This window comes from Marmota monax, unplaced genomic scaffold, assembly GCF_021218885.2.
Source record: "Marmota monax isolate L192 unplaced genomic scaffold, Marmota_monax_Labrador192_F-V1.1 WCK01_AAM20220418_F8-fsc00068, whole genome shotgun sequence".
Taxonomy (NCBI): Eukaryota; Metazoa; Chordata; class Mammalia; order Rodentia; family Sciuridae; genus Marmota; species Marmota monax.
The window spans coordinates 4,207,629-4,351,807 of record NW_026692352.1 but is presented as its reverse complement, the minus strand read 5'-3'; the positions used below and the strand labels follow the sequence as shown (position 1 = coordinate 4,351,807).

The 144,179-nt window shown below is 39.1% G+C and overlaps 3 protein-coding genes and 1 pseudogene across 5 annotated transcripts in view; 1 reads left to right on the top strand and 3 right to left on the bottom strand.

Moving 5' to 3' along the window:
- Positions 1 to 12,228, bottom strand: part of Mrpl48 (mitochondrial ribosomal protein L48) — a 53,799-nt gene extending 41,571 nt beyond the window's left edge. Inside the window, exons 1-2 of the mRNA XM_046441938.2 lie at positions 12,075 to 12,228; positions 901 to 953 (exon numbers count right to left, since the gene is read on the bottom strand). Of these exons, the coding sequence (XP_046297894.1) occupies positions 901 to 953; positions 12,075 to 12,095 (74 nt within the window). The 5' untranslated portion in view covers positions 12,096 to 12,228. The remainder of the gene's footprint in view (positions 1 to 900; positions 954 to 12,074) is intronic.
- A 31,176-nt stretch (positions 12,229 to 43,404) lies between these two features.
- Positions 43,405 to 107,038, top strand: Rab6a (RAB6A, member RAS oncogene family). 2 transcript variants are annotated; one of them, XM_046441936.2, is made up of 8 exons: positions 43,405 to 43,897; positions 81,559 to 81,617; positions 87,840 to 87,893; positions 89,759 to 89,864; positions 91,713 to 91,824; positions 97,283 to 97,376; positions 103,790 to 103,856; positions 104,998 to 107,038. In XM_046441936.2, exons 1-8 carry the CDS (start codon positions 43,828 to 43,830, stop codon positions 105,060 to 105,062), a joined length of 627 nt encoding a protein of 208 aa, XP_046297892.1. In that variant the 5' UTR covers positions 43,405 to 43,827; the 3' UTR covers positions 105,063 to 107,038. The 2 variants fall into 2 exon arrangements, with proteins under 2 accessions (XP_046297892.1, XP_046297891.1); XM_046441935.2 differs by lacking the exon at positions 89,759 to 89,864 and adding an exon at positions 89,587 to 89,692 and having other exon boundaries at positions 43,407 to 43,897.
- Positions 61,865 to 62,472, bottom strand: LOC124091021 (V-type proton ATPase subunit E 1-like; annotated as a pseudogene).
- A 7,258-nt stretch (positions 107,039 to 114,296) lies between the features above and the next one.
- Positions 114,297 to 128,970, bottom strand: Plekhb1 (pleckstrin homology domain containing B1). Of its 2 annotated transcripts, XM_046441933.2 has the most exons (8): positions 128,818 to 128,970; positions 127,519 to 127,594; positions 126,344 to 126,496; positions 125,719 to 125,821; positions 124,611 to 124,650; positions 120,356 to 120,460; positions 116,134 to 116,233; positions 114,297 to 115,586 (listed from the first exon to the last, which is right to left on the bottom strand). In XM_046441933.2, exons 2-8 carry the CDS (start codon positions 127,553 to 127,555, stop codon positions 115,450 to 115,452), a joined length of 675 nt encoding a protein of 224 aa, XP_046297889.1. In that variant the 5' UTR covers positions 127,556 to 127,594; positions 128,818 to 128,970; the 3' UTR covers positions 114,297 to 115,449. The 2 variants fall into 2 exon arrangements, with proteins under 2 accessions (XP_046297889.1, XP_046297890.1); XM_046441934.2 differs by lacking the exon at positions 120,356 to 120,460.
- Positions 128,971 to 144,179: the final 15,209 nt, after the last annotated feature.

Below are 144,179 nucleotides of genomic sequence, written 5' to 3'. Positions count from 1 at the left end.
GAGAGAGGTATTTTACATACAGTGTAACAGAAGACTTCTCTGATGAGATGATGTTCAGGCACAAATCTAAATAAAGTCAGAGGGTGAGTCATATGGATATCAAAAGAAAGAATCTGCAAAAATCTGGGGTGGGAAAGTGCTTAGATCATCCAGGAATAGGAAGGCACCAGTGTGGCAAAGCTGAATAACTAGCATAAAATGAGGGAGCAGATTACATAAGGCCTATGGGCAATGGTAAGGATTGTAGATTTTATTTTGAGTAAGAGGAAATACCACTAGAGAATTTTGAGCTGAAGAGTGGTAATGTAAGCTAACTTGGTTTTGAAAGAATCACTTTGATTTTAGTGTGAAGGAGAGAAGTTAAAAGTAAACACAGGGAGATCAGTTAGAAAGAAGAGTGATGGTAGCAAAAGTGAAGTGAAGATGAAGAGCTGCTCCCCAATGGTTTAGCAAAACAGAAAGCATTAGGCTAAAAACTGGAGGTCAGAAATGGCTTGATTTAGCTGGGCACTATGCCATATGCCTGTAAACCTAGGAATCTGAAGGCAGGAAAATTACAAGTCTGAAGCCAGCCTCAGCAATTCAGAAAAAAACAAAACAAAACATTTTTGTAAGGGCTGGGGATATGTAGAGAGCCCCTGGGTTCAACACCACACACACATACACACAAAAAAAGTCTTCAACAAGTTTTGTTGAAGAATTGGGTATAAAATAAGAGAAATAACAGTGACAAGGATTGCAATCAGATGACTGGAACTGTCTTTAACTGAGAATGGGGAAGAAGTAAGATGGTAGGGGATTAAAGATGCTTAGTAGTCATAGAAGCAGACATGAGGAAAGAAAAATGCTATGTGAACTATGAATGCTACTGTTAGCTATATTTGTTACTAATATCCTTACCTCAAGTGGGAAAAGCCTTGCTTAAAAATGGTATTGTTCCGCAGGCACAGCACCTACAGCAAAACAGCCATGTTAGGACAATCAACCTTGCACAGGACTTCAAGTACCTCTTTGCAAAGAGGCTGGAAACCCCCAGTACACAAACCAAAACATAGTATCCAAAGTTTCTTACCTAGCAAAGAAGGTAGCCTACAGTTAATGCCAAACATGCAAGCAACCAAAGTAATCATCTTTCCTAAATGCTAAAAAACAAAAGTCCTCTCCCCTTTGCTTTCCCATCCTGTTTCCCCTCTCCAATTTGATCCATGTTTTTCTAATATCAACCAACACCTATTATGCATCTACCATAATAAAGAGGGGCTTTTAAAAATCTTTAATTCTCGAACACTACAAGACAATTTTATAAATGAGGCAATTGAGGTCTAGAAAGATTATATTCCAAAAAAATTATGGTTGATAAAGAGGCTAAGAGGACTCTCATTCCAAAGGCTACGCCTCTATTACAGCACATTGTCTCTTTCAAAAATAATTATAATAATAACAATACTGAGAGGTGACAGTAGTAACAGCTTTCCTCCTTTATTTAAATCTCACTCTGGAGCCTGGAGAAATGGCTCAGTGGTAGAAAGCTTGCCTAGTATGCACAAAGGCCCTGACTTCCATCCCCATCATACACACACACACACACAAAAAAAAAAAAAACTCATCCTGCCCAGCTAGCACTCATTTGGAAGATCAGAAGTATCCTTTTTTGGTACTGGGGAATTGAACCTGGGACACTCTACCACTGAACTACATCTCCCCAGCCCTTCCCCACCGTTTTTTTGGTTTTTTGTTTTTTTTGTTTTTTTTTTTTGGTGCCAGTGATTCAATTCAAGGTTGCTTAACCACTAAGCCACATCCCCAGCCCTTTTTATTTTATATTTTGAGACAGAGTCTCATTAGATTGTTTATAGCCTCGCTAAATTGAAGTTGGCTTCAAACCTACAATCCTCCTGCTCTCAAATTACTGGGATTACAGGCATGAGCCATTATGCCCAGCCCCTAGCCCTTTTTGTTTTTCACTTTGAGACAGAGTCTCATTAAGTTACTGAGGGCCTAAATTGCTAAGACTGGCCTCAAACTTGTGATCCTCCTGTTTCAACCTCCTGAGCTATTGGGATTACAAGCATGTCCCACCACACCTGGATCAGTAGTATCTTTACAAAAGCAATATTTAACATATACGAGGGTCTTTTTATGAACTAGATAACAAATACTAAATGTCTATCCTTAAGGTCCCATAGAATAAAGAGAAAATTCTGCCCACTAGGAGAAATAATTCGTTCAACATGTATGTGTGAAAAGCTCATTATGCAAAAATGAAAAATCTGAGAAATTTTTCTAGTCAAGTGGAACCTAAGGAAACATGATGACTACATATAATATTCTAGATGGGATCCTGGACCAGAAAAAGATAATTTTCAACTTAGGAAATCTGAATAAAGCACGGACTTTAGTTAATAATAATATATCAATATTGGTTCATTAATCATTAAAAATGTATCCTACTAATGTAAAATATTAATAATAGAGGATGTGCGTTATATATGAACTTTACAATTGTTGCAGCTTTTCTGTAATTAAAAACTATTCTAAAATAAAGTCTGTTTTTAAAAGGCTTTTATGTGTCAACTATTGTGCTAAGTTTTTCTTTCTTTTTTTTTTTTTTAGTTGTAGATGGACACAATACCTTTATTTTATTTGTTTATTTTTATGTGGTGCTGAGGATCGAACCAGTGCCTCACATGTGCCAGGCAAGTGCTCTGCCACTGAGCTACAACCCCAACCCTACTGTGCTCAATTTTAAAAAGAATATAAAAACAAAATGTTAACAACATGAATGAACTTTGAAAACATATTAAAGGAGAAGTGGGGCATAGTGGCACATGTCTGTAATCCCAGAGGGTAGAGAGACTGAGACAGGAAAAGTGCATGTTTGAGGCCAGCCTCAGCAACTTAGTGAGGCCCTCAGGAATTTAGTGAGACTCTGCCTCAAAATAAAAAAATAAAAAGGGCTGGGGATGTAGCTCAGTAGTAAAGCATCCCTAGGTTCAATCTCCAGTACCAAAAAGAAGAAAAAAAACTAAACAAAAAGAGCCAGTCACTAAGGACCAAATAGTGTATAATTGCATTTCTATGAAACATCAGATGAGGCAAATTTATAAAGAAAAGTTGTATATAAACAATTGTCTATGGCTAGAGAGTATGGGAGATGGATGACAACTAAAGGGTAAAGGGTTTCTTTTTGGAGGAATGAAATGATACCCTTGTTTTAAAGAGTGAAGCAATACCACCTATTTTCCGTGTAGTCAAAATAGGTGACATGCCCAGTTATCCCACTCCTCAGTTTATAACCAAAGGACTTAAAATCATACTATAGTGACATGGCCACATCAATGTTTATAGCAGCTCAACTCACAATACCTAAACTATGGAACCAATCTAGATGCCCTTCAACAAATGAATGGATAAAGAAAATGTGGTATATATACACAATGGAATATTACTCAGCTTTAAAGAAGAATGAAATTATGGCATATGCAGGTAAATGGATGGAGTTGGAGAATATCATTCTAAGTGAAATAAGCCAATCCCAAAAAAACGAAGACCAAATGTTTTCTCTGATAAGGGAATGCTGGTCCATAATGGGCGGGGGGGGGGGGGTAGGAAAGAATGAAGGAACTTTGGTTGGGAGAGGGGAGTGAAGGGAGGGGAGTGGGTGTGGAGTGGGAAGGACGGTGGAATGAGATGGACATTATTACCCTATATATATATATGTGTGTATGTGTGTGTGACTCTGCACCATGTACAGCTGGAGGAATGAGAAGTTGTGCTCCATTTGTGTACAATCTGTCAAAATGCATTCTACTGTCATCTATAATTAATTAGAACAATTTTTTTAAATTAAGAGGAAAAAAATAGATGTCATGAACAATGAGCACACATGGCAGAATATCCAGGTGGAGATAGCAGAAGTTCTTAGTTTTTACAGTGTTATAGACATAGCTAAGGATCTGCTCAAAATCATGAACCTTCTTCCTAGACAAATGCCTATAGCATGGTTATATAAAAAGTTCCCATATTACTTCAAGAAATTCACTGAAACTCTTAACTTCACCCAAGGATCTCTATGCTACTACACTAAGAGACACCCACAGGCAAGGGTCACCTCTCAGGCAATGGTGCACACTCAATCAAAGTTTGTTTTGGTAAAGAGATAATTAGAAAGTAGTAAATGAATAATAATCATTGCTACTATTTACTAAGCACCAATATCTATTTTGTTCCTAACTCTATCTCTGAATCATAATAACCTTAAAAGAAATATTACTGTCTCCATTTTCTAGTGGAGGAAAGTAAGATTAAGTAATTTACTCAAGTAATTTCCTATCAAACCTATGTAGGATTATCAGTTTCTCTGACTCCAAAGTCCATAATTTCTCCTCTATTTTATACCATCTCTCAAACAAATGAAGGGGTGATACTTAAGAAATCATAAGGGCAAAAGATCAAACTTAAGAAAAGTCAGTGAACGTGAGGCCATTAGAATTGGGAAGGACATGAACAGATAGAATGAAAGGCAAAAAGCACAGATGATCCAAAAAAGCACAATTAAATGACAGATCAAAGACTTTTCAAGTGTGTGTGCAATATTTTTACCTCCTATTAAGAAGCATAACCCCTGGAAAGCCCTGAGAGAGCTCAGGTGGCTGCCCCATTACAGGCCACACTTCAAAGTGACAACAGATAACTCAAAAGTCCCTTTCAGGTCCAAGACCATGACAAACAGAATAGAAATCAGAGTGAACTGAATATATATTTTAAATGGGTCATTTTATACTGAAGAGGCACTGTATAGAAAGAGCCAGATGAGTCTGCTTTCTCCTCATTTTAACTGTTCAGATTTCTGAGTCTCTAGCTAAGGATATAATTATCTAAAAGCTAGACTTAAACAGTTGACAACTTTCTGGAAGACATTCAAATTGTGGTGTGAACTCTTCAGCTCTGGGAAATGTGCTTCCTTCCCTCTGCTATGCTTGGCATTATTTATTAGGACAAAAGTAATCTATTTTGAGACTGAATCCACAAATACTCCCTCCCCACAATCAGCAGATGAAGAGCAGCTCTGGCTCAGCAAGTGGAAGAAGAGGTTTTGTGATGCCAGTGAATGAATGAACGAGGACACAGCTGCCACAGTGGGTTACAAAAATAGTTGTACCATGAGCTCTGCAGCCAGGAACCAAGAAAGGACTGCACAGCTACCAAAAAACCAAAGTCACAGGACAAAATCTATAGCATGTGGGTATCTTCAAACACTAGAGCCTACAGGGTGTCATGAATACAGTGGTTCAGGGGTCCTCTGGGCAAGCAAATGAGAGATGTTTTATGAGTATTAACAGAATATATTTGTGTTTTAATATGATTTTAAATGCCATCTATTGACGACATCCTTTGTCTAAGCACTTAATACATACTATTTAAATTAATCTTTATGCCAACCTTCTGATTGAGGCAACTAACAACTGCTTCTATTAAGGAGAAAAAAATAAAGGTAAGTTGCCCAAAGTCATAGGGTTGGTAAGAGGTGCCAGGACTTTAAAACCAGATCTGCCTAAATCCAAAGTCCATGTCTTTCATTCTGCCACACTGCCTCCCAAAACAGTGACATCAACTCACACTAGTAAAATTCATGTTAATAATAATAGCCTCAATAATCCTACCATTTGTTGAGGACCTGATGCCAAACATCCTCTTATTTAATCCTCACAACCATTCGGGGAAGTAAATATTTCTACCCTTATTTATAGTGAGGAAATCAAAGCTCAGAAAGGCAAATTAATATGCCTACTACACACAGCTGATAAATGATTGTGTTCTAGATGACCCAGCAATTGACAGTCTTTCCTCTAGCAAGTTCTGGTATTTCATGAAGCTTTTATGTTCTTCCCTGGCCTGAACAACATCTTGATCTGCATTCCAATTTTTACAATGGCAGCATCTTAGCCATCCTTGAAAACAACAGTCCCTGTCAGGGTTCATCAGAAGCTTCAAGTTGACCTGGGCCCACTGGTGCACACCTGTAATCCCAGCTACTTGGGAGGCTGAGCCAGAAGGATCACAAATTTGAGGTCAGCATGGGCAACTTAGTGAGACCCTGCCTCAAAAAAGAAAAAGGGTTGTTGATGTAGCTCAGTGGTAGAGCAACCTCAATTCCCCAGTATGGTTAAAAATACACACACACTGGACTGGGGATGTGGCTCAAGCAGTAGGGCGCTCGCCTGGCATGCGTGCAGCCCAGGTTCCATCCTCAGCACCACATACAAAGAAAGATGTTGTGTCTGCCGAAAACTAAAAAATAAATATTGGAATTCTCTCCTCTCTCTCTCTCTCTCTCTCTCTCTCTCTCTCTCTCTCTCTCTCTCTCTCTCTCTCAAAAAAATACACACACACACACACACATACACACACAGAAAAAGCTTCAAGTTGAGCTGAGGTGCACACCTATAGTCCAAGCTACTTAGGAAGCTGAGGAAGGAGAATCACTTGAGACCAGGAGTTTGAGGCCAGCCTGAGTAACATCTCAAAACAAACAAAAAGATGGTACACACCTGTAATCCCAGGGTCTTGGGAGACTGAAGTAGGAGGATTGAAAGTTAGAGGCCAGCCTCATCAACTAAGCAAGGCCCTAAGCAATTTAGCAGGATCCTGTCCCAAAATAAAAAATAAGTAACTCCACATCATGTACAACCACAAGAATGAGAAGTTAGGGGCTGGGATTGTGGCTCAGTGGTAGAGTGCTCACCTAGCCTGTGTGAGGCACTGGGTTTGGTCCTCAGCACCACATAAAAATAAATAAAATAAAGGTATTGTGTACACCTACAACTAAAAAAATTTAAAAAACAAAGTCTGAGAAGTTATACTCCATGTGTGCATTATAGTCAAAAATGCACTCTGCTATCATATATACCTAAAAAGAACAAATTTTAAAAAATAAAATTAAATTATAAAATAAAAAGGGCCAGGCACAGTGGCATAAGCCTGTAATCCAAGCAGCTCAAGGGGCTGAGGCAAGAGGACTGCAAGATCAAAGCCAGCATCAGCAACTTAGCAAGATCCTAAGCAACTCAGCGTGACCCTGTGTCTAAATAAAATATTTTTTAAAAGGACTGGGGATGTTGCTCAGTGGTTAAGCACTCATGAATTTGATCTCTAGTACCAAAACAACCCAATCACACACAGAGAGAGAAAGAAATCCAGAAGCTTTAGGTTCTTTTCATAATCATCAGTTTCCACCACTACCTGTCTTACACAGAGGAACAAGGCTAGCCCCTCTGTCCATAATGATCCATCTGCTACTTAAACCTATCTGGACCAGAACTGAAACATCTGCAGATGTCACATGTAGAAAACCCAAACCAACTTCCCCAATAACTTCCATAGTTTGAACCTACTTCCCCACTCTGGTATGACACAGAATAAGTTCAAAGCTTATTTTTCACAGGAGCACCTCAAGTATTTAGAGGCAATCATCACTGTTTCCAGCTTCTCTCTTCCTAAGTTCTTTCAAAATGGCTTTTATTTCTTGTTTTTCCTTTGGCTATACTTTTCTTGAACATGTTTATGTCAATGATCTAAGTCTGATGTTTTATATATTTTATTGCTACATAATAATTATACATAGTAGCAGGATTCATTAGGCAATATTCATACATACATATAACAATTTGATCAGTCTCATTCTCTAGCACCTTCCGTTTCCCTTTCCTTGTCCCTCCCTCATCAGTTTGCTCCACTCTACTGATCTCCCGTCTATCATTATTTTAGTGTGTTATAATTATATTATTGTGTTATATATATGTATATGTGTGTGTGTGTGTGTGGAACTCATTATAGTATGTTCATACGTGGGCATAACATAATTTGGTGGATTTCGTACTCCAATACTTCCCCATGTCCTTTCCTCCTCCCTCCCTCTTGATTCCCTTCCACTACTCTATTGGTCTCCCTTCTATTTTTCTGAGATCCTTTGTTTTAGCTATTTATTTTTTTATGTGGTGCTGAGGATTGAACCCAGTGCCTCAAGCATTCGAGGCAAGTGCTCAACCACTGAGTTACAACCCCAGCCCTATGAGATCCTTTTTTAGAAATTCTTTTCCCTTTCCACCCTCCCCTCTTCCACATAAGAGAAAATATTTGACTCCTGAATTCCTGAGTCTGGCTTATCTCACTTATGATATTCTCCAGTTCCATCCATATACCATTAAATGACATTTCATTCTTCTTAATAGCTAAATAAAACTCCACTGTATATATATGCCACATTTTCTTTACCCATTCATCTGCTGATGAGCACCAAAGCTAATTCCATAACTTGACTACTATGAACCGCACTGCTATAAACACTGTTATACAAGTATCGCTACAATATGCTGATTTAGTGTTTTTAGATAAAACAAGGATAGCTAGGTCATATAACGGTTTCACGCTTAGTCTTTAAAGGAATCTGCATACTGCTTTCCAAAGTGGTTGTAATAATTTGCAATCCCACCAAAAAAAAAAAAAAAATGTGCCTTTCCCCCATATCCTCACCAGCAATTATTATTTGTATTCTTGATGACCACCATTCCAACTGACGTGAGTTGAAATCTTGTTGTAGTTTTTTGGGTGTAGTTTTGATTTGCATTTCCCTGATTGCTAAGGATGTTGAACATTTTTTTTCATATATTTATTAGCTATTTGTATTTCTTCTTTCAAAACATGGAACTTTATTTATTTATATGCAGTGCTGAGAATCAAACCCAGTGCTCACACATGCTAGGCAAGCACTCTACCACTAAGCTATCACTCCAACCCATTAGCTTTTTAATTTTATGACATCCCATTTGTTGATTCTTGGTTTTATTTCTTGAGCTTTAGGAGTCTTATTAAGGAAGTCTGTACCTGTGCCATTATGTTGAAGTGTTGACCCTATGTTTTTTTCTAGCATTTGCACAGTTTCTGTTCTAAATCCTAGGTCAAAGCTTGTCTCTGCATAGACCCTTCTGGCAGTTAAGAACACAAGTTTTATAATCACACTGATTTGAGTTTCCTTATCTCTTGTGTCTGCTAGGATTATCTCATAAAATTGTGAAGACGAAATAAGATCATGCAATTGATAGCAGTTTATTAACTACAGAATATCAATATTCTTGCTTACATTATCCTTCACACCTTACAAAGTACCTACTCCTACTAACTTTATCCTCTAAAATTTTGACAACAATTCTATGTGATGGGCATCATTATCTATATGCAATTCATAGAAAACTGAAGCACAGAGAGGTTAAATAACCTGCTCAAGGTCATATAGCTAGCAAAAGATAGAACCCAGGTCAGATGTGAATCTCATGAGATTTTTCCATAAATGTAAAGGATGAACTAATACTTTAAGATAGCCCGAAGTAAGGATGGTCACAATGTTAAGGGACAGATAGATAAGAATGGCTGGAACATAAGGATAAGAGAATAATTCTATAAAATGGGCCCACTGAGTCAGTCACTGTGGCATATGCCTGTAACCCCAGTGGCTCAGGAAGCTGAGACAGGAGGATCACAAGTTCAAAGGCAGCATCAGCAAAAGCAAGGCTCTAAGCAACTCAATGAGACCCTGTCTCTAAATAAAATATAAAATAGGGCTGGGGATGTGGCTCAGTGGTTGAGTGCCCCTGAGTTCAATTCCTGGTACCACCAATAAATAAATAAATAGGCCCACTGGTGCTGACCCCAAAAGCAATTTGCCTACAGCCCCACTTAGTCTAAGTGGACAGGATGTGTCACATTCCTCAGTAAACTGAGGCACGGACAAAGGTCAGAAAGTCAGCATAGGTTATAAAAGGATGGGGGTTGAAAGAGGATGACATCTGGTCGTCAAAGAGAGAACAATGGGTTACTAACAGTTAACCTCAGTGCTCCTGCCTTTGGTCAAGGACATGGGGGAGAAAAAAAAAAGACAATAATTAAAGAGAGGATTCTGTGATTTATTAGAAAGCAAGTCTCATCCTGTCCCATGGGCTTTTTGTTTTGAAGGCCCCACTTCTCTTCAGAAAAGTCTGTCTCTATCTCCCTTTCTCAAATAAAACTTGCTCTCTATGTTTGCCTTGGGTCTGGGGTGTTTATTCTTTAAAACTGGGGAACAAGAACCTGTACCCAAGATCAGTATCAACAACACCACACACAATCAGGTGTCAAAAGATAATACTAGCTAGGAGTTCAGAAAAAAATGGGCACTTGAGCCAGAATGGTCAGAAAGGTTTTATAGAAAAAAAGAAATGTGAGCTGGGTCTTGAAGAATGGAGATTCCAATAGGTGGTGCCAAGGAGGAGGATACTCAAAGAAAGAAGGAATCACAAGATTAAAACTCAGGAATTCATGGTTGGGTCTGTAGCTCAGTGGCTGAGTGCTTGCCTAGCATGTGAGGCACTGGGTTCCATTCTCAGAACCAAATAAAAATAAACAAATAAAGGCCTATGTCCATTTACAACTACAAAACCAATTTTTTTAAAATCAGGAATTCAGCATTTGAAATATAATGAAAACCAGGCAAAATAGTCCTCTCCTATTGTCCCAGATACTTGAAAGACTAAGGCATGAAGATCACTTGCAGCTGGAGACAAGCCTTAGCAACACAGTGAAAATCCTTCCCAAGAAAGAAAAATAATGCAAAGAGTAAAGTAAGTAACAAAGAAGTCTGGAAGGGATCAATTAGACTTGGAGGAGTCCTTGTATTTGTTTGATTATGGCCTTAAGGGCAGATTTCCTTAGGCTCTTTTGGAGGAAAGAATGGAAGGAAATAGTATTCCTTGAAAAATGATCAGGCAGGCATTCCACAGAATCAAGGCAAACACAACAGAAGAGTAGTCACCAATGTGACCATCTGTAACAATGGAATTTTCAAACTTTCTGATTATCTTACATTAAACTTACACCAGATCTGGCCAAATTCTCACAAATTGGCTGAGGTGAACAAGTGAGTCAGTTCATAAAGAATTGAGTAAGGGAGGGCCTCTAGAGAAACTCAAATCTAGAGACATTCAGGGGCAGCCCCTAGGTAACTACACATAGATCATGAACAGCAATGAGTATGCTGACTTGTGTATTATGGAGATACAGTCTCTACAACTTAATGCCTAAATTTTTAATGCAAATTTCAAAACAAACACATTAATCTAAGCAGCATGATACAACTGAAAGAGCCCACCCAATTGAAACTTAAATCTGTTAAAAGAATGAGCAAAGGGCTGGGGATGTGGCTCAAGCGGTAGCGCGCTCGCCTGGCATGCGTGCGGCCTGGGTTCGATCCTCAGCACCACATACAAAACAAAGATGTTGTGTCCGCCGAAAACTAAAAAATAAATATTAAAATTCTCAAAAAAAAAAAAAAAAAAAAGAATGGGCAAAGCCAAGCCAGTGGTGAATGTGTTATTCTAGTAACTCTACAGCTACTCAGGCGGCTGAGATAGGACTGCAAATTCGAAGACAGGCTCAGCTACTTCGTGAAACCCTTTCTCAAAAATAAAGCAAAACAGGGCTAGGGATGTAGCTCTGTGTTAAGAGTACCCTAGGTGGAATCCCCAACATGGAGGAAGGGGGGAATGGAATGCAATTTTAAGAATGGAGTCTCAAACGATTCTGCAATAGCCACTTAAAGTTTTGAAACAAAAAGTGCAGTTTATCATTACTCTTCCCTTAATCACCAGGTAGCTTCACATCCCAACCAATTCAGCAAGACAAAAAAAAATTCAGCAGAAGAATTCTGGAAGTTGATTAAATGCAAAATAAAATAAAATGACCTGCCCAAGGTCAGAATATTTTGGGTAACCATATATCGGTGTCGGCTTTCTCTTTGTGGGCTCTCCCCTTCCCAGGCACGGAGTGGCAAGTGTGGCAAGTGGAAGGGGCGTGGCGTAGGTCTGTACAGCCCAGGCAGCCCAAGGCCGAGGAAGCAGAACATCCCCTTTGACTGCGAGCCCGCACAGACTGCTGGGAAGGGCCTATTTCTCCTCAGGTCTCATACCCGGATGTCTGCAAGCCTCCATCCCCACCTCTGCTCTCTCTACTCCTTTCCCCAGCGCCCTGCCTGGAATCTGTGTTACCTTCCCCAGGGTTCCGTTCATCTTTTGCTGCTGTGACCTCTAAAAGTGTAGACCGAAGATCCGCACCAGCAGTCGCGACCCCTTTGCGTCTGAAAACGCTGACGGAACGGCCTTGAACAGGTCCGGTAACAATACCCCACCGAGAATCACTTCACTACCGCAGCACCTTGGTTCCGGCAGCTTCCGAGACTCAACGTCGGGAAATGCCCCAGACTCCACTCCTAGCTACAGCTTGTGTCACCTCCACTGCTGTTTTTCCAGGCAGAATCAGTTGTCATCTCTGTGTTAGCCGGGTGTTTTGCACACAGTTCTGGCATCTCCTCTGCTGAACTATATATTTATTATTTGTTACCATCTCTGCCCCATATGTGATCGAGTTCCTTAAGGACTCAGACCCCGTCTGATTAATTCATTCCACCGTCTAGCACAAGACGGGGAAATCTTGACTTCTGACCTCGATTTCAGAGCTGACTGACCCAATGTGAACCTGACATTCAGTTGCCTTATAATTGGCAACTTTTATCGAGTGGCCACCATGTGCAATACTTTATACTCAGTATATCACTTTATTCCTCACAACAATCCTATTAGGGAAATATCACTCCATCTTATAAAGATATCGATGAATCAAGAAGTTAAGGGAGCTGGGGCTGGGGTTGTGGCTCAGCGGTAGAGCGCTCGTCAAGCACGTGCTAGGCCCTGGGTTTGATCCTCAGCACCACATTAAAAAATAAATAAATAAATAAATAAAGGGAGAGGCGGGTGGTGGTGTTAAGGGACTTGTCTCGGGACAGTTGAGACAGAGCTGAGTTTCAAAATCGGTGTGGTTTTGTGAAGTGTTTTATCTCTGACACACCCCTTCTTACATGAGATAAAAATCACTTCACACGTTTACTTACTTAACCCTCAGTAAATCAACCATTTGCATATGCCAGCCCTTCGGTAGAATCCTGGGAACACAAAAATAAGTATTAAATGGCCCCTGACCTTGAGTAGCACATAGGAATTAGCGGGGAAGCCAAGTCATAAACAAGCAAATTAATGAGCAATTAGGAATTCAAGTTACAGCAATATACACATAAACTCTGTGTACAAAGGGAGTGCATGACAGGTAAAGTCAGCATTATGTGAAATAATAAATATGCAAATTTGAAATACATTGTTTAACAATGAACGATTGTTGCTTTTGCTTAGCTTTTATTATTGTTATTGGCGAGGAAATGTGTAAAAGCAGATGAATATGAATGAGGTTTCAATGATAGGTTAATTTGGTTTATTGCCAAAATCCCTATCCTAATATTTTATCAATGCTTCCTATGATGAAATTCTAAGGAGCCACTGAGAGAAATTTATATAAAATCTACTTCTCCCCAAAGGTAGCTCTTCTCCCCTCTGTGGCAGATCTGCTAGGAGACTATGATTGTTAATTGTATGTGTCAACCTGACTAATGGGGTGTGCCCAGGTAGTTGGTGAAACATCATTCTGGGTGTTACTGTGATGTTATTTTGAGGTGAGACTAATTTTGGAGGGGTACCAGTGATTGAACCTAGGGGTGCTTAACCATTGAGCCACGTCCCCAGACTTTTTTTATGTTTTATTTAGAGACAGGGTCTCGCTAAGGGCCTTGCTAAATTGCTGAGGCTGGCTTTGAACTTGAAGTCCTCCTGCCTCAGCCTCTCCATCTGCTGGAATTTCATGCTTGTGCCACTGCACCCAGCTGAGATTAACATTTAAATCAGTGGATTTAATAAAGCAGATGCCCTTGGGGCTGGGATTGTGGCTCAGCAGTAGAGCACTCCCTAGCACAGGCGAGACCTGGGTTCGATCCTCAGCACCACATAAAAAAATAAAGGCATTGTGTTGTGTCCATCTACACCTAAAAAATAAATTTAAAAAAAAAAAAACAGACTGCCCTACCTAATGTGAGTGGGCCTTATCCACTCAGAGATCTGAACAGAACCTCAGCAACTTAGTAAGGTCCTATGCAACTTAGAGAGACCCTGTCTCAAAATAAAAAATAACTTTTTAAAGGCCCTCTGTTCCCCTCTATGATGGCGCTTTCACATCCTCTGTGTTTTTGCTTTGCTAGCAAAAAAATAAAACTTCTTTTTCCTTTTTCTCAAAAATTAAATACAAAGGTCTGTGGATATGACTCAGTGGTAAAGCATCCTTGGGTCCAATCCCCAGTATCAATAAAATAAAATTTAATTTAATTTAATTTTTTAAAAAACCTATCAAATGCTGTGTGTGTGTTGGGGGGGTCAGATGAGATCTTTCCAGGTGTGTGGTTTCATTTAATCCCTCATTACCTCTGTGGGGCTAAGGATCCTTAAACCCATTGCATAGATGAGAAACAGAGACAGGAAGAAGGTACCTAGTTAATGAAAGGTCATAATATGGAACTGGAGATGTAGCTCAGTTGGTAGAGTCCTTGCCTCGCATGCACAAGATCCTGGGTTCAAATCCCCAATACCATCAAAAAAAAAAAAAAAAAGGTCATCATGATGTAAGTGGTGGGCTATCCCTTTTCAACTCCTGTGTTCCCCCTGCTCCATAGGATTGTGACTGTAGGCTTGCAAAAGGGACAGATGGACTTAGACAAAGAGTTGTTGTCCTTGTCCAGTTCAGATAAATACAATCTGAAAAAATACAAATCTATCTTCATGTTGTTCATATACTCTGAAGAGTAGGAAAAGTGAAGGGAAAGGGAAAAAGAAGGAATAAAGGAAAGGTTCTTTGTTTATATGTAAAAGGATTCCCAAGGCAACTAGAATATTTCAAAAGGTCAGAAAATCTAGAACCCTAAATGGAGGTAAAATCAGAATCTATGGATAAAAAGATATCTTATCAGTATCCATGAATCCATTGGAATGAACATTATTGTTGCCAAATTCTACTGCTGATGTCATGTGTTATGGAGGTATATGAACTTACTCAACTTCTCACATTTTTCCATATTAAATGTGACCAGAAATCCTTATATATCCATCATTCTTTAGCTACTGACTAATTTTGTGTCTAGCCTCTAAAAACTAAGAATTCCTTTTATTTATTTATTTATTTATTTATTTATTTATGTTAGTTTTCAGCAGACACAACATCTTTGTTTGTATGTGGTGCTGAGGATCGAACCTGGGCCGCACGCATGCCAGGTGAGCGCGCTACCGCTTGAGCCACATCCCCAGCCCCGGACACAATATCTTTATTACTTATTTTTATGCAGTGCTGAGATTCAAACCCAGTGTCTCACACATGCAAGGCAAGTGATCTACCACTGAGATACAACCCCAGTCCCTGAATATCAATCTTTAACTAGGTAGTAGATTAACCAGTTTCACTTTCTCCCAGGCATGGGACCTGCTGTTGCCCTTTCTTTGTTTCAGGGAACCGCCTGTGGCCATCAACCTAGAGTACAAAATGGATTGAGGTTCATCCAATCCCTCCTTAACCCCATAGGAAAGATGAAGAAAAGGGGATGGAATATTTGGTTGCCACTGCTGCCTCAAGTCAATCCTTCAGGTCTAAATTCTGGATGATTTTGCCCTTTGTGATGAGGAAATATTGGAAGAAAATCAGCTATGATAATAGGGCTAATGAAGAAAGAATCAAGTAGTAATTTATGATCACTTCACTTTAAAAATGATTGGACTTCCAGGCGTGATGGTGCACACTGGTAATCCTAACAAATTTGGAGCCTGAGGCAGGAGGATATCAAATTTGAGGCTAGCCTCAGCAACTTGGAGAGACCTTGTTTCCAAAAAAAAAAATGGTGTGGGAGGACTAGGTTGCTCAGTGGTAGAACGCTTGCCTAGTACATGTGAAGCACTGAGTTTGATTCTCAGCACCACATAGAAATAGATAAATAAAATAAAGACATTGTGCCCATCTACAACTAAAAATAAATAAATTAAAATGGTGTGGGATGTAGCTCAGTGTTAAAGTACCCTTGGGTTAAATGTTCAATCTCTAGTACCACAAAAAAAAAAAGAAAGAAAGAAGAAAAAGAAAAACGACAAATCCCTTTCTTTTTCTCCTCCATGCCATTTTTCATGCTGCCATCAGAGTGAAGTTTTGTTTTTGTTGTTTTGCTTTGGATACCAGGGATTGAATCCAGAGCACTTAACCACTGAGCCACATGCCTAGCCCTTTGTAAAATTTTTTTTTCAAATTTGAGACAGGGTTTTAGTAAGTTACTTACAGCCTCTCTAAGTTGCTGGGGCTGGCTTTGAACTTGAGATAACTCCTGCCTCAGCCACCTTAGGTGCTGAGATTACAGGCATGTTCCATCATGCCCAGCCATGGTACTGGAGTTTGAACCCAGGTCACATTATCACTATGCTATGTTACCAGTCCTTTAGATTTTTTGTTTTAAGACAGAGTCTTACTAAATTACTGAGGGTCTTGCTAAATCGCTGAGGTGAGCCTTTAATTTGTGAACCTACTGCCTCAACCTCCTGAGTTGCTGGGATTGCAGATGTCTGCCACTGTGCCAGGCCAGAGTGATAGTTCTAAACATAAATATGATCTTGATACTCATCTGCCTAAGGTTATTTAATGTCCCCACCCATGCCAATTAGCAGTGCTATTCAACAGAACTTTCTGCAGACATGTAAAAAAATATCTGTTCTGTCCATAGGCAGCTACCAACCACAGTGGCTATTGAGCACTTGAAATTAAACTAATCTGATTTGGAGACTGGATTCTAAGTTAATGTATTTAATTAATTTAAGTATAAATCTAATGTGTCTCCCTTTAGTGGCTTATAGGATCAAGTCCAAACTCCTGAATATGCATACCTAGTCCTTTATTTTCTAGGTTCTATTTCATTTCCCACCCTTTCAACAGCCAAATAAAATCCTGTAATTCTGTAATCATAATATAGTCCCTGTTATTGCACTCTCTGCTGAGATGATATTTCTTTACTCATTCATCTGGAAAATTCATATTCTGCTAGCAAGACACAGGTTAATAATACCTTTCTAAGCAACTTTTTCCAACCACTGTACAGGAATGGTGTGTTCTCTTTTCTATACTTCCACAATCTCTTTCTCCTGCCCCCAACACAGACTACTGTAACTATTTGCTTATTTATGTATCTTCTCCATTGGGTTATGAGCATTTTTAGAGAAATATTCTTTAATTTTCTTTGTATCCTCAGCATTTGACATAGGTCAAAGGACATAATGAGGCTCTAACAAATGAATGAAATAATGAATATGAATGAATATGTACATATTGAAAAGTTGCTAGATAAAACTATGGATTTTAGATTTTTCCCGGATCTTGCAACAACAACAAAACAAAAAGTATGGAGATACCTGGCATTTCTGGATTTATTTTCACAAGCTAGACTTCTTTTAAAAGCTTTAGGGGGAAAAAAAAAAAAAAACACCCTGCTCCAGTCCTCAGCATAGCCACATCAGAGAAAACTTTAGGGAACAAAAGGAAAAAAAGAGAGGCCCTTTATGTTTGATCAGGTTAAACTTTCTTTAAAGTAATCGTTCTATAGTCACCTATAATATAAAGTTTCCCAAGGGTGTCAAAAAGCTCTAATTTATGGCTTAAGTGAAAATATATAAATTAAGCTACCTCAAATTAAAAAGTATTTTATCTTCAGTAGGATTTTTCTGCTTCTTTTTTTTGTTTGTTTAATTTTGGTACAAAGGATATCATACTTAAAAGGAACAACAATATAAAAGGTCAGAGGCAAAAGAGGCTGGCCACCTAGGAAAAGACAGAAAGATGGTGCTCATTCCCAGCCTCTTCTTAACCTATTTTCTGTTTGTACAGGTCTGGGCTGAGTGAGTAGTGATTACCTAACCCTGGAGAGGCACCTAAAGGATGATGAAAGTGATTGAAAAAAGGAAGTTCAAGTGGGTAGTGAAGTCGTAGAAGCCATCAGAATGAGGAGAGAGGGTGCAGTGAACCACTTACCAGGCAACTATGTATGCAATTCAGACAAGAATTTTTCTAGAAGCCCAAAACCTGTGTTCTGGTTGATCCAGGTCATCTCAGCTCTAGCACAGTAATATTGGAAGAGTTCCTGCTGTATAGAGTTCCTCCAGCATAGAGATACCAAGATACCTGTAAACCTGAGATTCTATCCTCATCTACCCTCTCAATGTTACCTCATTTTATAATTGTTAACTAGAGACCCATATTCAGGCCAGTTCAACATTATTACAGAGCCCCTGAGCAGTCAGTCTCTCCTTCCCCAGGGCCACATGGAGAGGATCAAAAGGAATTAAGTTATTTCTATACATCAAATAAATAAGTGAATAAATCCACGGAAACTCCCTCCACTGGGCATGTGGTGCATGACTGTAGCAACAGCTACTTAGGAGGCTAAGTCAGGAGGATCCCTTGAGCCTGCAAGTTGAGGTCAGTCTAGGTAACATAGTGAGACCCTGCCTTTAAAAAAAAAAAAATGTTGTGGATATATGGAGCTCAGTGACAGAGTACCCCAGGTTCAATACCCAATCCCAATATGACCAAAAACAAATCAAAACAAAACAAAACCTTTGCAGTTGAAGCTGAACCATATTTGGATACCTAGGAAATCTACCTGGGAAGGTGGGGTTAGAATTCTAACTTCTTTATTTTCTTCTTTCCTTCCTTCCTCTCTCTGACTTGGAACATAGCTATGAGGCAACACTCTAAACTTAAGGAATTCGGCTTTGAGAAGGTTCCTATACTTTCGTAATCCTACTTCAAAGAAAGCTTCCCTCCTTTCTTCTGAGATATTTTCTAGTCCAAAATGTTATAATTCTTGAGTTTCTCAAGACTGTACTACTCTAGAATCCCAGTATCATAAAGACTAAAATCTTCTAATGCCTGTGGAACAACTTTCAAAGGGATGGTGAAGTTGTGGAATGGCCAGTTCTTAGCAGCTCTCCTTGCCTACCTGCCCCACCTCCAATCTGCTATCCACTCGGTTCAGTGTTTAAATGCTCAATTGGGAAATATAAAAATTATGGCACATTCATCCACGGAATACTTTATCCTATGGGTTTTGTTTTTTTTTTTTTTTTTTTAATTTTATTGTGGGTTGTTCAAAACATTACAAATTTCTTGACATATCATATTCCACACTTTGATTCTAGTGGGTTATGAACTCCCACCTTCACCCCATACACAGATTGCAGATTCACATCAGTTACACATCCATTGATTTACAAATTGCCATACTAGTGTCTGTTGTGCTCCGCTGCCTTTCCCATCATCCACCCTCCCCCCTCCCCACCTCTCCCCTCCCCTCCCCTCCTCTCTCTCTACCCCCTCCACTGTATAACCCTGAGGGTCTCCTTCCATTACCGTGCAATTTACCTTCTCTCTCCCTTTCCCTCCCACCTCTCATCCCTGTTAAATGTTAATCTTCTTCTCCTGTTCTTCGTCCCTACTCTGTTCTTAGTTACTTTCCTTATATCAAAGAAGACATTTGGCATTTGTTTTTTAGGGATTGGCTAGCTTCACTTAGCATAATCTGCTCTAATGCCATCCATTTCCCTGTAAATTCTATGATTTTGTCATTTTTTAATGCAGAGTAATACTCCATTGTGTATAAATGCCACATTTTTTTTATCCATTCGTCTATTGAAGGGCATCTAGGTTGGTTCCACAGTCTTGCTATTGTGAACTGTGCTGCTATGAACATCGATGTAGCAGTGTCCCTGTAGCATGCTCTTTTTAGGTCTTTAGGGAATAGACCAAGAAGGGGAATAGCTGGGTCAAATGGTGGCTCCATTCCCAGCTTTCCAAGAAATCTCCATACTGCTTTCCAAATTGGCTGCACCAATCTGCAGTCCCACCAGCAATGTACAAGTGTACCCTTTTCCCCACATCCTCGCCAGCACTTGTTGTTGTTTGACTTCCTAATGGCTGCCAATCTTACTGGAGTGAGATGGTATCTTAGGGTGGTTTTGATTTGCATTTCTCTGACAGCTAGAGATGTTGAGCATTTTTTCATGTACTTGTTGATTGACTGTATGTCCTCCTCTGTGAAGTGTCTGTTCAGGTCCTTGGCCCATTTGTTGATTGGGTTGTTTGTTCTCTTATTGTCTAATTTTTTGAGTTCTTTGTATACTCTGGATATTAGGGCTCTATCTGAAGTGTGAGGAGTAAAGATTTGTTCCCAGGATGTAGGCTCCCTATTTACCTCTCTTATTGTTTCTTTTGCTGAGAAAAAACTTCTTAGTTTGAGTAAGTCCCATTTGTTGATTCTAGTTATTAACTTTTGTGCTATGGGTGTCCTATTGAGGAATTTGGAGCCCGACCCCACCGACTGTAGATCGTAGCCAACTTTTTCTTCTATCAGACGGCGCGTCTCTGATTTGATATCAAGTTCCTTGATCCATTTTGAATTCACTTTTGTGCATGGCGAGAGAAAGGGATTCAGTTTCATTTTGTTGCATATGGATTTCCAGTTTTCCCAGCACCATTTGTTGAAGATGCTATCCTTCCTCCATTGCATGCTTTTAGCCCCTTTATCAAATATAAGATAGTTGTAGTTTTGTGGATTGGTTTCTGTGTCCTCTATTCTGTACCATTGGTCCACACGCCTGTTTTGGTACCAGTACCATGCTGTTTTTGTTACTATTGCTCTGTAGTATAGTTTGAAGTCTGGTATCGCTATACCACCTGATTCACACTTCTTGCTTAGCATTGTTTTTGCTATTCTGGGTCTTTTATTTTTCCATATGAATTTCATGATTGCTTTCTCTATTTCTACAAGAAATGCCATTGGGATTTTGATTGGCATTGCATTAAACCTATAGAGAACTTTTGGTAATATCGCCATTTTGATGATGTTAGTTCTGCCTATCCATGAACACGGTATATTTTTCCATCTTCTAAGATCTTCTTCTATTTCTCTCTTTAGGGTTCTGTAGTTTTCATTGTATAAGTCTTTCACCTCTTTTGTTAGGTTGATTCCCAAGTATTTTATTTTTTTTGAAGATATTTTGAATGGAGTGGTTGTCCTCATTTCCATTTCAGAGGATTTGTCGCTGATATACAGGAATGCCTTTGATTTATGCGTGTTGATTTTAAATCCTGCCACTTTGCTGAATTCATTTATTAGCTCTAATAGTTTCTTTGTAGAGCCTTTTGGGTCTGCTAGATATAGAATCATATCATCTGCAAATAGTGATAATTTAATTTCTTCTTTTCCTATTTTTATGCCTTTAATTTCTTTCGTCTGTCTAATTGCTCTGGCCAGTGTTTCGAGAACTATGTTGAAGAGAAGTGGAGAGAGAGGGCATCCCTGTCTTGTTCCAGATTTTAGAGGGAATGCCTTCAGTTTTTCTCCATTCAGAATAATGCTAGCCTGAGGCTTAGCATAGATTGCTTTTACAATATTGAGGTATGTTCCTGTTATCCCTAGTTTTTCTAGAGTTTTGAACATAAAGGGATGCTGTACTTTGTCAAATGCTTTTTCCGCATCTATCGAGATGATCATATGGTTCTTATTTTTAAGTCTATTGATGTGGTGAATAACATTTATTGATTTCCGTATATTGAACCAGCCTTGCATCCCAGGGATGAATCCTACTTGATCATGGTGTACAATTTTTTTTATATGTTTTTGTATCCGATTCGCCAGAATTTTATTGAGGATTTTTGCATCTAGGTTCATTAGAGATATTGGTCTGTAGTTTTCTTTCTTTGAAGTGTCTTTGTCTGGTTTAGGTATCAGGGTGATGTTGGCCTCATAGAATGAATTTGGAAGTTCTCCCTCCTTTTCTATTTCCTGAAGTAGCTTGAAAAGTATTGGTATTAGTTCTTCTTTAAAGGTTTTGTAAAATTCTGCTGTATACCCATCGGGACCTGGGCTTTTCTTAGTTGGTAGTCTTTTGATGGTTTCTTCTATCTCCTCAATTGATATTGGTCTGTTTAGGTTTTCTATATCCTCCTGACTCAATCTGGGCAGATCATATGACTTAAGAAATTTATCTATGCCTTCACTATCTTCTAATTTATTGGAGTATAAGGATTCAAAATAGTTTTTGATTATCTTCTGTATTTCTGAAGTGTCTGTTGTGATATTGCCTTTTTCATCCCGTATGCTAGTAATTTGAGTTCTCTCTCTTCTTCTCTTCACTAGCATCGCTAAGGGTCTGTCGATTTTGTTTATTTTTTCAAAGAACCAACTTTTAGTTTTGTCAATTTTTTCAATTGTTTCTTTTGTTTCGATTTCATTAATTTCAGCTCTGATTTTAATTATTTCTTGCCTTCTACTTCTTTTGCTGTTGTTTTGCTCTTCTTTTTCAAGGATTTTGAGATGAAGTATGAGATCATTTATTTGTTGGTTTTTTCTTTTTTTAAGGAATGAACTCCAAGCAATGAATTTTCCTCTTAGAACTGCTTTCAATGTGTCCCATAGATTCCGATATGTTGTGTCTGTGTTTTCATTTATCTCTAAGAATTTTTTAATTTCCTCCTTGATGTCTTCTATAACCCATTGATCATTCAGTAACCTATTGTTCATTCTCCAATTGATGTATGCTTTTTCCTTCCTTCTTATCCTATGGGTTTTGATTGAACCCACAGGCAGCTTAATCACTGAGCCACATCCCCAGCCCTTATTATTTTTTATTTTGAGACAGGATTTAGCTAAATTGCTGAAGGTCTCGCTAAATTGCAAAGGATGGCCTTGAATTTCCAATCCTCCTGCCTCAGCTTCCAGAATTGCTGGGATTACAGGCCGGCATCACTTTTAATGCACTCTATTAAAATGATAAAAAACAGTATTCAACCAACAGTTTGTATTTTTAATACATATTGTATTAAAAAAGATTCACAGAAAAATAATGACAGCAGTTAATCATGGTTTTCTTTTTCTTTATTTTCAATTGGTGGGTGACTAAATCATTACTCTTTTCATAACTTTTCAGTTTTCTAAAATATGCATGTATGTTTATAATCAGAAAAAAAAATAAGTTCAAACGTGTCAGGCCACACCTGGCGCCGCCAATTCAAAGAGATGAGTCATCTCAAAAGAGAGGGAAGAGACAACGCGGCTGGTAAAAGGAGGCTTGAAAAGGAGGGACAGGCACAAGATAGAGTGGGGACTGATCAGCTCAGCCACAGTTCAACCCGGAAGCGCTGACGACGGCACAACATAGAACAAAACTCAGCAGCAAAAACTGAAGATAACGTGGCGACCGCAGACTGCCAAGGCCAGCCAGGACCAGCTAACCCCGCCGCTCTCCAGCCAACCCGGATAGCCCCACCCCTCACCGCTCCCCATTGGTCCGCTGAAAGTAGTTTGAGTACCAGGGCCCGCCTCCCGCCCTGCCAGTGAAGGGGCGCTCCTCCTCGATTAAGACTGGGGCGGCCATGCTGAGTGTGGTCCCCCATTAACGGGTGCGGCGGTTTTCTTTCTCGGCCTCCGCTGACTCTGTCCCTCATATTTTGCCGTAGTTTCACCTTAGTCACGGGATCTTGGGTCCCGAAGGAAACATCTGGTTTTCTACTAAAATGATCACCTGGGAGCTGGGGTTTGGGTGAAGTGCTCACGTCTCCAGCCCTGCCTCCAGTTTCCTGGAGGCCTATGGGTTTTAGTTTCTTAGAGGTGACGTCATCACAAAAACCTTTCTGAGATCCTAAAGCTCGATGTTAGAATCTCATAGCCCAAAGTCAGAGCTTCTTATAGACTGAGTGACCCGGTAATTCACTGTTCAAACTGGGACTGCTATGAGAGTGTGTTTGCAAAGTTCATCCATGTTGAAAATATCAATACTTTATTCTGTTTTATGGCTGAACAATATATCTTTGTATCCATCTATTGATACACTTAGGTTGACTATTGTGAATAATATCATGAATATTTGTGTACAAATATTTGTGTACATTTGTTTGAAGGTTTCAGTTTCTCAAAATTCTTGCCAATGCTTTCTAAAATTTTTTATTTTGATATTTTAAAGCCATCCAAGGACTCTGATATGGTGTTTTACTGAGGTTTTGGTTTGCATTGCCCTAATGAATCATGATGTCAAGCCTTTTTTCATGTGTTTTTGGTCATTTGTTTATTTTCTTTTTTCTCCAAAATATTTTTTTAGTTGTAGATGGACACAATATCTTTTTATTTATTTATTTTTATGTGGTGCTGAGGATCGAACCCAGTGCCTCACATCTGTGAGGCAGGCACTCTACCACTGAACTATAGCCCTGGGCCCCCATTTGTTTACTTTCTTTGGAGAAATGTCCATTCAAGGTCTTTGCCCATTTTCAAAATGTATGGATTCTATTTTTGTAGTTGAGTTGTAGGAGTTCTACATGTACATCCTGGATATTACTTCTATTTTTTTTTAATATTTATTTTTTAGTTGTAATTGGACACACCACCTTTATTTCATTTGTTTATTTTTGTATGTGGTGCGGAGGATCGAACCCAAGGTCTCGCATGTGCGAGCTGAGCGCTCTACTGTTGAGCCACAACCCCAGCCCCTGCTTCTTTTTTTAAGTATTTTGTTGTTGTTGTTGTAAATGGACCTTTATTATTTATTTACTTATTTATTTGCAGTGCTGAGAATTAAACCCAATACCTCACACATGCTAGGCAAGTGCTCTACCACAGAGCCACAATCCCAGCCCTGGATATTACTTCTTTATCAGATATATGGTAAATATTCATATATATATATATATATATATATATATATATATATAAAACATTTATATAAAATAATTTATATTTATTTATTTATATTGGTTGTCTTTCCACTTTCTTTGAAGTGTCCTTGGAAACACAAACATTTTTTAAATTTAATGAAATCTAATTTATCTACTTTATTTTAGTTGTCTGTGCATTTGGTGTCATATTTAGGGAACCATTGCCAAATCCAAAGTCATGTAGTCCATCTCATTTTACAGGCATAGAAATTGAAACCTTCAGGGAAAAGGCCTAAGGTCTCAAGGTCACTGGAAGTTAATGACAACTGGGACTAAGACCCAGATTTCTCTTCACAACCAATGCTAAAAAACAACTTTTGAAAAAAAAATCATTGAGTCAAGGTTTATTTGCAATAATAACATGTTATAATAGAGTAAAAACCTTCAGAATTTTCCTCCCAGAATAAACAGAAAAGGTTTTATATTGTTCAAATTATTGTGACAGTGAACAACTCTGATTGAATAATGTTTCTCAGTAAATCAACAAACAAACTAGGTTGTGATCTTTGTTGTAGTTGTTGTTTTCAGGGGGCTAGAGATTGAACCTAGGGTCTGGCCCATGCTGGGAAAAGGCAAGTGCTCTGTCACTGAGCTACATCCCCAACTCAAGTTGCTGAATTTTTTTATACCTTTATTATTATTTGGGGGGTTATTGGGGATTAAATTCAGGGGCTCTATGACCAGAGCCCCAGCTCTATTTTGTATTTTTTTTATTTTTTAGTTGTACACAATACCTTTTTTTTTTATTTGTTTATTTCCTGAGGATCCAACCCAGGGCCTCTCACGTGCTAGGCCAGCACTCTACCACGGAGCCACAACCCCAGCCTATCTTGTATTTTATTTAGAGACAGGGTCTCACTGAGTTGCTTAGTGCCCCACTTTTGCTGAGGCTGGCTTTGAATTTGTGATCCTCCTGCCTCAGCCTCCCAAACTGCTGGGATTATAGGCATGCGCCACCATGTCTGGCTTCTTTATTTTATTTATTTTTATGTGGTGCTGAGGATTAAACCCAGTGCCTCATACATGCCAGGCAAATGCTCTACCACTGAGCCACAAACCCAGCCCTCAAGTTGTGGTATTTGATATCAAAATAAACAGAATCCTGGCTTATCTCGGGACACAAAAAGTTTATAGAATGACCCTTTCATTCTATAAATGGCTTGAGATACTAGGATTTAAAAAAAAAAAAATCTTTCCTAGGATAGTTACCTGAAGGGCTCCCTGTCTGAAGCCAAGAACCAAAATATCAACTTCACTTGAAAAAAGTTTTTCAACATTATGCATTAATAGAAATGTCCTAACAAAATTTGGTTTTAAAAATTTTTGAAAAGATCATCAGGTCTATTAGAAGTTTTATTCTTATTTTATCATTACTTTGAAAATAAATCATTAGGAATTTTTTTTTTTTTGAGATTTACATGTGCAATTATTTAGGGCCTGAACAAGACTAATCCTTTTCTCATGTCAAGGTGAATGTAATGTAACAACAATGCTTCCCATGAAATTCATTAATGAACATTTAAAATAGCATCATTTTAGCTGCATAAAGTGGTAAATGCTTATAATCTCAGCAACTAGGAAGGCTGAGGCAGGAGGATTGTCTCAGAAATTTAGCGAGACCCTCAGCAACTTAGGAAGACGTGTCTCAAAGAATAAAAAGAATTCAGGATATAGCTCAGGGTTAAAATGCCCTTGGGTTGTATCCCCAGTCCCATAAATACATATATACATAAAATCATTATTTTTCCTTCAACATTATAAAGTTGGGTATAGAGAGAAAATAATCAGAAATTAACAAGGACAGGAGGGAGGAATATAAGATCCTATACTAATGTGAGTAGGTTGTAGTGATTCCCATATTCTAATAAGCTTTTAAAAATAGTACATGAGAGCTGGGCACAGTGGTGCACACCTATAATCCCAGCAGCTCAGGAGGCTGAGGCAGGAGGATTGTGAGTTCAAAGTCAGCCTCAGCAGAAGTTTATATGGCTTCTATTCTCTGAGCTCAGTAGTTCTGGAAAATGGAGTTTCCCCAGAGATCAAAGAGGGGGTCTTCATATGCCATGAATTGCTTCAACCCCCTGCCCACCTATTGTGAAACCTTCTATTAAGCAATTTGCTGTAACTCCTACTCTAAAATAAAAATTAATATTTATCTACATCTAGCTATTGGATTCTCACTTCAAATGGAATATATGAAAAACTAAACTCATTATCTTCTTCTCTTTATAGATGTCCTGTGCCTCTTTAGGTACTTATATTTTTCATTCCTTCCCTTAGAATCAAATTCCTTAAATTAAAAAAAAATTCTTGCCTCCATTTCTTCATCTTGAATTTACTTCTAATCCAAATATGGTTTCTGTCCTAATTACACCATTGATATTTCTTAGACCCAGGCCACCAGTAACTCTTCAAAAAATAACACCTTTTTAAGGTATAATTTCTATGCCATAAAAATTACTCATGTTAGGTGTATAATTCAGTCATTTTAAGAAAATGTTCAGAATTGTGTGATCATCACCACAATCCAATCTTAGAACATTTCTATAACCACAAAAAGATCCCTTGTGCTCATTTGCATGTTATTCACCTTCTGATAGCAATTCAATGAATGTTTTCAGTCTTCGGATTAGTTGCTCTGATGTGTTTGGTGCTGCAGAGACCTTACCTTTCTTTCTCTTTTGGGAGGCAGGTACTGAGGACTGAACCTAAGGACATTTTACCATTGAGCTATATCCCCAGTTCTTCTTATTATGTTTTTTAAATTTTGAGACAGGACCTCATTAAATTATCCAGATTGGCCTTGAACTTGCCATCCTCCTGCCTTTCAGTGTGCAGTCCTCATCTTTCTTTTTGAAAATTATCTTCCCATGTTGGCTTTCCTGTCAACATTCTTTCTCTTGATATTCCCCCTAACAGCCTGGAATTTCTTTACAGATTATCTTCTCTGCCTGAGTTTAAAGATTGATGGGCATGGTAGTGTACATCTATAGTCCCAGCTACTCAGGAAACTGAGGTTGGTGAATCACCTGAACCCAGGAATTCAAGGTCAGCCTGGGCAACATGACAATCCCATCTCATAACAAAATAAAAACAAACAAACAAAAACCCACTTTGCTATTCTATAGGATTTTGGCCTGGCCTTCTTATCCTCCACTCTACTTAAGTGATAATGATCCATCTTCATTACCACAACAGACACCGCTAAGATGATGACTCAAAATCTCTATCTCCAGCTCACACTTCTGTCCTGAACACCAGACTGATATGGTATAGTAATGCAAATATTTATAACCAACAATGGTTCATCTCTTGGACTTTAGCTATAATAAAATGTAGGTAAAGCCAGGTGCGGTGTGCATGCCTGTAATTCATTCTGGAGAAGAAAATTAAGATTCACCCAGATCTTACTAAGTTTTTAAAGTGGTGTTTTAAAGTGGTGGATGAAGTAGTAAATGTATGTATGATATCTGCAGTCTATCAACCATAATATACTCTTACAAAATCTAAGTTGGAAGCCAGGTACAGTGGCACACACCTATAATCCCAGTGGCTTGTGAGGCTGAGGCAGGAGGATCACAAGTTCAAAGACAGCCTCAGAAACTTAGCAAGGCCCTGAGCAGCTCAGCAAGACCCTGTTTCTAAATAAAATACAAAATAGGGCTGGGGATGTGGCTCAGTAGTTAAGCACCCCTGAGTTCAATCCCCGATACTCCTCCCCACCAAATCTAAATTGGAGTTGTAAAGTAGTTGTACCTCTATTACCTAGGTGATTTTTTTTTTTCAGTCCTGGGGATTGAACCCAGGAGCATTCTACCATTTTGTTATAAGGAGGAAAAGACAGAAAGTGACATTGGCAGTCCAATACCAATGTTTTCTATAGTCAATTTTCAGTATGTTCTGTCTTAAAATATTTAGTTGTTCATTTATTCCTTCCACAAGGAATTTGACTACTGCATATCAGTAGTTTTCTGTTGGAAATATGAAGCAAAAAAAAAAAAAAAAAACAAAAAACCAGTTGTTCTACACTTTTGAGGTTACATCAATCTACTGATAATACAAATGTATAAAAAAAATTCATGGATATATGAAACAATTCTGGCCAATGAGACGTAATGGGGAGTATATTGAGGGATTCTGGGATTTTTTTTCACTTATAAATAGAGATACATAGAGGCATCTCCTTTTTCTACACTTGATAGTATAAGTATGTGTCAACTTTAACTATGGCAGCCAGCCATCTTATAATTTTTCAGGAAACAAGTGCCTGAACAAAGTCAATATTCTGATGAAGGCAGAGCAGAAAGACAGAAGAACCTGGTCTTTGTTGATATGTCTGGGTGGTAATTTACCAATCCTGAAGATGTCCTAACTTGTGACTCCTTTTTAAATCTACCCTATTGTTTAAACTAATTGAGGTTGGGGATTCTGTTCCTCCCAGATGAAAGTTTTTCTTCCTTCCTTCCTTCCTTCCTTCCTTCCTTCCTTCCTTCCTTCCTTCCTTCCTTCCTTCTTTCTTTCTTTCTTTCTTTCTTTCTCTTTCTCTCTTTCTTTCTTTCCCTGGGATTAAACCTAGGGACACTTAACCACTGAGCAACATCCCCAGCCATTTTCTATTTTTTACTTAGAGATAGGGTCTGGGTAAGTTGCTTAGGGCCTCACTAAGTTGCTGAGGCTGGCTTTGAACTCAAGATCCTCCTGCTTCAAACACCTGAGCTGGTAGGGATTACAGGTGTGCACCACTACACCTGGCTCAGATGAACTGTTTCTAACTGATCATGTTAGTAAATGTATCACATAGCAAAAAAAGCTGTGTCCCCACCATCACCGCCAGTGGAATAACCAGTGGAAGACAGTGGATTAACCAGGCTCAGTGGTGCATACCTGTAGTCCCAGCTACTCTGGAGGCTGAAGCAGGAGGATGGTAAGTTTGAGGTCAGACCGGGCAATGTAGTGAGACCTTTTTTCTCCTTTGGTGTGTGTAGTAGGGCTCAAACCCAGGGCTTTGTGTATGTTAGGCATGTACTCTATCACTGAGCTACATACAGCCCAAAGACCCTGTCACAAACAAAACAAATAACAAAAAAAAAAGTTGCATGTTCATAAATAGCACATATCAACCTTGCCATAATATCTGGTGTCTGTGTTGTACTAGGTGTAATATAGATGTTTTTGCAAGCCTCCTCAGTGAAGGCTATACACTGACCTTGATAGTCTCAGATGTGCACAGTGGAAATAGCAATTAGTATGTCAGGTGAAGTCAGGAAGACAGATAATAGGATCAGTGATAATAAAATCTTATTTTTTTCTACTCCAGAGTTTATTTGTCAGAGCTGACAAATAAAGGCCATCTCTCCATAGATAAAGAGAGACCATAAAATCTTATTTTTATGGATGAAAATAATGAGAATTTTCAACTGACTCTACCACCAGCAGCTGGCATTTTATACCCTAAGGGGAAAATCCCAATAGTAGTAATTTTCAAGTTGGTTGATAATACATTGTTTCTTTGCTGTTATCATAAAGCTTTTATACAAATTTTAATATACCTATCTTTCCCTTTTATCTACTCAAATTTTGCCAGTGTGCCAACAGACAACTGAGATTTCACCCTTGTCATAACTTCTCTAATCTCTTAGAGAGGACTTTGTTCCTTGTTTAGCAATTGTTTGTGCAACATATTGTGAGATCTCTATTATTTTGAAATGTTCAAATATTTATTATTTAACTTTTCACATGGATTTCCTCTTCAACTAACTCCTCAAGGGAGGGATTAATGTTAAGGTATCACACACAAGCACCTCACCTATTGGATAATAAACTATTAGTTGATTAAATTGTCAAATGAACAAATAATTTTTTCACATTTTAACTGATGTATTAGTTATACACAATGGTGGGATTTGTTGTTGTATATTCATACATGCACACAATATAACAATATAATTTGACCAGTATCATTCCCTGGTATTTCCCCTACTCTCCATCCCCTGTCCCTTTCCTCTATTCTACTAATTTCCCTCTTCATGAGATTCCCCATCTTTCTTTTCCTTTTACCTCTCTAGCTTCCACATGAGGGGAAACATAACGACCCTTGATCTTTTGAGTTTGGCTTATTTCATTTAACATAATGTTTTCAAGTTCCATCCATTATGTTGAAAATGACATAATTTCATTTTTCTTCGTCACTGAATAAAACTCTACTATGTATATATACCACATTTTCCTTATTCATTCATCAAGTGTTCATTGATGGACACTTAGTCTGGTTCCATAGTTTGGCTCTAAATTGTGTTGCTATAAACATGTATCACTATAGTATGATGACTACAATTCTTTAATATAAATACCAAGAAGTGGTATAGTTGAGTCATGTGGTGGTTCCATTCCTCCATACTCATTTCCATAGTGGTCATACTAATTTACAATCCCACCAACATTGTAAAAGTGTTCCCTTTTCTCCACATCCTCTTCAACATTTATTATTATTTGTATTCTTTTTTTTTAATTTGGAGAATACTTTATTAGTTTCTGTAATCAAACCTATATAGATAAGAACTTATATATTTAATACGCTGTGTTACCCCTGTACAAATGGGAAAAAATGAAGTTTAACATTTCTAGACCAATATGACTGTTAATTTCTATACAATGCCAACTCAACACGGTAAACTGGGACACTTTTTCCAAAGTTGATTATTATTTGTATACCTGATGACTACCATTGTGTCTGGTGTGAGATGAAATTTTGATTTGCATTTCCCTAATTGCTAATGATGTTGAACATTTTTCACATATTTGTTAGTTATTTGTATTTCTTCTTTTGAGAAGTGTCTGTTTAGTTCATATGCCTATTTATTAACCGGGTTATTAGATTTTTTTTTGGTGTAAAGTTTTGTGAGTTCTTTATAAATTCTGGATATTAATTCTCTGTCAGAGAGTAGCTAGCAAAGATTTTCTCCCATTCTGTAGGTTCTCTCTTCAAATTCTTAATTGTTTCCTTTGTTGTGCAGAAGCCTTTTAATTTTATGCTATCCCATATATTAATGTTTGGCATTATTTCCTGAGCTTTAGGAGTCCTATTGAGAAAGCAGTTGTCTGTGTCTATATGTTGGAGTGTTGATCCTACATTTTCTTCTAGGAGTTGCATCATTTCTGGTCTAATTTCTAGGTCTTTTTTAAATTTTAACTTGTTATATATGACATCAGAATGCATTACAATTCACATTACACAAATAGAGCATAATTTTTCATATCTCTGATTGTACACAAAGCAGATCACATCCTTCTTGTCTTCATACATGTACTTAGGATAATGATGACCATTGCATTCCAGTGTCTTTCCTACCTCTAAATCCCTTCTCTTCCCCTCCCTCTCCTTTGCCCTATCTAGAGTTCATCTAATCCCCCATGCCCTCCCCCAACCACACTATGAATCAGCCTCCTTAAATCAGAGAAAATATTCGGCATTTGTTTTTTTGGGATTGGCTAACTTCACCTAGCATTATGTTCTCTAACTCTACCCATTTACCTGCAAATGCCATGATTTTATTCTCTTTTATTGCTGAGTAATATTCCTGTGTTGTGTGTGTGTGTGTGTGTGTGTTTATATCACATTTTCTTTATCCATGTATCTTCTGAAGGGCATCTAGGTTGGTTTCACAGTTTAGCTATTGTGAATTGTGCTGCTATAAACATTGATGTGGCTGTGTCCCTGTAGTAATTCCTAGTTCTTTGATCTTTCTAATTGATTTTGTGCAGGGTGAGATATAAGAATGTAGTCTCATTCTTCTTCATATGGATAACCAGTGTTCCTAACACCATTTGTTAAAATTGTTTAAATTTTGTTAAAATTGCTTTTTCCAATGTATGTTTTTGGTGACTTTGTCAAAGATCAGATATCCAAATTTGTGTGATTTTGTCTCTGTGTCTTGTATTTTGTACCATTGGTCTATGTGTCTGTTTTTATGCCAGTATCTTCTGAATTTGGTTTATTTCACTTAACATAATGTTCTCAAGTTTCATCCATTTTCAGTTTTTGTTACTAGAGCTCTGTAGTGTAATTTGATGTCAAATATTGTGATTCCTCCAGTATTACTTTCTTTGACTTGGAACTGCTTTGGCTATTCTCGGTCTTTTATTCTTCCAAATGAATTTTAGGACTATTTTTTTCCAGTTTTGTGAAGAATGTCATTGCCATTTTTTTTTAATATTTATTTTTTAGTTGTAGTTGGACACAATACATTTATTTATTTATCTTTTATGTGGTGCTGAGGATCATACCCAGGGCCTCCTACATGCTAGGCGAGTGCTCTACTGCTAAGCCATAACCCCAGCTCATGACATTGGTATTTTGATAAGGATTGCATTAAATCTGTAGAATGCTTTTGGTAGTCTAATGGCTTTTCTTTGGTACTGGGGATTGAACTCAGGGATGTTCAGCCACTGAGCCACATCCCCAACCCCGCCTTTATTATTACTATTTAAAAAATATTTTTAGCAGTAGATGGACACAATAACTTTATTTATTTATTTTTATAAGGTACTGAGGATCAAACCCAGGGCCTCCCATGTGCTAGGCAACCCCAGGCCCCAGGCCTTTTTAAATATTTTATTTAAAAACAGGGTCTCTCGGCTGGGGATGTGGCTCAAGCGGTAGCATGCTCGCCTGCCATGCATGTGGCCTGGGTTCGATCCTCAGCACCACAACATACAAAGATGTTGTGTCCTCCACCAATAACTAAAAAATAAATATTAAAAAAAAATAAAAACAGGGTCTCACTGAGTTGCTAAGTGCCTCACTAAGTTGCTGAAACTGGCTTTGAACTCGTGATCTTCCTGCCTCAGCTTCCTAAACCATTGGGATTACAGACAGGCACCACCACGCACGGCTACCTAATGGCCATTTTAACAATGTTAATTCTACCTGTCCATGAACATCTTCTGAGGGCTTCAATTTCTTTTTTTAGTGTTGTATAGTTTTCATTGTAGAGGTCTTTCACCTCCTTGGTTAGCTTTATTTTTTTAGGCTATTATAAATGGGAATGTTTTCCTAATTTCTTTGTGAGCAGATTCATTGTTGGCATATAGGAAAGCTACTGATTTCTGTTATGTTTATTTTGTAATTTTGTTGAATTTGTTTAGCTCTAGCAGTCTTTTGGTGGAGTTTTTTTTTTATCTTCTAAGTATAGGATCATATATATATGATCTCTTATATATATCTTTTCTTTTCTTTTTTAGTACTGGGTATTGAATCCAGATGCACACTACCACTGAGCTATATCTCTAATCTTTTATTTTGAGACAGGGTCTGGTTAAATTGCCCAGGCTCACCTCAGACTTGTAATTCTCTTGCCTTTGCCTCTGGAGTTGCTGGTATTACAGGCTTGCACCACCACACCCAGCATTCTTTGATATTTCCTCAATATTATCTTCCAACTCTTTCATTTTACATTATTTTTTAAATCTATGTATTTATTAGTACTGGGGATCAAACCCAAGGCTTGTGCATTCTAGGCAAGTACCCTACCACTAAGTTATATTACCCAGGCTATGAACTGATTTTTATATTGAAGGACCTCAATATTCAGGATTTATAGGCCTTTCTCTGTAAGGTTTTAGTTCATCTTAATGAAAAATCTGTTAGTCTCTTTCTGGGCATATGTGACTGGCTGTCAGTGTTATGGAAGGTGCTTGGGTGCTTAAGAAGAGATGATTAGTTCTCAGTCTCCCTATCTTCTGGCAGCACCTCATCCTGGTAGTCTACTATACCTGGTTCACAGAGCCTACAGCTTCTTGTGGCCAGTCCCTCACAGAGAGGGATAGGTTTAGAACTGCTGTTTATATAATCATTGATACAATTTCCTTGTTTTTGGCCTCTTGTTTTACCCCTGCCTTATGTGGTCCCTGGTGTTTCACACTCCTGAGCCTTTCTGTGTTCTGCTTGGTTGATTGGCTTGCTTCCTACTACATTCTCCTTTAGTAACACTCTGTGCTCTTTTTAGTTATCACAGCTCATTTTTTGTTTCTCAACATATATATATATATACAGTACTGGGGATTTAACCCAGGGTGCTTAACCACTGAGCCACATCTCTAGTCCTTTTTATTTTTTATTTTGAGACAGGGTCTCACTAAGTTGCTTAAGGGCTTGCTAAGTTACTGAGGCTGGTTTTCAACTTGCAATAATCCGGCCTCAGCCTCCTGAGTTGAATATAAAGTATTTTGATTCTGGATTAGAGATATCAAAACTGGAGTTTGCATTTTAACTTTTTTATTCTTCTTTTGTAGTGGTTTCAGAAAAGGAAGGAGGCAGAAGTATCTTTATCATCCAAAACTAGAAGTTTGTTCAAGTCTTCCCCATGGCATTGTAACTTATCTCACTGGATAGTTTGAACTATGACTCCTATAATGATTTTGGTATCTTTTGTTTTTATATATATAAAGTCCTAGTCACTTTGTGCCATTCAAAAATTTGAAGAAATGTTCAGAAAGACTATTTTGGCTGGTTGTGATTTGATTGTATATTCTGTTGGTATTTCAGCACAAGCAGTGTTGGTCTCCCTTTTTTGTCCTAAGATGCTGTTTTTTATAGAAACAGTCATAGAAGCAGTTCTCTTTTACTCTGAAAGTGATTATCTCTGAGTAGCAGGTGGAGTGATTCATTCTCCTGTACATCTTAAAGGAAAATTTATTATTTGTGGGGGATAGCATGCAGGGAGAGGAGAGCTCCAGCAATATGTTAGGTATTACACATAACAAGCATAAAAAGAAGAAAATTCTTCCCCCACTGCAATTTCAAAGCCTGGAAGTAACACCCAACTTATCAGTCTCTGAGAAATCACATTATTCATAACAGGGACCATGATTCACATGAATAGAGCAAAATGGAATTATCAAAAATAGATTTTGGAGATCAATCTGTAGCAAAAATATCTCTGACTTAGCTGTAAATTGGCTATAATTATAGGAAGGACCAAAATTCCACTTAAGTTCTACCATCTTCTCCTCCACTTTGACTAATAACCTTTATTGGTCTCTTACAGTATCATTATAGGTCAATGTATTTGGAAAGCAGGATTTTTTTTGGGGGGGGTAAGCTTGGAGAACAAGTTGAATTTTTTTCCCTTTTTTAAAAAAATATTTATTCATTTTTTTTAGGTGTAGTTGGATACAACGCCTTTATTTTATTTATTTATTTTTATGTGGTGCTGAGATCGAACCCAGGGTCTTGCATGTGCTAGGTGAGCACTCTACCGCTGAGCTACAACTCCAGCCCCTCCTTTTTTTTTTTTTTTTTTTTTTTGGTACCAGGGAATTGAATTCTGGGGCACTCAATCACTGAGCCACATTCCCAGCTCTATTTTATATTTTATTTAGAGACAAGGTCTCACTGAGTTGCTTAGCGCCTAGTTTTTGCTGAGGCTGGCTTTGAACTCGTGATCCTCCTGCCTCAGCCTCCCCAGCCACTGGGATTACAGATGTGTGCCACCACACCCAGTGAGAACAGATTTTTAACATGAGATACTTCCCTGTTTTTATGGTCCTTACCAAAGGAGACTTACTTAGAATGTGAGGGCAATCTGACTGTGATTGTCAGAGTTGATCAAGCTGATCTATGTCTTCTTCCTCCCTTACCACTGCATTTATGTCCCTCCCAAAGCTGAAAGTTGGGTGGAAAAGATATTTGTATTATAAAGACAAACTTCCCTGACAGAGGGCCATTCTTTGGTAAAGGGTATAAGAGTAGCTGCACTCTCTTGCTAGAACCTCCAAACTCTCAAAATGAAACTTAAACATACTTTGTATTAACTGTGCTCATTCAATTAATCACCTTGGGTTGAGCATTTTTCACTTTTTTGCTTCATATATTGACTATTATTTTTAGTAGCAATGATTAACCTGTAGAGTGGGCTAGAAGAGCATCACATTTGATGGAATTTGAATTCATGCCAGACCTATTATTTGTTTCAAATATGAACAATATGATTTCGGTCCTTTTACCTGGTCAGTTTTTCTCCTTTTATTGACTTTCTGCCTCTCTAAGAGCAACAAATCCTTTTAAGGGAATAGTAAATAAGAAAAACCAGCTCAAATTTGATAAGTACTATTGTATTCTATTACACACACATAATATTCAATGTCTAATGTTCAAGGAACTATGCAAGGTGGTTTTTTATTAGTTGTAGGTAGACACAATACCTTTATTTTATTTATGTATATGTGATGATGAGGATCAAACCCAGGACCTCACATGTGTAGGCAAGCGCTCTACCAGTGAGCCGCAATCTCAGCCCTATGCAAGGGTTTTAAGGGACGAAAAGATTAGAATGCCTGCTGCTTTCAGCTATAACAATAACAGAGAAATACAAAGATATTTGTATTATAAAGACATTAGTAAATATAATAAATTTTTTATTTTACTAAAGAGAAATCTAGTATAGGGTTGGATCATTATGTCTTTTACTTCTTTGCTTCTCCATCCTCAATGGGTTAGCATTTTTCTTTAGAATTATAATGTTCACAAGAACTGTTTTAGCTCTATCATATCTTTACACAATCACATCAAATAGCAGAAAAATGGCAGTTTTTCCTCAACATACACCTTTTCACCAAGGAAGAAAATCTATCTCAGAAGCCTCTAGCATATTTCCTTCATTTCCCACTGGCTCAGATTGAGTTATGTGTCTATACCTTAACTTAAGGGAAACTGGAAAAAGATCTCTCTGTGTGTGTATTTGTGTGTATCATGTATTATTGGATAGGAAACTAATAATTTCTTCCACTAAGAATGAGATGAGATTTCAGTGCTCCTTCAGAAGCTTTGTGTCTCTCAGGGCAAAAGACAAGTTATACTTTTATTGCATTTCAGTGTAGTAGATCCCTGGACACACTTATGGTCATCAAATTAGAAATTCGCTTTAAACTGATCAAAGAAAACTTTGAATTTGTAGCTGCCAAGGCTGTTCTCTCCCACTGTTCCCAGTTTTTTGTTATGAGATCCAGTCTGGGCACCTTTTCATAAATAATGTTTAGAAATCAAGTATCATTTTATATAACATGTTTTTGGGCAATGTTCTTTTTCTTCAAAATGCTCTTACCTTTCCTTTTCTGAATGTCCAAATCCCATCCATCCTTTGAAGATAGTGAAATAATAATTCTCATTTATTTCACTTAAACAAAATCTGTTGCATGCTTACTATGTAGCAAGTACTTCGTAGTACTCTTGAAATTTCAGGAGTTGGGAGCTCCTATCTCAACAAGCCAAGAGCACTGGTCTCATAGAGGTTAATGGTAAGTAAGACGAACAATTAATGAGGACTTATTAAGTGATGGGAGAAGAATAGGGTACAATGGGAGAACAGGCAAGGATACTCACATTGTTGGTGGGAATGGGAGCAGAAAGGAAACCTTCTTGAAGATATCAGTGGGCTGAACGTTTGTGTACCCTATAAGTTGGATATGTGCGGAAATTCTAATTGCCAATGTGATGGTATTAGGAGGTGGGCCTTAAGTGATTAGGTAATGAGGGTGGAGCCATAGTGAATGGGACGACCGCACTTATAAAAGAGATCCTAGAGAATTCCTGGCCCTCTTTCTGCCATATGAAGACACAATGAGAAAATGGTTGCCCATGAACTAGGAAACAACCCTCACCAGACACTGAATCTTCTAGCATCTTGACCTTAGACTTCCCAGTCTCCAGATCTGTGAGGAGCTTTGTTGTTTAAGTCCTCCAGACTATGGTATTCTGCTGTTGCAGCCCAAAGAAAACATCTTCTTCTCCTTTTTTTTTTTTTTTTGGCACCAGAGATTGAACCCAGGGGCACTTAACCACTGAGCCACATCCCCAGCCTTCTTTTATATTTTATTTAGAGACAGGGTCTCGCTGAGTTGCTTAGGTCCTTGCTAAGTTTCTGAGGCTGGTTTTGAATTTGCGATCCTCCATCCTCAGCCTCCTGAGCCAGGGAGATGGCTAAGACAACTTCTTTAGGTGGTAACTGAAGGAGTATGAATTGATCTCTTTCAAATAATAGGGAAGAGCACCACCTGTCTACATGACTATAGAGACCAAAGCAGGAAGAAGGAATTAATTCAAAAAGCTCTGGAGAAAGTATAAGTAATTATAGTTCCAATCTTTAGATGCTGCTTTAAAGGCTACTTCAGAAAACAGCTTAAACCTGTCTCAAGAAAGAAAAGGAAGTTGGATGTGGTGGTGATTTGGGCATCTGAGGCAGGAGGATTGCAAGTTCAAGGCCAACTTGGTCCATTTAGTGATATCCTGTCTCTAAATAAAACTTAAAAAGGACAAGGCTGAGAATGTGGCTCAACAGTAGAGTGATTTCCTGGCATATGTGAGCTCCTGGTTTGATCCCTAGTATGGTAAAGGGGAAAAAAAAAAGCAAACTTTAAAAACTTCAAAATACTTGGGGTCTTCCATTGGGAAACAGCACCACCTGTCTAGGTGACTAGGGTACAAAGCAGCAGGGAGGAATTGATTCATAAAGCTCTGGAGGAAGTATAAAGTAATTATAGTTCCAATCCTGAAATTTTTCTTTAAAAGCTTTCAGGAAGCATAATGAATTGGTACTATAAGATCCTTGCTTAGCATCTTGGACTGCCATCTTAAGTGACTGCTGTCATTTTAAGGAAAACTTCCACTTTTCCTGCCCAAAGACATTTCTGTGAATGGGTCACCAATTCCTCATACCAACCCAACCCCTAACCACTGGGGCATTAGGACCTGCCCAGCTCTGATTCCTGAGCCTCCCCCATAAAAGTCCCAGAACTCAAGCCTGTTTTGCCTCTCTTTCCTATAGACAGATAGCCTTTATTTGTTAGCTCTAACAAATAAACTCTCATATGTATCTCTGCCTGGTCTCTGTCTTTCATTTCTTACTTACCTGTCTCTCATTCCTCGCTTTCCTTTCAGAGAAAAAAAAAAAGAAAAATTAACTTTTTTTGTAAGAGCTTTTTAAAAATAGTTTCTTTGTATTGGAAGTTCTTTGTGTGTCAGGGTTCTAGGTTATTGTTGGGGACAGCACTGTCAAACATGAAAAGCTACTTGTAAATGAAATATTTTTAAAAAAATCAATGGCCATGTCATGCTTCAGGTTTTTACTATGTCACTTATAGATGCATGTTCCAAAATCATGAAAGCAGGAAGGGATTTTGATAGATAAGAAGGTTTTAGGATATGGTTGTTGTCTTGATAAGCCAGAATAGTTGATATTTTTAAGAACTTCAGTTCTGGGCTGGGGTTGTGGCTTAGTGGTAGAGTGCCTGCCTAGCATGTGTGAGGCAGTGGGTTCCATTCTCACCACATATAAATAAATGATTAAAATAAAGCCCAGGGCTGGGGTCTTGGCTCAGTGGCAGAGCACCCACCTAGCACATGTGAGGCCCTGGGTTCAAGCCTCAGCACCACATAAAAATAAAGCTATTGTGTCCAACCACACCTAAAAAAACCTTAAATAAATAAATAAATAAAGGTCCATCAAGAAGAAGAAGAAGAAGAAGAAGAAGAACAACAACAACAACAACAACAACTTCAATTCCTCTCTAATTTATTCTAGGCCAATAATTCATCCCAGGGCTTGAGAAGGCACTTATTTGATCCTGTCATTCTGAGAGTTAATTAAATAATAACTATCAAATCATGAGGAAATGTATATATGTGTTTTATGAATGATAAAGATACTATACAGGAAAGTAAAGACTTTAATTATTAGGAAGCTTTTTTTTTTTTTTTTTTGCTAAGACTGGCCTTCAACTTGGATCCTACTGCCTTAACCTTCACCTTCTGAGTACTGGGATTATTACAGGCATGTACCATTTCATCCAGTTTGGGAAGCATTTTTTTTTTAAATCTTCTTTTAAATTTTTTAAATTATAGATGAACACAATATCTTTATTATGTTTACTTTTATTTATTTTTTATGTAGTACTGAGGATTGAACCCAGTGCATGTGTTTGAGGCAAGCGCTCTGCCACTGAGCCACAACATTAGCCTCTGGGAAGCATTTTTGATGCCAGTTTGTTTTTGTTTTTTGGGGAGGGGGTACTGGGGATTGAACTCAGGGGCACTTGGCCACTGAGCCACATCTCCAGCCCTATTTGGTATTTTATTTAGAAACAAGGTCTCACTGAGTTGCTTAGCACCTCACTTTTGCTGAGGTTGGCTTTGAATTTGTGATCCTCCTGCCTCAGCCTCTCAAGCTGCTGGGATTACAGGCTTATGCCACTATGCCCAGTTTTTATTTTTACTCATTTATTACTTTTTGCAGTACTGGGATGCTCTACCACTGAGCTAATATTCCTAGGCCTTTTAATTTTTTTTTTTGAAACAGGGTCTTCCTGTTAAATTGCCATGGGTGGCCTCAAACTTGTGATCCTCCTGCCTCAGCCTTCTGAGTAACTGGGATTACAGGCATGAGATACCATGCCAGGTTTTGACATCAGTTTTTAAAAAGGTCTCTCTGAGTGTAGAGATTTCTTTTCTTGAATTTTATTCCACCTCCCTTGTGATGTGGCTGAAGTTGTATGATGGCAAATTCTCTAATTTGATAGTTCTTTTTTTAAAAAAAATACATATATATTTTAGTTGTACATGAACACAATATCTTTATTTTTATTTTATTTATTTTTATGTGGTGCGGAGATTGAACCCAGGGCTTTTGGGTAAAGCATGCAAAGTAAGTGCTTTACCACTGAGCTACAACTCCAGCCCATAATTTCATGATTCTTAACCTTGTGTTTTTTCCTTAATAGAATTTATTTAGAAACTTTTAAATTTATTAGCAGACTTTAGAGTAGTTTTAGATTTACAAAAAAATTACACAGGCAATACAGCAAGTTCCCATATACTCCCGCTTTCCTCTATTAACATATTTCATTGATATATTTTTTTAAAATTTTTTTTTAAAGAGAGAGAGAAAGAGAGAATTTTTTTGATATTTATTTTTTAGTTTTCGGCGGACACAACATCTTTGTTTGTATGTGGTGCTGAGGATGGAACCGGGGCCGCACGCATGCCAGGCAAGCGCACTACTGCTTGAGCCACATCCCCAGCCCCACATTAATATATTTGTTACAACTAATGGATCAATATTAATGAAAGATTTCCTTTATTTTTTGTATTAGGTTCATTTTATGTTCCAGGATCCCATTTCACTGAAAAATTATATTCATGTTTAGTAGGAAGGATTGAACCCAGGACAGTTAACCACCGAGCCACACCCCAGTCCTTTTTATTTTTTATTTTGAAACAAGATCTCACTAAGTTGCTTAGGGCCTTGAACTTGCAGTCCTCCTGCCCAAGCCTCCCTAGTCTCTGGGATTACAGTCATTCCTCACCACTCCTTACTGAAAAATTGTATTTAATTGTCTGTCAATTGTCATGTTAGAATCATGTTAATGTATCATGTTAGTTGTGCACATTACACTTAATTGTCATGTCTCTTAAGGTTCCTCTTGGTTGGGCCATTCGCCTCCAGTTTTTTGGATTATGAATCATACTGAAAATCTGATAAAAGCTATGGATCCTCTCCACATAAAAATTCACATGCTTCAGATAGCTAATATAAGGGAGGTCCACCCATATTCAGAAGCACTCCTTTAGGAGGAAAGGATGATTTTTAAAATATTCCCTTACCCAGATTTGGGTTCTAGTTCAGGCTTTCCCTCGGATTTGTTCTGTGACCTTTTGCTTGTTGCATGAGCCTGTTTCATCAACTGTGATCTGATATCTAAACCCATTTCTAGCAAGGTAGAAGATGGGCATCACCTAGAGTCATCAACATCTGAGGAACAAGGGTATGTAACAGAGGACCAATAAAAGTTAGGCTGGGGAAGTGGACGGGTTCATCTATAAGATGGCTGCAGTTCAGGAGAGAAAACCTAGGTTCCATTTCATAGCTTTGTGGATTTTGCAAGTCATTTCCACCCTATGGGCTTCAGTTTCCCCATCTCCAAAATGAACAGGCCCTGTTTCTGGTAGTTACGAAACTCCTGGGAACAACAGAGAATGATATCCAGTAAGATGCCGTGTGAAGAATTATGATGAGAAAGAAGATGGAGAAGGTAGGTGAAGGGTGATCTGAGGAAAGCGACGCTGAACTGACAGCTTAAGAAAAAGACACCTATTACACACCTTATGGCTACCCAACTCCACCCATCCATCCTTGGGTCATTCCACCTCCTGGCCCCGCCTCCGCCCCACCTTTCTTCCTTTCCTCTCCCCTCCCCTCAGGGTGCAAAGCGCCACACTTAGCATGGCCGCCATAGTACCCCGCTTTTCACCGCTGGAGGGTCGCGCGCGCTCTCGCGCCGCCACCTCACTCCTGTCCGGGGCCGCCCTCGATCTTTTCTGATTGGATCCCAGAGTAAGTGATGTAAGTGCTCCATTTTTTTTTCCCACCCCCTCACTTACCCTGACTTGCCCCGCCTCTTTGCTTCTCCCGACGCCAGTCGAAGTCCTGCCAGCCGTAGTCTCTGCGGTGCGGGAGGAGCTGAAAGAGCCGCTACATCAGGAAGGCGCTGGCGGTGGCGCGCACGCATTCACGCACGCACGCCGGCGGCCGGCTGGGCGACTGGCTCGCGCCCGGGCTCGCCCCGCGCCGCGCCAGAGGCTCGCGCACTCAGCAGGTTGGGCTGCGGCGGCGGCAGCTGTGGGAGTCGGGGCGCTGCGTGTGAAAGGTCCCAGACGCGTCTGCGGTTCCGGCCCCGCCACCCTCAGCCTCTCCCACCCTAGTCTCGGTGCCAGGTGCTGAGGGAAGAGACGGCGCTAGCCTCGGGAGCCCCGCACACACCCCTGGCTGCCTCCGACACCGCCCTCCTTCCCTTCGCTGCGGCTGGCCTCGCTCGGTGCTAGGCTACTCTGCGGGAAGGCGGCGTCGGCGGCGACGGCTGCGTGCTGTGGAGAATCCTGCTGCCCTCCGGCCTTGCTCCTTCGCCTGGCCCTGCGGGGGCCGAGAGAACTCGGCGCCCGCCCTTCCGCTCGCCTTCTTCGTCAGCCGGTTGGAGCAGCGTCGGTCCGGGAGGTCTCTGGGCTGAGGCGGCGGCAGCTCCTCCGGCTCCATCATGTCCGCGGGCGGAGACTTCGGGAATCCGCTGAGGAAATTCAAGCTGGTGTTCCTAGGAGAGCAGAGCGGTGAGTGCGCGGCTCCCCCCTCCTGGCAGCCGGCCGCTGCCTCCCCGCTCCACCCCCAGTGCGGCCCTTCTGTCCGCTGAGCTCCCTGCTGGCCTTGCATCGGCGCCGGGTTCCACCCCAGCCTGTCCCCCGTGCTCCCCGATTCCTCGCCAGCGTGAGTCGGTCGGATTTTACCCGGGTCCCCAGGCCCTTCGGTCCTGACTCGGCCCTGTCGCGTCGGTCGTCCTCGCTCCCCAGTCCTCACCCCGCCCAGCCCTGGCCTCCCGTCCATCCCTTTCTTCCTCTGGTCCTGGTCGTCTCCATACCCTGGCCCTCTCACTCGAGCCCCACCCTTATTCTTTGCTCCTTCTCAGTTCTTCAGCTATGTGAGGCCCACTCCGAGAAGCCCCACTGCTTCGAACCGGCCCTCTCTCTCCAACCTTGGGCAAGGAGGGTGGGATCTGGGCGTTGTTTTCCCCAGAGGCTTGGCCCTAAGAAGTGCAAATCTCCTGGAAGGTGGGAAGTGATAGGAAAAAAATTCCTGGATGGTTTTCACCTAGGTTGAGAATTAGTTTGAGTTGTAGAGGAAATATGTCTGAATTGGAGGCGACTTGAAAATGGGGTGAGAGGGGTGGCGTTAGCAGTAACGATTTTTGCCCCTTGGGTTGGACTGTGGCTTGTTGAAAAAGCTCATTTTCTTCTCTTGACTTTCATCACTGAAAATTCTTTTGGCAGTGTTGATGCTTTTTCTGTCTTTGCCAGATGCTATGTCATGATCATTTTACTTGAAATTTTTAACATCTCACCTCTCCTTATTCTCATTTTAACATGAAACAGCGTTGGATTCTCCTCATGGTGGTGCAAATAGGAATTGCTGTGGAAATATTAAGTCATTTCTTCTTGAGCATTTTCCAATTTTATGTTTAGGATTCGTGTGAGAGAAGGCTTAGAATAACGAACATCTTTGTTTTTGTAGGATTTTCTTTGAGTAATGTAGTAGAGTAGGGACAGGTTAATCATCTGGTTATCTAAATTAGATTTAAATATCTCTTGGGCTAAATGATTCTATGAAAGTATACCTAATATTTTGTAATATCTAATTGAGTGCAATTGTTATGTCATTTATCTGGTCAGGGTTTGCTGTTGCTTTATATTAGAAGCAAGATTCCATTTTGTAATGGTTGTCTCTCAGATTACTTGTAGAAATAACTGTTTTATGCTATATCATACAAACTTCGCAGTAATTCAGAAATTATCATCCTCCTTTGTTTTTCTTACACTTTTCATGACCATCTTTAAAATTCAGAAACTTGAGGTTATAGAAAACATTAGTTATTTGTTTTGACTAGAAGGTATATATAACTGATGTAAATTCAGAGTTTTGTCACTATCTTGAACTATTTGTATTAATTTGTATGGCATTACAGCAGGTTAATATTAGTTGCAAAACTGCCTCCAGTTGGACCTGGGAAATAAATATTTTTCTTCTTTTTTTCCTTTTCTCAGTACTGTGCATTGAACCTTAGGAAAGTACACTACTATTGAGCTAAATCCCCAGTCTTTTTTATTTATTTATTTTGAGACAGGATTCCCAGAGGCTGGCCTTGAACTTGGATCCTTCTGCCTCACCTTCCTGAGTTTCTGGGGTTACAGGCCTGTGCCCTGGTGCCTGGCTAATTTTCTTTTGTCCATGCCTGGATTAATAGAATGTGAGGATACAGTCTTCTTTGCTTATGAGTTTTCTTTAAGTATGAAAACTGTTTCCTTAGGTGAATAATTTAGTAAAACCTACGGAGTTGATTTTGGTCCAGCTACAAGTATAATATATGGTGGCAATTATAATTACAATTATAGTTACAATGACAATTTCAGGACAATCCCATACATAAAATATAGCTTATTGGTCATTATTGATAAATATTTTCCAACGTGCTAATTGTGTACTCCAGGAATACTATTATCTACTATATGTTGTGATGCTGTGCTGTTTAATTTGCATGAAAAACCCATTAATCTGTCTAGGAAGTTTTTATGAATAGTGATGAATAGAGATCTTAATTTCCTAAGTATCTGCAGGTCTTTGAATTTTGTATTTGTGTTCCAAATCATATTGTAGTTTTATGGCTTCTCATTTCTTATTTCTGTAATCTATTAACTCCTCTTCAGTCCCTTTTACCTGTTATTCCTGAACCTTGTTAAATTTAAAAGAAAAAAACAAACTTTAAAAAAAATATATTAATTTAGTTGTAGATGAACACACAGTATGTATTTATTTTTATGTGGTGCTGAGGATCGAACCCAGTGCCTCACACATACGAGGCAAGCACTTTTACCACTGAGCTACAGCCCCAGCCCCAACTTTTTTTTTTTTTTTAAATATTTTTTAGTTGTTGATGGACCTTTATTTTATTTATTTGTATGTGGTGCTGAGAATCAAACCCAGTGTATCACACATGCTAGGCAAGCGCACTTCCACTGAGCCACAACCCTGGCCCTTTTTTATTTTTTTATTTTTTTAAGACTAGTTTTAGAGCTGGATGCAGTGGCACCAGCCTGTAATCCCAGCAGCTCAGGCAGGAGCATCGAGAGTTCAAAGCCAGCCTTAGCAAAAGTGAGGTGCTAAGCAACTCAGTGAGACCCTGTCTCTAAATAAATACAAAATAGAATTGGGGGGGTATGGCTCAGTGGTGAGTGCACCTGAGTTCAATTCCTGGTACCCTCCAAAAAAGAATAATTTCAGATTTTCAGAAAAATTGAGATAGTACAGAGGGTTCCTGTTTATCCCTATGCCCGGTTTCCCCTGTTATAAACATTTTACATTAGTATGGTACATTTATTACAGTTAATGAACTCATATTGGTGTATTATTATTATTAGATAAACTCCATAATTTATTCAGATTTCCTTAGTTTTTACCTAATGTCCTTTTTCTGTTTTAGCTCTCCATTCAAGATACCACATTACATTAAGTTGTCATGTCTCCTCAGCTCCACTTGCTTAGTTTTTCTTCAGGATTGTGTTTGCATGCTTTTGCCTGTATGGAACTATGAGATTGATTATCTTTTGAGGTTACTATGTTGCTAAGTAATTCTATCCAGTAGCTTTGACAAGATAGATTGATCCCTGTTTTCATGGTCAGTGTCTTATGCATTAGCAAAGGTCTGTAGAATCTATGTCATGTTGATGTAACTCTTCATGAATTATTTATTTTTAGGTCTGTTGGTATTCTGCAGTTCAGCTTTCAAAAACTGTAATCTGTGACAAAGACTTGTATATTTCCTTAATAGCATTTACCACATTTATAATTATCTTATCATCCTTCTCCACCTACTGGGAATTGAATCCCACGACTTTTTGCTTGCTATTGCTAGGCAAGGGCTTCACCACTGAATTACATCCCCAGTGCCCCCCAGCCCTGTGCTTTTTAAATTTTTTTTAAAAATATTGTTTTTAGTTGTTGATAGACCTTTGTTTTATTTATGTATATATATGTAGTGCTGAGAATCAAACCCAGGGCCTCACACATGCCAGGCAAGTGTACTACTACTGAGCCACAGCCACAGCCCCCACTCCTGTGCTTTTTAAAAATTTTGAGATAGTCTTGATAAATTGTCCAGACTGGCCTTGAATTTGTGATCCTCTTGCCTCAGCTTCTTGAGTAGCTGGAATTGCAGGCATGTGCCTCAATGCACCTGATTGTTGCTGTCATAGCTGCTGCCACCGCTGCTGCGCTGCTGCTGCTGCTGCTGCTGCTGCTGCATATTATTTTGTGGTTCTGGAAATCAAACCCAGGGCCTTGTGCATGCTAGGCAAGTGTTCTACCACTGAGCTTCACCCCCCAGTCTAATTATCCTTTTTTTAATATATATATATATATATATATTTTTTTTTAGTTATAGTTGAACACAATATCTTTATTTTATTTATTTATTTTATGTGGTGCTGAGGATCAAACCCAGGGCCTCGCACATGCTAGGCAGGCACTCTACCGCTGAGCCACAACCCCAGCCCAGTTATCCTCTTTTTTATGTGTGTGTTTTTCTATTTCTCACAGCAGAATGCAGTCACATGAAAATAAAAACTGTCATCTTATTAATGTATCCCCATTGCTTAGCATGATACCAGGTTCATACTAACTGCTCAGAGATATTTAGTGAATGAATGAATGAATGATGGTTGAATCTAATAGTAATCAAAGCTAGTGACCTATATATACTATGGTGAAATCTATTTTTTATTTAATAGTTTAACAATAATATTTTGTGTTTATATTATTTGTTTGTATATAGGATGTTCTAGATGCCGGGGGATGAGATAGGGAAACCAGTAATTTAAAGGCTTACCCAGTTCACTTTAAAAAAAAAAAAAGACTAATCTTCATTTTGCATATATTTTTAGTTGAGCAAAATTAGTCTTGCTTTATTAAAGCTATTAAATTATTTGCTATTAGACTCTCTTGTAATTTCTCTAGTAAACATGGTTTAACAAAAGAATGTTGAAATAAGTAATTCTTGAAGTTTCCTTCAGGTATCTCTTTTGTTCCTACTTCTGACTCTTGTCTTTTTTTTTTTTTCCAGTTTTTTAGTTGTAGAGGTATATAATATCTTTATTTTATTTCATTTTTTTATGTGGTGCTGAGAATCGAATTCAGTGCCTCACACGTGCTCTTCCTCACCCTCTGACTCTTGTCTTGAATTACAGAGGTCATTAGAAAGGTCAATAAGTGGTCGGTAGTAGGTTTTATTATATAGACAAGTGTTATTGATTATTAATTTGAGAATGTAATATCAGGGAAAAGTGCATATCTAGTACTGCTTCTTTTTTATACTTTATATTTTCTTTTAATTTACATCAACTCTTTTAAATTGCAGTACGCTAGGTAGGGAAAAGTGTCTGTCCTAGACCAGTAGTACTGAGCAGTTTATATATATATAAGTACTTTCATTTATATATATATATATATATATATATATATATATATATATATATATATATATATATATATATATATTAATTAGTTGCTGGTGGTTATTTATTTATTTATTTATTTATTTATGTGTGGTGCTGAGGATCAAACCCAGTGCCTCATACATGCCAGGCAAACACTCTACCACTGAGCTACAACACAGCCCTGAATAGTTTATATTATTATTCACACTATCTTATATTAGGTATTATATATTTTTTTCCTGATAAATTCCCTGTGTTTCTTATGAGTAGGCTCTATCAAACCACTTAACTACTAGTTTTCAATAAATATTTGTTAAATTATTTTAAATACTAAGTATTTCTCATGTGCCAGGCTCTCTCAGAAAAACTTTACATTTATTGACCAATCTTCATGGTAACTATATGATAAGTACTATTATTATCTTTATTTTATTAATGAAGAAATTGAAACATAAAAAGATATTGAGTAATTTGCCAAAGGTCAATGGCCAGTGCTAACATATGAAACCCAGATTTGTGCTCTTAAACATTAACTCCACTGTTTAGTTTTAAGGCTTTAAAACAAGATATGGAGAACATTCCACTTGAGTGTCCTTACTTGCAATATGAATCTGTAAGAAGGTGGAAATGGCTCGATACTATCTAATTCACTAGTTCTGAAAGTGTGGTCCACTGATGCCCTAGTGATCTCTCAAGATCCTTCAGGGGGCTCCACAAACCTCCTGGGGGAGAGGTCCAAACTGTTTTCATAACATTAAGATACTATGTGATTTTTTTCCACTTTTATTCCCTTACGAGTGTGTATTCGAGTTTCCAAGAACCTACTTGATGTATGTGATCTTAAAACAGACTGAAAGCAGAAGCATCTGTGAGAATCTAGCTGTCTTGTATTGTCAAGACATTAAAGAGCTCTGCAAATATATAAAAAACTCCACTCTCTTACTAAATTTTTGTTTGCAAAATACCTCTTTTTCATTACAAAAAATTATTGTTAATGTGATAGGTTTATTACTTTGAATATATTAAGCATTTGAAAATTTTCCTAGTTAATTCTCACTATAGTAGATATTGACATATATTTATATTATAAACTGAATTCTTTAAGGGTTTAGAGAAGAAAAAGTTTTAAGAACACTGATCTACATAATACAATAATATAAACTATATTACTGACACATACTTTTTCCCTATTATTATATTACAATTCAAAAGAGTTGATCTAAAAAAAGCAATAAAAAGTAAAAAAAAAAAAAATACTAGTTGTGCACTTTTTCCTGCCATTATATTTCTAAATTAATAATTTATAACACTTGTATATATATATTAAGATCTGTGAACTATTCAGTGATATTCCTGAAATGACAATAATGTCCTTTTTCTATTCCACGATCTTATCTAGAATATACTACATTAAATTTAGTTAGTAGATCTCCTTGGGCCCTTGTCTGTGACAGTTAAACTGGACTACTTTAATTTATTGCATTCTATTTTAAAAATTTGCAAGAAAACAAATTTTATTATTTATTTTTACAGCCTGGGTGTTGAACCAGAGGCACTCTACCACTGAACTATATCTATAGCATCTCCCCCTTTTTTAAATTATAATTTTGAGACAGGGTCTTGCCAAGTTGCCAAAGCTAACCTAGAACTTGGGATTCTCCAGCCTCAGCTCCTGAGTCTTGGGATTATGGCCGAGAACCATGATACCTGGCTAAATTTTATTTATTTATGAGGTCTCATTATTTTGCCTAGGCTGGTCTCAGACTTTTTGGTGGGGGATACTTTGACCACTGAGCCCTATTTTATATTTTTATTTAGAGACTTTTGAGACAAAGCTTTGCTTGTATTTTTGATCCCCATTATTTTTTTTTAAGAGAATTTTTTAATATTTTATTTTTTTAGTTTTCGGCGTACACAACTTCTTTGTTTATATGTGGTGCTGAGGATAGAACCTGGGCCTCATGCATGCCAGGCGGGCACGCTACCGCTTGAGCCACATCCCCAGCCCATTGATCCCCATTATTTTTAACATGTTTTTCAACAATTAAAAAAATTCTTCAGGACTAACTCCTTTTGCTTTCTAATGTGACATTACTAGTCTCATAGTATTTTCTTTATCCTCTGAATATAAATATTTTGTTTGGGTCAGATCAGTGTTTAATCTTTACATTACTGTAATAGGGAAATGATAGTCATAGTTGAGCCATGTAGCATATTGATAACTTGTACTCGTAAATTTTTTTTTCCTTTGCCTTGCTTTTTTCCTATGTTTAGTTCATATGCTTATTGCTGATTATTCCTAAATTCTTTACCAACAGTTTAAGGCCTCTTTCACTATGTAAGAATGCATCAGGTTTTTATTCAGTTTGATCTTCTTGGGACATTATTCTAGAACTTCTGACTTATTTTAATCTATACTAGTTATCCTTCATGACTGGCATACAATTGTTAATATGGGATTTGTCTTTACCATCAGTCTGAAGTTTTTCTTTATTTCTTTTTTTGTGATGGTTGGGAATTTCCTAGATTACACATTTCCTTCTTTGTTTTATTTCCTTGTTATATTAAACATACTCACCAGTACCTAATAAAGGAAAATGGGAGGAAAAATTTCTTGAGACCCTATGTGTCTGAAAATGTATTCATATAACCTCACAGAAGTTTGAAGACATTTGTTACCATTCTGACCCTGCTCTTTTGACTTTTGACACTGTGTATCTATTTTCATTTTCTGACTGGGTACTAGTTTTAAATTCTTTCAAACTAAGGACTCATGTCCCTTAGTTTTTGTTGTTGTTGTTGTTGTTTGTTTTGTTTTAACAAAGCTTTTTTTAAAAAATAATTTTTTAGTTGTTGATGGACCTGTATTTTATTTATGTATGTGTTGCTGAGAATTGAACCCTGTGCCTTATGCATACTAGGCTAACACTCTACCACTGAGCTACAACCTGTCCCTTAGTTTTAAGAAAATTTTTTGACTATCTTCTCCATTTTTAGATCTCTCTGGAATTCTTATTAAACTTCCTGGATTGGTCTTGTGATTTTGTATTATCTTACCTGTTTTCTTTTTCTTTTGGTGGTGCTGGGGATTGAACCCAGGGCCTTGTGCATGGGAGGCAAGTACTCTACCAAATGAGCTATATCCCCAGCCCCTTTACCTGTTTTCTATTTATTTATTTTTCTATTTAGTTCTAACAAAATTTTTCCAACTCTTCTTCTATTGTTTTATTTCCACTATCACGTTAAAGAGCTTTTCGCTTTCAGAAGCATCTTTTGATTCTAGTATCTTCTGTCATTTTTAGGATATTATAATATATGGCTTTTTTCTGCATGCTCAGTCTTTTACAAATTGATTTTCACCTGTTTTAGTTTTTCTGTTTCCTGTTTGATGTGGTTCTCAAACAACTATTGATTCTTAGCTATTCTATTTAAAAGTTAAATACTAAAAAAATTATTTTAGCCTTCATGTGAGTTTATGGGACTTCACTGTAGGACAATTTGTATTCTTTTTTTGGAGGTGGAAGAATCTCTAATGTTTTTTATTTTATTTATTTTTTTTTAATGTTAGGTTTTTAAGTCTTTTGCTGACCACATATCCTGCTGACTCAATGTCCTATTGGAGAGAATGATCCTGGTATATTCTCTCTGAATGGAGAGAGGGTTTGAAGTTATAAGTGAATGGATTTAGTCCCCCCCACTTTTTTTGGGGGGTGGGTGGGTGGTGGTGATAGTGGTGTGGTGAACACTAAGCACACCCCAGGCTCCATTCTCATTGTTTTTAGTTCTGTTTGTACTCTGTATTTTTAGCCTCATTTGTACTTTCAATCGTACCTTGTTTTCTCTAGTCCAGAAATCCTTTTTTCCTTTCTCAACAGGAAAGTTCTGATTTTCTGATGAAGTAGAGCAGGAACCTGATTGTTTGGAATAGAGAAAGGGATGTAAGAGAATCAGTCTACCTGTTAAACAGACCAATCTTCCCTTTCATTATTAGGGCCACTTTCACCCTTATTTCTGTGTGTACTTGGTGCCAGCAGTTCTCTGGCACAAATTAGAATGTTTCTCAGCTTCCCCACTATCAGTTTAAAATTGATCTTTATGTAGTTTGTTGGGCAATACCACTTCTCCATTTGCTTTTGAGCTTCTATTTTGAATGAATTAGCTTTTTTGAAAACCAACACTTACATGTAAATATTTAGAATTAGATGTTTCAGAGTTTCTATTCTTTTTTTAAAAGCACATTTAAAAAAATTAAAACCACCTGTTTACACTCATGCTCATAGTAGCCAAAAGATGGAGGTAGTCAAGTGTCCATCTGTAGATGAATGGATAAACAAAATGTGATTAGAGGGGCTGGGAGTGCATTTCAGTAATAGAGTGCTTGCCTATTAGAAAAAAAAAAGTGAGGGCTGGGGATGTGGCTCAAGCGGTAGCGCGCTCGCCTGGCATGCGTGCGGCCGGGGTTCAATCCTCAGCACCACGTACAAACAAAGATGTGTCCGCCGATAACTAAAAAAAAAATAAGTATTGAAATTCTCTCTCTTTCTCTCTCTCTTTCTCCCTCTCTCACTCTCTCTTTAAAAAAAAAAGAAAGAAAGAAAGAAAAAAAAGTGATATATACACATGATAGGATATATTTAGCCCTAAAAAGATAGGAAATTCTGACACATGCTAGAATATGGATGGACCTTGTGGATGTTATGCTGGGTAAAATAAGCCAGTCACGAAAGGATAAATACTGCATGATATTTATGGTTAATAAGTAGGTCGAAATCACTGTTATCTTGTTCTGCCATTATGAGGTTGCACAAAACTTTGTCCAAACACACCACATAGACTTCTCTTTTGAGATGAAGTCTAAAACTCTTCTGTGTAAGTTAGTTTTTCATCATCCACTTTTTACCCTCCTTACTGTTATTCACCCATCTTTTCTTATTACTATAATAATTGAGCCTTTTTGGCAGGAGGTTGTGATACCAGGGATCAAGGGAACCCAGGACCTCAAGAATGCTAAGCAAGGGCTCTACCATTGAACTACCTCCACAGCTCTAGTATGTTTTATAAATCATCCTTTAAGGTATGTGCTATATAGAAGACTGCTTTTTAAATCTTCCATTTTTAAAAAAATCATCCATTCCTAAGAATCATGTAATCTTAGCAGTTAATTATCTATTTAACTGATACTCATTGTACACTAGGTTCATTATAATGGGTAATATGGTTGTTAACAAATAGTTTCAGTCTCTGTCCTCTTGTGTACAATTGATAACCAGGAGCTTTATAGCAGATTTAAATTTTTTATATTACTCTGTACCTTCCAACCTCTGTCTTTGAACTTCCCTTTCAATTCAGCCTTCTACATTGATATCAAAGTGAACTTTATAAAAATGAAAATTATAGAAACTTTTTTTTACCTTCAAAACAAAAATGTCATGGCTGGGTGAGGTGGTGCATGCCTCTAATCTTAAGTACTCAGACGCCTGAGCCAGGAGGATAAGTTCGAGGCCAACCTCAGCAACTTAGACCTTGTTTCAAAATAAATAAAAAAGACAGGGGATGTACCTCAGTGGTAGAGCACTTGCCTTGCATGTGTGAGGCCTTGAGTTCAATATCCAGTACTGCAAGCAACAACAAAAAATGAAAAATATAATATACAATAAAATAAAAATTTAACAACTAACTAAGGGGGAGAAAGATTTGATATCCCAAATATCTCGTATGACTCTGTAATCAATAGCTCATGTTGAGGAAAATGGTTTCTTAGAAAAGGCCATTGGGTTTATCAAGAAACTGATTTTTCTCCCTGGGTACTGGGGATTGAACACAGGGGCAGTCTACCACTAAGCTACATTAACATGCCTTCTTCTTTTTCTTTTGAGACAGGGTCTTGGTAATTTGCCCAGGCTAGCCTCAAACTTGGTATCCTTCTGCCTCAGACTCCTAAGTTGCTGGAATTATAGCTTAGATGTGCATTACCTGGCCTTGTCTAATGAGTAATTTTTAGAAAATTTTGGGAAGTCAAGGATTCAGAAGTAGGCAGTGGGTATAAATGGCATATTAAGAAACTAATTTACTCATGTATAACTAATTAGAACAAATTTAAAAAAATAATTTGCAGTTTAACCAAGTAGTGTGATTTGGAGTCCTTAAGATAGTTTAAGATTTCAAACTTATTATAAACCCCCACTATAATTCTTCCTCAGCAGTGTCAGTAGTTACCAAATATATAAAACCCCCTCCCTGGGCCGGGGATGTGGCTCAAGCGGTAGTGTGCTCACCTGGCATGCACGGGGCACTGGGTTCGATCCTCAGCACCACATAAAAATAAAATAGAGATGTTGTGTCCACTGAAAACTAAAAAATAATTATTAAAAAATTCTCTCTCTCTCTCTTAAAAAAAATAAAAATAAAACCTCCACCCTTGTGCCAAAGTGAGTTATTTGACACATAGCCCACATATTTTTTCAGTATTTTGATATGGTTGCTTAAAGATTAATGATCTTATTTAGCTATTCTTTTTTTTAAATATTTGTTGATTGACATTTATATTTGTTTGTTTGTTTATTTATTTATATGTGGTACTGAGACTCGAACCCAGTGCCTCACGCATGCAGGCAAGTGCGCTACTGCTGAGCCATAACCCTAGCCCACTTATTTAGCTATTCTTGTGTATATATGTAATTACAGAAATCTTTATTTGGCAGTAATCTCTTTTATGTGTTTTTTGGGTTATAATATTTCAGGTTCTCTAGATTATCAACTGGACGAATGGAACTTTCTGAGTTGGCAAAAATGTCCAATATCTGTGCTTTCTAATATGGTATGGCTAGGGAATTGACTTTTAAATTTTATTTAACTTTTAACTTCAGTAGTTTCATGTGGCTACTTAACATTGTTTTTAGTCTTAATCTTTCTCTTAAAACTGAAGAATATTCCAGAAATGCATGTATGTTCACTTTAAATTATCTACATGGTCATGGTGAATTAAGTTGAATATAATAAAGAAATAAGGAATGTGGTGTCTCAGATTTAGACAGATTTTAGGCCTGCTCTGGTCTAAAGATATTGTGATCTGCTGGGTGCGGTGGCTCACACCTATAATTCCAGCAGCTTAAGAGGCTGAGGCAGGAGGATCACAAGTTCAAAGTCAGCTTCAGCAAAAGTTAGATGTCAAGCAACTCAGAGCCTTTCTGTAAATAAAATAGAAAATAGGGTTGGTAATATGGCTCACTGGTTAAGTGCCCCTGGATTTAATCCCTGGTACAAAAAAAAAAAAAGAAAAAAAGAAAATATTGTGATCTGTAGTATTTAATGATACAACAACAACAAAAATCTAGTCTTAAACCTTTTAGATCTCTGTGTTTTTTTTTTTTTTTTTTGTCTAGCATAATGCCCATATAGGCAACCATAAAATATTGAATTTATCCAATCATTTGAATTTAAGATATTGAATTTGTCCTATTTATCCTATAGGTATGTGTCTTTTCCTTAAGAAGGTGAGGGAAGTATCATCACAGTATTGTTTTTTTTTTTTTTTTTTTTAAAAAAAGGTAAAAGACTAGATGATTCCTGAAGTTAATGATAGGGTATTATTCTTCATTTGTAAACCTTTTATGTGTATCAAATTATTTAATATGGAACATTTCTTTCCTTTGGCCTATGAAACATTTAAAATTTATTGTGATCTAAGTGGGTAAATCCTGGAGTAGTAGTTAGGAAAACTAAATGACACTTGAGTGTGGAGCTGAGGTTGTGGCTCAGCTGTAGAGAACTTGCGTAGCATGTGCGAGGCCCTGGGTTCAATCTTCAGCGCCACATAAAAATAAATAAATAAAATAAAGATAATTGTGTCCAACTACAACTAAAAAATAAATATAAAAAAATACTTGAGTGATATTTACCTATTTATTTATATGTACATACATACATACATACTAAGAATTGAGCACAGGGGGCTTAACCACTGAGCAATATCTCCATCTCATTTTTATTTAGAAATTTTTTTTTTAGTTGTTGATGGACCTTTATTTTATTCCTTTATCTATATATGGTGCCGAGAATCAAATCCGGTGCTTCACATATGCAAGGCAAGCATTACACCACTGAGCCACAAATCCCAGCCTCTTATTTTTTGAGACAGGGGCTCGATAAGTTGCTGAGGCTGACTTTGAACTTGTGATCCTCTTACCTCAGCCTCCCAAGCTGCTGGGATTACAGGTATGTGTCACCATGCCCGGCTTACCCATTTATTTTAAAAAGATGTAACTGAGAAGAACTAGATGGAAAAGGTGCATAAGACAAGGTATGGGGAAGGTAGAGGAGGTTTCCATGCCCACTCCAATTCTCAGTGTGTTTAGCAACTCAGAAGCTCTCTGGATCTTGTCTTTAGATTTTATGGAAGCTTCTATGTTTAGGCATAAATCATTGACTGTTGGTGATTAGCACAAACTTCAGCCTCTGTAACCTTCCCTAGAGGTGGGGCTGAAAGTTCTAACTCTATAATTATATGGTTGGTTCTTCCAACTCTGTAACCATATAATGACATGGGTTGGTTCTTCTGGCTACCAGACTCCCATCCTTTAAGGATTTCCAAAAGTCATCTCATAAACTCAGGTATGATTAAAAGGGGTTTGTTATGAATATTAAAAGATGGAAGGAGCTGGGCATGGTAGCACATGCCTGTGATCCCAGTGACTCCAGAGGCCAAGACAGGAGGATTACAAGTTCAAAGCCAGTCTCAGCAATTTAGTGAGGCCCTGTCTCAAACAAAACAAAAAAACCTGATAGTCCTTTTCACTTTTACAACTTATATAAACAGGGAAATGACTAGAGCTTTAATAGCTATGTGTCAGAAACTGTGGGATAGACCCAAATATGTATTTTTTCTTTCCTATGCAATGCATTTTATTTATTGACCTCTCTGAAACAAGCCAAAATTCTTATGGCTAATGGAACTTTCCATGCTAAAATGTTCAACAGGACAAATTTCTATCAAAAAAAAATTAATGTAGTGCTTTCACTTCACTCTTGAGGAATCAACATATGAACATTACATTTAGATGGTAAAATCAAATTAAAAATATAGGCTAGCCAGTCGCAGTGGAGCATGTCTGTAATTCCAGCAGCTTGGGAGGCTGAGGTAGGAGGATTGCAAGTTCAAAGCCAGCCTCAGCAAAAGTGATATGCTAAACAACTCCGTGAGATCCTGCCTCTAAATAAAATACAAAATAGGGGCTAAAGATGTGGCTCAGTGGTCAAGTGCCCCTGAGTTCAATCCCCAGTACCCCCCAAATAATGTAGGATAAATATGAAATCATGTCATATTTCTAGTTTCTTAGAAAAGAAAACAACAGTTGTGGCAATCACCTTAACACCTTGGTTAAGTAAGAAAAGAAAATGGGCAGGGGTGTCATAGAGGTATACAAAGATTAAACAATTCAAATTATCCTTAGCCCTTTTGAGAAATATGGGAAATATATAGCAAATATTCTGTAATATGGTGATTTCGGTCATTATAGTTATCATTTTGTCCAAATATATATTTCTTATATCATAATATCACATTTCCGAATTCATATGTTGAAGATATAACCTTTAGTACCTCAGAATGTGGGTGTGTTGGAGACATAGTTATGATGAGTTCGTACTGGGGTATGATTCTAATACAGTATGGTTGGTGTCCTTATAAAAAAAGGAAATTTAGGCATAAATGTATGGAGAATGCCACATGAAAATAGAGAGCAGATTTCTGCTTCTGTATACCAAGGAATGCCAAGTATTGCCAACAAACCACCAGAAGTTAGGGAAGAACATTGGAACAGATTTCTTCACAGCTTTCAGAAGGAGCCAATTCTATTGATACCTTAATTTCAGATTTCTAGTTGCTAGAACTGTGGAACAATAAATTTCTGTTGTTTACATCACTTGTGGTGGTACTTCAAGGCATTTTGTTACAGCTTCCTTAACAAGCTAATACAGTGCTTAATATCCCTTTGCAAACAAATATAAAATTCGAAATAGCAACTCTTTTTTTTTTTTTTTTTGAGAGAGAGAGAGAGAGAGAATTTTTTTAATATTTATTTTTTAGTTTTCAGCTGATACAACATCTTTGTTTGTATGTGGTGCTGAGGATCAAACCCGGGCCGCACGCATGCCAGGCTAGCGTGCTACCGCTTGAGCCACATCCCCAGCCCTTGAAATAGCAACTCTTGACAAGTGTAATGATTAATGTTTATGTGTATTTCCTATGAGACTACTAAGTTTTTTTTTAATATATATCTTTTTTAGTTTTCGATGGACATTTATTTATTTATTTACTTATTTATATGGTGCTGAGACTCAAACCCAGTGCCTCACAAATGGTAGGCAAGTGTTCTACCATTAAGTCTTAACCCCAGCCCCAAATTTTTTAAAATAGTTGGACTACCTTTATTATTTTGAGCAAATCCATTTTTAAAAAATTTTTAGTTGTTGATAGATCTTTATTTTATTTATTTTTATGTGGTGCTGAGAATCAAACCCAGTGTCTCACACATGCCAGGCAGTTGCACTACCGCTCAGCCCCAGCCTCAGCCCCAGCCCCAGCCCCAAGCAAATCCATTTTTTAAGTTGTGGATGGACACAATACCTTTATTTTATTCATTTTTTATTTTTATGTGGTGCTGAGGATCCACCCCAGTGCCTCACACATACTAGGCAAGTGCTCTACCACTGAGCCATGACTCCAGCCCCTGCAAATCCATTTTTTTTTTAGATAGTTTCCAGATATTGGTATGTTTGTTTTCACATGTAATAATAATCAGCTAACATTTAATTACTTATTACATATCATGCCTTGTTGTAAATGCTTTATGGTTTTAATTCATTTGATTCTTAAAACCAACACTGTCAGAGCCAGGCACAGTGGTACATGCAGAAGAATTACAAGTTTGAGGCCAGCCTTGGCAACTTAGTTAAGACCCTATCTCAAAATAAAAAAGTCTGGTGATGTATGTAGCTCAGCTCTAGAGTGTTTGCCTAGCACACCTTGCCCTGAGTTCAAACCCCAGTACCGGCAGGGGTAATATTGGATTGGATTATAACTGATGGAATTAAAATATTCATTTACGGATCCATACTATTATAAATAAATAAGAGAACAGAGAATGTTTTTTCTTATTAAAAAATCTCAATTAGAACACTGCAGTAATAATTGTAGCATGTGAGATCATTTTGATGAGAGTTAAAATTAGTGGGCAGATGTTTGAGAATGAACATTTTGCATAGTCTCAAAGTATCTTCCCCAGTCTGAAGAAGAGGGGGCCTTAAGCTGAAATAGTGAAGTCAAGTTATATGTGTGGAAGAATTTCCTGACTGAAATAAAGGCATTGTGTTGTTCATCTAAACCTAAAAAAATAAATATTAAAAAAAAAGAAATTAAACAAACAAAAGCCAACCTGCCTTGAACTAAAATACAGAAAAGTTTATTCTCTATGTAAAAATGATATATTCCTATATTTTAATGTTTTTTTGCAAATTTAAAATTCCATGAGACTTGTGACTTTCATTTACTAATTGTGATATTTTTTGTGGGGGGTGGGAATACTGGGAATTGAACTAAGGGGCATTCAACCACCAAACCACACCCCCAGCCACCCCACCCAGCTCTAGTTGTGAATTTTTGAAAACTGGTGTTGTATAATATTTGTTCTATTAGAATTGGAGGGAGAATATTGTCAAGCTTTGTGTTTTTTCCTTGGATTTAAATTTTTTTCATTATTTCATTATTGTGATATCCAGAAGTATTTTTCAAGTTTGAAAGTTATTGGGTTAAAATATGCCATTAGGTGAAAAGTTAATATGCACATAAAAGAGATTCAGTCTTTTTTTTTTTTTTTGAGAAACAAAAAGTTTTAACACAGATGGTATTGCTTCATCCTCTCCTACAAAGCATGTGTCCAAAAGATGTACATTTTTTCCTAAGCACACCAGCCTGCTTGCTTGATTTTTGTCACTCAGTAGCAATTTTTTCATGAACAGAAAATGTTAAATGTTAATGTAAATAAATTTATCAGTCTTTTCTGTATTATTAGAGATTTTTGTGTCCTAATTAAGAAGTTTCACGGTGTGTGGTAGTGTATGCCTGTAATCCTGGCAGCTCGGCAAGCTGAGGCAGGAGAATCACAAGTTCAATGCCAGCCTCAGTAACTTAGGGAGACCTTGTCTCTAAGTTAAATATAAATAAAAAGGCTGGCACAGACACACACTATAGCAGCAGCTTCCCCAGCCTGATGCGGTGGCACAAGCCTGTAATTCCAGTGACAGGGGAGGCTGAGGCAGGAGGATTGTAAGTTCAAGGCCATCCTCAACAATTTAGCAAGACCCTGTCTTAAAATAAAAGGTAAAAAGGACTGAAGATGTGGATCAGTGGTTAAGCACATCTGGGTTCAATCCTGGATACAAAACAAAAAGAAAAAGCTTCTTCATACTTAAGTAATGAATTAGTCTTTTCTCCCTCTCTCTGTCTCTGTGTATATAGATATAGTGTGCATGTGTGTGTTTTCTCCCCCACATCTCCCTACATAATACATAATAGGGTTTCCACTCAGGGGTCCTTTATCCCTACTCTTTGTTTATTTTTTGTTTTCCACGTAAACCTTTTGTTTTTGTGATTTTTAAATCACATTTACAGATAAAGGAAAATTCTAGGTCCAAATAGATAACAATGAAGGTACTACTGCTAGAAGGATTGCATGCCCCACACCTAAAGAGCAAGGGACACCATGCATATCACCATGTGGACTCCGTAATTAGAACAATGAAAAGAACAGGAGACTTGGTATAGTCCATGCAGTACTTTCTGACCCCTCCCCTTCATGCTGCAGAACCAAATAAAAACTGTAGTACCTCAGATGAACCATAATAAGAACCACCTCCCATTGCTAATATTGGGCCAACGGTGTTAGTTACAGAAAGATATCCATTAACAAATATAAATATCAAAACAACAACAGTTTTGCTTCTTATAAGTACAGCAGTGGATTAATTTCACCTCCCAAGGGTTTAGTCCAAAAACTTCCTATTGGCATTTGCACCAAACAAGGCTCCCCATATTTAAGGCATCATCTGCTGGGCTATGAGATCCAGCTGGCTTTCCAGGGTGTTGGAACCCTTTATTTTACCATCCCCATTATAGATCTTAACTCTTAACTCCACTATTTCCTCAGGCAGGGAATAGGCTCCTGATCGATCAACATCCTTCTTGGTGACAATTTTGTGTAAATTTTACCAGAGGAAAACCTTGTTTCCTGCAGTGAACAGTCATTAGGGGCTCCAACAACTGGTGCAGAGCTTGGAGGACCAGCTAATCCAGCCCCACTTGATACCTGGTTGTATCTTTTACCACCTTGCTGACTCTCTGTTTTGCTTCATTCAGTAAGTCAATGATAAGGTCACCTCTTGCTCTAAGGATTGGGCCTTGCTTGATTCATCAAATTGGACATCTAAATTTTCTTCTGCTGCTCAATTTGTTTTTCTTTCTTCTCACAGTATTCCATAATATCCAGGTTTTGGGTTTGCACAAGATGGCTTTTCTCAATGTTGAACTCTTCTTCTGCCTTCACATCTATTTCTTCTGCTTTCTCATTGGCTTCTTGTTCAGTGAAAGCCATCATGTGCTTTATTGGTAGTGGAATGGGAGTTTCATTCCACTGGGACTTACCTGATTCTGCATGTCAGCATCACTGAGAGCCATGGCAAAAGCAGCACTAGGCCAGTGGGCAACGGAAAAATTAATCCAGTGCTCTTTTATTTTTTGAGAGAGGGTCTTGCTAAGTTGCCCAGACTGTCTTTGAACTTATGATCCTTCTGCCTCAGCCTCAATAACAGCTGAGATTATAGGCATGTGCCATGTTTGGAATTTATTATAAATTTTATAGTGGTTTTTAAATTTGTTTTGCTTTGCCTTTCACATTTAGGTTATAATCCATAGAAATTAGTTTTATGTGTATTGTGAAGTAGATGTCAGATTTTTTGCCTTTTAACTTCCACTTTTTTATTAGAATAATATATATATATATATATATTATTATGCACGCGTGTGTGTGTGTGTGTTATAGCCCAGTATGGATACATAATTATCCCTACATTATATATTTTTTGTTTGTTTTGGAGCTATAATTTTGAACCCGGGAACATGCTCCAAATCTGAGCTATACTACCAGCTACCACATAATATTTTGATTGATTGATTGATTGTGGTGCTGGGGATTGTATGCCAGGCAAGAGCTGTACCACTGTAGCCCCACTGTATTAAGATAACCTTTTCCCCCTTGCTTTAACGTGTCACTTTTGTAATAATTGTGTATAAATGTATTGGTCTGGTTCTGGAATTCCTATTCTCCTAATTTAGTTTGTCTACCCTTTCAGCAGTACCAGACTATCTTACTCACTATAACTATATACAAGTTGCTGATTTCCCAGAGAGCAAACCTCTTAACTTATTCATTTATTCAAAAGTAAATCTTAACCTTTTGCCCCTATGGGGAAGATTTTTAAATTAAGGTTTTGTTTCAGTCAGCTTTTGCGCTGCTGTGACTAAAAAGACCAGACCAGAACAGAGGAGGAAATTTATTTCGCATCCCGCAGTTTCAGAGGTCTCCAGTCCATAGACAGCATGCTCCATTCCTTGGGACTCAAGGCAAGGCAGGACATAGGACATCATGGCAGAAAAGTGTGGCAGAGGGAACCAGCTTACATGATCAGGAAGTAGGGAGGGAGGGTCTCCACTTGCCAGAAGCAAACATGCCCAAAACCACCCCTCAATATCCACCTCCTCCAGCTACACCTTACCACTCAGTTAATCCCAATCAGGGGATTAATTCAATGATTGGGTTAAAACTCTAGAACCCAATCATTTTTCCCCTGAATCTATGTACATTGTCTCACACGTGAGCTTTTGGTGGACACCTTATAGGTCTTGTTGGTCCTTCTCCTTGTATATTTGTCTCCTGCTTCCTTAATTTCTTGTTTCTTAGGGTCTATTTTGTTGATCTTTTCTAATTTTTTGAAAGATATACATAGCTCATTAATTTTTTTTTGCTTTTTGCACCCTCATACATGCTATATATGTGTGAGTACAATTATATAAAATTTCCCTTTAAGTGCTGTCATTAAATTTGAGATTTTATGAATATGTTTTTGTCTACCTGAAAATAATGTGTATTTTGCATTTGTTAGGTGTAAATTCCGCATATGATTACTCAGGGTTATTTTTTGGGGAGTACCAGCGATTGAACTCAGGGGCACTCGACCACTGAGCCATATCCCTAGCCCTATTTTGTATTGTATTTAGACACAGGGTCTCACGGAGTTGCTTAGCACCTTGCCATTGCTAAGGCTGGCTTTGAACTCAAAATCCTCCTGCCTCAGCTTCCTGAGCTGCTGGGATTACAGGTGTGTGCCATCAGGCCAAGCCGATGACTCAGTTTTGTTAATCTTGTAGTTTAGATCTGTGTCCTTATTGAACTTTTCTCTGTTCTATTACTGAAAGAAAAATGTTAAAATCTCTCACTGTGAGGGGCTGGGGTTGTGCCTCAGTGGTGGAGCGTCCACCTAGCATGTGTGAGGACCTGGGTTTGATCCTCAGCACCACATAAAGATAAATAAAGGTATTGTGTCCATCTACAACTAAAAAATATTAAAAAACAAAACCAAAAAAAAAAGTCTCACTGTGATTGTGGCTCTATATGTTTACATTTATATTCTTTTCATTTTTATTTTATGTGCTATTAAGATTTTAATGTTTGGCATACATCTTTTAAATTGTTATTTTCTTGATGAGTTGTTTTTTTTTTTTTTTGTGTGTGTGTGTGTGTGTACCAGGGATTGAACCCAGCAGTGCTTAACCACTGGTTTAAGTCCTTTAACCACATGCTGGTTTATATTTTCTTTAGAGACAGGGTCTTGTCAAGTTGCTTAGGGCCTTGCTAAATTACTGAGGCTGGCTTTGAACTCTCAATCCTCCTGCCTCAGTCTCTGAGTCACTGAGATTACAGGTGTGTGCCACCATGCCTGGCTTGTGAATTGAATCTTTGATCATCATCTCATCCTCTTTATTTCTAGTAATTCTTTTTGCTCTAAAGTTTTCTTTAATTTTTTTAAAAATATTTTTTTAGTTGTAGATGAACACAATACCTTTATTTAATTTATTTATATGTGGTGCTGAGGATCGAATCCAGGGCCTCACATGTGTTAGGGCAAGCACTCTACCACTGAGCCACAACCCCAGCCCTTACTTTAATTTTTGTTTGTTTTGCTTTTACTCCTTTTTTTTTTTTTTTGAGATAGGATCTCAATAGGTTGCCCAGGCTGGTCTCAACCTGGGCTCAAGGATGTGACGGTACACTGTAACCCCATGGATTGCCAGGGTTGACTGAACTGATCTGGTGGGCCAGGAGGGTGTCCCCTTCCTCCCTCGGTACTCCAGGTCCTACCCTCCCAAAGCTACATGCTTGATCAAAAAAAGTCTTCTCCAGTAGAGGAGAACCATTCTCAGGTAGCTAGCTAGGCTTTCCTATTAGAATCTCCAACCAAGCTTTCAAAAGTAGCCTCAGGTGATCCTCCTGCCTCAGCCTTCTGGGTTGAGTAGCTGGGACTTCAGGAATGCTACTGCATCTGGCTTTATTTATTTATTTATTTATTTTGGTATCAGATTGAACCCAGAGGTGCTTAATCACTGGTTCACATCTCCAGCTCTCTTTATTTTTTGAGACAGGGTTTTGCTAAATTGCTTAGGGCCTAAATAAGTTGCTGAGGTTGGCTTTGAACTCAGGATCTTCCTGCCTTAGCCTCCTGAGATTACAGGCATGTACCGCTGTTGTGCCCACTGGCTTTACTTTGATAATAATATAATACCATCTTTTGGTTGTGTTTTCTCTCTTTATTTTCAGCCTCTTTATATTCTTAGGTTTCAGATATCTTAATAAGTAGCATATAGTTTAGTCATTAGTTAGGCTTTGTGCTTGTCCAATCAGATAAACTTTTAAAAATTGAAACATCAGTACACTTACATTTAATATAATTATCAATAAACTGGGTATAGTGGGGCATGCCTATAATCCCAGCACCTCCAGAGGCTGAGTCCTTGCTCTCAAGTTCAGGGCCAGACTGAGCAGCTTAGGGGGCTTCTGACTCAAAAATATAAGAAAAATAAAAAGGGGTCGGGATGTGGCTCAGTGGTAGAATGCCCTTGTGTTCAACCCTCACCCAGATAAGTTTTTTTTTTGTGTGTGTGTGTGTGTGTGTGTTTGTAATACTGGAAATTGAACCCACAGGTCTTCCACTAAGCTACACCCCCAGCTCTTTTTTTTTTTTTTTGGTGCTAGAGATGGAACACAAGAGTGCTTAACCACTGAGCCACATCCCCAGCCCTTGACTCATCTTTTATCCTTATGATACATTGTTTTTTGGGGGGAGGGGGGGTTTACTGGAATTTGAACTAAGGCCACTCAACCACCGAGCCACATCCCTATCCCTGTTTTGTATTTTATTTAGAGAAACAGGTCTCACTGAGTTGCTTAGCCACCTCACCATTGCTGAGGCTGGCATTGAATTCGCAATCCTTTTGCCTCAGCCTCCTGAGCTGTTGGGATTACAGACATGGACCACAGTACCGGCTACATTCTTCTTCTTCTTCTTTTTTTTTAAATATTTTTTTAGTTGTAGTTGGACACGATACCTTTTAAAATTTATTTTTACATGGTGCTGAGGACCGAACCCAGGGCCTCATACATGCTAGGTAAGTGTTCTACCACTGAGTCACAACCCGCCCCCTTCCCACATTGTTAATGTATAACTTGTGCTATCTGAAATATTTTTCAAGACTTGAGGCTGAATATAATTTTGAAAGACAATTTAATTTTTTCTTTTCTTCAGGCATAACCATATGTGATAACAAATTTATAAGCTCATAATGTAACCAAGAAAGAGAAGTTCCACAAAACTACATTATATGAGAAAAGGCTCAGGCTCCAAAGTACATAGTACACTTGGAGAATAAGTAATAGCCTTCCATGATTGGCAAATGGTGTTAATGTTTGTCAAGGGTGGGAGATGAGACTAGAGGCTAGGCTCAAGTTTGATTGTAAAAGTCTTTAAATACCTGCTAAAGACTTGACTTTATCTTATGGATACTGGGGAGCCCTGGAATGTTTTATAAATCGAGAAAAGGTTAACCCATCAGTCCATAGGTTAGGCACAGCACAGTGCTTCCTTTTCTTGTTCTCTTTTGTATGTATGCATGTTTATTTCCTTCAGTGGATTGTAAACTCATTTTAGATACAGACCTTATTTGTTTTTGCATTCTCATCTCTCAACTTCCTTATTTACTAGCAATTAATAGTTTTGGAATGAAGTAAGAAATAAATACTAGTCATCTAAGCATTATAATATTTATTTACTTTTTATCTTTGGTAAGAATATCTAGTGGATGTTTATATATTTGCATCTTTCTTGTTTTCAACTTTAATGTGAGTAAAAAAATTTTTTTTTAAATTTAGGGGTTTTTTTTAGATCAATTTTAGGTTGACAGCAAAATTGAGAGAAAAGCACCATGATTTCATATACACTCCTTGCTTACGCAAATACTTAGTCTTACCCTTTTTCAGTATCCACCATTAGAGTGGTAGATTTATTTAAAATGATGAATCTACATAATTATTACCTAGAGTCCATCATTTATATTAGGTTTCACTTGAGGTGGTGTACATTCTGTGAATTTGGACAAATGTATAATGATATGTATCCATCATTGTTGTCTCATACAGAGAGTTTTCACACTTTTAAAAAACACAAAGTTTTGCAAAAAAAAAAAAAAAAGAGCTCATGTATAATGGCATAATTTGGTATGAACATACTTTATATAGAGAGTTACAAAAATTTTGCTGTGAATGGATAATTATGAATGTAATGCACTCCGCTATTGTCATATATGTAAGAAATAATAAAAAAAGAAAAAGTTTTAAACATCTTCTGTCCTCTCCCTGTTTATCCCTACTTCTAGCCCCTGGCCAGCTAATATCTTTACTGTTTCCTTAGTTTTGCCTTCTCTAGAATGTCCTATAGTAGTTGGAATCATACAGTCTTTTTAGATTGGCTTCTTACATTTAGAATCATACATTTATAGACCCTACATGTCTCATGGTTTTATAGTTTATTCCTTTTTAGTACTGAATAAATTCCATTGACTGGGTATACTTCAGTTTGTTTATCCACTTACCTATGGAAGGACATTTTAATTGCTTATAACTTTTGGCAGTTATGACTAAAGCAGTAACATCTTTGTGCCACTTTTTTTGTTTTTTCTTTTTTCCTGTGGTGTTGGGAATTGAAACACAAAGTGTTCTCTACCTCTGAGCTATATCCCCAGTCCCCCATATGCATGCTTTATGTGTAGGTAGGTTTTTAGCTCTTTGAGTATTACCACTTTTATCATCCTGAAACTCAGAGAATCTAATAAATATTGTAAAGAAATAAAACACCTTTACTAAAAGGAACTTTGGAGTATAGATACGATGTTATTTAATTCAACAAATATGTGTAACCAAACTCATTCTCTTCATTTAAATATATGATTGTGTAAGTGTGGTTTTTGTTTCATAACTTTAGGAGAAACAAAATATTCAGTGTAGGTCTAGAAAAAGGCTGCTATGTTACTAAACTTCAGAGTTATGGACTGGGTTAGCAACATTAAAGTAGTCTAGCTTGGTTTAATTGATTTTCTGTTTTGCTATAGAATTGCATCACCTAGGGGAGACATCCTTGGATATGATAGTTCAGTGAAGTTGGCTTGCAGCTGAGTTTTTCTACTGTGATCCCCAGGTACTTTTCTCAGCTGTCTTTGTTATCATGATGGAACAGTGACTATAAATAATGTTTTTTGCTTAGCTGTGTTCTTAAAATCATAGCATATTATTTAAGCTGTGATTATGATAGTGCATTAATATTTTATAGCAGTGTCTGTGATTTAAGAAATAAGTAGAAAATTATAAATATCTAATTGGTCAGATTCAGTACTATTTGGCCTGTGTAACTGACCAAGAATTGTGAAGTGGGTCATAATTTGTCATTTATGGGTTGCAGGATAATTGAAGCTTCTTCATTTGTACAAACACCAGTCTTACATTCTTTGAATCCTGGGTATTCTTTACAAATCCTCTGTAGTTTTTTGGTTTTACTTTTTATTTTTTGCTATTAAGAGGTGTTTTTTTTTTTTTTTTTCAAAAGCTGAGGGCTTTTAATTGAACAGAAGATACAATTTTTGATGAAAGTGATCTAAGCGTTCAATGCATGAATTTAATTTTCTTGCATACGGCAAGGTAGGTGAGCCACAGAATTCTCAAACACCATAATATAACAAAGAAACAATGCTGTCAGAGAATTATCTTCAGGTGAAGAAGTTTAAATAGAGTAAGAAATACACTATACATAAACATACCCACAAAAAGCCTAAAACTCAGGTTGTGACAAAGGGACCTACAACTGAAACAAATAAAATTTGAGGAAAAAAAAAAAGGGATTCAGTAATCTTTACAAATAATCTTAAGAGCAGACATTTCTGCATCAGATTGTTAATGACTAAAACACCCCAAAACTTTCAACAGCATTTTAGTGTAACCATGCAGATTTCCATGAAATATTTTTTTTTTTTTTTTGCTTATTTCCTTTTTCTTTCTCAAACTCAGCTATCTGATTAAATATATTGAGTAAATTTTGAGGTAAATTTTTTTTAACTCTGCTTTCTGGTTGCTCTTTACTTTTTAGTCCATCTTCTTCTGGAATCTCTGTTTTGTTATCTTCCCCAGAATTGTCCTCTCTTTCATATTCTTGATTTGTATTTACCCGGTATCTTTGCTCATGTCTACTGAAATCACGTGATCCAGAATAATTGTATTTTTTGTGTTTTTCAACTGACTTCCAAGAGTAGTCTGAACTTGCTGGTGAAGTGGAATACCTCACAGAACCTGGCTCCCACCTTCTATAGTGCTCTTTTCTTCCCTCTGTCTTTTTCAAATCTCCTGTGACCATACATTTTTATCTTGTCCTCTGAATTCCTATAGAAGGAATCTGAGGAATTTCTTCTACTGGAAAAATGTCTTTCTGATTTATATGGCTTTTCAGTTTTGCTACTACTTGCCTGGGTTTTATAGCTATTGTAAAAATCTCTTGGATCTTCAGACCTACCTCCCAAAATCATCTGGTATTTCAGCTGAAGAGGAAGAAAGAGGGCACTTATCTTTCTCTTTTACCTGTGTCTTTTGATATTGAAACCTGTCTTGCTTTTCCAGTAGTTTTTCCACTTCTTGTTTTTGGTTAAGAAAAGATGCAGAAGTATTACTTGGAACTGGATAGCACTCCTCTTTCCTATTCTGATCTATCTGACTTGAAGATGCCCTAGATGAATGCCTTTTGGAACTGCAAGAAGACTCTGACCGGTTCCTCCTTCCTTTCTTATGCCTTCTGTGATCAGAAGAGGAAGAAGATGAGGAAGAAACTGATTCATCAGCAGAAGAAACACTTGAAGAGGAGGATGATTTTCTTCTTCTTTAGCCTTTTCTCCTCTTTTAAGAGCTTACACAACTTTTCTGCACTTGTTTCTATTTTCTTTGTTTTCTGCTTTTCTTCCTTTTCAGCTTGTTTTTCTCTGCATATATTTATGAAGTTTCTACAAAGCATCCTCTGCATCTTTAAAAGTCTCATCCAAAGCCTAAAGCTTTCTTATAGTAACTTTCAGCATTTAAAAACTTTTCTTCTTCTAGCTGCCCTCCTCTTTCTACAAGTGTTTGGCAGAGGTATTTTTTTGCATTTCTGTGAGTTGGACAGTTTTTCAATGCAAGCTCAAAATCTTCTAAAAAGAAAATAAAAAAATTGTGCTACATAACTTGTAACAAAAGTTACCATTTTAGGCATTTTTAGGCTTATAGTTCAAGGATATTAAGTACATTCACAGCTGGATATGGTGACACACACCTGTAATCCCAGCAGCTCAGGCGATCCTCAAGAGGATCACAGACAGGTTCAAAGCTATCTTCAGCAATTTAATGAAACGGTAAGCAACCTAGTGACCTTGTTTCAAAAAACTAAAAAGGACTAGTGATATGGCTCAGTGGTTAAGCTCTGTTGGGCTCAATCCTTGGTACCAAAAAAAAGTAGATTGACATTATTTATACAACCATCACCACTATTCGTCATCCATATAAATTTTGTGTGTGTGTGCGCGCGCAAGCACACATGTGCGAATGTTTTGGTTTGGGGGCAATACTGGTAATTGAACCCAGGGCCTTGTGCATTCTAAGATACATCCCCAGCCCTTTTCTTTTAAATTTCAAGAAAGGTTATTGCTAAGTTGTCCAGACTGGCCTCTAAATTGCAGTCTCCCTGCCTCAGCCTCCAGTAGCTGGAATTATACTTGTATAATACCGCACCTGGCCCCATAAGTTTTCTCTGTCTCTCTGTCTCTCTCTCTGTCTCTCTCTCTCTCTCTCTCTCTCTCTCTCTCTCTCTCTCTACCAGGGATTGAACCCAGGGGCACTTAACCACTAAGCCACATCCCCAGCCCTTTTTATTTTTTAGGCAGGGCTTCGCTAAGTTGCTGAGGTTGTCTTTGAACTTGGAAACTTCCTGCCTCAGTCTTCTGAGTTGCTGGGATTATGGGTGTACACCACCACGCCCAGCTCCCATAAGTTCTTTAACAGCTTTATTGAGATAAAATTATATAATTCAACCACTTGAAGTGTATGGTTCAGGGGCTAGCGCGCTCGCCTGGCATGCGTGCGGCCCGGGTTCGATCCTCAGCACCACATACAAACAAAGATGTTGTGTCCACCAATAACTAAAAGAAATAAATATAAAAAAAAAAAGTGTATGGTTCAATGGTATATGATATATATATAATATATGTGCCATTTACTGTATATTATTATATATTATAGTATATATTATATTTACAAAGTGGTGCAACCTCAAAAAGAATCCCTGAATCCTTTAGCTATCACTCACTATTTCCCCCTCCCCAGATGTAAGCAATCACTAATCTATTTTTTTCTTTCTATATTTGCCGGTTTTAAACGTGTAATAAATGGAATTAACATATGACCTTTTTTTTTTTTTTTTTTTTTAGAGAGAGAGAGAATTTTGTTTTTTTAATGTTTATTGTTTTTTAGTTTTCGGCGGACACAACATCTTTGTTTATATGTGGTGCTGAGGATCGAACCCAGGCCGAATGTATGCCAGGCGAGCATGCTACCGCTTGAGCCACATCTCCAGCCCAACATATGATCTTTTTTAAAAAATATTTTTTTTAGTTGTAGTTGGACACAATACCTTTATTTTTATGTGGTGCTGAGGATCGAACCCAGTGCCTCGCACATGCTAGGCAAGCGCTGTACCACTGAGCCATACTCCAGCCCCCATATGATCTTCTTTGACTTGTCTTTTAATGTGGTGTTTTCAAGGTACTTTCTTTTGGTAGCAGGTATCAGTACCTCATTCCTTTTCATGACTGAAAAATATTCCATTGCATGGATAATCACTTTTTGTTTATACGTTCATCAATTGATGGACATTTAGTTTGTTTCCACTTTGTAGCTATTTTGAATAGTGCATACTTTATGTTAAAATTTCATTATCATGCAGTTCAGATTATTTTTAGTAATCTGTGACTTTGTAAATCCAGGGGTTACAAATAATACTTCTTGGGTTGTGGGGTACAGTGCCAGAGCAGAGGGTTCCATTCCCAGCACCACAAAAAAAAAAAAAAAAGGAAAGAAATAGCTGCCACAATGTCTATCACAGTGTATCCCATTATTATTATATATAATGTACCAATAAAAATTTTTTAAAGGAAAATAAAATAAATGGCAGACATAGGTGCTATAATGCTGTAATCCGGCTACTTTGGAGTCTGAGGCAGGAGGATAACAAGTTCAAGTGCATTCTGGGCAGCCTAGCCAGATCTTGTCTCAAAACTAATACAAAATTAAAAAGGGCCAGGGATGTAGTTCCTTGTGCAAGGTCTTAGGTTCAATCTCCAATGTTTAAAAAAAGAAAAGGGAAGTAAAGAAAGGAGGAACAGGGCTGGGATTATGGCTCAGCAGCAGAGCGCTTGCCTCGCACGTGTGAGGCGCTGGGTTCTATCCTCAGCACCACATAAAACAATACCTTTATTTTATTTTTTATTTTTATCTACAACTAAAAAAAAGAAAGGAACAAAGGAGCGAGTGAGGGTGTTATTATTTCCAAGCATTTCAGGACTTTCTAGATTATCTTTAGTTATACATTTCTTGTTTAGTTTCACTGAAGGGAGAGAACATATTCTTCATGATTTCAAAACCTTGAAGTTTGTTAAACCTGCTTTATGGACTATACTTGTTTTGTTTTTTATTTTGGCAGTGGTAGGTTTTGAACCCAGAGCCTTTAAGCATGCTAAGCCACTTCACTACTGATTTATACCCCCACCTGCTAGCATTTGTTTTCAGTTAAGAGATACCTTTGTCTTGAATTATCTTCAGTTTTCCAGTGAAATCTTAGATTGAGAAAGGGGACTATCTTCTAAAATATTAATGGCTTACTGCATTCACTGAGCATGGCCAATCATATTAAGCACTTTGCTGGTATTAAGCAATCAAGATAGGAAATGTTATCCTTATTTTATAAAATTGGGAAGATTAAACTGTACAAGTTACATAGCTAGTAAAGTTGATAGGTAGAATAGACAAATCCATAGAAAGGAAAGTAGATTAGTGGTTACCAAGGTCTGGGGAATGGGAGAAATGGGAAAATGGGAAATTAAATGGTTGTAGGAGTTTTTTTTTTTTGAGTGATGAAAATGTTCTGGACTTGTTAGTAACGGTGGTTGCACAACTGTCTGAATATACTAAAAATGACTGAATTTTTTGCCTTAAAAGGGCTGTGGCTCAAGCGGTAGTGCGCTCGCCTGGCATGCGTGCGGCCCGGGTTCGATCCTCAGCACCACATACAAACAAAGATGTTGTGTCCGCCGAGGACTAAAAAATAAATATTAAAATTCTCTCTCTCTTAAAAAAAAAAGGGGGGGGGCAAATTTTGTGGTATGGGAAAAGTAGAACTAGAATTCAAATCCAGAAGCTGTCTCCTCAAATATTGCCTGTTTACTCGGTAAGAGATTGGAATAGGTTTAATATTTGAAGTAAAAAACTGGAAAGAGTATCTTAAACTATCTTAACTGTATCTTAAAGTAATATCCTGCATATGGTTCATTACAAATTAGCTTTTCTTACTTGAATTTGAAGAATTCTGTTAATCTCAGGTAGAGTTATAGATTTAAATTTGTTACGTTCTAAAAATAAGTTTTCTGATACAGGAAAAGCCATGAAGTTTGTTAATTTTTCTGACTAATGTCTCCTTCAGATCTCATCTGTAAAGTCATTATTCTCTGGGAAGTTTTTTCTTACCATCCAGTCTTATTATAGAAACTGTTCCCTTCCCATAACATAACTTCTGTACTTTTTATAACAGCACAATAATTATTTCTGTCTTGCACATTTAACCTTGACAGGACTAAGTTTTAATTACTTTTATATTCATTCAGTCCCTGGCTTTTAAAGTATGTGCTTGTTCAAATGAAGAAAGATGTGAGTAGGTTCAGTTTTGCATTATATTTGCTCTGGGCTACACGTATTTCAAAGATACAGCCCTGTCATTTGGATTAGGTTTCACACCTGAATTGTTTGCTAGTGTTTGTTGTATACTAAGATGAAATAGGAATCCTATTGAGATCATTGGAATGCAAGTTCTTATGTAGAAGTGCAAGAGGGTATAATTAGTATGTTAAAAAAAACATGGTTCAGTTCCAGAAACAGTATTATAAATGCTGAAATTAGGCTAGCATGTCGGTTTTATTTCACTGAAGAGGCATTGTGAATATTATTGTAAAATTTTATAGATTATTTACAAAAAGTCATCCCTTGGTCTCTTCTTGTTTGGTTCCAGGACCCCTTGGATAACTAAATTCATGGATACTCAAATCCTTTATATAAAATGGCTTAGTAAAACCTTGTGTATATCTTCCTGTATGCTTTTTTTCTTGCCGTGTACTTTAAGTCGTTACTTATGATATTTATCATTACTTGTAATACCTAATATAATGTAAATGCTGTGTAAATAGCTATACTGTATTTTTTTGGGGAATGGTGACCCCCCCCCAAAAAAAAAAATCAAGTCTGTACATGTTTAGTACAGACATGTTTTTTTTGTTTGTTTTGTTTTTGTACCAGGGATTGAACCCAGGGATGCTTCACCACTGAACCACATCCCTTGCCTGCCCTCCCTCCCTCCCTCCCTCCCTTCCTTCCTTTCTTCCTTCCTTCCTTCCTGATAAGGCCTCTCTTGAGTTGCTTAGGACCTCACTAAATTACTGAGGCTGGCTTGGAACTCGTCACAATCCTCTTGCTCAGCCTCCCCAGCCACATGGATTACAGGCATGTGTCTGGCCAAACATGAATTTTTTTAAAGAATATTATCAATTCACATTTGGTTGAATGCTCAGATGCATGACAACATACATTTGAATGGCATGTTTGAACATTGCATTGCACTCTTATAAACCAAACTAGATTATTTAGTTGTCTTTTGGGTGAAAGTATAGCTTTTTGTATATGGAACTACTGCTTCTATATGAAGGACTTAATTAGATAGACAGTAGTGTTGTGTTGGTAATGATTGATCAACCAAGACTAATGTAATGGTATAATGATGACAAATGATACGTATTTTAAATATTTTTTTATTTTGTGGTGCTGGAGATCAAACCCAGAACCTTGTGCATGTTAAGCATATGCTTTACCACTGAGCTGTAGCCCCAACCCTGAACTTCTTATTTTAGTTAAAACATAAATGAGCATACATTCGGTAATTAATGTAGGAACAAAGTTTTTCCTTCTTCATGGGTCAATAATTGCTTTTCAGTTTGTTAATTGCATGAATCTTAACAGTTTTAGTAGTATTTTTTTTTGGGGGGGGGGTGCTGGGCTTCATGCTTGCTAGGCACTCTGAGCTACATCTGCAGTCCCCTCTTCTGACAAAAAGTAATTTACATGACCTAACAGTGTACAATATAATTTATAATTCATGGGTTTTGCTACTGTTAGTAAGATTTCCTTCCTTCCTTTATTCATTCTGTTGTGTATTTTGGGGGGGAAGTGGGTACTGGGGATTGAACTCAGAGACACTTGACCAGAGGCACATCCCCAGCCCTATTGTGTATTTTATTTAGAGACAGTCTCACTGAGTTGCTTAGTGCCTCGCTTTTGCTGAGGCTGGCTTTGAACTTGCCATCCTTCTGCCTCAGCCTCCCGAGCCTTGGACCACTTCGCCTGGCTGTTGATTCTTTGTACCAGAACAATGCTTATCTTTTTATTTTTTGTAAGGTACAATTTTTATGTAAATCAGGTATCAACAAAAACCCCTGCATCAGCTAAGGATAACAAGTTCAGGAACCTTAAAGATTCGATTGGTTGTGATATTAGATTTATTTTGAAACCCAAATAGCTCCATATGTGTAGCTTCAAAATGAAACAATTCTAATAATGCTCTTGTGGTGTTGCAACTCTAATGTTTGCCTTTGTCTATTCAAAATTTCCTCTTATACAAGCACTACATTGAATTAGGATCCACTGTAATCCAGCGTGACCTTATTTTAACTTGATTACAATGTAAATTGAAACAGGCAAGAATTTATATCCACGTAAGGTCTGGGTGAATGTGAATTTTGGGGGTATGGTATTCAACTCAGTTCAGTAGCCTCTTAGGGAAGAGGGAAAAGTTGGGATGTTTATGTGTTTTGTTGATCTGATTTAAGGTGGCTACTTTAATATGAGAATTGGAGCCTGGCACTATGGTGCATAACTATAATCCCAGTGACTCAGGAGGCTGAGACAGGAGGTTCTCACGTTAAAGGCCAGCCTCAGCAATTTAGAGAGGCCCTAAGCAACTGGGTGAGACTCTGTCTCAGAATAAATAATAAACTGGGTGCTGTGGTACATGCCTGTAATCCCAGTGACTCCGGAGGCTGGGGCAGGAAGATTGCAATTCAAACCCAACCTCAGCAATTAATGAGACCCTGTCTAATAAAATATTTAAAAGGCTGAGGATGTGGCTTGGTGGTTAAGCACCCCTGAGTTAAATCCCTAGTATTAAAATAAATAAATAAGTATATAGGTAGGTAGGTGGTAGAAAGATAATAAATTTGGGATATATATTATAGCTCAGTGATAAATTGGCCCTAGGTTAAATCCCCAGTACCCTCCCATCCCCTGCAAAAAAAGAAAAAAAAAAGAAAGAAAGAAACTTGATTAGGATTGGGTAAAGATTTGTTATGGGCTGGGGATGTGGCTCAAGCAGTAGCGCGCTCACCTGGCATGCGTGCGGCCCGGGTACGATCCTCAGCACCACATACAAACAAAGATGTTGTGTCAGCCAAAAACTAAAAAATAAATATTAAAATTTAAAAAAAAAAGATTTGTTATAATAGCTGGATTTGTGAGTATAATAGCAAATCTAGTGTTTTGAGGCAAGGTTGAATGAATCTTGGAGAGTAAAAGGAATAGTTTGTCCTTTCCCTCCCTCCACCCCTTCTTTGTCTTTCAGATTGAACCTAGAGGCTCTACTACCCAACTACATCCCCAACCCTTTTTTTAATTTTTTATTTTGAAACAGTGTCTTGGTAAGTTGCTGAGGATTTTGCAGAGTTCTCCAGGCTGACTTTGAACATGGCTATTCTCCTGCCTCAGTCTTATAAGTCGCTGGAATTACAGGTGTGCAACACCACCCCTGACTGGAGAAGTCTTAAATATATGACTTGTTGGAAATTTAACATATTTATATACCCCCGTAACTGCCACTCAAATAAAAATATAAATCATTTCCAGCATTCAGAAGATTCCCTGGCCCTCTTTGCCAGTTGGAAACCCCTTCCTATTCTGACTAAAATTTGCCAGGTTTGAATTTATGTAACTGGAATTATTCAATGTATGTTCTTTGAGTTCCCTTTCCTATGTAGTGTCTGAAATTTAACCATGTAGTTTTTTATATTAGTAGGATATGACTTTTGCCTGTGTGAATTTTATGGTGATGCCACAATTTATACATTCTGTTATTGGTAGGTATTTGGATTGCTTCTGGCTTTTTGCCATTATGAATAAACCTGATGTGGTTCAGTGCAGAGCGCTTGCCTAGCACATGTGAGGCACTGAGTTCAAACCTCAGCACCACATAAAAATAAACAGATAAAGTAAAGGTATTGTGTCCATCTACAACTAAAAAAAAACTTTTTTTTTTTTTTAAAAAAGTAGTCTTTATGGTTTTTGCTTCAAATACCATAAACTGCCTCTTTTCTTACTGAGCTTTAGATTTTTTTAAAAAATAAATGTTTTGTTATTTGCTGTTATGCTAGAACTGTTTTCAGAGGCATTTAAATGTTTAATTTGTTATAATATCAACAATTTTTTACTAGTTTCACTGGGAGTGTTTATTTGTAGCACCTTACACTGTCAGGCTGAAACTATTTCCTTGGTCAGATATTTCCCATTTGGAGCTTGCCATTTTCAGTACTTTAATATCACATTGTCTTATTTACTGTAGGTTAATGATAAATCTTAAAATTTAGTAGTGTAAGTTGCCCAGTTTTGTTCTGTAAATTTGCCTTGGCTATTCTAATTTACTTTTTCCTCTCCAAGTAAATTTTTTTTGATGTAGGGTACCAAGGATGGAACCCAGGGATGCTTAGCCACTGAGCCATGTCCTCAGCCCTTTTTATATTTTATTTTAAGACAGAGTTTTGCTAAGTTGCTGAGGTTGACTTTGAACTCACTATCTTCCTGTCTCAGTCTCCTAGGTTGTGCCACCGCCACTAGAAATATAATTGATTTTTGTATACTGACCACCTATACTGAGAATACTTTTTCCTCTCAGGTTTTTTGTTTGTTTTTAAGTTGTAGATGAACATAATACCTTTATTTGTTTATTTTTATGTGGTGCTGAAGATCAACCCAAGTGCTAGGCAGGCGCTTTACCACTGAGCCACAACCCCAGCACCTTCCTGTCAGGTTTTCATAGGGCATATGAAAAGAGGGAAAGGTAGAGGCCAGCATCTGGCCTCTAAAAATTAGCTTAAAATCAAAAGTTTAAGTAACTTTTCATACTAAAATGTAATGTAATTTATGTAATACATACTAAAATGGAAATGACTTGTTATGGATTTTATCATCTCCCAAAGTATTTATATTTCGGGAAGCATTAGAGACTTATTTATCCAGTGCCTTTCTAATTGATAGAATTTCTTGCATTTATTTAATACTTAGTCTGTGCCAAGATAGAAAAATAATTTGGTATGTTTTTGTTCTTGGAAATAATGCTCATTACTAAGGAAATTTCCAGCTTTCCACTATTTTTGGCCTAGTGGTCCTTTCCTAAAAATACCAATACAGAATAGAATTGTGAATCTTTGTGATTTCTCTGTGTAAGTAGTAAGATCAGATTCTTTTTTTTTTTTTTTTTTTTGTAGTTGTAGATGCACAAAATACCTTTATTTTATTTATTTGTTTTATGCAGTATTAATGATTGAACCCAGTGTCCCACACAGGCTAGGCAGGCATTCTGCCACTAGGCTACAACCTCAGCCCGAGATCAGACTCTTCATTTTCCTCAACTCTTAACTAAACACTCTTTCCTGTCACTGTTGTTATACTGGGAATGGAACCCAGGACCTCTCATATGCTAAGCAAACACTGAGTTACATCCTCAAGAAATTGCAGTTCTTCATAGAACTTGCCCTTTTCATTTATGTATGTATGTATGTTGAAATAGTGTCTCACTGAATTGTCCAGGCTGACCTCAAATTTGTGATCCTCCTGCCACAGCCTCTGAGTAGCTGGGATTATAGGAAGGTACTACTACTACTACCTTTGCCTTGGCTATTCTAATTTACTTTTTCCTCTCCAAGGTGCTTTTTTTTTTTTTTTAATCCTTTTAGTTACACATGACAGTAGAATGTTTGGCACATTATGCATACATGAGTATGGCTTATTCTAATTAGGATCCTATTCTTGTGGTCATACATGAGGTGGAGTTACACTGGTAGTGCATTCAAATACAAGACTAGGAATGTTATGTCCCATTAATTCTACTGTCCTTCCTATTTCCCTGCCCACTCTCTTCCCTTCGTTTCCCTTTGTCTAATCCAGTGGACTTATATTCTTTCCTTCTCTACCCTCCCTTGTTGTGGGTTAGCATTCACATATCAGCAAGAACATTCGGCCTTTGGTTTTTTTGCGATTAGCTTATTTCACTTAACATGATATTCTCCAGTACCATCCATTTACCCACAAAAGCCATAATTTCATTCTTTTTTATGGCTGAGTAATATTTCATTGTGTATGTATGCCATATTTTCTGTATCCATTCATCCATTTAAGGACACCTATAGTTCCATATAGTTTGGCTATTGTGAATTGAGCTGCTATAAACATTGTTATGGCTGTGACTGTAGTGATTTTAAGTCTTTTGGGTATAGACAGAGGAGTGGGACAACTTGGTCAAATGGTGGTTCCATTCCAAGTTTTTTAAGGAATCTCGATACTGCTTTCCATAGTGGTTGCACCAATTTGCAGTCCCACCAGTGATGTATGAGTGTATCTTTTCCCCCACATCCTCACCAACACTTATTGTTACTTATATACTTGATAATTGCCATTCTGACTAGAGTGAGATAGAAACTCTGTGTAGTTTTAATTTGCATTTCTCTAATTCTAGAGGTGTTGAACATTTTTTCATATATTATTTGACCATTTGTATTTCTTCTGTGAAGTGCCTGTTCAGTTCCTTTGCCCATTTATTGATCCGGTTATTTGTTTTTTGGGTGTTAAATTTTTTGAGTTCTCTGTATAACCTGGAGATTAATACTCTAAGATGCAGGTGATAAAGATTTTTCTCCCATTCTATAGGCTCTCTGTTCACATTCTTGATTGTTTCCTTTGCAGTGAAGAAGCTTTTTAGTTTGATTCCATCCACTTATTCTTTTTTTATATATATTTTATTAGTTGTTGATGGACCTTTATTTATTTATATGTGGTGCTGAGGATCAAACCCCAGTGCCTCACACATCCTAGGCAAGCGCTCTACACTGAGCCACAACCCCAGCTCCCCCATTTATTGATTCTTGATTGTACTTCTTGTGCCATAGGAGTCTTGTTGAGGAAGTTGGTTCCTAAGCTGATATGATGTGGGGTTGGGCCTACTTTTTCTTTTAGTAAGTGCAGGGTCTCTGGTCTAATGCCTAAGTCCTTGATCTACTTTGAGTTAATTTTTATGCAGGATGAGAGATAGGGGTTCAATTTTATTCTACTACCTACGGATTTCCAGTTTTCCCAGCACCATTTGTTGAATAGGCTATCTTTGTTCCAATATATGTTTATGGCACCTTCCTCTAGTATGAGGTAACTATATTTATGTGGGTGTGTCTTTGTGTCTTCTATTCTGTTCCATTGGTCTTAATTTAAAGAGATTGTTGCTTTAACAACAATATTGGCAAACTTGGGGGATAGTTGGTTTTTAATTAGGGTTAGTAGAACCATTACAGATATTCTCCATAGAATTAAATTGCAGTTCTTCATAGAATTGCCTGAGAACACAATGTGTTAACTAAGCAAATATGTTTTTCTTTTCAGTTGGAAAAACATCGTTGATCACCAGATTCATGTATGACAGTTTTGACAACACTTATCAGGTAATTTGTTTTTATCAATTTATGATAGTTTTCTATTCTGTGTTAGAAGTAACATTCAAGATTTTTTTTAATTTTACTTGTAATATTTACATGTATTCATGAATGTAGAAGCACTTTCTGTAATGTGTAAAATACTATATGTATATATATAAACACACACACATACACACATATATATGATCATATATGCTTTTTCTCACAGTTTTCAACCTTATATTCAATTTGTCTCCTCTCCTAAAGTTTATTGGAAGATCATTTCTATACCATCAGGGAGGGAATTAGAAGTGATAGTGGATGTTTTCTTATAGAGAATTAATCCAAGTCTAGGAATTCTATAACATTTTGATCTATACTTGAAATCGAATAAATGAGTTAATGAAATTAAAAATCATTAACATAAGAAATTTGAGAAATTCATAGGTGGAATTAAACAATGTACTCCTTAATAAATGTCAAAGATGAGATTATAGTAGAAATTAGAAAATACTTTGAGATAAATAAAAAGATAAAACACAATATATCAAAGCTAATGGAAGACAGCTTAAAAGCAGTACTATACAGAAAAGATTAAACTAATAACTTAATCTTCCATCTTAAAAAGCTAGAAAAAGAAAAGCCAAGAAAGCCGAAGAAAGAAGTTACTTTAAAATTTAGGTTTTATTATTCAGGTATGGTGAACCCAGTAACTAGATCAGGAAATGATTGACAGAAGGCAGGGCTAACCTTAAATGGGAAAAGTTAGGTTTTTTGGTTTTGGTGTTTTTTTCTTTCTTTTTCGCAGTACTGAGGATTGAACCCAGGGCCTTGCACATGTTAGGCCAAGTGCTCTGCCGCTGAGATTTTATCTCTAGCTTGGAAGGCTAGGTTATTATTTTAGAGTTTTAATGTTTCATTATAGAGAAAAGATTAATGGTTGAGGAGATAGATAAGCTAATTATCTTGCTATCATCATTATACAATGTAAACATATCTGAACATCATTTTGTACTCCATAGACTTGTACAATTTTTATTACTTTTAAAATACATACACACTCAACAAACTAGAAATAGACGGGAACTTTCTCAGAATGGTAAACAGAGTCATTATATTTAATGATGAGAGACTGAATGCTTTCTTCTCTTTTTGGTACCAGGGATTAAATCCATGGGCGTATACCCACTGAGCCACATCCCCAGCTCTTTCAATTTTTTATTTCTAGATAGGGTCTTTCCAGGTTTCTAGGGAGTCTCACTAAATTGCTGAGATTGACCTTGGAGTTGCAAAGTTCCTGGGGTTATAGGCTTGTGCCACTGTACCCAACTCAAAAGCTTTATCCTTTTGTGATTATTATCATTTACCATTTAGAAAAACATTGCTTGTCTTTATGTCTTTGAAGACTTTAAGTGTTGTCTCATTGTTTTCTTCTTCATTCTAATCCATCACCATTTGAGGCATTAGTAATTGTTCACATAGAAATCTGTTAACCTCCTGTACTTTCATTTTTATTTTCCTTTCTGTGTTTTCATTTCCATGATCAACCAAAATCATTGATTTTTATGTTATGGTTAGTAGAACCATTACAGATATTCTCCATAGAATTTTCTTCTTAGACTGTCAACTTCTATCCTAAGTTTTTTGTTCAAGTACTCTTATAATAATTACGTAAAATTTTATGCCAGCAATTTAGATAAAAACCTCAGATCCTCTAATTCTTTCATAATATTTGTAAACATCAAATTCTGTTTCCCTCTACCTTCTACTTTCCTACTTTTCTACCTTAAATTCCATGGGAAACATTGTTAAATGTCTAGGCTCCTTTTGGCTCAGTTCATCTGCCGGCAAAATCCATATTGTAATTGAATTCATCATTTCTTTTCTCTTTGAATGTTAGTGTTGCTAGTATCAGCTGGATTATATAAATTCTACTGAGTTTAGTAACTATTTTATATTTATTCTATACTCCTCAAACCTGATCTTTATATCACTGTAACCACTATTCTCTGGCCCTTACTTTGAAGACCATGTTTGTTAGGGAAATGGAAGTTAGTGAACAGGAAAACTCTTATTACTTTTTTCCTTACATCAGCTCTAGATATGTAATTATACCAGTTCTTTCATTCTAATATGGGAAAGGTCTTCTTCCCATTGAAACGAAAGCCAGTCCCAGCCAGGATATGGTGGCACACACCTATAGTCCCAAGAGCTCAGGAGGCTAAGGCAGGAGGTTCAAAAGTTCAAAGTCAGCCTCAGCAATTTAGCAAGGCCCTAAGCAACTTAGTGAGACCCTGTCTCAAAATTAAAAAAAAAAAAAAAAGTAGGGGAGGGCTGGGGATTTGGCTCAGTGGGTAATCTATGGTACCAAAAAAAAAAAAAAAAAAAAAAAAGCCAAATCCGCAGGCACAGTTTTATATCCTGGGTTCCAGCAATGAACAAATAGATGAAGCCTTGCTCTCAGAGAACTTCTAGTGGGGAAAAATTGTACAAGTTAGCAATCAAATCATTCATCTAGTTAAAAGTGCTATGAAAGAACTTCCTTAAAAGGCTGGATTTGTAGCTCAGTGGTAGAGCACTTGCCTCACATGTGTGAGGCACTGGGTTCAATCTTCAGCACCACATAAAAATAAGTAAATAAATAAAATGAAAGTATTGTGTCTATCTATAACTACCAAAAAAAAAAAAAAGTACTGCCTTAAAGAAAGAATGGTCACAGTATGGTAATGACTTTGATCTATATAATGCCCAGCCCTAATTTGCTATTTTTAGAGGAGGAAGAGGGTACCCTTTTTGACTGTTACATATCATGAAATTTATTGGTAGTCAGTTTTAAACTGTTGCCTGTTAACGTCAGTGCATTTGTTTGTTTCAGTTAGATTGATGATTAAACCCTCTGGTATGATATTAATTAGAAGTAGAAGAAGAAGACATACTTGTCTTGTTTCTATGCAGTGCTTCTATTTCTTTTCAGCAGAGGGCCCACAAATGCCAGGCTCAGGGACTAAAGAAGTGTTGAGGTTATTGGGCTAGATATGAAGAATTCCTGAGGGTATAAGCTTGAATCTGTGAGAGTAGAACCAAAAATCACAGCATAAAAAATTTGAACTAAGCCTTAAGAATTGGGAGCAAAGACTGTAGAGTTTTCTGGATGTATTAAAAGTACTTTAATTATACCCAAATTCTCTGAGAAATTAAGGAGACCTTTTAAGCATACCGAAAGTGCCATTGATGGAGTGAGGTTATGTGGAATTTGACAAGTAAGGAAAGATTTTGATTCTTTGTGTTAAAGTTGCTAAGGGGAAGCCCAATGTTATGTGCTTTGGCACTAAGAGGAGAGGCTAATTTATGATTATTCGCTATGATTTTTTTCATAAGAAGTACAGTACTAGGTCCAAAGATATAAATCTATCAAAGAAAATTTGTGTGACATATAGCACTCTACATTCTTACTTAGAAAAATTGGCTTTAAATTGTTTCAGGTATTTTCTGTGTGTGTGTGTGTATGTGTGTATGTGTATGTTACTGGGTTCTAAACCCAGGGATGCTCTACCACTGAACTAAATCCCTAGCCCTTTTTCTTTTTCATTTTGAGACAAAGTCTCACTAAGTTAGGAGGTGCCCAGGTTGTCCTTGAACTTGCAATCCTCCTGCCTCAGCCTCCTGAGTAGTTGAGATTACATGTATACACCACTGCACCCAGCTCAAGTATTCTTTAAAGATCAAGAATTGACCATATGTATGTGGAAGTGATTCTCTTAAGTAGCTCTTGTTTTTCACAGTTCCTTTTCTTTTTCCAATTGTAAAACCATAGACTTATCTAACAGTTTCAAGTTTTAGTTTGAACCATATTGTTACAATTTGTATAATTTAAAAATAATAAAACATTGGCAATTTTTATATAGTTCAATTTAATATAAGCTCAGGAAAGATTTCCACAATTGGAGTAAATTCATTCTTTTTTAAAAATTATTTATTCTTATTTGTTATACATGATGGCAAATGCAATTCATTTCATATTACACATATAGAGCACAATTTTTCAAGTCACTGTTGTATACAAAGTATTTTCACACCATTCATGTCTTTATACATGTACTGATGTCTAACTCATTCCACCATCATTCCCCCCTCCCATCCCCTCCCTCCCTTTTGCCCTATATAAAGTTTCTCCATTCCTTCTATGCTCCCCTGCCATTGCCATTATGAGTCAGTATCCTCATATCAAAGAAAACACTCGGCCTTTGGTGTTTGGGGATTGGCTTGCTTCACTTAGCAATATATTCTCCAACTCCATCCATTTACCTGCCAGTGCCATGATTTTATTCTCTTAGGAGTAAATTCATTCTTGAGCAAATAATGTTGCTCAGAATAACTTTTGAAATTATTTTAGATTTAGAGGACTTATTATTCCAAAGGATATTAGAGATTACCAATAAATATAAGCACAAGATGGCATAGATAAATCAGTAAGTTTTAGGCACATAAGGAACATTTTCAGAAAGATAGTGGTATATTGAATATACCCTTAACCCTTTAAAGTTAAAGCTCTAAGCCAGGTGCAGTGGCACACACCTGTAATCCCAGCGGCTCAGGAGTCTGAGACAGGAGTATCTATTCAAAGCCAGCCTCGGCAATTTAGCAAGTCCCTAAACAACTCAGTAAGACTCATCTCTAAATAAAATACAAAAAAGGGCTAGGGATGTGGCTTAGTGGTTAAGTGTTCCTGAATTCAATACAGGGTACAAAAAAAAAAAGCTCTAGATTGTTCTACACAAAATTCTAGTGAGAAATAAATAAAATCCCAACTGGTTGAACCACTTTTTCTTCCTTTCTTCTCCTATAATCAAACCCAGCTTGTGTATACTAGACATTCATTGAGCTATACCTGTAGCCCATGAACCACTTTTCTGATTCAGTGTTTGATTTCATGTTTTTAAATATGCTTTAATTTTTAATAACTCGTTTGGAAAACCCACAATCTACCTGGTTTCTGTTCTGCATAATACAACACAAAGATATGTAGGGGGAAAGTTGATAAGGCACACACATGTACATAAAAAATACATAAGCACATTTACTAATGGGATGATTAATCTTCTGTAGTAGAATTTGCATCGGTATACTTTTTCTGGGTCCTTTGCCACCTTTTTCTCCCCCTCTCTTTTTTTACCTCCCAAATTTAATTTTGGATTCTTAAACTTATCTACTTTTTCCCTTCATTGTTCTAGTCTTTGCCTTTTTCCCACTCTTTCACTGTTTCTCCTTTTTTCCCCCCCTCTTCCTTGATGGGCAAAGTAGCAGCCAGATAACAGAATATTTCATTATTTGGATCATAGAAGGAAGCTGATAATCATTGTGTAGTATGAGGAAAAAGTTTTCCTTGCCTAATTTTCTTTTTTAAAAATATTCTTTTTAGTGGTAGATGGACACAATATATTTTTGTGTGTGTGTATGTGTGTGTGTGTCTGTCTGTCTGTCTGTCTGTTTACTTATTTTTATGTGGTGTTGAGGATTGAGCCTAGTGCCTTACATGTGAGGCAAGCACTCTGCCACTGAGCCACAATTCCAGCGCCTAATTTTCTTTTTTTTATATATCTTTATTTTATTTATTCATTTATTTATTTTACATGGTGCTGAGGATTGAATCCAGTTCCTCATGCATGTGAGGCAATTGCTCAACCACTGAGCTACAACCCCAGCCCTGCCTAATTTTCTTTTATATTGGAAAAACTATCTCTTTTAAAAATCATATTTCTGGGTCTCTGGAAATCTGTGGCATTAGGACAGTTGACAAGCCATTATATAGGAAATTCAGGCAGAACAACAATTCACATCAGCAATATTGTATAAAATTACTAGTGGAACAAATAGCACCATTCTGTCTGGGGAATATTCAGAATAATCTTCAAACTAGTGTTCAAATACAGATGTTTGAATATTCAAATATAAATATGCAAACTAAAATTCTTTGGTCTTGTTATCTGTAAAATGAGAGAAACAAGGATGAGAATAAGTTACCTTGCAGGAATGTTTGATGATTAGAAATGATCATATAAAGAGCCTAAAGTAATTCCTAACAAAGAGAAGTGCTTAATATGTGGAAGCCATTATTACTGAAAATTTTATTTCTTCTTACTTGGCTATAGTGTATCTATTTGTTGTTTCTTCTACAATCATAAATCCCATTTGCACCTTAACTGCTGGCCACACCATTATTTGTTAACTTTGTCTTGTTTTGTTTTATAGGCAACAATTGGCATTGACTTTTTATCAAAAACCATGTACTTGGAGGATCGAACAGTGAGTAATGCTTTCAATGTGCAGTTTTCTCCAACACTCCAGGTTAGAAAACTCAGATAAACTATAATCAGTTACTGTCACCATCAGAAGTACTTAGCAGTTACCAAAGTTGGTGTATAGGCCTTGAGAAAAACTGTTATTACCACGAGTTGTTTTTCACATTCTGACTTTTTATACCCAATTGAAGATCCAAAGAGGAAGAGAACGTCAAGTGTTTTGTAAAATACTAATATCCCTAGCCCTGTTAAACAAAATTTGTTGTCTTGATTTGGAAAAATGACAACAGAGAGCTTTAAGAGAGAAAAGAATTTTCACGAAGAAATCAGAATTGCTGAAGACCTTTGGAATATCATTTGAGACATTCAGAAATCTATCATTCAAATATTATGCTTTTGTGAACTTCCAAGATTTTCTTTGTCATAATAGGATATATTCCAAAGTGACTAAATAGGAAGAAATAATGTATATTTGCACTTGCATATTTATCTTCCATTCTTTTTGAGTTTTCCCTTTTAAATACAATGTAAATTCTGTATTCTAGCTTATTCTTCCTTGAAATGATTCCTGTCACCTAAATAATAAATAAGTTAGATGCAATATTGCAAGACCTGCATCCCCCAAAAACTATTTTATCTCCAGTGTTATTTCTTATTAGTGTGAATTTTTTCTTTTGGATGTTTTCTTTTGTCTTCATATATAATTACCATTTCTTAAACCTTGAAAGCTGGGAAACTGCTTTACACTGGTAAGAAAACTTGATGCTTGTTTTCACACTTTTCATCTTATAATGTAGATGTGAGAAAGTAAAGAAATTTTTATGTAGGGTTGCAGAAAGATATTTCTCCTTTTTGATGCATTATCTATAATGTTCTGGGGAGAAAGAAGTACAGTAGTGAAAGATACCAGAGCTGGAGATGTAGCTCAGTGGTAGAGTGCTCACCTAACATGCAGAAGGCCCTGGATACAGTCGCCAGCACTGCAAAATAAAAAACAAAGCAAAACAAAAAACCATGCTTGTAATCCCAGCTACTCCACAGGCCGAGGCTGGAAGAGCACAAATTCAAGGCCAGCCTGGGCAGCTTAATGAGACCCTGCCTGAAAATAAAATAAAAAGGATTAGGGATATAGCTTAGGGGTGAAGTGCTGGTTTAGCCCAGGGTTCAATCCCAATACTGGAGGTGGGGAGACAAAAAAAATCCATTGTTCTAGACCCAGTGGGAAAGACGTTTTAGCTTCAGAGAGGCTTTCAAAAAGCTTAATTCCTTTACTCTTGTTAGCTTGAGCTGCTCATTGACATTTTCCTTCATTTTATCTTTTATGTTCAGTATTTGAACATCAGTAGTCTACTTTTTGTCATCTGGAAGACAGGGATTTTAAAAGATTAGAAGGAGGGAAAGAAGTGAATTCATATTTCTGGTTCTGTGTCATCTTTCACAGTGGCATTTTTCAGTCATGTACCTTCACAGTGAGCAAATTTTTCATATTATATTTTTTTGTAAAGGGAGTTTTATGTTAATTTTCATTCCTTACTTCCTTGCAACCTCTTGCATGAGTCTTCTTTCTACCTTTCATCCTCCCCCTTTACAAAAAACATTATTTCTTTTTTTTCTTTTCGTTTTTTTCCTCAAGTATTAGTTTTTTTGTTTTGGTTTTGGTTTTTTTTTTTTTTTATTTATTTTTTCCCATCCCACAGATCAGGCTGCAGCTGTGGGATACTGCGGGTCAGGAACGTTTCCGTAGCCTCATTCCCAGTTACATCCGTGATTCTGCTGCAGCTGTAGTAGTTTACGATATCACAAGTAGGTATATTGCAACGGGTTGACCTTTCTTATTTTTCTTGCTTGTTTGACTGATTTTGTTGTTAGGTACGATTGCAATTATGGGACACAGCAGGTCAAGAGCGGTTCAGGAGCTTGATTCCTAGCTACATTCGTGACTCCACTGTGGCAGTTGTTGTTTATGATATCACAAGTGAGTGGGGGGAATTATGCATTTCTGATCTTCTTCAACCTCTAGCTTACCTGCATGCATGTTCTTGTCTTGTGCTTGTTTTCCTTACTGGCATGTAAAAATAAGTTTTGTCATAGCAAACTTTATCACAGACCAGCCAGGTCAGAAGTACTTGCTTTGGTGTTTGTACCAATATGCTTCATTTCTACTGTGCCAAGTTTTTCACCCCAGAATTGTCTTTCAGGTCCAATTATGAATCTTTTTTAAATATTTTCTTAATATCTTTTTGTCCCTAAGCCATGGCATAATTATAGTGGAATTATAGTCTCCTTTTTCATTTAATTTGATCTCAGATTTCTCTAATATAAAAGTATTCTGCATCTAAGCCTCTTGCAAAGTTTTCTAAATCTTACCAGGCTCTGTTGAGGCTATTAAAAGCTTCTGCTAGCCAGCTTTTCTCTGCTTCCTCCTTCCAGCCATTCTTTCTTTAGTGAGGAAGACAGAGAAAACATAATGTGCACGTCTCTATTGATGATTTTTGTTTGAGCCATATCTAGATTCTTTGACATACTTTGCTGCTAACAAATCACACTTAGGTTTCTCTTCAAGAAAAATGTTTAAATGGGAATGAAACAAGTAATGGTCTTTTTCTTTTCCCCAAAGACTGAGCAATGCCTTTGACTTTTGAAGTGACTAAATTTTCCATGGCACATTGGAGACTGACAGGAAATGCTCTGTGATTGAAATTGTCTTTGTAAATTGGTTTATCTATATACATAAGGCAATGTTTAATCATTCCATATAGTGGTCCATACTTTATGAAAAAACCAATATTATATAGCATCTTGGACTTCTTTAAATTATTTTTATTGATTTGAGCTGGTAATAATATTACTAGATATCTTTGTATATTTGCTCAGACATCATAGGTACTAAATAGTAATTGCAATGACTTAGAAGATTGCATCCAGGGATTTTTTTTCCTTTTTTTTTTTCTTTTTTTTTTTTGATAAGTATTATATGCAATCTTTATTCTCTTGCAGCTTTACTTTGGGTTGCTGTTTTTTTTTTTTGTTTCTTTTTTTTTTTAAGTATGTTCATTGTTATACATTGACCAGTTTTGTAGCTTTGACATGTTTGTGCTCACTTTAACCAAAGCAAATGAAACTTGGTATATTTTTCTTTAAAAATTCCATAGATATATTAAAACATTAATAAATTGTTTTCTTTAGCCACTGTGAAAAAGATTTTGAAGTACTCTATTTAGAACCTATTACTAGCACCATCCCAAAAAAAGAAAAAATCTAATACTGGAAAAGATGAATTCTTTTAGATGTGATTCTGGTGCATAAAACTAATAAACTTCAGGATAAAGTGATCACAAACTGAATAAGCAACACAAACACAGTGGTGTTGAAAGCTATTTGAAGGCTTTACAAATTTTTCTGGATGTGTTGGGACTTACTGGCTGACATACTTTTGGAAATGCTTTCTTTGTCATATTTGGTATGTGTAAGTGATCAAAAAAAGCATTGTGGCAATATAACACCATATTATCTGCCATAGCTGTCCTTACATTTTAAAAAGTTTTAAATTTTTTTCCAATTATATACTACATTGTGCTCATTTGATTATTATTTTTAAAAAAGTTTAACTTACATATAGAAGGAACCTTGAGAATTTTATTATTCAGATTTGTTTAGATGGTTGACAGATGTAATCAGATAAAATGGAGTTATGTTGTAGGCACATTAAAAGTGGGTTCATAATGTGCCATCCCTCTTCCAACTTGCAGGGTGAGGGAGTGCTGTCTGTCACTTAAGTAGCATTTCAGTAACACTAATCTCTCTGTCCACCCTCCTATACCAGATGTTAACTCATTCCAGCAAACTACAAAATGGATTGATGATGTCAGAACAGAAAGAGGAAGTGATGTTATCATCATGCTAGTAGGAAATAAAACAGATCTTGCTGACAAGAGGTATGAAGTGGGTTTTTTTGTGTGTGTGGAATATCTTGTTTTTTGTGTTTAGCTATTGTTACTTTTCTTCATTAAAAAGTTGTTTTGAAAGGAGGTATGTTTAATCCTCAATTTAAGCTTTTCTTTAGTATGAGAATCTGAAATATTTAATATGTAAACACTAAACTCAGTACTTATGGGGAAATTAGTTATTTTGTGGAAGCCCATGTAAAAAATCTCTTGTATAAGATTGTTTAAACATGAAGCCTGTACATATTTTTTATTTTTAAAGTCTCTCATAAGAGGAAACAGTGTTTTGTTAGAGAACAAACCATTTTTTAAAACATCTTTTAAAAATTATGATTAAATATACACACTTTATAATCTCATTTGTTAAATTCAGTGGTATAGGCTTTTTTGTGTATGTGATTTTATTTTATTTTTTAATTTTTTTTTAATTGTATGATTGAGCCAGACTGTGTAGTTGAACTGAATATCTTAATTGTGGAAGTCAAAAGTGCAAAGCCATATTGAAGCCATAGGATACAAAGTATATTTACATATACTTTGTATAACTTTGTATAGCCACAGGATGCAAAGTTTCAAGAAAAGTCTTTCTTAATTTAATTCTTTATTTTTGCAGTACTGGGGATTGAACCAAGGGTGCTCAACCGCTGAGCTTCATCCCAAGCCATTTTATTTATTTATCTTTGATGGACACAGTATTTTAATATGGTTTTGAGGATCGAACCCAGTGCCTCACACATGCTAAGCAAGCATTCTTCCACTGAGCCACAATGTCAGGTGCCGCCCCCACCCCCCCTTTATTTATTTTTGAGACAAGGTCTCACTAAGTTGTTGAGGCTGACCTCAGGTTGGATCTTCTGCCTCAGCCTCTTTAGCCTTTGGGATTACAGGTATGTGCCACTGCACCAGACTAAAATCTCTTAATTTAAAAGTAAATTCAAATATGACTTCATCTTTTGTAATGAAATTTTTTGTACATGAATTGCTTATGATGCAAATTTGGCTTTTTTTAATGTATTCAGTATGAAAAGTTGAAGATTATATTGTTAAATTTACTCAAGTTCCTAAGGACCTTTATTGTTATATAGAAAGATATAGGACGATTGTACATCTGCATTGTTTCTCCTTTATAGCCAGAGTCATCTATGGAGGATGCTTTTAAAAGTGTCTGTTCTTTTATTTTTTTTTGTGTGGGGGGGTGTTACTAAGGCTTGAACCCAGGGAGAGCTCTATTACTGAGCCATATCCCCAGCTCTTTTTATTTTTTGAGACAGGGTCTCACTAAGTTGCTGAGACTAGCCTCAAGCTTTGTTATCTTCCTGCCTCAGCATCCCAAGTTGCTGGGATAACAGGTCTGTGCCACCACACCTGGCTATTACTTAATATTTCAATTGAGTGCACAAATGCTAGAAATTTTAATAATTTTCTTTAATGTAATATTTGTCAACAGCTTTGGGGTTACCAGCTTTCTTAGTAATTTTTGCCAGAGTATCACCTCTCACCTTTTAATTTTTCCAAGAATAGAGCTTGTTCTTTACACTAAAATGACTTCCATATGAGTGAAAGATTTCGTTGTTTAGCAAAAATCACTAAAAGAAAATGTTTTGGTCAATGTTTAGTAGAGAGGGTGGCCTTATATAAGCATGACATGAAATTCTGAAGCCATAAAGGAAAAGATTGTTCAGTTTGAATACATAAGGGTCATATTCATTTATAAGATTGACAGTAATTCAGAACATTGATAATACACAGTGTTGTCAAAAGTTTGAATAAGCAAAAACTCTCATACACTAAAAAGTAGCTGTTAGTGGGAGGGGCAGTTTGACAATATTATAATTTAAAATACTCACTGACTCAAATCTACCTCTAGTATTCCTTAGAGAAGCCCACAAAACACTCAAAGATGACCATATAAGAATTTTATTGCAACATTACTATAATGCTAAAAATTTTAAACAATTCAAATGTCTGTCATAAGCAGATAGGATATATAATTTTGGGAAGTATTGAAAATACTTAGTAACGATTAGAAAGAAAGACGAATTTATTAATAATCTACCATATATCTAACACATGAAGTTTAAAAAAGCACTTGATCGGTATATCTAATATGACATCTTTCTGTTTAAAAAGATGGTAGAAATATTTATTTGCTTAAAACAATTTTAGATAAGAATACATGAAAATTAACCATAGTTACCTTTGGGAAGGAAGCGAGATTATGGTGGATTTTATTATTGATTAATCTTTTGTAGTACTGGAGATTGAACCCAGGAGCACTCTACCACTGACCTCCCCAGCCTGTCTTTCCTCCCTTCCCTCCTTTCTTTCTTCTGTGATTGAACCAGGGGCACTTTACTACTGAACTAAGTCCCCAGCTCTTTTTATTTTTTATTTTGAGACAAGGTAAGATGCTTAAAGCCTTACTAAATTTCTGAGACTGGCCTCCTCATGCCTCAGCCTCCTGAGCTGCTGGCCTTTTCCTTTTTAATTTGAGATGGAGATGTGGCAAAGCACTTCCCTAGCGTTCCTGAGTTCCTGGATCCCCAGTACCACAAAAAATAAATGAAGAACATGACTGTGCATGGTGGCTCAGGCCTATAATCTCAGTTACTCAGGAGTCTGTAGGTATGATACTCAAATAAATAGTTATGAGGAAGGAAGGGTTGATGTATAATGCCAGGAATAGTGGCTTATGCCTGTAATAAGTGATTGTGGAAGCCAAGGCAGAAGGATTGCAGGTTTGAGGACACCCTCAGCAATTTAGCAAGACTCCATCTCAAAAAGTAAAAAGGACAGGGGAAAAGCACAGTAATAAGGCACCCCCAGGTTCAACGCCCAGAAACAAAAGACAAATATGGTATATAATATACAATTACATAATAATAATATACTTATAATGATTTAAATAATATATTATTTGCTATATATTATTATTACATGCATATATATATATGTATATATAAACTGTAGATAGTGATTTCAACTTACTTTAATGCATTTGTGTCAATTTTTTTTTTTTGAATATCCACAGATTAGGGCTTAATGAGTTAAGGGAGAGAAGTAAACCATTAAAAAAAACAGGGGGCTGGGATTGTGGCTCAGTGGTAGAGCGCTCACCTAGCACGTGCGAGGCCGTGGGTTTGATCCTCAGCATCACATTAAAATAAATAAATAAAATAAAGATATTGTGTTTAACTACAACTAAAAAATAATTTTTTAAAGTAGGTTATTAAGTTTTGGTTTTGTGGGGTTTGGGAGGATTTGTTTTGTTTTGTTTTTGTTTTATGGTTCTGGGTATCAAACCCAGGGCCTTTACCTCTGTCATTGAGTCACATTCCCAGCCTGTAAGTTTTGTTTGTTTATTTGTTTGTTTTGTTTTGGTACTGGGGATTGAACTCAGGGGCACTCAACCACTGAGCCACATCCCCAGCCCTACTTGTATTTTATTTAAAGACAGGGTCTCACTGAGTTGCTTAGTAATCTTGCTGTTGCTGAGGCTGACTTTGAACTCTCAATCCTCCTGCCTCAATCTGCAGGGATTACAGGCATGCACCCCATGCCTGGATAAGTTTGTTTGTTTGTTTTTACTTTATTTATTTAGTTTTTATGTAGTGCTGAGGATGGAACCCAGTGCCTCAGGCTCCACCACTAAGCCACAACCCCAGCCACCCCCCACCCCCAAGTTTTCAATTGTAAAAAAATCACAGGATGAGGGCTGGGTTTGTGGCTCAGTGGTAGAGTACTTGCCTAGCACGCGTGAGGCACTGTTATTTATTTAAAAATAAATAAATAAATCTACAATAAATACATCTACAACCGAGTCCATCTACAACTGAAAACAACAATAACAAATACATACACACACACTCAGAGGATGAGCCAGGTGGTACACTCCTGTAATCCCAGCTGCTCAGAAGGCCAAGCAAAAGATCTCAAGTTTGAAGCCAGCCTGAGCATCTTAGCGAATTTTTTTAAGTTTGTATTATTATTTTTTTAATACTTTTTAGTTGTAGTTGTCAATATCTTTATTTTATTTATTTATTTATTTAAAAATTTTTTTGTAGTTGGACAGAATGACTTTATTTTATTTATTTATTTTTATGTGGTGCTGAGGATGGAACCCAGGGCCTCACACATGCTAGGCGAGAGCTCTACCGCTAAGCCACAACCCCAGCCCCAAGTTTGTATTATTTTTAAAATAGTTTAAAAATATATATATTTTTTAATGTCTGGGGATATAGCTCAGTGGTAGAGCATCTCTGGGTTCATTCCCAGTACCACCAAAACAAAAGAAAAATGTTACCAGACAAGTAAAAGCAAATCTGTAAAAAAAAAAAAACATCTTTTAAGCCGGGTGTGGTCACAGATCCATATAATCCCAGCTACTGGGGAGGCTAAGGCAGGAGGAATGCAAGTTCAAGGCCAGCCTGTGAATTTAGCAAGACCCCTATCTCAAAATAAAATTTAATGGCTGGGGTTGTAGCTCAGTGGTGGAGCACTTGCCTAGCATGTGTGAGGCACTGGGTATGATCTTCAGCACCACATAAAAACAAATAAAATAAAGAATGTTTGAAGCATGATGTTCCCTTTTAAAAATAAATAAATAAGGGGTTGGGGCTGTAACTCAGTGGTAGAGCACCTGCCTCGAACATGTGAGGCACTGGGTTTGATCTTCAGCACCACATAAAAGTAAATAAATTGTGTCCATCTACAACTAAAAAATATTTTACAAGAATAGTTTTAAAAATAAATAAATAAATAAAATTTAAAAGAGGTTGGGGATTGTAGCTGAGAGATAAATTGTTCTGGGGTTAAATTTCCAGTACAAAAAAGAAAATAAGTGTGTGTTTATACCTTTTTATTGATTAAACAGGGTACACAACTGTAATCCCATCTGTTCTGGAGGCTGAGGCAGGAGAATGAGAGTTCAAAGCCACCCTCAGCAATCTAACAAGGCACTAAGCAATTCAGTGAGACCCTGTCTCTAAATAAAATACAAAATTGGGCTGGGGATGTGGCTCAGTGGTTGAGTGCTGAATTCAATCCTCACTACCAAAAAAAAAAGTTAAATATAACACATACACACACAAATGTACAAAGTTTAAGTGTAGTGGATATTTTCCCCCCTTTAGTTTTTGGTATTGGGATTGAGCCTAGGAATGCTTTACCACTAAGCTACATTCCCAGTCCTTTTTTGAGACAGGGTCTTGCTGAGTTGCTTAGGGTTTTACTTAAGTTACTGAGGCTCATCTCAAACTTTGATCCTCTTGACTCTGCCTCTAGAGTCCCTGGGATTATAGGAATGAGCCAATGCACCCAGCCCACAAATTTTTAGATTAATATTGCCTGTATAACCACCATCTATATGTAGAAAAGTTATTTTCAAAACTCTGTTTATAATCTTAATAATGTCATATTTCAAAAGTAAGAATTTATCTTTTTTCTACAGGCAAGTTTCAATTGAGGAAGGAGAGAGGAAAGCCAAAGAACTGAATGTTATGTTCATTGAAACCAGTGCAAAAGCAGGATACAATGTAAAGCAGGTACATGTCCATTGAGTATTGAAAAACATGTAATTGCATGAGTGTTCTATTCTGTAGTGTACAGTTTTCATCCAGTTAGTAACAAGGCCTCATGAATTAGCAACATTTCAGATAGTGAAAAAAGTAAAAATGAAGCATGGGAAATGGGAAAATACAAACTTTTTAGATTATACACAGGACAACACTTTTTTTTTTATTGCAAAGTTGTAAACTTACCATACTCTTACTATATTCCTACCTGAAAGTAAGCTTTCCTAGTTTCAGAGGTGGCAAGATTGTGATAAATGAAAGTAATTATTCATTGTCAGTTTTGCATGTGGTAAAAGTACATTTTGGTGAATTTATTCTTAATAACTGCTGGTGTTTAAACAGTGTTAACAACAGGAATGTTTCAATGGAAGAGAGCAAGAAAATATAGAAATCTCACATTACAAAGTTTTTTTTTTAACTACAAGTGATAAAGTAAAATCCTTTCAATTAGGATGAGCCTCATGGGGAAAAAAATCTCTATATTGTTTTCATTTTTGCACAGTATTTTCCATTCCCTCCTTGTCTTGTACTATTAAGATGTCAGGTACATCTCCTCTGACATTTCCTACCCTACCTCCTGGCTAGGCTAATAATTTGTGTTTTCACAGACCCCTTGCTCCTGTGAAATCACTATTATGGAATCTTACCACAATGTATTGAAAATCAGTCTCTTTCTTTATCTCTCCCCATCCCCTTCAGAATTACACAGTCCCAGAACTTAGCAATGTGTGTGGAAGTATAGCAAATGATAACTAGTTGAACCTGTAGAAGTCACGGGCAATTTATTTTTGAGTAATAGAAGTTACTACAATATTATAATGAGCCAGTGTTCCAGGAAAAAGCAGTAGGTAACTTCATCTGAATTTCTCTATTAAAAACATTTTGATAAGGTTTTGAACTAGTAGCTTTTATGTCATGCTACAGAATATCTTTTTTTGGGTTAATGTTTTGAAGTTCTAGGATCATCAGCAAATATAGAACACTACTGATAACTAGGATCTTCATGATGTTTAATCACTCCCAAATTAACAGCTTTATTTAAGTATAAGTTGTATATCCTAATCCAAAGTGCTCCAAAACCTGAAGTGTTTTGATCACCTACCAGATTTCCTAAGTGGAAAATTCTACACCTGACCTTACAGGTACATTCAGATTATTGCAATAAATTACCTTCAGTCTGTGTGTATAGGAAACACGAATGAATTTTAGATTTAACTTGAGCCCCATACCCAAGATGCCTTATTATATATCTATATATACAAATATTCCAAAATCTGAAATCCAGTAGCAAGCATTTCAAAAAGAGATATCATATGATTTATATAATTATATGTGACATATTCTTTATATACTGTTTATATGCCATAAATTTTGTTTAGTTTAAATGTACAGGTCGATTATTTTAGTAAATCTATGGCATTGTACAACTATTGCCACAATCTAACTTTAGAATATTTTCATCACCAAGCACATGATTTTTTTCTGAAAGCCTGACCAATATAGACAGATATAACTATATTGTGATAATGCAGAGAGATTTATTTTATAGAAGTATTGTCCTGAATTCAAAACCATTTACTACTTTGTTCTTCTTATTTATATGGTATGTGTGAACATCTGGTTTTGCTGAAGTTCCTGATTCTATTGGGACTTGATATTACCATTCTTTTAAATATACATATAATGAAAATTACTTCTAAATTTTTGGAACAAATCTACCTTTATTTATTTATTTACTTATTTTAGCTTCCATCTTTTTTTAATATTTATTTTTTAGTTGTAGTTGGACACAATATCTTTATTTCATTTTTATGTGGTGCTGAGAATCAAACCCAGGGCGTCATACATGCTAGGCAAGAGCTCTACCACTGAGCCACACTCCAGCCCAGCTTCCATCTTAACTCACAAAAACCATTACCTGTTTTCACTTTATAGGGATAGGATTTTATTTCAGTATTTGGAGACCATGCTTTGTTAACTTATATAATTCAGTCAAGGTGGAAAAATCCTGGAACCCCCAAATGAGAGGATGATATAAAAAAGAAACTAAAATCTTAATAATAGACATTTAAGCTGGCTGTGGCAGCATCCATCTGTAATCCCATGACCTCAGGAGGCTGAGGCAGGAGGATCATAAGTTTGAGACTGACCTCAGCAATTTAGGGAGACCTTATCTCAAAATAAAAAAACAAAGGGATGGGGAAGTAGTTCAATGGTAGAGTGCCTCTGGGTTCAATCCCAATTACTGAAAAAAAGCACATTTAAGTAATAGGTTAAAATCTTTTCCCTTGCAACTAGTAATGATTAATCATGTAAAATTTATTTCTGTCAAGAGAAAAATTAACAAATTACTTGTTAATTTGTCAAATTAACTAAGAAATACATTGCCTTTTTTTCCCCCTCCCCTTTTATTTTTTTCGTACTGGGGATTGAACTAGGGGACTTAACCACTGAGCCATATCCCTAGGCCTCCCCCCCCCCTTTTTTTAAATAAATAAATATATAAAATTTAGAGACAGGGTCTCCTTGAGTTGCTTAGGGCCTCAATAAATTGTTGAAACGGGCTTTGAACTCACGATCCTCCTGCGTTACTTAGCCTCTCAAACCACTGGGATTACAGGCATGTACCACCATACCCGATTGCATTATTTTGAGGGGTAGGCAGGGGCGACCAGGGATTGAAATCAGAGGCACTCAACCACTGAGCCACATCCCCAGCCTTATTTTGTATTTTATTTAGAGACAGGGTCTGAGTTGCTTAGCATCTCGCTTTTGCTGAGGCTGGGTTTGAACTTGCAATCCTCCTGTCTCAGCCTCCCGAGCCCCTGAGATTACAGGCCTGCACCACTGCACCCAGCCTCACTGCATTATTTTTGATGGTTCCCTGTATGTTGAATTTTTTATAACATGCCACCTCTTTTTTTTTTTTTTTTTTAATAATTTTTTAGTTGTAGATAGACTCAACATCTTTTTATTTATTTATTTATTTATTCTTATGTGGTGCTGAGGATTGAACCCTCAGCCTCACACAGGGGAGGCAAGTGCTCTACCACTGAGCCACAACCCAGCCCCATAACATGCCACCTCTTTTCATTCATTCTCATCTCTCCTGAAATCAGAAATGTTCCCAGTATACATTTTGGATAGATGGCCAAAATTGAATATTAGTATATAGAATGAATTTCTGAAATACAAAAATAAATCTAAAACTTTATCCTAAAAACATAATCAGAATTTGATATAGTGCCATATTTTCAGTTACAGTACTTTTTTTTAACTACCTATTTTTATATTGGTGGGGGAATGCTAATTTTTGCTTCTTATTTTCTATAAAATATGTTTTCCACCACACTCTATATTATTTATCATAAAATCAACGGATACTGGAGTTTTCCTGATGCATGAAATTTTGAACTGCCAAAAGTTGGTATTTTTTTTTTTTTGATACTCTACTTTTCACTCAATGCTAATATATCATAACTTCAAAAACATTAGAATTATCTAATTTTGTACTAATTAATTTTTTAATTTAATATTTTTTTTGTGTGTATGGTACTAGGGATTGAACAAGTGACAGGGAGCACTATACCACTGAGCTACATCTTAGCCCATTTTTTAATTTTTATTTTGAGACAAGAGTTTCCCAGATTGAATTTACTATCTATCCCCCTGTCTCAGCCTCCCAAATCTCTGGGATTATAGAGGCATGCCCCACTGTGCCCGGCCTAATTAAATTTTTATTATCACCTATTGGGTTAAGAAAGGCATAATCTTCCTAAAGTTATCTATTATATTGTGTCAATCTATTCATTTAGCTTTTGTAAGTTTTTACTTTTGTTTATAATATTAGCAGCTTTCAGAGTCATTATTTATTAGAGTATTTTTATATCTAAAATGTTTACCTATATTTGGAACTCTAAATAGACCCACTACCTTATATAATTGCTAAATTGATTTGATATGTTAGTAATTTATAACACTACATGATCTTTGATTTTGCCCAATTTCTGGCATATCAGAAATGATGTTAAGGTAAGCATTCTACAGTTTGGAATCTGATAGTTGGTTTGGGAAAAGTATTGAGGCAGATGCCTAATTTGGTACCTACTAAAATCCCCCTAAGCCTTATGGAACCAAAACAATTAGTCTTTTCCTTTCTTCCCTATTTCTGCCCTATTGAACTGTTGTCTAATAGATAAAATCTTTAGTTTGCTCTTTTTTTTATAGGATTTTTTTTTTTTTTTTGAGAGAGAGAGAGAATTTTTAATATTTATTTTTTAGTTTTCGGCGGACACAACATCTTTGTTTGTACGTGGTGCTGAGGATCGAACCCGGGCTGCTACCGCTTGAGCCACATCCCCAGCCCTAGTTTGCTCTTTTTGTATACTTCTTTGCTGCAAACAGTTTACACACAGATCCAGTTCCTCATCTCTAGCTTTTCATTCATTCTGTTTCTTCTCATTTTTAGCAACATTTATGGAGTACTTAACTCATTGAGTTTTTCAGCCAAGAGATATTTTTTGGGGGTGGATACTAAGGATTTAATCTAGAGGTGCTGTAATTGAGTCATATTCCCAACTCTCTTTTTATTTTTTAAATTTATTATTTTTTTTTAAATTTTTTTAGTTGTAGTTGGACACAATACCTTTATTTTATTTATTCATCTTATGTGGTGCTGAGGATCGAACCCAGGGCCTTGCACATGCTAGGTGAGCACTCCACCGCTAAGCCACAACCCCAGCCCCTCTTTTTTTATTTTTTATTTTGAGAAGGGTCTCACTAAGTTGCTTAGGACCTTGCTAAGTTGCTGAGGCTTGCCTCAAACTTGGGATCCTCCTGCCTCAAGCTTCCAAGTCAGTGGGATTACAGGCATGCGCTATGATGCCTGACGAGCCAGGTAAAATTTTAAAACTGCATTTAAATCCCAGCTCAGATGTTACCTCCTAAGAAATTCCCATGCTCCTAAGGAGGGCTTCCTTCCTTTGTTTTTTTTAAACTAAGGATTGAACCCAGGGGTGCTTAAGCACTTGGCCACATCCCTAGCCCTTTTTATTTTTATTTTGAGACAGGTCTCACTAAATTGCTTAGGGCATCAGTAAGTTGCTAAGACTGGCCTTGAACTCTCCATCCTTCTGCCTCAGCCCCCCAAGTCATTGGGATTATAGGCTTGTGCCACCATGCCCAGCTGAGGAGGGCCTTCTTAAATATATATTTTCATATCATTTCCTACTTCTTCTGTTTGTAGTGACTTATCACATTGTGACATAAGGAATTGTTTGAATCTGTGCTTTGCCACATTGCAAACTGATGAATTAAAAAAATTTCTTGAGCTGGGCACTGTGGCACATATCTGCAATCCAGCTACTTGGGAGGCTTAGGCAGAAGAATCACAAGCTTGAGACTAGCCTGAGCCACTTAGATAAATATTAAAAAAAAAAAAAAAAAAAAAAAACTGAGAATGTAGCTCGGTGGTACAGTGCTTGCCTAGCATGTGTTCAATCCCTGTACTACCAAAAAAGAAAAAATTATATCCCTTAAAGAGTTTCAGTGCCTTAAGTTAGCAGGCACATGGTACAAGGGAGTTACATCCTATAGAAATTCTATACTACATGCCTAACTAAAAGAGAAATAATTGAAATGATTAGGTGGTTTCTTATGACATTCTGCTTGTTCAAAGTGTATGCCTAAGATTGAGTACAACATAAGAGTTATGAATCTGTTGTTCCTTTAGTCAGTATCTGTTCCCAGGTACTTCTCAAACATCTCACCAGGATTGGGTGTTTTCCTATTGAAGATAACGTTTTGTAATGCTTTACCTCAAACACAACCCAGCCACTTCCTCTGGGCTTATTCACATGATCTAAGAAAGGCCAGCTGTGTTGGATTTGAGAAGTCTTATGTTGATCTCTAAAATAGTACTTTTCTAAGTAATTATCAAAGCTAATTTTGACTAACTTCACTTTCACTACGTATAATACACTGTCTTTAGAACCTAACCCTTTATGAAAGAGAAAAATTCCACTATATTGTCTTACTGAGATGAATGAGAAATTTCACTATACTGTTTCTGTAGTACCATATTTCTAAGTTTTTTCCATATGATTACTGTAGTACCATATTTCTATGACTCAAATGATATTTTTGCTGCCTGTTGCACAGCTATTTGTTCTTGTTTTGTCTCACCTGTTGGAAAACAGAAATTGTGTCTTTGTTTGTGGTTGGTAGTTTAGCGTGTTTTTCATATGATATTCATTTATAGGATGAATAGACACTTTAATATGCCTTAATGATGCTTAAGTCTAAGTGAGGAATAACCCAAAAGCCACAGCCTTTCACTCATTACCCCCCTGGTCATCCATCTTACTACCACCTCTCTCCTACAGCTCTTCCGACGTGTAGCAGCGGCTTTACCTGGAATGGAAAGCACACAGGACAGAAGCAGAGAAGACAGTATCCTTTTTTTTTTCTCTCCGAAATTTTTATTGTTGATACTAGTCTTCAGATTTTTCCTTTGCTGACTAAGGAATATTGTGCCATTTCCTTTTACAGCTAGGGATTGATGACTCAGATAGACAAAAACTCAAGAGGTCTTCTACACAAATGAGGTCTACTATATAAAGTATCATTTGCAATGGCTGCTCACTATAATTATTCAGTGAGAGTGTAGATTTTTTATTTGCTTTTTAATAGGTAGGAAACTTTTAGAATCCCAATCTCCTGCTTCTTTTGAGTCCCATTGGCTCAGGACTTTTTCCCCATAAGGTATCATTTTCTTTTCCTACCTTTTCTAAGATTCAAGCTCTGTTCTAGCATAGGCAATAAATAACTCAAAATACAATTTTATCATAGACTTTACAAAACATAATGAAGCACGTCTAATAATCAGTTATTTCCAAGGATTTTTGATTTTTTTAAAAATTTTTTCTGTAGCTGTAGATGGACAGAATGCCTTTATTTTATTTTTATGTAGTGCTAAGGATCAAACCCAGTGCCTCACACGTACTAGGCAAGCACTCTACCACTAAGCTACAGCCCTACCCCCAAGGATTTTGAATTTTAATGTTTCATTGTTTTATGTTTTATATTTACCTTTAATATTTTTCCATATGTAGACATTTTTATTAAACCATAGAGTTCATAAAATTTTGTGTTCAACCCTTCCCATCTAAATATTTCATGTTTTTTCAAGCCACCTTTATTTTCATGGTATAATGTATTCTACTGAGTTGAAGTGGCATTACTTATTAAATTTCCCGTTATGTGAACTCTTGTATACTATTGTCAAATGTTTATTATAGATGATTCTATAGGGAATATCATCTTTGTATTTTCTTACTCCTGTAGAATATTATCCTTAGGGTAGATTACCGTGAATCGAACTTGTATTTCATTCTGACTCTTGTTGCATGTAATAGACAGAAGCAAGTTTTTTCCATATGATTACTGTGTATGGTGGGGTAGCTATATAGAATATAGCAACTATGTAGGCTCTGAAGTCAAATAAGGCTATAAGGGGCTTGCCAAAGATGTCAGAGTAAACAAGAATTAGAACTGTGCTTTTCTGTTTATGGCTCCTTAAATTTTGTTTCAGTGATTGACATTAAACTGGAAAAGCCTCAGGAGCAACCAGTTAGTGAAGGAGGCTGTTCCTGCTAATCCCTCATGGCATCTTCAACCCTTCTCCAGAAGCTCACTGCTTTGGCTCCCGTACTCTTTCATTGACTGCAGTGTGAATATTGGCTTGAACCTTTTCCCTTCAGTAATAACGTATTGCAATTCATCATTGCTGCCTGTCTCGTGGAGATAATCTATTAGCTTCACAAGCACAAAAAAGTCAGTGTCTTCATTATTTATATTTTACAAAAAGCCAAAAGATTCCAGCATATTCCAGTGATAACCTTAAAGATCAGATACATTTTCTTAACATTTTTCTTTTTTTAATGTTATGATAATGTACTTTAAAATGATGGAAATCTCAACAATATGAGCATGGCTTGGTTAAGGAGCAGTATGTTCTCAGCAGCATTTACCTACCTACTTGATCTTTCCCTGCTTTTCTCACCTCTCTCTTATCTGCATTCCCTATTCTCACCCTCCCACAAAGCAAACAGGAGGTGGCAATGCAGCAAACCCATTGGAATTATCTTTCAGTTTTATAGATAGCCACTTGCTCTAGGCCAAGATGTCCAAAATTATTCTTGAGCACTGATATAAATTACTTAGACCTTCTTTGAGATCAAAACTTAGCCATCATGGTGGGCAATGCTTAAATGAGGAAAGGGTTCTGGTGTGTCCTCAAAATGAGTCCTAATGAACATACTGAGTACTTACAAGTAGATGAGCATAAAATTTATTTTTGACCAAGACAAATGACCCTTTCACATGTACTTTATTAGACTCTGGGAGAAAAAAAATAACCAAATGCTTCAGAACAAGTTTTTAATATTTAATTATTCATGATAAAATCAGTTCCAATTAACTCTTTCTCCCAAGGTTTTTAAAATTGTTGAGATAGCTATTGTTTGTTTTAAAACAAAAAACTCCACCTCACCCTTTTGAGCAATAGATTTTGCTTGTATTTTCTTTCTTTTAAAAAATGCTATGCAGGCAAGGCATTGTGAAAATCAAATTCCTTTAAGAAACAGTGGAAGAATTTAAATTTGATGACTTGATCAAAACTATAACAAATAGAAATAATGATATCTAAAGCTTACCCATAAAAGAACCCTCACAGAATAGCAAATATCCTACTCTGAACATTTGAAGTCAAAATTAAAATGGAAATAATTTTCTTGTAAGCCCCTAGAGGCAGATAAGAACATTGAAAAGGGAAAGGAGAGAATGGAAATAAAAGTCAATATTATGCAGATTTATGCCTTATTTTTTAGCATTTTTTTAAATGTTGGGTCTTTCAAGCTGGTTTTGCTTTTTATTAGATCTGTATAGTTTGGTTAATTAACTAGTGATTTAGTTTTATATTTAAGCTACAATTAATCTTTTTCTTTGGTGATATTTATTTCTTTGCCTTTTTTTTTTTTTTTAACTTTGAATTTTTAGATGTTTTGGTGAATCTTTTTAGAGCTTCATCACCATGGCAATATGCATTTCCCTTAAAACACTGCAAACAAATATACTAGGAGTGCACCCTTTTAATCTTTACTAGTTATTGTGAGATTGCTGTGTAAGTTAATAAACACATATGTAAATACATTGTTTGCAGGGAGAAAATTTCTGAGTTAAAGCTCAGGAAAAGCCTGCTGAATTTATGTTGTAAGCATTACTTAACACAGTATAAAGATGAAAAGACAACAAAAATAACTTCATACTTCATCGTCTTCTCATTGCTACAAAACCCTTAACTCAGAAAACCTTGCTCCCCTCTATTCCTCTTCCTCCTTCACTTTTCACTTATTGTCACCTTGTAATATTCAGAGAGCACTTGGATTATGGATCTGAATAGAGAAATGTTTTCAGGTAATCATTAGCCCACATACCTGTAACTTATACTCAAAGATGAGATGGAGTTGTAAAGTGCTTTTATAATACAATATTATTGTTAAAAGCAAGGATTGACTCTTTTTGTTTTATTTTGACATGGCATGTCCTAAAATAAATATCAATTCAATATGGCAGATGGATCATATTCTTTATTTGAAAGAAGTTGTGATTTCTGAAAAGTCTTCCTACACTGTTGCATTTGATTCTTTTTATGTATCTTTAAGAAAGTAACCAGTATGCTGCTTTTAATATTGGTCTTTTTGTTTGGCTTGGGGTTCTTTAACTGAAGCAGTGAAGTGTGTTCATAGTCTAGGCTTTTTTTTTTTAATAAACACAATTTTGCTGCCAAATATATATAAATAAAACACTAAAGAAAACAATTGTTGACTTGGTTTCCCATTCCTGCCATGGTGTTGAATTAGCATATGCTTTTAGAACTATAAGAGGAACATGGAAATCAGAAAAATAACAAGAAAAAATGTGAAAAACCATTGGGGAGTCCGAAGACTTTTCAATTGTTGGAGGAGTGGGAGAGTGGCTGCCACTTGAAGATGGCTCTGGTAAAGTCAGTAATAGGATTATAGCTATGTACCCCATAATGACATTTCAACCAATGATGAATCACATGTACAGTGGTGGTCCCATAAGATTTTAACAGCCAAAAAAAATTCCTTTTGGCTACTGATATTGTTACTGATACCCTAGGCCAAAGGCCTTGCTGGAGTTCTGATAGACTGGATTCAGTTGCGTTCCTGTAGCAGAAATAAGAACAATATAAAAAGGAAAAATGAATTTAATCACAGTTTGGCCAACTAGGAAGGTAGCCAATCTGCCTCTAGTAATCCTGCCAGATTGTTACAATTTATAGGACATATAAAAGTCCAGCACATACAATTATGTACAATACATAATACCTGATAATAAATGACTTAGTTACTGGTTTATTATACTATACTGTGGGATGCCACCGTAAAGCTACTTGAGTGGTCTTTTACTCGGTACTGAGCCATGGGGGTCTTGGGAAGGATCCTGGCATTCCCATGTGTAGACTGCCCAAGATGTGAGATCTCTGCCCTTGCTCTACTAGTGGGATTCTGATTGGGTGTAACCCATTGGAAACTGGACAGCCCACCTCCTACCATGGCAAAAGAACATTCCATGAACAACCTTTGATGCTTCCCCCATATAAATAAAGCAAAGGCAGGCTCTTGTGCTCTCTTTCCAGTGTGGATGCTTGACCCCTAAGATTGAAAAACCGTCCCATCCCTGCTTTCTAAAATTACTTCCTGGATCCTGTGGTTTCTTCATTTTTTCTCTTTCTTAGCTTTATTTCACAGCCAGCCCATTATACACAGAAGAAACCCAAATTCCACCGCCTTCAGGGGACATGCGTGAGACTATACCTTTAACATTATTTTTAGAGCATACTTATAAGAAAAAGGTTACTGTGAAACAGTATGCCACACTGCGCCAGCTGGCCTCATAGCTTGTTTAGTGCATCTCTTGATTGACTCTTGTGCTTGATTTAATCTTCTGCTGTTTTGTTCATCCTGGCCCCAGGAGCAATAAGCTAATAGACATGGACTCTATGTAGCCTAGGTTTGTAGTAGGCTGTACCATCTAGGTTTGTGTGAGTACAAATGTTCCCACCATGGTGAAATTGTGTCCTTTTGTTAGTGAGGACTGACTTTATTAGGAAAAATAGTTTTTTTATCCTCAAACCCAGGGCCTCACAGGTGCTAGGCAAGCGCTCTACTGCTGACCCACAACCCCTCCACCCCCAGGAAAAATAGTTTTTAAGTTCTGCTTTTGCCTCTTCTGAACTACACCTTTGCTTTGGGTCAGGGATTGGCAACTTTAGCCCTACCACCTAATCTAACTTGTTGATTTTTTGTTATTTGTTTTCTCAGTATTGGGGATTGAACTCAGGTGTGCTTTATCACTATGCTACATCTTCAGCCACTTTCATTTTTACTTTGAGACAAAAGTCTAAGTTCCCCAGGCCAACCTTGAGTTTGTGATGTTCTGCCTCAGCCTCCTAAGTAGCTGGGTGACAAGCAAGTGCTACTGTGCCCAGCTCTGCTACCTGTTTAAGTATTATTGGAACTCAGCCATACTTTCACAGTACAAGGTTAGAATTGAATAGTTGCAATAGAGTTCACAGCTCAAAAAGCCAATAGGATTTATTATCGGGCCCTTTTCAGAAAAAAGGAAAACCCCTTCCTTGGTTCAACCACAGCTGATCTTCTTACTATACAAATAAAGGCCACAGATTAGAATACTGCAAGTGTCCCCAGGAGTAATAGTAAGGTAGTGCTGCTGTCAAGTGAGGAATTGATGAAAATAAAAGTAAAGCCCTGGAATAAGATGTGTCCCATGGGGATAACACTGGGAGTGATTACATGGAATCTTAGGGGTCTTAGAACTCTTCACTCCAAAGCTTCACATCCTCAACTTGAGAGTCCATCTTTGACCCTTACCTTGTATACCTCTTCAGATTAGTAGCTTATACACCAAGGGGAATTTTAGTTTTGGAGAGGGAGGAGAGGACCAGGAATTGAACTCAGCACTGTACCACTGGGCTACATCCCCAGCCCTTTTTATTTTTATTTTGAGTCAGGGTCTCTCTGAGTTACCTGGGCTGACCTCATACTTGAGATCCTCCTTAGCCTCTCAAATAGTTGATTACAGGTATGTGCCATCATGTCCTGCATTTGTTTCTCTCTCCTTCCCTCCCATCTTTACTTTTTTTTTTTCTTTGTTACATATATCTCCGACCTAATCTTTGATTTCCTTCATTCTGGGAGCTTTGGATTTAGTTTTTTGTTTTTTCCTTGGGACATACAATTACAGTTATTGATTTGAGATTTGTATCAGTAGGGGGTACTAGGGAGTAAACCCAGGGCCTCCTGCATTTATACTCAACATTGAGCTATATTGTAGCCTGAGGTCTTTCTTTCTTTTTTTTTTTTTTTTCAATTGTTGTCAGACACAATACCTTTATTTTAATTATTTATTTTTATGTGGTGCTGAGGATGGAACCCAGCACCTCCCACGTGCTAGGCAAGTGCTCTACTGCTGAGCTACAGCCCCAGCCCCAGAGATCTTTCTTTTTTAATATATTCATTTACAACTGTAAAACTTCTAATATTGCTTTAGTCTTCCTGATACATTGGCCATTTGTCTTTATAAATGTCCAAGTTTATTTCTAGTAATTGTCTTGAAGTTTGGTTTTGTCTGATGCTAAAATAGCTGTTCCAGCTTTCTTATGCTTACTGTTTGCATGGTATATCTTTTCCATCCTTCTACTGTTTTGTTTTAAAGATAGGGTCTTAATATGTTGCCAATACTAACCCCAAACCCAAGCAGTCTTCTTACCTCAGCCTCCCAAGTAGCTGAGACTGTGGGCATGTGCTACTATGCCTGGGCTCTTCTAGTTTTAGCTTATTATTGTATTTTATTTATTTATTTTGTACTGGGATTGAATCCAGGGGCACTTTCAAGTATTTTTGGTATTGGTTCCAGGTATTGAATCCAGGGGTACTTAACCACTGAACCACATTCCCAGCCTTTTTTATTTGTTTGTTTTGAAACAGTCTCACTAAGTTGCTTAGGGCCTGGTTTTGTTTTTAGATTAATCTCTTTAATTATATTTTCAGTGGTTCCTCTTAAGAATCCCAGGGTGGACAGGCATGGTGGCACACGCCTGTAATCCCTGCAACTCAAGCTGGAGGCAGGAGGATTGCAAGTTCAAAGCCAGCCTCAGCAGTTTAGCAAGGTGCTAAGCAACTCAGTGAGACCCTGTCTCTAATAAGTACAAAATAGGGCTAGGGATGTGGCTCAGTGGTCAAGTGCCCCTGAGTTCAATCCCTGGTACCTGCCCCCACCAAAAAAAAAAAAATTCCAGTGTGCATCTTTGACTTATCAGCAGATACTTTAGTATTATACTATTTTACATAAGGTACAGGTAATTTAACAGAGTATAATTCTATCTTCCTACCCTCCTCCCTGTCTTCTCTGCCATTTTTTGAGATTTATCCATAATTTGGTGCATATATATTCTCATTTTTAAATATTCTATTTTGTGACTATTGCAATAAATCCATTCTTCTAGACTAGGTTGCATAGGGTGTTTTATCACTGAGCCACATCCTCAGTCTTTTTTTTAATGTTGTGACAGGGTCTCACTAAATTGCTGAGGCTGTCCTTGAATTTTTGATCCTCCTATCTCAACCTTCCAAGTTGTTTGTGTTACAGGCATGTTCCAGTGTTCCTGGCTTAATTCAGAACTTTAAAAAAAAAAAATATTTTGATGACCATATAAAATGTATGTAGGCCAGAAGTGGTCCATAGGTCACCTCCAGATTATATTGTGTTATCTTCAAGGATTAATGTATGCCTTTTTCTGTGTGAATAATTTGAAAATCATGTACTAGACAGCTGGAAGAATTAAACATTCATATTGCAGTTCTATTAATGAATAGGTTTAGAAATAAACTGTATGTGTGATGTCTTTTTGCACTTTTAGGGGGATTGAACCCAGGGGCACTATACACATCCCCAGCCCCCCTTTTTTTAATTATTTTTTTAATAGTTGTAGATGGACAGCATGCTTTTATTTGTTTAGTTTTTTATGCAGTGCTAAGGATAGAACCTAGTGCCTCAAACATGCTAGGCAAGCACTCTGTCACTGAGCTACAGCCCCAGCCCCCAACCCTTTTTTTTTTATATTTATTTTTCTGTTTTAGGTGGACACAATATCTTTATTTTACATTTATGTGGTGCTGAGGATCGAACCCAGGGCCTTGCATATTCAAGGCCAGCACTCTACCCCCCAGCCACCCCCCCCACCCCCCACCCCCAGCCCTTTTTATATTCTATTTTGAGACAGGGTCTCGCTAAGTTGCTTAGGAGCTTACTAAGTTGCTGCCGCTAGCTTTGAAATAACAATCCTCCTGCCTCGGCCTACCAGCCCTCTGTGATTACAAGAATGCGCCACCACTGTGCCCTACTTCTTTTTTGCACTTTTACTATTCTGTTAGGGGGAGTGAGTGGAAAACACTGTAGCCAAAGTGTAGAGATGTTTTTGGGAAAAGCCAGAAGAGAGGATAAGGGAATAAGGTGGGGAGATAGGGACACTGCAGGTAGATCAAAAACCTATCTCCTTATGGAGGAGATAAACTGTAATATAGTTTTTACTTTTTCATTTTCTTGTTTTCCCTTTGGTTACCCAACAAGTTCAGTAAACTCTGATGGATGCATGTCTTCATGATGGGGTTGGCAATGACATGGACAATGAAAAGCTAGAGCAGCAAGGGAAAGCTAGTCCACACTGATCCCCTCTTGGTACCCAGGTGGAGAGAATAGACAATACTTAAAGAAATCTTGACAAGTGATGAAGAGTAAATCCAAGCAGACTAAGGTGTTGGGGGAAAAACAACTGGCCAGTGGATAAATTCTAGGTCTGGAATAGCTGGGGTTGTGGCTCAGGGGTAGAGCATTTGCCTAGCATTTGTGAGGCACTGGGTTTGATTCTCAGCACCGAATAAATATAAATACTATAAATAAATACAATAAAGGTCCATCAACAATCAAAAAAAAGTTCTAGGTCTGGGAATCATTTTGGTCTGAGGCCCAGAAATGAAGCTAAAACCCAACTCTTAGCAGTTCTCTGGAGGCAGGTTTCAGGTTCAGCTGAGGAAGGACATCTGTACTACCCCATAAGGGAAAGGGAAAGAAAGGTTCCTATGGGTGGCATAAAGCAGTAGAACAGTCCTAGCAAGCCAAAGAGGCATTTAGTGTCCTTTCCAGCAAGTGTTCTCAGTAGTTCTGACATGGAGCCATATACTTGGTTCTGGAGAAGTGCTTAAGTGTCCAGATGCTCAGAGTGAACAACCCTGTCTACAAAATCCTCTCAAGGAGGGGGCTAGTTGAGCTACCCCAGTGAACATCATGACCTGAACAACCAGGCAGCTCTTGGGCTGTCCAGTTTGCATAGATTGTTTTATCTGAGTTTAGATTGTTGTCTATGGGGATTAATGTTTTTCTCTATGTAATCTTTCTATCTTTCGATTGTGACCATATTCTTCCCTTGCCTCACATATTTTGAGGTTCTCTGTGATCCTGGGAGTCTAGTTCAAGCTCCTTCCCCAGCATTGAAGACCCCTGATAGTCTGATCTGCTGACCTCTTTCTCTACCCTTAGTTCCCTCTACAGTCAAATCACACTGCACATGTGGCTGCATCCAGTGAAATCCCAGCATTGACTGATTGAGTGTTGCTTTGGTGTGTTTCCTCTTCTTCTAACAATTCTCATCAGACCATAGTTGGGAAAGCATTTTTCATTTAATCCAATTTAAGACAATTACTTCCTCAACCTTCTACCTCTTTGTGTCCTACAACCTAAGGGCTACCATTTGCCACAGCCCCAATGATACCTTGTTTCATAGCCACAGCTCATGTCTGACACAGACATAGTTCCTTGAGTGTAAGGCTTAAGTCTCATTCATCTTCTAGTTCTCAGCTTCTAGCGATTTGCTAAAGGAAAAGATGTTTGGTAGTGGCCCTGGTCTCCTCAGAGACTTTGTAGTGCAAAAACAATGTAGTGTGGTGGGATAAGGTCAAGTGACCTGCATTTAAATCCAGATTCTGACACAGCATGCATGCAAAGTTGAAGTGACACTATTTGAGCCCCTGGTATTTGACTTCTCTGTTGTGTCCCCATGTTTTTCATTCTTTGACTTGAATCAGTTTGAACAGGAGGTTTCTGTCACTTCCACTTTAAGAAGCCTGATATATGATGGTTGTTTTCTTCCCTGGTCAACTCATTTCTATAAAAAACAATTCATTAGCAAGGCATGATGACACATGCTTGTAATCCCAGCTACTTGGGAGGCTGAGACAGGAGATGACAAGTTTGAGGCCAGTCTGGGTAACTTAGTGAGACCCTGTCTGAAAAAATAAAGGGCTGGGGATGTAGCTCTGGGTTCAGTCCCTAGTATCAGGAAGAAAAAAAAAAAAAAGATTCAACTCTAGAAGGAAGGTTCCCACTGGAAAAGACAAAACAGCACAGGTCTCTCAGACTAGCAGGCAGGGCCTGCTGTGGATCATGCATCAGCTCAGATAACAGAGACCCTGGCACAGCCCCTCCTCTTGAGCCCTCGGGGATGGCCAACTTCAACCTACCACTTGTGGGTAGGGGAAGCAATGTTCAGAAAGGTCAAGTGACTTGCCCCAAATTGTTTAGCTAAGATAATGTCACCAGTTCCACCTGACCCCAGAATCCAAACTCTTCTCATTTATTAAGAGAAGGCACTGGTAGATGCTGGGCCACAGAGATGTCCCAGGGAAACCGGGCCTCCTGGGAGAACAAAGCAAAACAAGCCAGAGCCAGTTCTAGAGCCAACCACATCTTTATTAGTCTCTGCAGCTGAGCCAATGGAGCCCCTGTCTACAGGGGACATTAGTGAGCTACTCTGGCTACTGGGCATGGATGTTAGCTAGCATTTCTACTGGCAATTGGGATTGGGTGGAGGAAGAGACTGGAAGGGACCAAATGGGCAGACTGCTGGGCCACCTTCAGGCAGGCACATGGGGAGCTTCCCAGAATGGTATAAAGGTGTGTCAGTCCCAGAGGGAAACACTGCTATCTCCCCAGAATGAAAGATCAGACAAAGCCTGAGATGGGGACAATCACAGCAATGGACAGAGCTCCTGGGATCAGAAAGGCATTTCCTAATGGAGGCAACTTTCTAAGGCTGGAGCTCCCAAACAGAGCTCACCTGGCCCCCAACCGGGAGCCCCCAGGTTCAGTTCAATTGTTGTCATGGGGAACAGGGAACCCAGGAAGATGGTACTAGGAAGGATGGAGCTGAACTCAAGAGTATTTGGGGTAAGGATATGTCAGTACTAACAATACAGGCAAAATATTCATCATAGGTGCAATCCTGAAACTTCACTCCATAAAAAGGTCACATCTCTCATTTACCTAGCAACAGCCTGGAGGCCCATCATGATCTGACCCAGCCCAACTGATCTCCCCTTCGGACATGCCATGACATTCAGGGCTCTAAACTAGTCAACAACAGCACTCCCAATCCACCCGCTTTGCTCCCTGCCCCTACACTTGTCAAAAGACACAACTGCAGTTTTAGCACAAAGTGTTTGTTTACTCCTGTTTTCCCACTAGGCCTGGAGCTGCCCCTAAAGACAGCAGAGCGTGCAACACGCGTTCTCTTTCCAGCACCTGAAGAACTTGAAGCCAAATGAAAGTTATATTTACTGTCTTCGTGTAGTTAGATGAAATATAGGTGTCTATAAGGGATTTCTGGGATGTCTAGCAGTAGAACCACGTTTGTGCTGAAGATGTTAACTTCTTCCGATGGGTGGGCGTGGGGTGAGGGTAAGGAGTGGGAGGGATGGTCCAAGCCCAAAAAGGGCTAAAGGAGAGGAAAGGGCTCATTTGGCTTGGAGGGTAGAGGGTGGGGTCCAGGAGGAAAAGGGGTTTAGCGGTCTAAGCGCAGGGTCCAGCGATCCAGTCCCATGACTCAGAACCAGCAGGGCGACCACATAAGTGAGCCCAGTGCAGCGCCGGTGGCGGCTCCGGCAAGCATGCCCATGGCCAGCGGGGCGCCAGCACTGTAGCAGGGATCCTCCCGCACTATTACGTGCGTCACGCCGGGGCCTGCGGAGACAGCCGTGAGTATCAGCGACTTAGGAGAAGCCAGTCATCTTCATTCCCTTTCTGCGTGACTCCAGCCCAACCCAATATATTAAGGCACTGAATCCATACTCCCCAGTCGGAGAAACTGAGGCCTTGACGAGGTAAGGGATCCACACTAGCACTTCCCTCCCGGGTCTGCCACGGACGTTCGGTAACTTTGGGGCCTGGGATGGGCGGACCTCTAAACACACCACACTGCACCTGTGGGCGACTGCGGTTCCCAAGTTAGCCACCAGGCGTCGCTACGAGCTCAGGAAAGATTGCTGGGAAACCAAACTGAGTAAGTGCGAGCCTGGAGGCTTCTCTGGAGCATCGAGCACTATTTTTAGCTCTCAAGCTGCTAGGAGTTTGCGGAGTTCCTGCCTGAGAAAATAGGTAAACACTAAAAGGGTGAGGCTGGTCCTGACTGCCAATGACTCGTGGACAGGACCTGGCATTGGACTGAGAGTCAGGCTGCGGTTAGGGGGACCGTGAAGGGGCTGGGCTTAAAGGGTGAGGGAAAGCTTACCTGCGTAGGGCGGCCCGTAGTAGCTGCGGACATACGTGGCCTCATGCGCGTTGGGGGGCACCACCTCGTAGTAGTCCTGGTACGGGCTGTAGACGCGCACCTAGAGAGTCCAACCCGGTCAACTGCCCAGGAACTCCCTGGTCTGGATTTGGTCCCCAGTCCCCCTGCTCCCTAAGTTTAGAAATGGGCCCCCAGGCAGCAGCGAGCTCCTGGAAAGGTCCCACTTCTCCACAAAGTCCATGGTCTTTTTTGTTTGCTGGTTGGTTTATTACTGGGGATTGAACTCAAGGGCACTCGATCACAGCCACACCCCCACCCCTCTTCTGTATTTTATTTAGAGACAGGGTCTCCCTGAGTTGCTTAACCCCTCGCCTTTGCTGAGGTTGGCTTTGAACTCGTGATCCTCCTGCCTCAGCCTCCCAAACTACTGGGATTACAGGCGTGCGTCACCGCGCAGGGCCTCCATAGTCTTTTGTATTCTAAAAATTCAGCCCTTAGATTCAGCTCCCAGTGATGATGCCTTTTCTCACTCTGGTCTCCTACCTTGCTAGAGAAAATTTTCTCTGACTCCCAACTTCCCTTCACAGGTAGCAAAGGTAGACTTTGCTAATTAATAAGTGTATAATGGTCTCACTTAAAACCCAATTGATTTCTCCCCTAGTCATAGGGTGGGAATATGGCCAAGTCCCAGGCTGGAAATAAAGAGGGGTTAGGGAGAAAAAGAGGAAAAGGAAGGGTAGGAATGAGAGGTAACCAAAGTAACTGTTATCGAGCATCTACTGTGTACCAGGCCCTGGGAGAGGTATTCACCTGTGCTACCACCTCTAATCCTTAAGATGAGTATTATTATCTCTCTACCACACAGACCTGGGAAACCAGGTTCAGAGAATGACCAGTGTTCTCTGCAGAATGTACTCATTACCCGCCCCCATCCCCCAGATTCTTCCCAACCCTTCAAAACCTAGCTCAAAAGCCACCCACTTCAGAAACCCCCTCCTAGTCTCAAAAAGAAGCCTTTCTTCCTGAATTCACTGTGGACCTTGCTTGTGCCTCTCATTATCATTTCTCTTGGCCTTTTCTACCTGCACTCCAAATGTGAGCTACCTGTGAGCAAGAACTCATTAATTTTGCTAGACCAGCAGGGTCTAGCATGTGTCAGGAACCAAAAAATAAATGCTGGGTTAAATGGAAGTGCCCAGTCCAAGAGGGAGCAGAACTGAGGAAGTGGTAGGGTCTCCTTCTCCCCTTCTCTCCTGGATCATTCCTCTTAACCCCCTTTCATCCTATACTTCTATCTCATGGGGCTTCACACCTGAATGGTCCTACTCCCTTTTAGAAGTCAAAGTGTCTCAAACTCCATTAACTTGGAGTGACTGCAGCATTTCACCATGCAACACACCTGTTCCTCTCCCAACAAATGTCTTTCTCTAAGAATGCCATCAACACACACACAAACAAAGAATTTAGGTTGGCACCCTTGTCTTCACACACTTGTCTTGCTTGTCACGTCAGCCACTAGGTCTCATGATTTGATCTTCTAAATATGCTCTTCTATCCATCCTCTTGGCCAATGTCAAGAGAATAAGCCATTAGCACACTGATTTCAAGTCTCCATGCCATTTCCCTCTAATAAGGATGACTTCTCACCTTTTCTCATTCAACTACCTAATTTGGTTTCAGATTCAACTCAGATATTGTTCTCCTTGAACTTCAGTTTCTGTTGTGGTCTCATCTAGACACCCACGTAGCTCTTGGACTTCCCTCTCTCTCAGCTGATCAATGATAAAGCCTTGTTTGTATCCTTGTGTTGGTCTCTCTCACAAGACTTGGAGACCCCTCAGGTTCCAATCAGTAATATGGTAAGTGCCTAATAAATGTTTAATGACCTTAGCACAAGTGAATCAAATACAGATGGGAGGGGCTGAGGTTGTGGCTCAGTGGTAGAGCGCTTGCCTCTCATGTGTAAGACCCTGGGTTCGATCCTCAGCACCAAATAAAAATACGTAAGTGAAATAAAGGTTTGTGTCCATCTACAACTAAAAAGAAAATAAATATTAAAAAAAAAAAATACAGATGGGAACTAAGGTCACCCAACTCTGAAACTGAGTTGAGGTTTAAGCTAGGGAGAACAAATGGTGCCTGGGCAATGCAGGGGGCTCAGACAAGCATGTGTAGGTCCTCAGGCTCAATTAACTGCTGGTTGTGTTCTCTCCCCAAGGGCTTTCTGGATGAGGTAGCCAGGATCTGGGCTTCATGCCCAAAAGAGGCTGGCGGGACTTAAGCACTCAGATCCAATTTTACTGTTTGAGAAACTGAAATCCAAAGTTTCCACTTGCTCTGCAGTTGCGGTGAGCCAGTGGCCTTGTGAGGCCCTGACGAGGGTGGAAAACACCACCTCATGTCCCTCTGGGGCACCTGTTTCTACCCTCCAGGCCTGGGAGGCCCAGAAGTAAACTCATGTAGATCACCTGGCAATAGGCAACCTGAGGCTTAATCTCTGATTCTCCCCCTCTTCTGGAGGCCCCACCACTTACATAGGAAGGGAAGAGTTGGTCTGTCAGGGGCCACACACAAATAACCTCCTTTTCTCCAATAAACTTATACTAAGGTTTACAGTCTTTTAAATCCTATTTTTTAGGCATTGCCACTTTAAACAAACCTATACCCTAGGCCATGCATGGAGAATACCTCAGAATGAAAAGCTAGAGTCAGGTGCAATAGTAGACACCTGCAATCCCAGCTACCCAGGAGGCTGAGATAGGAGGATGGCAAGTTGGAGTCCAGACTGAGCAACTTAGCAAGACCCTTTCTCAAAATAAAATGAAAAGGGCTGTAGATGTTATTCAGTGGTAGGGTACTTGCCTAGCATGCATGAGCCCCTGGGTTCAAACACCTGGAACCCCCCCAAAAAGGGAAGGGGGCTAGGAGTCCCTGGCATGTCATTGATGAATTGAGTAATGCTGATCTAACTAAGTAACCCTCAGAACTTCAGCTTCCTCATCTGCAAACAGTCTTTCCCACACTGCCAACTCCCAAGGAACTGTGAGAATCCAGCAGAGCCACATCTATTAGGCAACCATGTGGCCCGAGCTCTTCTAGGCTCAGAATTCATGCACGTCAGGATCCCCAGGAGCAATCTGTGTGATATATGTTTGTGTTTTGCTGTGGATTGACCCATGCAAGGTGAGCACGTTAGCCCAGAAATCTATAGTTTAAAAAATTCACTCCTGAGGCTAGGGATGTAATTCAGTGGTAAAGTGCTTGCCTAGCATGCCTAAGGCCCTGGGTTGATCCCCAGCACTGCAAAAAATAAAATTAAATCTATAAATACTACAGATTTCCTATGCCCCACCCCAGACCTATGAAATTAGAGCATCCAGAGGTAACATTTTAATATCTGTTGTTGTTTTAAGTCCCTAAGCAATTCTAACACACAGCCTCACTGAGCACCACTGAGTAAGAAGAGTTCATAGTCAACTGTAAGACTATAGACACTCTACTCAAGCCCCACTGCCACCTATCCCATCCTGGCTGGACCTGTATTGAGCACTGGGGACAGAAGTGGTTCAAGCCCAAGTCCTGATTCCAAGAAACATTCAGGGAGAGGACAGGCAGACCCGAACTAAACTATAATAGGTGGTAATAATGCCATACTGAGGCCTGGCCCTGCCCTTCCCTCCTCCCTTCCTTCCTCCCTTCCTCCCTTCCTTCCTCCCTTCCTCCCTTCCTTCCTTCCTCCTTCCTCCTTCCTTCCTTCCTTCCTTCCTTCCTCCCTCCCTCCCTCCTTTCATTCACTTGTCCCATGAGCATACTCTGAGACCTATTTCTGCTAGACCCTCATGTACTAGGAATGTTCAGAATAAACTGTCCACATCACTGAGCACATCTCACTGAGGAGGTGGCAGCATCTGAGGTGGGCCTTTAAGGATGAGCACCAGTTTGTAGGTGAATGAGAAAACTAGGCATCTTGGTGGCAGAGAGAATGGCATTTGTGGTGCGGGAAAAGGAGAAAGCAGGAGTGGCTGGGGCAGAGGGCACAGCAGAGCACAGGGATGAGGGGAGGTAGCAGGTGAGACTAGCTACATTCTACAGGCCTTAAAAACCAGGCCGTGGTGGGTATCCAGTGAGTGTGTGTGAGAGGGAAGAGTGGTGACTGGGACTGTTTTGGAGAGGCTCATCCTGGTGTCCAGAGTGGAGGCAGGGAGGGCTAGCCAGCACTTACCCAGATTCGCCTCTCAACCTTACAGGGATTCCACGATCGGGTCACACACCTGACCTTGGGGCAAACCCGGCGGCTCCTGAGTGGGACGGGGGCTCCAGCTGGGGCCTGCTCAAGCCACAGAAACCCAAGAAGGGGGAGGGACATAGGTGTCAGAGGCCCTCTATGCCTGGAGAGACTGAGCTCTTAGCAGGCCCTACCAGTGCTCTCTGCCAACTGGGCTGGGGCAAGGGGGTGTCCTCTTCCTTTTCAGCCCAAGGTAAGGAGGAGAGACACAGAGAGGGATGGTGACTGCCGACTCTTTCTAGCCCACCTTCACCTCTCGAATGCAGCTGGGACTCCCAGTCTCCAGGCAGGAGAGGGCAGCTCAGCTCTCAAGTATCCTCAGCTCTCATCTACCTGGCCCCCTTCACCACCACCACCCCTGCCTGGCCCCTGGCTATTTCTGTCCCCAGGTTCTGTGTTCCCTGGTACATCCAGGTCAGGGACTCCTCCTGGAGTCTTCCTCCAGAGTGGGGCATGAACCTGTAGCATATGGAGGTCACACCTGCATAAGCACAAGGACAGAAAAAGCCCACAGACATGAATGCACACAAACAAAGCAGACACAGGTACAAAATCATTGACACACACACACACACACACCTACTCTAAGCCAGGGCCCAGAGATGTGTATGTGTGGAGCAGAATGAAGTAGGATCAAGGGTGGGGCACAGAGAAGTGGTCAGCAGAGCAGCAGAAGGGTGGACAGATAGAGAAGGGCCAAGGCAGCTTCATAGAGTCAGAGTGCAGAACGGTCAATCCTCACCTTCCATGGAACTGAGTAGCCCTACTCGAGGGCTTTGGAGCTCAGAGTCCTGTGAGCCCGACCTGGGTTCCTCCTCCCTGCGGACCACTGTTCCAGCCTCCTCACTCCTGGCTTCCTCCAATCCTGGAAGCCTGAGTCTGTCCCCCAAAGTCTAACAGCCCTCTCTACATAATGTCCCTTATTGTTCCCACAACCCTCAAGAAAAGTCCAGTTTGAGGTCCTTTGTGATGGGGCCTCAGAGGTAATCTCTCTCCCATGTCATTCCCTCCATGCTAGGCCACCCAACAGGCCACACTCTGGGCCCTCTGCCACATGCCTGTGCACACACTTGCACACATCCCTGCCTCTACTCTGGCAGCTCCTTCTGCAGATGCCTCCTCTCAAAACACAGGCTCGTCACTGAATTAAGACCTAGACTTTGGACCTAGACTTTTTTGTCTCTGGACCTCAGCTTCCCTATATGTAAAATGCAACTGATGATATCAATACCCAGGCTCTCCCCACCCCTCTTCCAGGGCTGTGGGAGGATGAATTGGCGTAACTGGGTGCTCAGCACAATGCCTGGCCCCCAAGGGGGTTTCTACATGCATCCCAGGCTCCTTTGCTCTTTCTCAGTAGACTTTCTCTCTAGATGACAGCAGGCTCCATTATGCCACAAACAGAAGGAGCAAGCATAGATTCTGGAATCTGACAGGCAGGAATAGAGGTCATGCTGGGCCTTGGCAGCTCTTTAAACTCACGTCTCCATCAGTCACTAAGCTCTTTTGACTGCATTTCCTAAATTGTGGTGAGCCGCTTCTGCCGTTTCTGCAGATTATGGTCGCCATTACAAGATGGCGCTGGCTCCGCTGTGGTCTGTGACAAACAACTTCTTATCTGGGAAAGTTGGCACATGATTTTTCATCACCCTGTGAGAAAGTTCCACGCGGCAGCTTTGCATTGGGGCTTGGGATGCTTTATTAAGGCTGGGAGGGGCACCCGAGGGAGAAGAAGAAATATCCAGGGACCTGAATAAAACTGTTGAGAGAAGATTCTCGAATTGCGTCTTCCTTGCGGGCAAGGGGGTCGCAACACTAAATATGTCCTGTAATCATCAGCCTGTCTCTGCCAGCGAGGCCTCCATCCAGAACTGTTGCCTGAACACTGTCCTGGCCTCCAAGCTGGTCCCTAGGCACCCACACTACAATTCATTCCCTAACTACCAGCCAGACTCTCATTAAAAATCCAAATCTGTCCAGGTGCCTTGGTGCATGCCTGTAATCCCAGCAGTTTAGGAGTCAATTTAGCAAGGCCCTAAGCAATTCAGCAATCTTCTTCTTCTTCTTCTTCTTCTTCTTCTTCTTCTTCTTCTTCTTCTTCTTCTTCTTCTTCTTCCTCTTCCTCTTCCTCCTCCTCCTCCTCCTCCTCCTCCTCTTCTCCCTCCTCCTCCTCCTCCTCCTCCTCCTTCTTCTTCTTCTTCTTCTTTTTTGATATATACATATTTTTTAGTTGTAGATGGTCACAATACCTTTATTTCATTTATTTTTATGTAATGCTGAGGATTGAACCCAGTGCCTCCCAAGTGCTAGCAAGCGCTCTACCACTGAGCCAAAACCCCAGCCCCAGCAATTTTATTCTTTGAGAATTAAAAAAAGGGAGCCAGGTATGGTGCACACACCTGTAATTCAAAGTTCAAAGTCAGCCTCAGCAAAATCGAGGTGCTAGGCTGGGGCTGTAGCTCAGTGGCAGAGCACTTGCTTTGCATGTGTGAGGCACTGGTTTTGATCCTTAGCACTGCATAAAAATAAATAAATAAAATAAAGGCATGCTATCCATCTACAAAAAAAAAAAAAAAAAAAAAAACAAGGTGCTAAGCAACTCAGTGAGACCCTGTTTCTAAAATAAAATACAAAATAGGGCTGAGGATGTGGCTTAGTAGTCAAGGGCTCCTGAGTTCAATCCCTGGTACCAAAAAAAAAAAAAAAAAAAAAAAAGAATAAAAACAAAAAAGGCTTGGGGATGTGGCTCAGTGGTAAATTGCCCCTTGGTTAAATTCCCAGTAATTAAAAAAAAAAAAAAATCCAAGTCTGGTCAGGCATGATAGTGTACACCTGTAATCCCAGCCACTCAGGAGGCTAGGGCAAGAAGATCACAAGTTCAAGGCCAACCTCAACAACTCAGTGAGACCCTGTCTCAAAAAATAAAATGGGGGGCTGGGGATGTGGCTCAAGCGGTAGCGCGCTCGCCTGGCATGCGTGCGGCCCGGGTTCAATCCTCAGCACCACATACAAAGATGTTGTGCCCGCCGAAAACTAAAAAATAAATATTAAAAATTATAAAAAGGTGGGAGTTCATAACCCACTAGAATCAAAGTGTGGAATATGAAATGTCAAGAAATTTGTAATGTTTTGAACAACCCACAATAAAAAATTAAAAAAAAAAAAAAAAAAAATTATAAAAAAAAATAAAAATAAAATAAAATGGGCTGGATATGTAATTCTGATCTAATCATGCCATCCCTTTGTTTACAAATTTTCGATGGCTTCCTGATGCTCTCAGCAGAAACCAGCATCCTTAACACTGCCCACAAAGCCTGGTCCTGCCAACTATCCTTTTTAACTGCCCCCCTCCTGAGCTCCAGTCACCTCAGCCATTTTTCCTTCTGTTCCTCTACCTGCCACAATCTTAACCCCTCTCAAGCCTTTGCACAGCCATCTACCATGGATGGATCAACCGTCTAATTCATCTACCTGGAAAGCTGTTCCCTTCACTACATCCCCACACTGTTTACCTGGTCAATTTCTGTTTATCCTTCGGGTCTCAGCTTAAGCCTTATCTGAATTCCCACCTGGATCAGGCCACCAAAGAGTCGAGAGCAGTTACCAATATTGCAATGGAATCATTAACTAATCAGTTGTTTCACATCTGACTCCTCACTAGGCTGAGTCCAGGAGGACAGGGCCCACATCCCCTCAGTTCATTTCTGATCCCTGGCACTTGTCACAGTACCTAGAACATAGTAGAAACTCAATGAATATTTATTGTACAGAATGAATGAAACTCAGTCTATATCTGAGAAACAATAATCCCAGGTAGCAAGGTTGACCTCACAGGACTATTGTATTTGGAAGTAGACCTACGTCACACCTGGAACATAATAGTTGCTCGATAAAAGTTCCTTTCCCCTAGCTCACATGCCACCCCCTCCTCCAAGTCTTCATGGAGGCTTCTTCTTCTTTTTTTTTTTTTTTAAGAGCACCCTTGGTCTTCATGGAGGCTTCTCTACCTCTCTCCTCTGAGTTACCAGCTGGCTGTCCTTCCTCTTTTTCCATGTGGGACTCAGGGAATCTGAGTCTGCCCAGGCATAGGAGCACTAGATTGAGAACTGCTGACAGGCAGAGACCGAGTCTGAATCACCCATGATTCTATGGCACATGGGGCTGGGAAGAAGGGAGAGAAAATGGGGCTCACCGGAGTGGAGTTCGCCTCCAGCAATGCCGTCTTCCATGCTCTGCAAAGCAAATCCCCAAGACCATGAGGTGATAGTTTGAAAGAAGGGGGTTCAGACCTTCACATTCTAGACTTTTCCTCTCTAACCCCAATCTCATGAAAAGGAGTCAGATCCACTTGACTCCTTTAGGTAGACAAGAGTGATCCTCCCCTGCCCCTGTCACATGGATGGACCCTTAGTTAGGCTAATTCATTCTTAGAACACAGTCCCCTCCCCTCTAGAAGTTCCAGTTTTTCCATAGATACAGTGGACAATTGGGCTTAGGGGGGTCTCTTAAGGGACTTACGATTCTGACATGCCTGGGCGGGTGCTCTAGCTGCAGCCCACCTCCACATAGCAATCCTACAAACACAGCTCTCCAGAGCTCTGACCCTTGGGAATGCCCAGTGGACACCAGACAATTGGGCCTTTGTTGGTTGCCATGGCACCTGGCTGGGGTGGACAAGGCGGCTCTATGCTGTGTGCCTGGAGCTCAGCTTCCCCCACTCCCACACACCCATCTCTTTACTCTCCCCCCAGTGCAAAGGCTAACCCCCTCAGCCGGAGGGGAGGAAGGCAAGGAATGTGAGGGAACAGATGGTACCCAAGGACACCTCCAGGCTCAGTGTGGATATGCATCTGACATTGGGGTTCCCTTGCCTGGCACACAGGCAGGTTTGGGTCTACCCTTCAGATCTCAGTCCCCATGTCAGGGCATTTGCTCAGAAAGGAGTAGGAGGCAGGGTCCTTTTTCAGATGCCATTGGCTTTGTTTGCTCTTTTATATCCCCCCAACTGAAGACTCCCCTCAGAAGCTGCTAAATACATTCTGAATGCCCGGGGAACATGCACCTGAGGCAGGTGTGCACACCTCTGCCTCCACACTTTGAGCTCATAGATCATGTGAAGAGCCCACTGCTTACCATACCAACCATCATCATCTGTCTCCCTGCTGCCCAGCCTCCATGACACCACCTTACTGGTCTCAGACCCTCTTCCTACTGTTGGGGAACTGGAAGGCCCAAGAAGAAGAGGGTGTCTGGTTTCATTCCCTAAGATTCTATCGCATCCTCTCCCAAGAGCTACTCACACAGCATCATCCCTAGTCTCTGCGCACAGGTGCAGGCGGGAGCCCTCCCGCAGGTTCACGGTCAGCAGGCCATCTCGGCTCCGGCCCTCTGGGGGCTGTATATCTGGAAGCAGACATACACTGGTGGACTTTCCACAGGTATAGGTCCCAGATCCCCCCAGAAACTAGGAACAAGAACAGGAACTGATTGGTCTTTTCTACCCTCCTCTGATCCCCACACTTTCTGAGGATTCTGCTGTACCCTTTCAGCCAACCCACATTACCAGTTTCCTTATGAACATCTTCCAGTTTTCTCTGTTATAATTGTGGCCTAAACCTTGGTTGAAGAATTTAGAGATTAGCCAAATTAGTGTGACTCTTAGCCAGTCACTTAACTTCTCTGAGTCTCCTTATTTCATCTAGTTCATGTCTGACTTGTCTCTGCAACTGGCACAGAGTAGGAACTTGACAAAGCAGTAATTTCTTACTTCACCTCTAACTGAAGTGGGGTTGACAAAGGCCCAGAAGCAGTGTCAGTGGGAGCCTTCTGAAAGCTGCAAAGAGGCTTCCAATTGCTGGTGTTCTCAGAAACAGTGGAAGGACTCTCCCCTGGACACAATGCCATAGAGGAAGGGCTTCTGCTCACCATGACACTCTTGGCCGATCTTTATGTCACGGACATTGAACTGGATGAGCACACGGTCTTCCTCGTCCTGCGCTGTCTCATCATGGTAGTAGCCCAGCGTCCCATCCAGCCATAGTGCAAACCAGTTTCGCTTCCAGCGGCGGAGGATGGAGCCTGCGTGATATTCCAGACCCGCCCAGCGAACTAATCCCAGAGCCTGCTGGGGGCAAGAGCCCCAGATGGGCTCCCAGAATCCCCTCAGTCCTAGCCCTCAGTATGTTAACCTCTTAACCCCTTTCTTGTATATCCACCTCTAAAATGGGCACAGGGTCCCTTTCTGTCTTGGTCAACTACTTTCTCTCACTGGCCCATACCTTACCAATATCTCCTTACCCTAAGCCTCTCTCTTATCTCCTATCTTAGCTTGTATGATAGTCATTTGTGTCATGTCTGCCTCTTCTACCAGACTTGGGAGGCCACAGCTACCCACACAGATCATAGAACTAGCAGAACCTGTGTTTAGTGTTTGCCAAATTGAATGGGCAGGGGGCATGGGGTATGGGGGTCTTGGTCCCAGGGGTTCCCAGGATAGCTCTTGTTCAGATCAAAAATCCGGTCAGAGACAGGTCTGAAAGCCTGAAACCACTAGAGCTTCAGACATTTTGCAACTGGAATCGTAAGAGGAAAGAGCAGACATAAGACGGCTTCTCAGAGCTTTGTGGATTTCAAAGCAGAGATATTTTCCTTTTGTTCTGGGGCTTGTTTGTGTTCCAGCCTTGGATTGGGCTGCTGAGGATACACAGAGGGTCAAACTCAGTCTGTGTCCTGAGGAGCTCACACTCTAGGGCCAGTATGGGGTGGAGGACTGGGAGACCCATAAGTAAAGACAGTTACATTAAAACTCACTGCAGGAACAGGGAAGGGGGCCTCTGAGCCAGGCTGATGCAGTGGCAAGAGTGAGGGTTAGAGGAAAAGTCAGAGAAGGCTCATCAAGAAAGGGACACCTGGCTGGATGTTGATGATTAATTAGAAGTCTGCCAGGCAGTCAGGAATAGGGGGACACTGGGCAGGGAGAAGAGCATGGACAAGGGAGGAGAGGAGAACTGATTTTCCTGTTGCTGGCCTAACACTGCTTCCCTCACCCCTGCCCGGGAACTAGAAGAGGGATAGAGAGGGTCTGGCTCAGGATCACTCACTCTGTCTCCACAGCCAGCCGCCCCTCACCAGGGCCATTTCTTCAAAGGGACTTTCCAGGATGGAGTCAGGCGGGACCTGTCAGAGGAACCCAGGCACACAGTCCTCATCAGATCCAGACTCCCTGAAGAACCCCCAGTTCTCCCTGGGGAACCACCCAGGGAACTTTTAAAGCAGTAAACAAACAAGAGCCAGGCAGCCTCCATCTCCTCCCCATTCTCTACTCCAGCCAGAGAATGAGAGCTCTGTCCTCTGTCCTCGTGGGGTCATCAGGGCTACCACCAGCTATGATGTGGCGGGGCAGGAGTGGGGGGTAGGGATCAGGAGCCTGGATTCCAATCTCAACTCCAAATCCTTTGTCAAGTCCCTTGTCCTTGACCTTCCAGGCCAGCCTCAATTTCTATGAAACTGTGTCCCAAGGCAGGTAGAAGTGTGTCTATGAAGCAGGTAGGTGCTGGAGTGAGGAACTCCTAAAACTCAAATACTAGAAAAGGGGATTCTGAAATGCTAGCAGCATGGAATATCAGAATCATGGCAATAACTGAGGGAATTTCACAGTAAGAAAAGCCTCCCTCCCAGCTGAACCCACTCACAAAGTGCATAAAATAATACTTTAACAGCAGCTATGACTAATGGAGTCCTGTGTGCTAGGTGTACTTCTCTGCTTTCACCTATCATCTCATTTAAGCCTCTCAGCCATCCTTGCTATAATTCCCACTTTAGAGATGAGGAAACTGGGTCCAGTCACTTGTACAGATCCTGTTGATTAGCAGTAAGCACTGAAGCCAGGATCCACACTCAGCAGGCCTGGCTTTTCATCATTAAACCCAGCAGGAGTTTTGAAAACATGCAATGTTCAGGTCAGGCCCCATGACAATTAATCATCATTTGTGGAAGAGGCAAGCACTGCTAGTCTCTAAAGATTCCGAAGCGATTCCACTGCACAGCAAAGTTTGGGAGTCGCTGTGGGCAACTACCTCACTTTGTCCCCATTGTAATTTTGTTAGGAGTTTTACTCCTTTCGGATGGACAGAGGGGCAGCAAATGACTTAATCCACGTATATGACAAAACTTGGATTGGAAACCAGGTGCCCTTTATTCCTAATGGTGAGTTATTTGTGAGCAGGTGTGTCTACCCCGCCCCCACCTGCTCACACCTGTTTCTGCGTAACAAGGCTGGCACACCTGGGGTGGAAGACCTGGCCAGGTCTCTTTTTCTCATAGGCTCCCTCCCCTCCAAGCTGACATAGATCAAGAGGCCAGGTGAGTACTCCCTCTCCAGCCCCCCTTGATGCACCCACCTGTCTACACCTGTTGTGGATGCTGCTGCCAAAACCAGCGCTACTCGATGCAGCTGCCACCCAACCCGCTGAGCCTGCGCTTTGTGCGCCTCAGAGAGCCTGGGGCATTTCACTGCCAGGCTTCGCCCGGGACCTAGAGGCCCCGGGGCCCCGCCCTGCAGACCCGCCCCACCCCCAGGGAGGGGGCGTGGCGCGAAGAGGTGATGACCGAAGCATGCTGGGACTTGTAGTTTGCAACCCTGCAGAAGGGCAGGAGATGCTCACATGAGTGGTAGTCCTTTACTGACTCGGCGGGTCTTTTTTTTAGAACTGACATTTCTTCTCAAATTTTTTATTCCCTAAATGAAGCAATTAGCTCAATGTATAAAACAATTTTTTTTTCTCAGTAAAGGAGCATCTATTACATGCCAAAATTAAAAACCCAACTACAAAACTTTTTTTTTCTTCTTAGAGAGAGACAGAATTTTTAATATTTATTTTTTTTAGTTCTTTGCAGACACAACATCTTTGTATGTGGTGCTGAGGATCGAACCTGGGCCGCACGCATGCCAGGCTAGCGCGCTACCACTTGAGCCACATCCCCAACCCCAAAACTTTTTGACTAATGAAGCCTACACAGTTTTCACCTAAACAAATTTGCTCAATAAGTTGACTAAATTCTAAGATGCTTATTAAAAAAAAAAAAAACATAATTTTTTTTTCTTTTTTTAAAGAAAGGGTGGCGCTCTGTCGCCCAGTTTGGTCGCCAATAATTCCCTTACCTCAACCTCCCAAGTACCTAGGTGTGCGCCAACGCGTCCAGATTATTTTACTAAAACGTTTGCTCACTCATTAACTGTGTATATTTTCTTCAGTGCTGGGGATCGAACCCAGGGCACGCAACATGCTAGGCACGCGCTGTACCACTGAGTTGTAACCTCAGCCTTTACAACAAATATCCCCCCTCCTTTTTTTTTTTTTTTTTTTTGTACTGGGGATTAAATCCAGGAGCTAGGAGAACTCTACAAATGAGCTACATCCTCGGCCCTTTTTTATTTTGAGACACGATATCACAAAGTTGCTGAGGCTGGCCTCAAACTTGTGATCCTCCTGTCTTAGCCTCCCGAGTCGCTGGGATTACAGGTGTGTGCAACACAACTATGCCCAGCTAAAATAATTTTTCTTAAGAATTGGGCTCGGGGCTGGGGGTTGTGGCTCAACAGTAGAGCGCTCGCCTGGCACGTGCGAGGCTCTAGGTTTGACCCTCAGCACCACATAAAAGTAAATAAATAAAAATAAAGGTATTGTGTCCAACTACAACTAAAATTTTAAAAAATAATAATAAAATAAAAAAAATTTTAAAAAAGAATTTGACTCCAGCTGGGTTCCTGGCGCACTCCTGTAATCCCAGCGATTCCGGAAGCTGAGGCAGGATGGATGGAAAATACAAGGCCAGCCTGGATGACTTAGTGAGACACTTTCCCAAAATAAAACAAAAGGAGCTGGGAAGCGCTCAGTGCTTGTTACCACGAGGGAGGCCTGGGTTCATTCAATCCCCAATCCCGTCCCCATCATCACACACAGACACAATTCTGTGCATGAACACCGGATGTGTGAGTACAAGGCTATTAAAAAGGATGGCTGTGCCAATTGTATCCTGTGAGCACCCAAGGACAAGGCCATTAAAAAGTTCTGCAGAGGCCAGGCGCCTTGGTGCACGCCTATAATCCTAGCAGCTCCGGAAGCTGAAGCAGGAGGATCACGAGTTCAAAGCCAGGCTCAGCAATTTAGCCAGACCCTGTCTCTAAATAAAATAGAAACAAGGGCTAGGGTGTGGCTCAGTGGTTAAGCGCCCCTGTATTCAATCCCCGGTACTAAATAAATAAATAAAATTCCACAGAGCAAGACCTGCAGTGGTGTGCACCTATATAATCCCAACAATTTGGGAGTCTGAGGCCAGAGAACCACATGAGCCTAAGAGTTCCCAGGCAGGAAGGAAGGAAGGAAGGAAAGAAAGAAGAAAGAAAAAGAAATGTTATTAGAAACATTGCAGAGGTCTGGGGCTGTGGCTAGTGGTAGAGCCCTTGCCTCGCCCACCTGAGGCACTGGGTTTGATCCTCAGCACCACATAAAAATAAATAAAAGTATTGTGTCCATCTACAACTAAACATATATAAAAGAAAGAAAGAAAGAAAAAGAAAAGAAAGAAAGAAACATTGCAGAAGCTGTAGCCTCACTTGTCAGAGTCATTCCAGAAGCCAGTCTTTGGCACCTGTGGCTTCCCAAGCTTCCTGTGAAGCTCCATCACTGCATGAATGTGCCATTCACAGCAAGGGAGGGAGGCAGGAATTGACTTCCTTAGTCTCACAGGGTTGAACACCCCACCCTAATTTAGACCTGCAGGTGCTGCCCCATCACCTTCACCATAGCCCACATAAAGAGCTGAGTTTTTAAGTATACTTTTTAAAAATCAATTTTTAAAAATCTGTAAACTAATTTTCTTAAAAAAAAAAAAAAAGTAAAGTTTCCAGGAGAGACCAGACTCCAGTTTTGCATGGTTTTTGTTTGTTTGTTTGTTTGTTTGTATTTTTGGTTCTGGGGATTGAATCCAGGAATGATTAACCACTGAGCCATAACCTCAACCCTTTTTATTTTTTATTCTGAGACTGGGTCTTGCTGAGTTGCTTAGGGCCTCACTAAGTTGCTGACGCTGGCTGTGATCCTCCTGCCTTAGCCTCCAGAGCCACTGGAATTACAGACATTTGCCACGGCCTGGCTTGCATAGTTTTTTGAAGCTTGGTTTTTAGGAAGTACAGCACTGGGCTCCAGGGCAGCCTCTGACATGCCCTTGCCCTCCACTCCTAGTTTATTGTCTCCTGGGGAGACTAAGTGTAAACACACAGTTAAAGCAAAGAATGTGATTTAACAAGGAGAAAGAAGAGTCAGTCTTTGACCAAGAGATTGGGGAAGGCATCCCAGTGGAGGTTGAAAGGTCTCAGTGGATGGGTAGTAGCTTTACAGGCTAAACAAGAGTCCATATGAGCTCTGGTCAAAAAGTTCAAGGGTAGCCATGCACTGTGGCACACACCTGTCATCCCAGCAACTCAGGAGGCTGAGGCAGTAGGATTACAAGTTCAAAGTCAGCCTCAGCCATTTAGTCAAGGCTCTAAGAACTTAGCAAGACCCTGTCTCAAAAAATAAAAAGGGATAGGGATGTGTCTCAGTGGTTAAATACCCCTGGGTTCGATCCCCAGTACCTCACCCCCCAAAAAAAAAGTTCAATTGTGCATTATTTTTAGAAAATAAAAGACAGTGTGGGGGAGCATGGAGAGCAGCAGATGATAAAGCTGCAGAGTTTGCTAGATTATAACATAAAGGCCTTAGACGACAGGCTAAGAGCTTGGATATTATGGCACAGTAGTAACTGCAGCTTGGGAAAGCGTTTCAAGGGTTTAGGCGGTATGATAAATGGGTTGCATTTGGGAAAAGTTCATCTAGAGCACAGTCAAAAATGGATTAGAAATCCGAGAATGGTTGCACATGTCTGTAGTTCCACCTATTATGAAGACTAGGACAGAAGGATGGTTTGAGCTCACAAGTTTAACATCAGCCAGGGCTGATCCCAATTCAAAAAATAGGAAGAGAACAAAAAAGATTGGAGGGTTAGAGGGGCCCAGCTCCCAAGTGGGGAAGAAGAGTGTTTCTTTGTCTCCTAGGTCTGCCTAGGTCTGCCCCATCCAGGATCATTTCCTTGAATTGCCCGACTTCAAATCCCCACATAGGAGCAGACAAGGCATACCTTCCAGAGATCAGGGATTGCCAGGGTCTGAAAGGCGCCTGGTCCATCCTCTATTTAGAAGGGCCCACCCCACCCCTGGCCCTCATATTCAAGAAAACTTTCCTTACCGGAGTTGCAGGGCTCATGGTTCCCAGGCAGTCAGAGAAGCGTTTCCCAGACGGCTTCTGCACGGGGGCATTTCCCTGAGCGCCTTAGAGATAAGGGGATCAAGAAGGTGCTACCAAGAGGGGCCAAAAGGGGGAGGAAAGGAGGAAGCACACAGATTTAGGGAAGTCATCTTTCTCTAGTCCTCTCCCCAACCTTCCCGACTGATCTCGGGCTCAGACCCTTAGTGCCTGAACAAGTCATCGGTGATTCGAGATGGTCTTAGCCCTGGGTCGCCAAGGTACGGGGGGAAGGAGGATATGGGGGGAGGGGGGAAGGAGAGCGGCTGGGCCAGTCCTCCACCATCAGTGGGGGATGGGACTAAGTCTTCATTCTGCTGCTTGACAGAACCGCGCCCATCACCCAGTCCTGAATGCTCAGCTTGGCTCCTTAAGCCTCCCTCTTTCCGCTCCTGAGTCTCTAATCTTGACCTCGATCCACCCCAGCGCTTCAGCCCTTCGTGCAGTGCGTGCCATGTTGGGAGATTCGCTGTGGTGGATCCTATTAGCCACGGAGCTGATCCCCTCTTAGCAGTCCAGGAACCAGACCTCCCAAACCATGCTGTTTTCCATACCTGTGCCTTTAACTCACTTTCTGATCCTTGGACTGTTCCATCCCAACCTTTGCCTGGCTAAAATTTCCACTCCCATAGCACAGATGGGAGAAGAAGAAGAGGCTGGAAGAGAGCAAAGGAAAGGAGGGAGGAAAACTGGTCTCAGGAATCTGGACCTGGATCCTATCGGTTCCTTTCTCTTCCTGCTCCCATCCCAGATGGACAACTGGGCAACTGGGCGTCCTTCATAGAGGGGGTAGGGTGGCGATCCATGAAAACATCTTCTAGATTGCATTCTCCAGATTTAGCAGCCAGATGAAAAGAGAAGATTCTTCAACAGCAGTGAGAAAGACTGAGACCCTCCTAAATGGAGGCTAACACAAGAAAAAGAGCCAAGGAAGCTAAGCAGATTAAAACCACAAACTCCTGACACCAATTCCAAATCTAAACACAGCCAGTCCTGGCCACTGTCTTAAAATGTTGCCAATGCCCTCTGTGAGAAACTAATAAGAAGTGTGGACTCTTCAGAAGGGGGTGGGGATGTCTATACACATTGCAACATTTTGCATATAATCCCTGCTACCTGAAGTCATGATTATCACTGTTGGATTGGTTTTTAGTTCTTAGCTTTTTTTTGGGGGGGGGGGGCTGGGGGGGCAGTGTTACAGGGCTGGGGCCTTCTGGGACACTGAGGCAGTGTGAAGACACCCCCTTCAAACCCCAATTCTTTCTATCAAGTCAGAAAGATTTCAGATGTGTCCTTCAGAGTAACAGGCATGAGTTTATTGAAGGGGAATAAGAAAAAGGAAGCGGGGTGGGGGGGGGGTGTGGCTAGGTTGTGGCTTAGAGGTAGAGCGCTCACCTAGCCTGCATGGGGCACTGGGTTTGATCCTCAGCACCACATAAATGTAAAATAAAGATATTGTGGGGCTGGGGATGTGGCTCAAGTGGTAGCGCGCTCGCCTGGCATGCATGCGGCCAGGGTTCCATCCTCAGCACCACATACAAACAAAGATGTTATGTCTGCCGAAAACTAAAAAAAAATAATAATAAATATTTTAAAAAAAAGATATTGTGTCCACCTAAAGCTAAAAAATAAACATTAAAAAATAAAATAAAGATATAGTGTCCACCTAATACTTAAAAATAAAGATTCAAAAAGAAAGAAAAAGGAAAGGGGACACTCCCAAGGAAGAGAGTAGGTCCTGTCAGAGTGGAGGGGGACAGTGTACCTCTCCTGCACTCCAGGCTTATCAGGAATCCCAGAGAAGTTTCCAGAGAGCTCTCGCCCAGGTCCACCTCTTGACTTCTGACTGACATTAGACTTTCAAGTCCCCACTGACATGACAATTCTAGGTCACTTTGGCATATGCTGACCAATTCTAATTGGGTTCTTAACCATAAATTCTTACAGACTTTGTGGTTAAGAGGAATTATTCTTATCTCCCAGAGTGTTCCAGGATTTGGTCTGTGAGAAGGTTTTTTTTTGGAGTGTGTGTGTGTGTGTGTGTGTGTTTAGTCTGTGAGGTTACCCTTGAGGGTAACTTGGATTCCTCTTATCAACATTATTTCTGACCTGTGTTTCTCTTGCAGGTAACAGGTAGCTTGCTGAAGAATGTGACATATCCTGTCTATTTAAGCCAGACAGGGCTACAGGTAAATTGTTTTTTGGAAAAAAAAAGCATGTGGGGATCAATATAGTGGGCCCATTTTATAGAATTAGTCCTTTAACCTTATGTTCCCACCATTGTATCTGTCTGTCTCCTATGGGGGGGGGGTTTGTACTAGAGATTGAACCTGGGAGTGCTTTATCACTTTTTATATTAATTTTGAGACAGGGTCTCACTAAGTAGCTAAGGGTCTTGCTAAATTGCTGAGGTTGGCCTTGAATTTGCAATACTTTTGCCTCAGCCCCAAATTGCTGAGATTATGGAGTTGCACTACCATGCCAGCTACTGGGCCATTTTTAACCTCACTGTGTAGATAGTGAAAAGGGTGGATGTACCAATGATGTTATAGGGTGGCTCTATCACCCACCCTGGGAGGAAAGAGGCTGGGTCTACCTCTCTGGAGAGCCCTGACTAATTCAGGAAGAGGAATGAACCCCCCAGTTGAGTCTATTTCAAATGCCAGATTTGGAAATGAAGGAGGAAAGCCTGAGAGCCAAGGAGAGGGTCTGTAGAACCTCCTGTCTCGGGGAAACAGCACTCCACCTCAGGAGATGGGAGGTTGCAAGTTCCTTCTGAAAAAACATACCATCTGGATCATCAGATGTACAGGGAGCCACTTCTAGAAGCTTAAGCAGTGACTAACTGTTCCCATCATTCTTTGTCTGTCTCTGTGATCTGTTGAGATGAAGAGGTTTCTCTCAGCCTCCTGCTCTCCCAACCAATGATCCTGAGCTTTTGGTTCAAGGGCGATAAGTTGGCTTTGAGAACAAATGATTTTTTTCCATCTTTGCTTCAAGGTCCTTGGCTTGCTTTCAGAAGGCCTTCAGCTTTGTGTCATTTTCTTCAAAACTTTCCTCCTGTCACTCCATCTAATAATCTTTCTGGAAAGATTAATCCTCAAGAGAATCCATTTCTTTCTCTTGACAAAGTTCAGTCATTTCATTTCCTCTCTCCTGAAAATTTTGATCTTCACTTTCAATCGAGGTTTGCTCAGCCCAAAGACTTTTTAGATGATCTGTCATGTCAGTTTTTCTGTTTTCTTTAGTAATGTCAGTGTTGAATTGATTTTTCTCTCCAACTTTGGTGTTTAAGTGCACACTTGGTTTTTCTGCAATCAGTTGCCTCCTGGCTGCTCTCATCTGGTCATAAAAAATTATCTCTAGATCCTGATTCCAAGTTACTATCCATATTCTCTTGTCTAAGGGAAATTATCAAGTCTTTCACCATTTTTGTTTCTGTGTGTGTGTGTGTGTGTGTGTGTTTGGTATACTAGGGATTGAACACAAGGCTTTGCCCATGCTAAGCAAGAGCTCTGTCATAAGCTACATCTGCAATCTGGGCCTTCCATCAGTAGCCAGCACTCCTGCAGAGATTTGACCTGACTCTTCCCATGTGCCCCAGAGTTCTATAAGAAAGTACTAAATCTTCTCCTGTTGCCTGTAATGGTTGTTTGATTTTGCTTTCCCCATTGTTTTATCAGTTTGTTTTCTGGTTTTAGAGAGGGGATATTCTAGCACAAGAGAGAGCAGTTCATCTTGATCTGAATATTTTCCTTTTCCCACTTGGATTGCTCTTAAACATAAGATGCAGCAAACTGGGGAATTAGATATGTCCAGGGCAGGAGGCTTGTCTAGGTTTTTATCTGCTTTTGCATCAGGGAGAAACTTGACAAGAGCTTTGATTTCACTAGGACTAGTGCTGAATTAAGAATGGTGTGTTCTTGACTCTCAGTACAGAAAAAAAAAATTTTTTTCATTGACTGAAAAATTCTGCCCCAAACCAAGAGCACTATTAACACATATTAACTGTTTCTCACGGATGCCCTGGAGAGTGAGACTTTCTCACATTGCCAGGTACTTCTGCATTGAACTCTGAAGCGTCTCCCAAGTCCCTTCACAATGCAGATTCCTGGCAGGATGAAGCACCTCCCTGGTACCTAGGCAACACAGAGCAGCCTGCTGTTGCCAAGTCCTGCTGGGCCGAGACACACTGAGGCAGACACGGAGCTAGATTACATCTAGAACCAAATCGATACCTGGTAACCAAGCTGACCTAAATGGAGAAGGGGGGTAGATGGGGTTGGGGTGGGGGAGGGGAGCAAGGGAGGGGTCAGATGGGCAAGACTGATCCAACAAAGAATTTACATATGTGCAATTTCTCCATGGCTGCTGCTTTTCTATATTTGAATGTCTCCTTCTATGACCTTAGAGGACTCTCTCTAGCAGCCTATACAGGGAACAAGGCCCATCCTGTAGTCACTGGACCTCTTTATCCCCATATTGATAGGGCCCAGGGCAAGACCTGGCACAGAGGACATGCTCAGTGCTCCACACGTTTGGGGAAAAAAACAAATGAATGAGAGAGTGAATGAAAGAGGAACAAAGCCATCACGTGCCATTCGAGTTGATTTACATAAACGGCTCTGCTGGCTTAGCAGATGGCTCCATTAAGAAAGCTTTAAGAAACTCCTTTCAGTGTCCCTGTAGCATGCTCTTTTTAGGTCTTTAGGGAATAGACCAAGAAGGGGAATAGCTGGGTCAAATGGTGGCTCCATTCCCAGCTTTCCAAGAAATCTCCATACTGCTTTCCAAATTGGCTGCACCAATTTGCAGTCCCACCAGCAATGAGCAAGTGTACCCTTTTCCCCACATCCTCGCCAGCACTTGTTGTTGTTTGACTTCATAATGGCTGCCAATCTTACTGGAGTGAGGTGGTATCTTAGGGTGGTTTTGATTTGCATTTCTCTGACAGCTAGAGATGGTGAGCATTTTTCCATGTACTTGTTGATTGACTGTATGTCCTCCTCTGAGAAGTGTCTGTTCAGGCATTAAAAAATGACAAAATCATAGAATTTACAGGGAAACGGATGGCATTAGAGCAGATTATGCTAAGTGAAGCTAGCCAATCCCTAAAAAACAAATGCCAAATGTCTTCTTTGATATAAGGAGAGTAACTAAGATCAGAGTAGGGACGAAGAGCAGGAGAAGAAGATTAACATTTAACAGGGATGAGAGGTGGGAGGGAAAGTGAGAGAGAAGGGAAATTGCATGGTAATGGAAGGAGACCCTCAGGGTTATACAGTGGAGGGGGTAGAGAGAGAGGAGGAGAGGGGAGGGGAGAGGTGGGGAGGGGGGAGGGGGGAGGATGGGAAAGGCAGCGGAGCACAATAGACACTAGTATGGCAATATGTAAATCAATGGATGTGTAACTGATGTGATTCTGCAATCTGTGTATGGGGTGAAGGTGGGAGTTCATAACCCACTTGAATCAAAGTGTGGAATATGATATGTCAAGAAATTTGTAATGTTTTGAACAACCCACAATAAAAATTAAAAATTAAAAAAAAAAAAAAAACTCCTTTCAGACCTCAGTGCAGGATTGTGGACAGAAGTGGAAACGGCAGCTGCTCTGGCTTGGGTCCCCACCCTCCCCCACTTCAACTCCTGCCCTGCCAAATCCACTATGAGACTTGAAGCAGGTTGCCTAGTCTCCCTTAGTCTCCCTCCCTCCTGTAGAGGTGGGGAGAGCACCGTCCAGGTCTCACAATTGTTGTGAGGATTAACACGAGGGTGGGCATAGGCCTGGCAGGTGAGGGACTGCATACATTTTAGTGAAGTTCTTGATTGAATCATAGAAGGTATTAGCAACTCCTCCTGCTAATCAAGTATTTGGTTATCCCACCCAGGATTAGCAAGAGCATTAAGAGATAAAGTTCTTTTTACTGTTAACTAGTACGTCTAGAAAACAAAATATTCTAACAAAACCCACTAGAATTAATAAGAGAATTGGCAAGATATCTATACATATAAAGGAAATATATAAAGCTTTTATTTTATTTTTGGTACTGGGGATTGAACCAAATTCCCAGCCTCCCCCCTTTAAATGTTCTTTAAAAAAACAAAACAAAACAAAACTTTATTTTTTTGTGTGTGGTCCTGAGGATCAAACCCAGTGCCTCACACATGGCTCTACTACTGAGCCACAACCTCAGCCCATCCCCAGACGCCCTTTTTTTAAAATTTATTTTTATTAGTTCTAATCGGTTATACATGACAGCAGAAAGCTTTTTGATTCATTGTACATAAATAGAGCATAATTTTTCACTTCTCTGGTTGTACATGAAGTAGAATCACACCGTTCGTGCAATCATGCATGTACCTAGGGTAATGAAGTTGGTATCATTCCACCATCTTCCCTACTCCCATACTCCCACACCCAGCCCATTTTTTTTAAATTTTTTTTTTTTGAGAATGAAATGTTTCCCATCATAGTTAATTTTTTTAGAGAGAGAGAGAGAGAGAGAGAGAATTTTTTTAATATTTATTTTTTAGTTTTCGGTGGACACAACATCTTTATTTTGTTTTATGTGGTGCTGAGGATCGAACCCAGTGCCCAGTGCATGCCAGGCGAGTGCGCTACCGCTTGAGCCACATCCCCAGCCCCCCAGCCCATTTTTAAAATTTTATTTTGAGACAGAATCTTGCTAAATTGCCCAGGCTGGCCTCAAACTTGTGATCCTCCTGCCTCAACTTTCCTATAACTGGGATTGCAGATATACACCACTGCAACCAGCAAACAAAACAAACTAACAACAACAAAAAAAAAAAAAACAAAACAAAAAACACAAAAAAACACAACTCTTTTTTTTTTTTTTTAAGAAAACTACCTTGAGGGGCTGGGGATATGGCTCAAGTAGTAGCATGCTTGCCTGGCATGCAAGAGGCACTGGGTTCGATCCTCAGAACCACATAAAAATAAAATAAAATTTTTTAAAAAAGAAAACTACCTTGAAACATAGTAATCCCCCTCATCCATAGAGGATATGTTCCAAGCCTCCAGTGGATGCCTGAAGCTATTCATAGTGCCATCCTCTCTATATAATCTGTGTTCTGCTATACATATATACCTGTGCCACAGTTTAATTTATAAATTAGGCACAGGAAGAGATTAGCAGAAACAACTAATAAGATAGAACCACGACTGGGAATGGGGTATGTAAGTGAGAGACTGAAATGCTTAATGAATGACTGCAGTTGGGTTGCAGATGGCAGGAACTCAGACACTGCAGACTGAGAAGCTTATGATTCTTGTTACATGGTAGCCAGATATTTGATTAAAACCTTGTGTTTAGTTACTATTATGGGTTCTTGTGTTGAAGACTTGGTCCCCAGTGCAGCAGCATTCAGAGATGGGACTTTTTTTATTTTTTATTTTTATTTTTGGATACCAGGGATTGGATTCAGGGGCACTCAACCACTGAGCCCCATCCCTAGCCCTATTTTGCATTTTATTTAGAGACAGGGTCTCACTGAGTTGCTTAGTGCCTCACTGTTGCTGAGACTGACTTTGAACTCATGATCCTCCTGTCTAAGCCTCTTAAACCACTGGGATTACAGGCATGCACCACAGCAGCGCCCAGCAAGATGGGGCTTTTGAGAAGTGATTGACCCTGAGGGTTCTAACCTCAGCAGTGAACTAATCTCTTGATGGATTCATAGCTGAATGAACTACTAGGGGAGTGGAAACTATAGGAGTTTGAGGGAGTGGGTCCTTGGGGTGGGCCTAAGGACTATATCTTGTCTCTGGACCCTTCCTTTCTCTTTCTCTCTGCTTTCTGGATGCTATGAGCTGGGCAGCCTTCCTCTGCCATACCCTTCTGTCATGATGGTGTGCTTTGCCACAGGACCAAAGAAAGCAATGAAGACAGCCAACCATGGATTGCAACCTCTGAAAACTGTGCACCAAAATAAAGTCTTCTTCTTTAAAGTTGTTTTTCTCAGGTATTTTGGTCGCAATGACGAAAAGCTAAGAGTTACCTCTTTTTGTGTGGCAAACATCCAAACTTAATGCGTTAAAACAGCAAGTATTATATGCCTCTCACCATTCTGCGGGTGGTTCTTCTTGGTCCCACAGTGTCTTTCATGAGGTTGCAGTCATGTGGTGGCTGGAGATGGGATGTCCAGGATGGCTTCATTCACCTGTGTGGAATGACAGAAATGACAGAAGGCTGTAAACTCTCTTTCCATGTGGCTTAGCTTGGATTTTTTTTTTAGAGAGAGAATTTTTAAAAATACTTATTTATTTAATTATTTTTTTAGTTCTTGGCAGACACAACATCTTTTTTTGTATGTGGTGCTGAGGATCGAACCCGGGCCGCACACACGCCAGGCGAGTGCGCTACCGCTTGAGCCACATCCCCAGCCCTTAGCTTGGACTTCTTTTTTTTTTTTTTTTAAGTTTTTTTTTTTTTATTTGTAGAGAGTACGTTTATTTGATTTATTTACTTTTTATGTGGTGCTGAGGATTGAACCCAGTGCCTCACACGTGTGAAGCAAGTGCTCTACCACTGAGCCACAATCCCAGCCCCTAGCTTGGACTTCTTTACATGGTGACTGAATCCCAAGAATTTTCTTGCCATTTCTATATTGCTAAATTGCATTGCTTCAACCTGAATCTGCCCATGATCTGCCTTCCAAGATAAGGTAGTTAGTGTGCCAATATTCCCAACCTTGTGTAGTACATCCTATTAAATCTGGGCTAGCTCTGCAACTCTTTTTTTTCATTCATTCATTCATTTATTTTTTTTATTATTTTATATATATATATATATATATATATATATATATATATATATATATATAGTTTTCGGTGCACACAACATCTTTATTTTATTTGTATGTGGTGCTGAGGATCGAACCCAGTGCTCCGCGCATGCCAGGCGAGAGCCACATCCCCAGCCCCATTCATTCATTTATTTTTGATGGCACTGAGGATTGAACCTAGGGGTACTCTATCACTGAGCTATCCTTATTTTTTTTTCTTAATTTTTTTTAGTTGTAAATGGATACAATACCTTTATTTTATTTATCTATTTTTTTAAACATTTATTTTTTAGGTATAGATGGACACAACACAATGCCTTTATTTTGAATTACAGTAGATGGGGTAGAGAGAGAAGATGGGAGGGGAGGGAAGGGGAGGGGAGGGGGGATAGTAGAGGATAGGAAGGGCAGCAGAATACAACAGACACTAGTATGGCAGTATGTAAAAAAGTGGATGTGTAACCGATGTGATTCTGCAATATGTATACGGGGTAAAAATGGGAGTTCATAATCTGCTTGAATCAAATGTATGAAATATGATATGTCAAGAGCTTTGTAATGTTTTGACCAACTAATAATAAAAAATTTTTTAAAAAAATGCCTTTATTTTTATGTGGTGCTGAGGATCGAACCCGGGTCTCGAAGTGCTAGGTGAGCACTCTACTGCTGAGCCACAATCCCAGCCCTATTTATCTATTTTTATATGGTGCTGAGGATTGAACCCAGTGCCTCATATGTGCTAGGCAAAGGCTCTTCCACTGAGCTCCAGTCCTTAAAAAAAAATAAAAAAAAAAAAATCTTTATTTATTTATTTTTATGTGGTGCTGAGGATCCAACCCAGGGCCTTGCACATGCTAGGTGAGCACTCTACCGCTGAGCCACAACTCCAGCCCCCACCCCAGCCCTTTAAATTTTTTTAAAAATTTATTTATTTATTATTATTTTTAATTTTAATATTTATTTTTTAGTTTTCGGCGGACACAACATCTTTTGTTTTGTATGTGATGCTGAGGATCAAACCTGGGCTGCACGCATGCCAGACAAGCACGCTACCGCTTGAGCCCCATCCCCAGCCCCTATTTTTAAAATTTAGAGACAGGGTCTCACTAAATTGTATAGGTGGGCATCAAACTTCTGATCCTCCTGCCTCAGCCTCCCAAGTTGTTGTAGGGACAAATGAGGCAAGGCATCAAAGATAGCAGGAAACAGTTTTATTTGGCTGCAGCCAGGTTCAGAGGGTATAGCCTTTGCTGTAATCATTCAATCCCCTGAACCCCGAGTTCAGGGAGTTTCAGAGTTTTATATCCAGCATGTAAGGGGAGGGGCTCAGAAGTTCACAGTCTGCAGAAGTTCACATAAAAGCAGCTTTTTCTTTCACTGTTCTGGGCAAGTTAACTCTTCAAGGACAACAGCTGAGAAGGGGAGAGCTTCTTCTTTCTATCCTCCCCCTGCCAGCTGTTACCATGGAGCCCATTTGTAACTTATCTTAAAAATGTAGACATCTCTGTGAAGCCCAGCTCAACGCCAGAGACCTTGTTTGCATATTTCTTCAAAGTACTATACTGGATACGTTTGTGAAAAACTAATAAGGGGGTGTCCAGCACCTGGAGTGCTGGTATCTTCTCAGCCAGTGGCCAAGTAAACAGGGCGACATGAAAATAGGAAGTTTATCTACAATGGACTATTTTGCTGACAGTCCTAAAATCATCCATGGTGAAGAGGGCTTTTCTGTGGAGAAAGGGGGTGCCACTTCAAAGTCACTGGGATTATAGACTTATGCCACCTCACCTGAATGACCCTGAAATTCACTTTAATCAACAGAATGTAAAAGAAATGACACTTGCTAGTTCTGGGCCTAAGCCATAGGAAGGTCTGGCAGTTTGTACTTTTGTATCATTGGGATTCAGTCACCATGTAAAGAAGCTCAAGCCAAGCCACACGGGGAAGGGAGGTTATAGCCATCTGTCCCTGTTTTCTTCTTTCTAGTTTAGCAAAGTTCTACAAAAGAGAAAGGGAAAAATAGAGAAACATCAAGCTGGAGTTAGCTACTCCATACAGCTTTGCTAAGGGATGAATTCTTTGCTAAAATTTACAATCTGGGATGAGTGAGAATCTTATAATTTTGAGTTTTGCCGAGTTGAAAAAGCCATTGCTTCTACACCGAAGAAGTTGTAAGTGGTATTGCAAAGTGGCAGCCTTAGTAGGATTTTGGACTAGTGCCCACTTCAGAAAAGCTGTGAGCCTATTGGCAAAGAAGGAACTAAGAAGGATGGTGCTTTCCTACTCAAGCCTGTGTTTCAGATGGCCTGAGAAAAGCCACTACTAAATTGGTAGAAAGGCTAGTAAGTAAAAGATCAGAGTCTTCTGGCTTGAACACCATGACTAGATAAGATTTTTGACCTTGGTTACTTACATTGGAACTGACCAGAACCAAGTAAATCAAAGGTCTACTAAATTTTTGAAGGGAATTGTGCTCTTGAATTCGTGCTACCCCAAAACATGGCTGCAAAGGCCTGTGACTACTCAACCTCAAAACACTCCTTGAGCCCTTCCATGAACCAGCAGGAAGTAGACTTGGATGACTGTGAATTTCCAAAGAAGGGCATGTTCTCTCA

Excerpts from the sequence above, each read along its gene's own strand:
- Plekhb1 (XM_046441933.2), bottom strand. The coding sequence starts at position 127,555 with ATGGCCCTGGTGAGGGGCGGCTGGCTGTGGAGACAGA. Across the intron at positions 120,461-124,610 it reads TGGAGGCGAACTCCACTCCG|GCCCCAGCTGGAGCCCCCGT; the intron begins GTGAGCCCCATT and ends TGGCTTGAGCAG. Across the intron at positions 116,234-120,355 it reads AGGTTGAGAGGCGAATCTGG|GTGCGCGTCTACAGCCCGTA; the intron begins GTAAGTGCTGGC and ends TGGACTCTCTAG.
- Rab6a (XM_046441936.2), top strand. The coding sequence starts at position 43,828 with ATGTCCGCGGGCGGAGACTTCGGGAATCCGCTGAGGAAATTCAAGCTG. Across the intron at positions 43,898-81,558 it reads GTTCCTAGGAGAGCAGAGCG|TTGGAAAAACATCGTTGATC; the intron begins GTGAGTGCGCGG and ends TTTTCTTTTCAG. Across the intron at positions 103,857-104,997 it reads GGACAGAAGCAGAGAAGACA|TGATTGACATTAAACTGGAA; the intron begins GTATCCTTTTTT and ends ATTTTGTTTCAG.